The sequence below is a fragment of the Aquarana catesbeiana genome, linkage group LG03, assembly GCF_042186555.1.
Source record: "Aquarana catesbeiana isolate 2022-GZ linkage group LG03, ASM4218655v1, whole genome shotgun sequence".
NCBI lineage: Eukaryota > Metazoa > Chordata > Amphibia > Anura > Ranidae > Aquarana > Aquarana catesbeiana.
In genome coordinates this window covers 688,010,551-688,129,854 of record NC_133326.1, presented here as the reverse complement: position 1 = coordinate 688,129,854, position 119,304 = coordinate 688,010,551, and the positions used below count along the sequence as shown (strand labels likewise).

Here is a 119,304-nt window from a genome sequence, read left to right as displayed (position 1 = left end):
ATGATACCGTTCTTATTACTAAAATCTTGTATATAGTCCCTTATCATCCCCTCCAAGAGTTTACATACTATTGATGTTAGGCTAACTGCTCTGTAATTCCCAGGGATGTATTTTGGGCCCTTTTTAAATATTGGTGCTACATTGGCTTTTCTCCAATCAGCTGGTACCATTCCAGTCAGTAGACTATCTGTAAAAATTAGGAACAACGGTCTGGCAATCACTTGACTGAGTTCCCTAAGTACCCTCGGATGCAAGCCATCTGGTCCCGGTGATTTATTAATGTTAAGTTTCTCAAGTCTAATTTTAATTCTGTCCTCTGTTAACCATGGAGGTGCTTCCTGTGTTGTGTCATGAGGATAAACACTGCAGTTTTGGTTACTGAAGCCCCCCGATTCACTCGTGAAGACTGAGGAGAAGAATAAATTCAATACCTTCGCCATCTCCCCATCCTTTGTAACCAGATGTCCTTCTGCATTCTTTATGGGGCCAATATGGTCTGTCCTCCCTTTTTTACTATTTACATACTTAAACAATTTCTTGGGATTTTTTTCACTATGTGTCTTTCATGTTCTATCTTAGCTGTCCTAATTGCACCCTTACATTTCTTGTTGCATTCTTTATAAAGTCTGAATGCTGAGGATGATCCCTCAACCTTGTATTTTTTGAAGGCCTGCTCCTTTGCTTTTATATGCATTTTTACATTGGAGTTAAGCCATCCAGGACTTTTGTTCGCTCTTTTAAATTTATTACCCAATGGGATACATTGGCTAATGCCCTTATTTAATATGCTCTTAAAGCAAACCCATCTCTCCTCCGTATTCTTTGTTCCTAATATTTTATCCCAGTTTATGCCTTTTAGCAAGGTTTGTAGTTTAGGGAAGTTGGCTCTTTTGAAATTCAGTGTCTTTGTATTCCCTTTATGTTTCCTATTTGTGTGATTTATACTGAAACTAACTGACCTGTGATCGCTGTTACCTAAATTGCCCCGTATTTCCACATCCGTGATCAGGTCTGTATTGTTGGTAATCAGTAGATCCAGTAATGTTTTATTTCTAGTTGGTGCGTCTACCATCTGACCCATAAAATTGTCCTGCAAGACATTAAGGAACTGGCGAGCCTTAAATGAATGCGCAGTTCCCTCCGCCCAGTCTATGTCTGGATAATTAAAATCCCCCATTATGATAACACTTCCCATCCTTGCTGCTAATCCAATTTGTGATAGGAGATCTGTCTCTACTTCCTCCCTCAGGTTAGGGGGCCTATAACATACTCCCAGTATTATTTTCCCCTTAGCTTCATCCCTTTGGAGCTCTACCCATAAGGATTCCACCTCCTCCCTAGCTCCCTCAGCGATGTCATCCCTCACATTTACTTGTACATTATTCTTGATATATAGGCATACCCCTCCCCCTTTTTTACCCTCTCTATCCTTGCGGTATAGGGTATACCCTTGAATGTTTGCCAGCCAATCATGAGAGCTGTTCAACCAGGTCTCTGAAATTCCCACAAAATCCAAATCCTCCTTGTGCAACAGTATCTCTAGTTCACCCATCTTGTCCCCCATGCTCCTGGCATTGGTGAACATGCCACATAGTTCGGTCCCATATTATCCTCGTATTGGGTGTTTTGAGATTGCAATTAGGACTTGCTACTATACTCACCTTGTGTTTTTGTGCTTTGGTTAACCTACCACTAATGCCCCCAATACTACCCTCTGTAATATCTTCCGCGCTGGCTATCTCTGCCTCTGGACCCTCCCCCCCATCGCCTAGTTTAAAAACCCCTCTAACTTTTTGGCCATCTTCATTCCCAGCAGATCTGCACCCTCCTCATTTAGCTGCAGTCCGTCCCTTCTATAGTACCGGTTACCAACTGAGAAGTCGGCCCAGTCCTCCAGGAACCCAAACCCCTCCTTACTACACCAGCTCTTCAGCCACTTGTTTACTTCCCTAATCTCCCACTGCCTTTCTGGTGTGGCTCGATGTACCAGTAGTATTCCTGAGAATACTACCTTGGAGGTCCTTTTCCTCAATTTAGCTCCTAAGTCCCTGAAATCGTTCTTTAGGACACTCCATCTGCCTCTGACTTTGTCATTGGTGCCAACGTGCACCATGACAGCCGGGTCTTCCCCAGCCCCTCCCAGTAATCTGTCCACAAGATCCGTGATGTGCCGAACCCGAGCGCCCGGTAGACAACATACTGTTCGGCGCTTCAGGTCTTGGTTACAGATTGCCCTCTCTGTCCTTCTAAGAATTGAGTCCCCTACCACCAGAATCTGTCTTTCCTTTCCCTTTGCTGCCCCCCCCCACTCTCACTGGAGGAGTTTTTCCCCCGGCAGCTAGGAGAGTCCCTCATCTCCAGCAGTGCTGGTCCCTGACTGGTTTCACCAATGTCACTCAATGGAGCGTACTTATTGGGATGCGCCAGTCCTGGATCGGCCTCTTTGTCTCCACCCGCCTCTGTGCTGGCCCCTGCCGGCACCTGCCGTGTACGTTCCTGGCTCTCCTTTAGTATGGAGGGACTTCTCAGTGCTGACAGTTGCTTCCCCAGATTCAGAACCTGGGCTTCCAGGGAAACAATGTGCTTACATTTTGCACAGCAGTATTCGCCCTCAATTGGATGATCAAGGAACGCATACATACAGCAAGATGTACAAAGAGTCGCCTCTCCACACCCGCCGGGCATCGTACCTATTACATTTATCGAGGATTGGGGATTTTACCCTGTGCAAATTACCTAACAGCTAGCTTCCTGGCACTAATACTCAAGACAATACACAGGTACACAACAAGACAATACACAGGTACTCGCAGACCTACGTGCAATCGCAGAACAATCGCAGACCTACGTGCACTCGCAATACTCAAGTATACAGTACACAATACACAAGTACTAACGATCCAAACACACTACTCAGACAGCACTCAGGTACTCACACTACACAGGTACTATGACCCCTGTTATAACCTCCTGTTTTAAACTCTGGTTTTAACTCACCACTTAGACCAGTTCCACTTGGACTGAGTTTCAACAGCCTCACAAAGAGCAGGCTCAGAATGAGTCCTACACACAGTTATATAGACTGCAAGCACCTGTGAGCAAATAACCTCTCCCCTTAATTGATAGCCTGAAGGAACTAAAGAAGAGAAAAAAAAAAAAAAAAAGCTATTCAAAAAGTGACAGATCGCAGATCACATGGTTCTGGTCATACCTGTTCATGACAGATGGTGAGAGATGTGAGGAAGTCAGACCGAAGACTGGACTGGGACATCAGCACGTCTTTGCGCAATATTCAAGATCGTGATGTGATATAATAAGGCCTAACAGCTATATGGGCCACTGATGTTTACCACATCCTTTTCCAGTCATGGTCTAAAAGTTATATTATCTAATAACTGTTTCATGGGGATATTTTAGAGGCTGGTGAAGAGAGATGTAACCAGTTTCAACTTCATATTTTATATGAGCCATTGTAAAGCAATCAGTGCCTTAAATCATAATGATTTTTTTTTTTTTTTTGGGTCACTTATAGTAGTTAGAACCGACCCAAGTGGGGGTATATGTTGTAATATGTTTATGTGGGACATTATATTATTATATGTATGTACACATACAGTACAATATTGACCTAGCAGAAACTCCCTCCCAGGGTGCTAATATATCAGGGGGGACTTGTTTATGTTAATATGCAAGAATACAGATTAGGAATGTAGGTATTCCAAGGGCTCAAAAGGGTTTTCAGGTGGTATATGTTAATCTAATCTAATTACACATATCTAAGGGGACTTGTTGATGTTGATATGCGGGAGTGCAAATTGGGGCGGTTTATGACTGCAGCTCTTCACGGCTGGGGGGTGTTATCTGTCTGAAAGACTAAAGTATATCAAAGGCCTGAATGGAGACGGCCAATCAAATTGCTCAGCCATTCAATGTCTAGTGAATATAACATGGCGTTCAATCTATAGTATGATATAGTCTTGCCTGTGTATGACTATGAAGGCGCAAATCTAGAGAAAATGGGACTCTGAATTATATTTACTCTGTCAGATTTTTTGTCATCTGTGGACTTTGGACCTTGTTCTGTGTTGGAAGTCAATAGTCAAGTGCATCTCTCTGGAAAAATTGGGTTGCTGCGGAAGAGTACTTACATCATCATTATAATAACCACTAATTAATTATCCACCCAATATATTATATCACTACAGAGGCCTACACAGTCCAGGACTAGAAACCCACACAGAACAGGGCTCACATCCCAGTCTGGAGACAGGCCCCACACAGTCCAGCCCTCAGATCATACACAGTCCAGAGCTCACATTAAACAAAGTCCAGGGTTTGAATAGCTGCATTTTTGTTCTTGGCTTTAGATACACTTGTAAGCCGGTGGATGTAAGTTTTTTTCGTATGTTGTTGAAAATGTCCTACTGTTTCCTAGTTGATGTATGTGGTTAGATTTGCTCTGCTGAGGTGGTACTCCCCGGGAGGTAAGGGTTAATACTGCTGGTCAGGTTTTTTTAGGCTTTTTGGGGAAGTACTGCCCTCTGCTGGGGAAAACGCATAAAAAGGGTGGGAACCATCTCTTGGGGGCGCCACAGTTAGTAAGATGGCTAGAGGTATGGTTCCAGGTTACCCAGAAAGGGACAAGGAGGAAGTTGGAGATGTGATTGCTACTTGCTGCTTAACCAACCCTTTGTGGGAACCCAGTTAGCGTTCCAGGGGTATAGACGCATGCTTTGACTCAAGGACTCTAAAGGACTTTTTCATACCTATCCAAGGTATGACTACCTCATGGGGCAGGGGGCACCAGGAGAATAACCAAGGGGCACTTAGAAGATCATGTACAGGAATGTGTATTGAAGACAACTTTGTGAACTGTTCATATGTTATATTTAAACAACTTCAGTAAAAGAACTTTTGCTGTTATTTAACTTGGCTTGGTCTGAAGCTACATGAGGACAACATTAAAAGGGTGCATGCATGTGCAGTAGGGCAGTAGGGAACCAGCAGTGAAGCCGAAAGGCTTCAATGCCTGGTTCCTTTACCAGGAATGGCAGCGGCAGCACCCGGGAGTCAATCCGAAGAACGGCTGGGGTGCTGACATCGCGGGCTCCCTGGACAGGTAAGTGCCCTACTGTTATTTTTTTTTAACCCAGGCTGGACCTCCTCTTTAAGTGGCAGCCTCTGCCTTCCTCTGGGGGCACTAGCGAGTGTTTTTTCTGTCTGTGTCCCCCTGTAGGCACAGTGAGTACCGCCCACATACTTTAATTACTGCTTTTCACCAAACTATTTTCTGCAATTGCACTGCTATTTTATGTTTTTGTTCATTTTGCTTATTTCTATAGTTTTTGTATTAAAAAAGCAGCTTTATAGAAATTACTTTTATTTCATTTTGCATGATATCCCATAAAAGCTTCAATGCATTAACAAGAAATATATTTCTTATACAATATTATGTATTATTTTTTGCATAACAGTATAGGAAGTACACAAGTGGCAGTAAATTATAGCTCAGGCACAATATACATAAAAAATCGACACAGCATAATGCATAGCAGACATTTTACATTTAAGGCACAGGTTTCAACAAAAGTTGCAGACATAACACGTTTGGTATTACACTGGAAATCCAACTGCAAATACTGGCATTATTAATTTTGTGTATGCATGGTGCCAGGCAGTTGGAGTATCAAGCATACCAAGTGGTGGGCACCTGAGTTTACGAATGCTTTTGTGGGAGGTAAGGGTTAACACTGATGGTCAGGTTATTCCAGGCTCTTCGGGGAAGCACTGCCTTCTGCTGGGGAAAACACATAAAAAGGAAGGGAATCACCTCTCGGGGCACTGCAGTTAGTAAGATGGTCAGAGGTATGGTTTCAGGTTACCCAGTAAGGGGCAAGGAGAATATTGGAGATGCGATTGCTACTTGCTGCTTAACCACCCCTTCTGAGAACCCCGTCGGGCCTGCAAGGGGATGGACTCATGCTTTGACTCAATGACTCTAAAGGACTTTTCACACCTATCCAATGTATGACAACCTCATGGGGTAGGGGGCACCAGGAGAATAACTAAGGGGCACTTAGAAGATAATATACAGAAATGTGTATTGAAGACAACTTTGTGATTGTTCATATGTTATATTTAAACAACTTCAGTAAAAAAACTTTTACTGTTATTTAACTTGGCTTGGTGTGAAGTTACTTGAGGACAACATTGATAACAAGTGGTGGGCACCTGAGTTTACAAATGCTCTAGAGAGGTAAGAGAAACTGTAGTAGGTGAAGTGAGTGGTATAAGTCATAGAGAGAAAGGAAACAAGAGAGAAGAGAAAAGACAAATGACAATACATAACTTCTTTATGGGGGTGCAATCACCTTCCAAGGAGAAGAACCATCATCCCTTGTACTTAAAGCCGAACTCCAGCTTTCTGTCACCTTAAAATAGTTTGTTTGCTCCAAGCCAGTCCAAATTAACTACAGTATTACCTTCATTAACTGATGCACCCTCTGTCAGCGCTGTATAAACTGTATGTAGTATCAGATCCTGCAACAAAATCAAGTTGGGCCTAGCCATTCACAGGAAGCTTTGTATTATCTGAATAGGTACAAAGCTTCCTCTTATTAGCTGAGGTGGAGAGGTGGACAGATGACGTCACAACCAGAAGAAGCCTTGTACTCATTCAGAAAATGCAACATGTTTCTGTCAGTATGAGTAACAATGCATTGAGTTCTAAATATGTATCTGCTTTGGCCAATCACTGAAGGCTTCTATTCCAGTGATGTAAGCTGGGGGGAGAGGAAGTTTGTGGTGACTTTCTAGGAGGGTTCTTCCAATACAAGCTAATGCTTGGAGAGGATGCCAGTGTGGGAGCCCTTGTCCTTTCTCCCAAGCCTTTGCCTGGAGACAATAATACTGTAGAGAAGGTCTTTGTCTGAGGCCCAAGCCCTATGGAATCTCAGCTGGTCTGTGATAGGGCCCATGAGAATCAGGTAGATGGCTGCCTATTTGGAGCATCTTCAGAGGTGTCTGTTATGCTGAACAATGTCCAGCTGAGCTTCAGGGAAGCTGCTGCCTGATGGACATTGCATAGAGACCTCATGAGAGAAGGTCTTTGTCGTGGGCCCAAGCCAAGTCCCATGTAATCGAAGCTGTCCTGTGTAAGGACCTTGAGATTCAGGTAGATGGCTGCCTATATGGAGCATTTTCAGAGGTGTCTGCTATGCTGAACAATGTCCAGGAGGGCTTCAGGGAAGCTGCTGCCTAATGGACTCTGCATGGAGACCTCATGACTCAGATCTTTAAGGTACCTGTGACTACTCTCCTAGAGTCAGAGGACTAACTCCTAATGGAAGGATGCTCTTGATTAAACTTGGACCATCAATAGAGGTACTTAAAGGACTTATTGTCATTGGGGGGCTCCTACTGAGGCATTTAGGGTCACCGCTAGTTGTTATTAAAAGATTTATAAATGTGAGGCTTCACCTGAAACATTAGGGCCACCATCAACTTTGATATCACTCGGAGTCTGTTACTCAAAACATTTAGGCCAGCATCCATTTTTGTGTCTGACAAAACCCACTCTCCACAAGTCCATTAGTCCATTGAACATTGAAAACTAAAATGACTGAAGCCTAATTATCACTACTGGTGTCTCAGTGTATTTTCGGGTCCAGCTACAAGGAGGGTCATGACTTGGTAGGGTAGGAAAGCCCATTATAAACCAGCAGCCCTTGCATGCTGTTGGTTTATACAGGTACTCTTTAAATAAATAAAAAAAACGCAAAACTTGTAAAAAAATACAAAAATAGTATAACATATTAACATACAAACATTAAAGCAATGCAACAATGTTAACACTCTCCAACCTGCTCCATCAGTCATAGTTCACCATACCTAAATGTTAAACTGAACTTTCTTACAATTTCTTGCTGTTGTTTTTAATATACAGTGTTGTTAGGTACAGATACACTCATAAAATGGCAACATTAGTAGAAAAATCAATCACCGCCACAGTCCCCACCACCACAGTCCCCACCATCAAAACCACAGTCCCCACCTCCACCCCAGTCACTGCCTCCACAGTCCCCACCTCCACCCCAGTCACTGCCTCCACAGTCCCAATGATGGTGTCCTCCAGAGTCCACATCATGATGGTGGTGGTCCCAGTGTCCAGAATTGTTGTCATGGTGAAAATCATGGTGATGGTCATGGTGATGGTCGTACATATCAGCAAACTCTAATCCACCAGCATGGGCCCAGCCATCGTCGCTATCACTAGAGCTGTGGCTGTAAGATATTTCCTGTATGCGGAAACTCTGCAAAAAAAGAAAATACACAGCTATGACAAAGACAAATCCCATACTAAAGAAGACCTTTAGGTGACTTTATAAGGCTTTATCAATACACTTTTGACATGTCACAGCAACAGTATATACATACAGTATTTATTTATTATGTACAGGACGCCCAGAGTGTGTCCTGGATGGCAGGTACATTTCCCCAATTTTTTTGTTTGTCAGGGACAGTTGTGGAGATATTGCTGTACCCAGGGGTTCTCACCCATGAAGGATGAGGCGTTCCAGGGGTATTTGGCTAGAGAGAGGACTGATATCCAGTACTCTCTTGCTTGCTTAATATTTGAGAGGGAAGAACCTCCAAACTCTGACTACCAGGACTCTGGTCCAGAAGGAGTTAAGGCTCCATTCACACCATGGCGTTACGTTTTGCAGGCAGAATTTCAGCGACTCTGCCCGTGTTTCAGAAACGCCACAAATCGCGGGATGCCCTTGCGATTCCTGTAACTGAGAATGCCACCAAATCGCGGTGCGATTTTGCCACGATTGTCACCCAAAGAATCATGCCAAAATCGTGCAAACAGAATCGCGGGATGCCTGACGCCCAAAAGAAGTTCTTGTACCTATTCTACACAGTCCTGTGACAGCTGAGGCATCCCCCACCAGCGGCCTTTATTTATTTACTATTTTCATTAAGAAATAAAAGGTCCTTAGATCCCTATATGTCATCTTAATAGTGTTTAGACACACATACATTTCTGGTTACTTGGGGGGGGTAATAGGGGAGGTGTACTGGATTTCACCCTGATTTGAGCTTTTGTACAAAATGTTGTGAATTTTAACCCTTTCGCTGCCAGGTCCATACATCGTAGGGGCCTCACAGCGGGGGTTTCACAGACAATCCAGTAGCTGCAGCCATCGGGATTGTGTGTGAGGCAAACTGCCCGTCGGGTGAAAGCATTCGGGCGGCAGCTCGATTGCTCACACACGCCCCGGTACCGTCGCCCCTCCCCGTGCTGCTGCGCCCCCACCATGTTTTCCGGGCTTCACTTGCCCATATGTGGGCCCGGGACCAACATGGTGGGTGCCGGCAGCTGGGAGGGGCACACGCCCACTCTCCTCTCCTTCTTGCTGTGACCCAAAAAGCGACGTCTATAACCTCACTTCTGGGTCAGCCTCTCAGTGTCCCCAGCTACCATAGTCGGGATGAGATTGCCATGCAATGTGCATCAGTGGAGCCCAGAGGAGACATTGGGGGTCATTGCATGCCTCATTAATGAGAACTTGTCACCTAAAAAAACATCACATAGGAGACTTTTTGTCAACTATGTGATGAAAAAAAAGTTAAGAAAATTTTTTTTTTTTTTCTGCAAAAAAATTAAGTTACAAATAAGCACAAAAATCCCCCCCCCCAAAAAAAAATGTTGAGGCCCCCCTACATATAAGCACGTACGAACGTAAACGCATGCGTCGGGGGCGCCTACGCATGAAGACGTTGATTGCGATACACTTGTTACATATTGCCGCACACGCCGGAGCAATAATTCCAGCACAAGACCTCCTTTGTAATACTAAACTGATGGGCTAAACTCTGGGCTTTTGAAGCGTCGCCTATAGAAAATATAGGGTACTGAAGTTTGTTGCATTTTCAGGGGCACACACAAATTTAAGGTTTGGCATATTGGGTATCTATTTACTCATCTTTTATATTTTACCAAAAATGTGGGTTATTTATTGTGTTTGCTTGCCCCAAAATTCACTTTAGTGTGTTTACTACAGAACTGTTGCATTTCCTAGACCTTTGCGGTAATATGTGACAAAAAAAATGGAAATACCACTATTTCATTCTCTAAGGTGTCTGCTTTCTGAAAATATATAATGTTTGGGGTTTTTACGTCATCTTCATGGCTAAAATGATTAACATGTGTGCAAAAAACACAAAAACAGCTCTGGCAGCAAAAAGGTTAATGAATTGTTGACAATGAATGCTTTTAACAGTATTGCATGTTGAATGAGTTCAGTACCATTAAAATCCTGACAACTAACATACACATACAGTATGTGGTATCGCTGTAATCGTCATGAGCAGGAACATTTATTTTGGGTTTTTCTTTTCTGGTGGTAGGTTATGATTATCATTAGTATTATCATACAGGATTTATATAGCGCCAACAGTTTATACAGTGCTTTACAATATAAAAGGGAGACAATACAGTTATAATACAATAAAATATAAGAGGATTAAGAGGGCCATGCTCAGAAGAGCTTACAATCTAATAGGGTGGGGCAGGTGGTACAAAAGGTTGTAACTGTGGGGAATTAGCTGATGGAAGTAGTAGAAGATTAGTTGGAGATGTGATAGGCTTTACTGAAGAGATGAGTTTTCAGGGATCGCCTGAAGGTAGCAAGAGTAGGGGATGGCCGGACAGGTTGAGGTAGCGAGTTCCAGAGGATGGGAGAGGCTCTGGAGAAATCCTGGAGACTAGCATGGGAGGAGGAGATGAGAGAGAGCTTGAGAGCAGGAGGTCTTGAGAAGAGTGGAGAGGACGATTTGGGTGATGGTAGTTATGGTAGTAACAAGAAATATATATATTTTTTTTACTTTTTTGGGTCAGTTTTCCTTTGATATTAAAAAAAAAAAAATCAGGTGATATCGATTACCATTTACCACCAAATAAAAGCTCAATTTGTCCTGAAAAAAAAAGGTATAATCCTTCTCCTGGACGAACAAAGTAGTTGTGATGATATGTACAGTTTTACTAACACATGTCAAAGTTGCAAAATTGTGCTTAGGCTTTAACATTTGTTTTACCCTTAGGTGCGAAGCAGGGGCGTAAATAAGGGGAGGGTCAGGGGTGTTCAAACCCCCCCCAGGGCCAAAATGAAATGCATGGTGTCCCTGTTCTGCAGCCACACATGGCACCAGTGACAGACAGCACTGCAGTCAGTGGCACACAGAGTGTAATAATGCCACTTCGGCAACTGTAATAGATCATAAGGCATACCCGCACGCATGTTGTGGTACATCGCCAGGCCGGTCTATCGAGCTTGGGCTGAAGGCTGACAGATCTATCACCAGGCAGCACAGTGGGAGCCGGCGGAGCGTGTAGTCCTGCCCACTGCACACCATGTATTCCCGTTGGCTTGGAGTGCTACTCCCACCTTGGGCTTGGGAGAGGAGCTTTGCCTGGGCCATGGAGCGCAGAGCGCTTGTAAAGTGCTGTGTAGCCGCTGGCCCCCCACATGGATGAACTGCTGCTGTCCTGTCCAGGTATGTCCCTCTTTCTCTTCTGGCCTAGTCTTAGAGAGAGTGTCCTCAGGCTTACCACTGCTCAGACTGCTGAGCTGCTGCTGGCATTCTGCTGTTCATACGAGGTAATCGTGAGTCGGCGAGAGACTGTCTGTGATTCTGTGTGGCAACTGGCAAAGTATGTGATTGAGGCTGGCTGCATTGCTTGTGTTACTGACAGTTGGCTGAGGCTAAGCTGAGTTTTCCATTGCTTGTGTTACTGACAGTCCAGCTTGGCACTGGCAAGTTTGTTGTGGTGCTCACCAGCTTACTGATTCAACAGTTGGCACCACAACATGTCTGCCAATGCTAGACCCAGGCTGGACTTTCTGCTGTCTGCAATCACACTGTGTTTTCGATCTGCTACAGGTGTCAATTCAAAGTTAACAACTCCCCAAAAGAGGGTCGCAAACCCAGTGTTTGTCTGAACCAGATCGCATGGTTAGTTTTAATTTCAAAAAAGGTGCCTGCACTTCTTTGGTGCGATGTGGTGCGATTCAGCCCATTCAAAATGGGCTCAAATCACACCACACAGAATCGCATGTGAATTGCACAGGAATGCATTGCAGTTCCTGTGCGATTCACATGCAAACTATAGTGTGAAACCAGGCTTACTGTATTGATTGCAGTGCAATCCAAGCCCATTCATTTTGAATAGGCTCAAATCGCACCAAAGTCATGCATGCACCAATTTTGGAACAGCACTGCAACCGATTCGCATGGTCGTTTTGTGAATGTGATCTGGTGCAGGCAAACGCACTGTGTTTTGCAACCTTTGTTTGGGGTGTCGTTGAAATAGCACTGACACCCACTGCAGATTGCAAGGGGGTGCGATTTGAATGAGGTGGATGAAACGTGCGTGGATTGAGGGTTTCCCGCATTGTAGTTTACCTCCGCCTATCTCCTAAGCGGTAGTGTGTTTTTCCTTTGCCAGTGCAGGAAGGTGTGCAGTTACATACCTTCTCGCACCCGCTTAGATGTGAACCTAGCCTAAAGAAATGTCTGTGTATTCAAGGCTGGTAATTTTTCAGTTGATTGTTTGTTTGTTTTTTTTATTCTGTGATTAATTGAAAATTAAGCTAATGTGAACTCAGTGAGTGTGCTGCCTTCCACAAGATGGTGCCCTTTGTACCTGCCCAGTAAGATTGGCGATTACAGTGCGCCATCCTGTGGTAGGCAGTGCATTCCCCCCTTTTTTTTAATCTATAAAAGTTAAAAAAGTCAGGGAGTACTCTGTCTGACACAACATGGTGCACTTTGCACCATAATAGCCAACTTTACTGAGGAGGTGCAAAGGGCACCATCTCCTTGTAGGTAGGCAGCACACTCACTTTGCACCTATTCAGTTTGGACACTAATAGTGGACAATAGCCAACAGCGTCATAAAAACTGGTAGAAGGAAAAAACTGAAATCAGGTTTGATTTTCTAAAGGACCTGATAAAATACAATTAAGGATGAGATTGCTTACTAGGGGCAACACATGTCGTCTTTCCTTTTTCCTTTATCATTTTGGCGCAATTTATTTTATTTAAAAGGCTTTTACTTAGTACCTGCTGCTGAACCCCCCCAGAACAAAAACTTATCTACGGCCCTGGTGAGAAGGGGTTAAGAGTAAGAATAAAAAAGGGCAAGAAAGGGCAAACAAGGGTGAGTAAGAATAAGTAAAGACAAGAAAGGGCAAATAAGGATGAGTAAGAATAAGTATGGACAAGAAAGGGCAAATAAGGATGAGTAAGAAAAAGTAAAGACAAGAAAGGGCAAATAAGGACGAGTAATGCCGCGTACACACGAGCGGACATTACGGCGGACTTTGCCCGGCGGACTGGATTTCGTCGGACAATTCGATGTGTGTGGGCTCCAGCGGACTTTGTTTTCTCAAAAGTTGGACGGACTTAGATTTGAAACTTGTTTAAAATTTATCCGTTGAAATCGAGTCCGGTCGAAAAGTCCGCCGTCTGTATGCTAGTTCGACGGACAAAAAGCCACGCTAGGGCAGCTATTGGCTACTGGCTATGAACTTCCTTGTTTTAGTCCGGTCGTACGTCATCACGTACGAATTCGACGGACTTTGGTGGATTGTGTGTAGGCAAGTCCGTTCATTCAGAAAGTCCGTTGGAAAGTACATCGAAAAGTCCGCCGGGCAAAGTCCGCCGTAATGTCCGCTCGTGTGTACGCGGCATAAGAAAAAGTAAAGACAAGAAAGGGCAAATAAGGACGAGTAAGAATAAGTAAAGACAAGAAAGGGCAAATAAGGACGAGTAAGAATAAGTAAAGACAAGAAAGGGCAAATAAGGACGAGTAAGAATAAGTAAAGACAAGAAAGGGCAAATAAGGACGAGTAAGAATAAGTAAAGACAAGAAAGGGCAAATAAGGACGAGTAAGAATAAGTAAAGACAAGAAAGGGCAAATAAGGACGAGTAAGAATAAGTAAAGACACGAAAGGGCAAATAAGGATGAGTAAGAATAAGTACGGACAAGAAAGGGCAAATAAGGATGAGTAAGAATAAGTACGGACAAGAAAGGGCAAATAAGGATGAGTAGGAATAAGTAAGGACAAGAAAGGGCAAACAAGGACGAGTAAGAATAAGTAATGACAAGAAAAGGGAAATAAGGATGAGTAAGAATAAGTATGGACAAGAAAGGGCAAATAAGGATGAGTAAGAATAAGTAAAGACAAGAAAGGGCAAATAAGGATGAGTAGAAATAAGTAAGGACAAGAAAGGGCAAAACAAGGACGAGTAAGAATAAGTAAAGACAAGAAAAGGCAAATAAGGATGAGTAAGAATAAGTAAAGACACGAAAGGGCAAATAAGGACAAGTAAGAATAAGTAAGGACACGAAAGGGCAAATAAGGATGAGTAAGAATAAGCAAGCACAACAAAAAAAAAACACAAGAAGTGCAAACAAGGGCACATAAGGGCAAGTAAGAAGAAATAAGAATAGATACGGACAAATTAGATTAAGAATGGGCAAATTAGAACATAAAAGAACAAGTAAACGTAAGAGCAAGAAAGGAAAAATAAGAACATGTAAGGACAAGAAAAGACAAGACAACAAATAAGGAACAGCTTTGGCTGAAGTAGGACTTTATCCTTAGTATACCCGATATCCAACAGAACATAATACATAGGTGTATAAAGTTACCCTGTAGTCCCCTAGTTCCCAACCTGCGGAACTTTGACCTTTGATACTTATTGTTTGGCCCCGGGGCTCAAGCAGCCAGTAAAGATGATGTTATGGCAGTGATCTCTAGGAGTCATTTAGGACCTCCATCCTTCAATTACACCTATAGCATATCCCCAGTCTCTGGATATCTCCAGCTGTATGTTGGCAGTCTCTGTCAACCTCATGTGAGACCCTCTGGGGATGTCTGGCTAATGCCCTCTCCTCACCATTCCCTAGTGCAGGGGTCTCCAAACCGTTGAAACAAAGAGCCAACTTATTGACCTTCAGACTTTAGGGGGCTGGACTGTTGCTAGTGGGAGTAGAATATGTTCTGGCAACAGTGGGTGAAACAATGCCTTGGGCTTGGTGCTCAGCAGGAGTAAACAAATTACATAATGCCTGTGGTCAGTAGGAGGAGGAATAGTGACCCATCATTGGTGTCAGTGGGAGGAATAGTGCCCCATAACTGGGATCAGTGGGAGGAATAGTGACCCACCATTGGTGTCAGTGGGAAAAATAGTGCCCCTTTGTTCTATCAGTGGAAGAAGAGTGACCCATCATTGGTGTCATTTGGAAGAATGATGCCCCATCATTGGTATCAGTGGCAAGAATAGTGCCAAATCTTTGGTGTCAGTGGGAGGAATAATGCCCCATTATTTGTATTAGTGGTAGGAATACTGACCCATCCTTGGGGGTCAGTGGGAGGAATAGTGGCCCATCATTGGTGCCAGTGGGAGGAATAGTGCCCCATCAGTGGTGTCAATTAGAGGAATAGTGCCCCGTCATTAGTATCAGTGGGCGGAATAGTGCCCCGCCATTGGTATAAGTGAGAGGAATAGTGCCCCACCATTGGTTATCAGTTAGAGCAATTATGCCCCGCCATTGGTTATCAGTTAGAGCAATTGTTCCCCACCATTGGTTAACAGCTAGAGCAAATGTGCCCCATCATTTGTGTTTATGGAAGGAATAGTGTCTCATTGTTGGTGTTAGTTTGAGGAACAGTGCCCCACCACTGAATAGTGGAGTAGGAGGACACTGTTGGTGTCAGTAGGAGGAATAGTACCTTGTATCAGTGTGAGAAATGATGCCCCAAAGGCCGAATAAAGGCAAACAAAGGGTCATATCTGTCCCGTTGCCCACAGAATGGAGATCGTTGCCCTAGTACCTCAATGGCCTGTAAGAGCACTGCCACTGGACAGGGCATTTGTAGGAGCTGCTGAAGCCTCATTCTTTGTTCCAAATAATTGTATCTACTAGGATTGGATGGACTCTCTGCTTTTTCCAGTCTGACCTTCTAGCAGCCCTGAGACTGGCCTGGCCCTTTCCACTCACCACATAGAGGAAGGATGCCAGGATCATGGCTTTCAGAGCGGCCTCCATGTTCAGCGGGAAGTGGAAGATGACTTGAGAAGACTTCCCTTCCTTCTCTTTGGTGATGACAGCCACAGGCTGGGAGCTATCCATGCCGAGTATCTGAAGGGTAGAAGCAGACTACATCAATGATGATCCGCAGGAAATTAGAAAAGACACACAAATGCAGCTGTTTCCTAATACAACCTTGATGTGTTATTAAAGGAGTTGTAAAGGCAGAAGGTTTTTTTATCTTAATACATTCTATGCATTGGGATAAAAAACACATTCTGTGTGCAGCAGCCCCCCTCTGCCCTCCTAATACTTACCTGAGTCCATCTCAATCAAGCGATTTTGTAGGAGAGTCTCGTCTCTCCTCATTGGCTGAGACAGCAGCGTGGCACCATTGGCTCCTGCTGCTGTCAATCAAAGTCAGTGAGCCAATGAGGAGCATAGCAAACTGCTCTGCCCACAGCCATTACACAGAGCGGTAAGTATAAAGTTTGTTATTTTTAAATGGAAAAAAAAACTGACACTTTAGTAAGTGGAATCCTTATTGGTAGAGCTCCAAAGAGATGAAGTTAAGGGTAAAATAATACTGGGAGTATGCTATAGGCCCCCTAACCTGAAGGAGGAGGGGGAGGCAGACCTCCTATCACAATTTGGATTAGCAGCAAGGATGGGAAGTGTTGTCATAATGGGGGATTTTAATTATCCAGACATAGACTGAGCAGAGGGAACCGCGTATTTGTCTAAGGCTCGCCAGTTCCTAAATGTCTTGCAGGACAATTTCATGGGTCAGATGGTAGACGCACCAACTAGAAATAAAGTGTTACTAGATCTACTGATTACCAACAATACAGACCTGATTATGGATGTGGAAATACGGGGCAATTTAGGAAACAGCGATCACAGGTCAATTGGCTTCAGTATAAATCACACAAATAGGAAATATAAGGGAAATACAAAGACACTGAATTTCAAAAGAGCCAACTTCCCTAAACTACAGACCTTGCTAAAAGGCATAAATTGGGATAAAACCTTAGGAACAAAGAACACGGAGGAGAGATGGGTTTGCTTTAAGAGCATATTAAATAAGGACATTAGCCAATGCAACCCATTGGGTAATAAATTTAAAAGAGCGAACAAAAGTCCTGGATGGCTTAATACCAATGTAAAAATGCATATAAAAGCCAAAGAGAAGGCCTTCAAAAAATACAAGGCTGAGGGATCATCATCAGCATTCAAACTTTATAAAGAATGCAACAAGAAATGTAATGCCGCGTACACACGGTCGGACTTTTCGTCTACAAAAGTCCAACGGACGCTGACGGACTAAAGCTGGCTGGTAATCCGATCGTGTGTGGGCTTCTCCGGACTTTCAACGGACTTTTTTAGCCTCAAATCCGACGGACTTTAGATTTGAAGCATGCTTCAAATCTTTACGTCGTAACTACGACGGACCCCGAAGTCCGCTCGTCTGTATGCTAGTCCGACGGACAAAAAAACGACGCATGCTCATAAGCAAAAACTAAACGGAAGCACTCGGTCTAGTAAAACTAGTGTTCGTATTGTAGGTAGCACATTCATCACGCTGCAAAATCTGTGATCGTTGAATGCAGCGCATTTTATTTCTTCTTTACGAAGGCTCTAAAGAACGAAGGTGTTTTGCTGTTCATAATCAGAGTTCTCCCAAACTGATTTCTGGATTCTTTTTCTCTTTGATCTCATGAATGATATAGTATGCATTTTAAAAACAATGTTTCCATACTAATAATACTTTTTCCCCTTTTTTTTTTTTAGGTTTGTAAAGTTAACACAAAGAACCCATTATTATTTTTTTTTTTTATAGTGATTATTTTTTAGTTTTTAGATAAAGTTAACCCAAAGCACCGTTTTTGGTTACGTAAATTTTTTGATTTTCAAGACTTACCACTTGAACATTATTAACATTAGTAATGTATTTTTGGTGTGTTTTTTTTCAAACTCAATGAGATTGTTGTCCCTTGTTAATTTAACATTGTGTGTAAAATCAATGATTTAAAAGAAAACACATAAAGTCTTTTGCTAAACTCAAAAAAGATCCATTTATTCATGGTCAAAATAAAATAAAGAGGAAGTCAACGCTGGAAAAAGTCGGTGTACCAGAAAATTGGGATCTTGCGGAGTCCATATAAGAGGGAGCACAATCTGGTCCAAGAATCCCAGAGATCAACAGCACCAGCAGATGATCTAGATGTCCCCAGACTGTGGTCCTACAACAGCCTGCGTCTTCTGTCAGACCAGACTGAACCCAGGTCATCATTTTCTTCTCTTCCCTGCAGCCTTTCCTCCACGCTGCCCTGCAGCCTTCCCTGTAGCCTTCTTTTGAGGCTGTGGCTCTGGTGTTTCAGTTGTGGCAGGAGGAGGAGGAGGAGGAGGAGGAGGAGGAGGAGGAGGGGGGGCTGCCTCATGCAGGTATCCTGCCTGCTGATATAGGGGGTCAGCAAAGCCAACAAACGGTCAAAAACGGGGTCCGTCATCCGGAGAAAGTTCCTGAAATCCTCAGGATTATTCTCACGGATCTCACGGAGCAAAGGCATGTGACAGAACTGGTCACGCTGAAGCAACCAATTCTTGGTCCATGAACTCCTCCTCGCCCTGTTCATGGACTGGACTTGGGCTGAAGAATAAACTACAGCACCAAGCACATACAATGCACGAGCTCTACGACGAGTACGTACAGGTAACATGGCTTCAAAACGGTCGGCTGGTCAGAACGCACTAAACAGAACGCACTGAAGAACAGCAAGGCCTGTGAAGAACGACCTGAAAATCAGGAACGAGCGGGCAATAAAACAAAGATTTCTCAATGCCAACTGACCAAACGCACTGAAAAGCAGATACAAACCTCACAAGCACAGACTGAACAACAGTTAAAACGAACTGAAAAATACGAGTCTCACAAGCGCGAATCGTCTCTCACCAAACTTCTACTAACACGAGATAAACACGAGATTAGCAGAAGGAGCCCAAAGGGTGTCGTACGGGCTATTGAACTTCCATTTTATAGTCTCGTCGGACTTGGTGTACGTCACCGCGTACTAGGCTGTCGTACTTTTGTGTGGTCGTGTGTGTGTAAGTCCGTTCGTAAGAAAGTCTGCCGCAAGTCCGCCGAAGGTACGTCGGAAGTATGTCGGACAGGCTGTCGGACTTTTGTAGACGAAAAGTCCGACCGTGTGTACGCGGCATAAGGGTGCAATTAGGGCGACTAAGATAGAACACGAAAGACATATCGGAGGAGAGCAAAAAAAATCCCAAGAAATTCTTTAAGTATGTAAACAGTAAAAAAGGGAGGACAGACCTTATTGGCCCCATAAAGAATGAGAAAGGACATCTGGTTACAAAGGATGGGGAGATGGCGTAGGTATTGAATTTATTCTTCTCTTCAGTCTTCACGAGGGAATCTGGGGGGCTTCAGTAACCAAAACTGCAGTGTTTATCCTCGTGACACATCACAGGAAGCACCCTCATGGCTAACAGAGGACAGAATTAGAATTAGATTTTGGAAACTTAACACTAATAAATCACAGGGACTGGATGGCTTGCACCCGAGGGTACTTAGGGAACTCAGTCAAGTAATTGCCAGACCATTGTTCCTAATTTTTACTGACTGGAATGGTACCAGCGGATTGGAGAAAAGCCAATGTAGCACCAATATTCAAAAAGGGCCCAAAATACATCCCTGGGAATTACAGACCAGTTAGCCTAACATCAATAGTATGCAAGCTCTTGGAGGGGATGATAAGGGACTATATCTATATCAACCTCACCTACTATGTAACTATATGTATCACTTTAAAGATTCAACTTTTTTTAAAAAGCTTACCTGCTCTGTGTAATGGTTTTGCATAGAGCAGCCCCGATCCTCCTCTTCTTGGGTCCCCCACCGGCGCTCCTCCCCCTTGACCAGTGCCCTCATAGCAAGCCATTTGCTATGGGGGCACTGGTGGGTGCTTGCTGCCGAGCCCTGCACAAAGAGCTGCCGAGCTGCCGAGCCCTGCCCTCTGCTCTCTCCTCATTGGCTCACTAGCCGTGATTGACTTAGCCAATGAGGAGAAGGAGTCCCAGGACAGCAGAGGCTCTTGTTCACATCACTGGATCAGGAGGGAGCTCAGGTGAGTATTAGAGAGGGGCTGTGGGGGGGGGGGGAGTTGCACACAAAATGGTTTTTTACCTTCATGATATACTGCTACGGTAGCTGTTCTGTGCAGAATCATATATAAGTCTGCAGTTACGCCAGAGGGGGCACGCACACGCCGCTTCTGCTGTGATTACTCACACCAGAAGCCGATCAGCAGGTGCTGGCAAATGGACATCCGCTGGCACCCGCCGATCGTCGAGAAGAGAGGCTCAATGGTGCTCTGCTTATGTAAACAAGGCAGAGCTCCGTTCTGACAGTGGGGATGTGATGGATTTTTTCTCCCTGTAAAGCAGGGAATAAAACCATTACATCCTTTAGTGAAAGCAGCACACATTACAAAAAATGTCCTGGACATGAAGGGGGGGGTAAATTCTCCAGAGGGCAAGCAGTTAAAAAGGTCACGAGGCTTGAACAGACAGGAATACAAATCCTTTGGCAGGTGAAACAGCTCGCTTATATGTATTTCATATGTGAGAACACAGAATATATCCTAGGTACAAGTGAAACATTCATTTAGTAAAATATGGTTTATTTCTTAGAAATATTTTGTATGCGGGCAACTGTTTGAAACTTGAAGTATATATATATATATATATATATATATATATATATATATATATATATATATATATATATATATATATATATATATATATATATATATATATATATATATATATATATATATTCCCACAGTAAAAAGTGTGATTTAAAGGGCCAGCACTGCTGTAGTTATCTCCTTTTTTTTTAGACAGGCTGTTTCTCAGTCAAACGGTAGATAGAGTCATAAGGGGTGAAGGGGAGGAGTCGCTGCCATGACTCATTAAATTGTGTGAGCTTAAGCTGCTGAGCTCTGTAAACAGGATTATTTATGCCAGAGAAGATAAGGAGGAGCTGAAAAACATGAAAACAAAATATTTGTATGCAATATTTCATCATTTACAGCCAGCAGATGGCATTGTGCGCTCCTTGTCACAGGTTTACTTGTCTATTCTTAGCTGCTGCGTTGAAAAAGTTTGTTGTTTGCAAACCTCAACAGTTCAATTCAAAGTGGATAAGTCAGAACAGTGCCCTTCTGTTTATCTCGTGTATGGCTCAATCTGAGGTTTTAAATAAGAGAAAATCTGTCCTCGAGGTTAGGGAGGACACAGTGCTCTGACTCATTGGTTTATGTGTATAAATTTTAGCTTGAACTTCTAGTTCCCTTCTGCTGCCCAACCCAGTAGTAGCCTCACCTCAATAGTACTGCCATCATTGGAGACCTCAGATACAGGCAGCTTGGCGCTGAACACCGGCTCTCCGTTCCCCCTCTCGATGGAAACATTCATATTGCTGGAGGAGGTAACGATCCTGACAATCCCGATGTGGTGAGCAGACTGAGCACTAACTTTCAACTGGGGGAGACAATATAACATAACATAACAATATAACATAACAAAAACATAACAATATAACAAAACGTAATTTAACATAATATCTTTGAGAAATAATAAAACATAACAACAATTACATACAACAATATAGCCAAAACATGATAATATAACATACTATTAACATAACCATAAATAAAAAAGAACAATACACCAATAAAATAACTTATATAACATAATATATACATAACATAACAATATAACACAAAGATGCAGGATGATAACTTTCATACGAAAGGGAACCTGAGATGTGCAGAAGAGGAGGAGGAGGTGTGTGTGAAAGGGTTAAAAAGAAACCCGCAATCATGAAAATCCCTGACTCTAATTGGCTGCTGTCCCCTTCATTGATAAAATACTTCCCTCCCTTTCTCCATTGTGAAGAAAGGGGGCTCTCAAATGTAAAACAGTACAGTAGATTGTTTTACATTTGTGATCCCTGTGTTTAGTCATCAAAGCGATCACGAGGTGCAGAACCGCTCAACTTGGCTCTGTACACTGTGTCTGCGATGCAAGCTGTCCGATGATGGCTCAGATCACAAGCTATTAAAGGGCACCCTTGCCACCCGAGGGCAACTTCTGCAGTGCCGGTTATAAAATCATCCACCACTTTACCGTTTTACAACATACAGCAAAGGAGAAGTGGTACTGACTCCCCCCCCCCCCCCCCCCCTCGACTTTACTTGCTTGCCCTGGGCCAGTGACTCAGGCAAATAGCATTTTCGGAAGTAGATGTACAAAGGCAGCCTTCACATTCCTCCCCCTACAAAAATGGTGTACTTTTTTATTACACTGCGATTTATTAGATCAGCATAATGCCCGTATTGTTTGGGAATGAATAGAATGAAAACTAACTAGAAAAAGAGGCACCAGTGCTAAACTCTAGGAAATCTTTTTAGAGAGTTGACACCACAACCTTCACCGAGATTTCTGATCTGTTATATCGGGTATGGTGGAGCCAGTCATTTTAATAGGGGGGTGTAATGTGGAAGTATTGATTTGTAAAGGGGCTGTAATGGCAATTCCCCAGTCCCTGATCATCTCCTGCAGCATGTCCTCAGTCTCTGATCATCTCCTAAAGCATGTCCCCAGTCTCTGACCATCTCCAGCAGCATGTTCTCAGTCTCTGATCATCTCCTGCAGCATGTCCCCAGTCTCTGACCATCTACTGCAGCATGTCCTCAGTCTCTGATCATCTCCTGCAGCATGCCTCCAGTCTCTGACCATCTACTGCAGCAAGTCCTCAGTCTCTGATCATCTCCTGCAGGATGTCTCCAGTCTCTGATCATCTCCTGCAGCATGTCTCCAGTCTCTGACCATCTACTGCAGCATGTCCTCAGTCTCTGATCATCTCCTGCAGCATGCCTCCAGTCTCTGACCATCTACTGCAGCAAGTCCTCAGTCTCTGATCATCTCCTGCAGGATGTCTCCAGTCTCTGATCATCTCCTGCAGCATGTCTCCAGTCTCTGACCATCTACTGCAGCATGTCCCCAGTCTCTGATCTTCTTCTGCAGCATGTCCCCAGTCTCTGATCTTCTTCTGCAGCATGTCCACAGTCTTTGATCATCTTCTTCAGCAAGTCCCCAGTCTGTGATCATCTCCTGCAGCAAGTCCCCCATTTCTGAACATCCCCTGCAACAATTCCCCAGTCCCTGATCATCCCTTGCAGCAAGTTCTCAGTCTCTGATCATCTCCTGCAGCATGTCCCCAGTCTCTGATCATCTCCTGCAGCATGTCCCCAGTTTTTGATCATCTCCTGCAGCATGTCCGCAGTCTTTGATCATCTCCTAAAGCAAGTCCCCATTTCTGATCATCTCCTACAGCATGTCCCAGTCTTTGATCATCTCCTAAAACAAGTCCCCCGTCTCTGATCATCTCCTGCAGCATGGCCTAATGATAAATGTATTCAGCTGATTTTTTACAGGAACAGAATACTTACATAGGTTTGCCCTCCACAGCAGTCACCATCGGTCAGGTTAAGGGAAACCACGTCCCTCTTGTATGGATCACGAAGGCGTAGGTTCAGTGAAGGGCCACAGCACTCCGACTCCCGCCATACAGTGAACAGATCCTGCCCGTTCTTGGTCTGAAAAACTGAATGTTGGGTCAGGTCAAAGACTGCTAAAGAGCTCCTCTAAACGTGGAATACTGGGAGCCTTATGTACTAAAAATGAGCTCCAGCTGCCGGCAAGGATGAGCAGTGTTCACCTGACTCTGCCAGCTACATCCTTCTCGCCAACCCTGCGTCTGCTCTGCACCCCAACACACATCCACACATCAGCATTTACAAAAACTAACTGGTCTCTGAGATGCAGCTTCCTGTGGGTGGTCAATAAAAGTCCAGCTCCAGCGACTTTTCTTTTTTTTAGAAATGTATTTTTATTATATTTCAAGAATTGAGTTGTCTGAATACATCTGTATATTCCTGTTGCACATCAACTAAAACCATTTTAAGTATCATGTCTAAAAAAAATCATTGAAAAAAAAAAAGTATCACTTTTTCCCACAAATAGAGCTTTCTTTTGGTGGTATTTGATCATCTCTGCGGTTTTTATTTTTTGCGCTATAAGCTAAAAATTAGCGACAATTTTGAAAATAAGAACATTTTTTTTTACTTTCTGCTATAAAACACATCCAATACAAAAATGTAAAAAAAAAAAAAAAAAAAATCGAATTTCTTCATCAATTTAGGCCAATATGTATTCTGCTACATATTTTTTTTTATTTTTTATTAGTAATGGCAGCGATCAGCGACTTATAGTGTGACTGCGATATTGTGGCGGAAAGTCGGACATTAATGCCGTGTCCGACAGAAAAAGTCAGACGGAAGCTTTTCATCGTATATATCGATAGTGTGTAGGCCTCATCAGGACTTTTTTTTTTCCGAAAAATCTGACGGACCTGGAAATAGAACATGTTCTAAATATTTCCGAAAAAAACGCTTGTCTGTATGCTGTTCCGACGTACCAAAAAATACGCATGCTCTGAAGCAAGTACGAGACGGAAGCTACTGGCTACTGGCTATTGAACTTCCTTTTTCTATTCCCGTGTTGTCACCGCGTTCTGGATGGTCGGACTTTGTCGGACTTTGGGTTGACCGTGTGTAGGCAAGACCGCTTGAATGGAATTCCGTCTGAGTTATGTCGGAGAAACTGTCAGAGTTTAATACGACGGCTAAACCGGTCGTGTGTACGCGGCATAACTGACACTTTTTGGGGACCCGTAAAGCGAATACAGTGATCAGTGCTAAAAATATGCACTGTAACTGTACTAATGACACTGGCTAGGAAGGTGGTAACATCAGGGGTGATCAAAGGGATAACTGTGTGCCTAGCCAGTGACTTTTTGTACTATGGGGGAGGGTACTTATGGAACGCATGGATATTTGTCCCTGCTTTGCAGGAACAAAGGACCAATGCCTTCCCTAATGACAGAACGGCGATCTGCCTTGTTCACATAGGCAGACCGCCGTTTTCCCTCAGTAGTAAAGGATTGGCGGATGCTGGCGGACATCGAGTCCACGATACCCACCGATCAGCTCCCGCTGTGTATAATTACAGTGGGAGCAGGCCGGTGGGGGCGCACATGCGCACCCCAGTTTCGGATGTGCCGGAGCATGTACTAGGCGCAGCAGTGCCACTTTGCCGCCGTATATAGTATGTAAGTTATACAGTTGGCAAGTGGTTAAAGTGGAATTTTAGTCAGAAAATTAAGTGTTGCTAGATGACTTCAGGTTGACCCCTTGGTTGGCTGCAGGTATAGCTATCTAAAACATAAAAAATAGGTGTCTATAAAGTTTAACCCCTCGGCGCAGAGCGCACGCAAATATGCGGCCAAACAGGACTGGGCTTTTTTTTCCGTGGGGCTGCATATTTGCGTATCTGTCTTTGTGCTGGGAGCGTGTGCTGCATGGTGTGCTCCCAGCACAGAGATTGGGATCTAACCGGGAATCCCATGCCACATACTAACGATCGGGACCCGGAACTCTTACTTCTGGGTCACCTGATTGTCGTGATAGCCTTTGATTGGCTATTATAGTGACCAGTCACTGTGAAACCCGCCCCCCCCATGTTTTCTCTCTCTAAATGGAGGCGAGAGATACATTGTAGCTCTCTCCTTTTAAAAAAAACAAAAAAAACAACTGTGTGTAAAAAAAACAAAAAAAAAACAACTGTGTGTAAAAAACAACAAAAAACAACAACTGTGTGTAAAAAAAAAAACAAAAAAAACAACTGCGTGTAAAAAAAACAAAAAAAACAACTGTGTGTAAAAAAAAAAAAAAAAAAACAACTGTGTGTAAAAAACAACAAAAAACAACAACTGTGTGTAAAAACAAAAAAAAAAAAACCAACTGTGTGTAAAAAAATACAAAAAAAACAACTGTGTGTAAAAAAAAAACAAAAAAAACAACTGTGTGTAAAAAAAAAACAAAAAAACAACTGTGTGTAAAAAAAAAACAAAAAAAACAACTGTGTGTAAAAAAAAAAACAAAAAAAACAACTGTGTGTAAAAAAAAAAAAAAAAAAACTGTGTGTAAAGAAAATGAATAAAATAATAATAAAAAAAAAAATTAAAAAAAATAGGAAAAAAAAAAAAAAAAAACAATATCAAGGTTTGATCTAGGTCAGTGCCAGGGTTAGAGTTTGGGTCAAGGTCAGGGTCAAAGGTCAAGGTCCGTATTTATTTCCGGCAGGATATATATATATATATATATATTTTAATTAGTATCAGTGTCGGTGTGTTTTAGGTAGGAGAAAAAAAAGTAAAATGCGCACTATTGTTTCTGAGCTGTACTCAGGGTTACAAACAACAACTAACATACACATATGCGGTATCGCTGCGATCGTCAGGAGCAGGAGAATTTATTTTGGGTTGTTCTTTGGTGGAAGATTATGGTAACTGCAAGAAATATACAGCTAAATTTAAAAAAAAAAAAAAAAAAAAAAGATTTTTTTTTTACTATTTTGGGTCAGTTTTCCTTTGATAATAATAAAAAAAAAAAAAATCAGAGAATATCCATTACTATTTACCACCAAATGAAAGACCAATTTGTCCTGAAAAAAAAAAAACATGGTATAATCCACCTGGATGCACAAAGTAGTTGTGATGTTTTACTAACACATGTCAAAGTTGCAAAATTGTGCTTAGGCATTAACATTTGTTTTACCCTTAGGTGCGAAGGGGTTAAAATCCAGTAATACACAGTCTCACCCTGCTCTGCACATGCTCAGTTGCTCTCCATTTTTTAGACACTGACGAGTTTGTAGAGGCCTTAAAGCAGAATTTAACCCTCCTATCCTGTACAGCCAAGGAAGCTGCTTCTGTTTGATCTGCAGCTGCCATGGTGCTGGACATGTGATCAGTTATGACACCAGACATTTGATGGTTTGACAGTTTGATTGAGCACACAAGCAAATGTGACAGTTAGCAATCCTGGCATTCCAGGAATGTGACTGTTTTTGAAACCATTAAATTGATGGGTTTAGTTCCACTTTAGGATTTACTTCTGCTCAGGGGCTCTGGGCTTCAGAAAAATGTCAGCCTCCAGTAAGAAGAAACAATGCCGGGGGAAATTTACAGCACACACTAATTTTGGTAGCCTAATTATTAATGTGGAATGTATGTTCTTTGCTAAAGAACATTATTTTTTATCAAGTTGTTATGGGTAAAGTTCCACTTTAAAGACACATTAAAAGGTGCATGGGTGTAAGATGATGTTAATCTCCTCCCTCCTCCCTCTCATTGACATGGTAATGAAATGATTCAATTTAATGTTTTCATTAGATACCTTATTTTAAAACCAGTGATGTCCTCACTGGGTGCCTGTGCTTCTCTATGCAGTGCAGGTGTTCCATCAAAATCGTTGACCCATCAGATTAGGTAACAGAAGTAACGTTCTGTCGGAGCCATCTTGGTACACCCCGCACTCGTCCGCAGTAAGCCTACAGTCAGAAGGCGGCAAGCGGACATCTTTTTACACCCACCGAAGTCTTGCATTTCACGCTTCTTTTTACCAGTTATATAGTGAAATACAGTATTTAGAAAATCTTGATGCTGGATTTTAAAATCATTGGCAAGCCTGCTGATCTGACAGGTTTGCTAATCTGACAGAACACAGCTGATTTTAAAATTCAACATCAAACCAGTTTGATGGATTTCAAAACACACTCTGAGCTGGCCTCTCAGCTGTCGGCTAAATGCCAGCTTCTATCTCTCCACAGTGACTCACCTGTTGATGATGTTCTGCTCGTCAGTCCTGCTTACTTAGTGCCGGTTCACACTGGGACGACTTGTCAGGCGACTTAGCCACCTGACAAGTAGCGTCCCGTTCTGTACAATAGAACCCTTCTAATCGGAGCAACGCAAGTCGCTCCGACTTAGAAAAAGGTTCCTGTACTACTTCGGGGGCGACTTGAGGCGACTTGCATTGACTTCTATACAGAAGTCATTTTGCAAGTCGCCGCTCCTGTCATGTCCTGGGTCGCCTGAGGCAGTTGCGCTGCAAGTCGTGCTGCCTCAGTGTGAACCGACACTTAAGCCATCCAGCCCAGATGATCTCTGCCTTCGCCTTCATCACAGAGCGGTATACATACTGCTCCTTCACCACTCCAAAGATGCTGCTAGCAGGACTTTTTTTACCGTTCTGCCAGCGCACCGCTCCAGTGTGAAAGCCCTCGGGGCTTTCACATTGGAGACAACGCAGCGGCTCTTTCAGGGCGCTTTGCAAGCGCTATTTTTAGCGCTGTAGCACCTGCAAAGTGCCCCAGTGTGAAAGGGGTCTAATATCACTTAGAGGATACATTCTTGTGGGTATTACCATACGAGGTGGCATCAAAATGTTTAGAGACTAGCTCTCTTTACAATAAAGTACTTTATTTATCTACCTTTACACACTATCACCTTCAAAATAGTCCCCTTGCACAGCAATACAGCGCTCCCAGCGATCCTGCCACTTCTGGAATTTGTCCTGGAAGTCTTCTTTTCAAAGCACCTTATGCGTTTCGCCCTGGATCTCCACAATGATGTGTGAAGCGTGAAGTGGGATCACGTATTGCCCACAATAAACTTTTTGATACCACCTCATAGTAGGACTGCCGTGTCCTTTAAAGAAGCTGTGATATTGGAGAACGAGGACAACAATCACAGCACATGTTGGTGAACCAAAGTCTACAGGTTTGTGTCATAGCGCATCATTATCCTTCAATGGTTGATATATTATCCTCCATGGATGGGTTGGACTTGGATATTTGTCCTCTTTGATGGAGACCATTGGAGTATATAGACCAGGGTGTCTCAACCAGGGTCCCATGGAACCCTGGGATTCCTCCAGAGGTTTCTAGGGGTTCCTTGAGTGATGAGCAATTTCTTCCTCTCAGATAAGTTCCCACTGACACCATTTATCTGTTTAGCTGTTTGTAAGGGGATAATTATTCCCACTGACCACAAGTGTAAGGAGTATTCCTCCCACTTACTATCAAACGAATGTATCTTGAGTTGTAGATATACAGTATCTCACACAAGTGAGTACACCCCTCACATTTTTGTAAATATTTTATTCTATCTTTTCATGTGACAGCACTGAAGAAATGACACTTTGCTACAATGTAAAGTAGTGAGTGTACAGCTTGTATAACAGTGTACATTTGCTGTCCCCTCAAAATAACTCAACACACAGCCATTAATGTCTAAACCGCTGGCAACAAAAGTGAGTACACCCCTAAGTGAAAATGTCCAATTTGGGCCCAAAGTGTCAATATTTTGTGTGGCCACCATTATTTCCCAGCACTGTCTTTACCCTCTTGGGCATTCACAGGTTCACAGTTTGCCACTGGAGTCCTCTTTCACTCCTCCATGAGGACATCACGGAGCTGGTGGATGTTAGAGACCTTGCCCTCCTCCACCTTCCGTTTGAGGATGCCCCACAGATGCTCAATAGGGTTTAGGGCTGGAGACATGCTTAGCCAGTCCATCACCTTTACCCTCAGCTTCTTTAGCAAGGCAGTGGTCGTCTTGGAGGTGTGTTTGGGGTCGTTTTCATGTTGGAATACTGCCCTGCGGCCCAGTCTCCAAAGGGAGGGGATCATGCTCTGCTTCAGTATATCACAGTACATGTTGGCATTCATGGTTCCCTCAATGAACTGTAGCTCCCAGTGCCGGCAGCACTCACGCAGCCCCAGACCATGACACTCCCACCACTATACTTGACTGTAGGCAAGACACACTTGTCTTTGTACTCTTCACTGGTTGCCGCCACACACGCTTGACACCATCTGAACCAAATAAGTTTATCTTGGTCTCATCAGACCACAGGACATGGTTCCCGTAATCCATGTCCTTAGTCTGCTTGTCTTCAGAAAACTGTTTGCGGGCTTTCTGTGCATCATCTTTAGAAGAGACTTCCTTCTGGGATGACAGCCATGCAGACAATTTGATGCAGTGTGCGGCGTTATGGTCTGAGCACTGACAGGCTGACCCCAACCCTTCAGCCTCTGCAGCAATGCTGGCAGCAGTCATACGTCTATTTCCCAAAGACAACCTCTGGATATGATGCTGAGCACGTGCACTCAACTTCTTTGGTCGACCATGGTGAGGCCTGTTCTGAGTGGAACCTGTCCTGTTAAACCGCTGTATGGTCTTAGCCACCGTGCCGCAGCTCAGTTTCAGGGTCTTGGCAATTTTCTTATAGCCTAGGCCATCTTTATGTAGAGCAACTATTCTTTTTACAGATCCTCAGAGAGTTCTTTGCCATGAGGTGCCATGTGAACTTCCAGTGACCAGTATGAGAGAGTGAGAGCGATAACACCGAATTTAACAAACCTGCTCCCCATTCACACCTGAGACCTTGTAACACTAATGAGTCACATGACACCGGGGAGGAAAAATGGCTAATTGGCCCGATTTGGACATTTTCACTTAGGGGTGTACTCACTTTTGTTGCCAGTGGTTTAGACATTAATGGTTGTGTGTTGAGTTATTTTGAGGGGACAGCAAATTTACACTGTTATACAAGCTGTACACTCACTACTTTACATTGTAGCAAAGTGTCATTTCTTCAGTGTTGAAAAGATATAATAAATATTTACAAAAATGTGAGGGATGTACTCACTTGTGTGAGATACTGTACAGTATTAACTTTTAGCAGGGGTTCCCTGAGCCTGAAAAGTTTTTGTCAAGGGTTCCTCTATGTTGGGAAGGTTGAAAAAGGCTGATATACACCATTCAGATATGTCAGTAGGTAAGATCATTGATGTAGTGTCCTCTGTGTACATAAACCTCAGTATGGAGTTGTGAACAATGGGCCCACCATCCCAGATTACATATTAGGAGTTATGGACTTTCATTTGTAATAGAGGAACCTTCCATTCCTTACAGCACTGTCATATCCTTTATATATGATGACTATTAATTGTCCTCTGAAGGGGGGGATAGGCGATTTTTCACATGGTACGTTCTTTAGCATAATAAATGTGTGGGCAGTGAGAAGCAGCTTTTAGATGTTTTTTATATACAATTACAACATATTCACTAATCACGGTTCTGCTAGACACATTTTTTTATGTACATTGATTGAATCTTGAGTACCAAGGACTCTGAATTATTATATTATTTTATTACTAAGATTTTAGAAAGGTGCCAAATGGCACCGGAGGGGGGGAAACAAATGAGCGGAAGTTCCACTTTTGGGTGGAACTCCACTTTAACCACTTGCTGACCAGCTCACCCAGATATATTGCGGCAGGTCGGCTCTCCTGCAGGAACCGACATACCTGTACGGGGCATAGCAGGTGCATGCTCCGCCACGGAAGCGCGCCCGCAGGTCTCGCGGATTCGGTGAAGAGAGGCAGAACTGGGAACTGCCTATCTAAACAAGGGGATTCCCCGTTCTGCCAGATGACATGACAGAGGTCTTCTGTCCCCAGTGATCGGAGCAGTGATCTCTGTCATGTTCCAGTAAGCCCATCCTCCCTACAGTTAGAACACACCCAGGGAACACACTTAACCCCTTGATCGCCCCCTAGTGTCAACCCCTTTCCCTGCCAGTGTCATTTTTACATTGATCAGGGCATTGTTATAGCACTGATCAATGTAATAATGTCGCTGGTCCCCGAAAAGTGTCATTTGGGGTCAGATTTGTCCGCCGTAATTTCGCAGTCCCACTAAAAATCACAGATCATTACCAGTAAAAACAATAAAAAATAAAAAAAAGTCCCTAAATCTATCCCGTAGTTTGTAGACGCAATAACTTTTGCACAAACCAATCAATATACGCCTATTGCAATTTTTTTTTTTTTTTTACCAAAAATATGTAGAAGAATATATATTGGCCTAAACCGATTGATAAATTTGTTTTTTTTTATATTTTTTTGGGATATGTATTTTAGCAGAAAGTAAAAAATATATATATATTTTTTTTTTTTAAATTGTCTGTCTATAGCACAAAAATTAAAAACCGCAGAGGTGATCAAATACCACCAAAAGAAAGCTCTATTTGTGGGTAAAAAAGGACGTCAATTTTGTTTGGGTACAGTGTTGCACGACCGCGCAATTGTCAGTTAAAGCCTGGTCGTTAAGGGGGCAAATCCTTCCGGGGCTGAAGTGGTTAAGCTATTTTCTCTCCAGGTCGAGCGATCTTCATAGAATAATTCAGGAACAATACTGCATTGTGGCCGCTAGATGGATCTGACGATCATAGTAGATAAGTATTTATTTGTGTTGCTCATCAGCTCCACCCAGTGGCCATATTACAGTATTTTGCCGATTCACTCTATTCTTTCTTTTTTTGACCTGGAAAGAGAATAGCCTAATAACATTTGATTTTGCCTCCATTCACACATGCAGTTTCACAGGATGAAGAGCAATGCAATTTTTCTCTAACTACAACCCTAAAGTGTTTGCATTAGTTTCAACTATGTATTTAGCTGTTTGCCTGGCCTGCATTCTGGTTTAAAATGGCCCTCCTGGTAATTTGGATATATATATATATATATATATATATATATATATATATAGATAGAGAGAGAGAGAGAGAGAGAGAGAGAGAGAGAGAGAGAGAGAGAGAGAGAGAGAGAGAGAGATAGAGATATATATATATATCTCTATCTCTCTATCTCTTGTGTGGCCCCCAGGGCCACAAACATATACCGTATTTATCTGTGCTGCCTCGGAGGGGAAAGGGAGGGGGTGGGACGAGCGTCCACAGATTACATACAGGAGAATCTCCTGTTTTCTTGGCGGCCTCTTTAATACAAAGTCCCGCCTCCTATAATAGACAGAACAGTCGTCCAATGGCGGCCCAGGAGACGGGACTTCCTATTACAGACACCACCAATTAAACAGGAGATTCTCCTGTATGTAATCTGACGGCGCTCGTCCCGCCCCCCTCCCTGTCCTCTCCGAGGCAGCGCAGATATATATATATCCAAATTACCAGGGGGGCCAGTTTAAACCGGAATGCGGGCCACAATTGGACATGCCTGCACTAGGCAAATGCATGCCAACCCAATGCAAATATTGCTATTTATTAGCACTGCCCACACCAAAGATGTCCATGGAGGTCAGCCAGGGCAGCAACATCCAATCAGGCAGCTTCTCCCCTGATGACACCTACGAAGGCTTTAGAGGAACCTGAGTTCCTCCCTTGTCCTCTACCCTCTCGGAACTGAGGCTTCCAAACAGCGCCACCCTTGCAGGGAGGTCAAACTACACATGTTCCCCCTGCGGCTTGCAGAAGTTTCCTCCAAAGACATACTTCTAGTTTAATTGGCTCCTGTCTAAATCAGCCTTAGTTTGTAAGGTAGGGACCTTAAATTGTAAGCTGCTTGAGAGAAGAGTCCTATGTGTATGTAAAGTGCAACAAAAGTCCTCGGTGCTATTTAAAGTGGTTGTAAACCCTTTACACTCACTTTTCACTACAGGTAAGTCTATAATAAGGTAGCTACCGTGGATATCTCCTAAACCTGCCCAGTTTAGGAGATATCCCCTGTATCAGCATGAGCCGACATTATCTGCCCATGTGCACTGAAGCAACGGCTCGTTGCTGACGTGCCGTTACCGCGCGCCTGAGTGACGTCATCACGGCTCCGGCCAATCACAGCCCCGGAGCCCACGATACCCGGAAATAACTCAGGAAGAGATGTCGCCGGGTAGAGCAGTGTGCCGGGACCGCTAAAACAGCTTCGATCTAAGGTGAGTATTACATAATGAGCTAGTATGTTATGCATACTAGCTCATTATGCCTTTGTTTTGCAGTTTGTTTGTTTTTTTGTGGGTTTACAAGCACTTTACAAACCTGTAAAAAAAAATGTAGAACTCTAAATATTGCTCTCGTTAGAACGTACAGAGATTCTTGTTACTCAAGAAAAAGTGACCGGCATCAGGGACAGGAAACTCTATAATAATCTCTAATCATTCCATTCTCCTACCTTTATCCTTTAATATCACTTCTTCCACCTGAAAAAAAAAAAAAAAGAAATTGATTAAAAAAAAAAAGTAATTTTGGTCATGTTTTATTTTTATTTTTTTTTCCATGTTTCTGTTTTGTGCTTTTATGTACTGTACTGTTATATCCTGTATAATAATAATAATTTCTTTGAAGTCTCCCTCATCTATCTTATCTTATCTATCGTGTTATCTAACAGAAGCTGAGGACCCAGGACCCTGGGTAGACTCCTGTAGTCTGGGGAAACCACAGGCTTCTTGCAGTATACCTTTCTATACTTTCAATAATGAAATGTTTCTCTCTTTGATAGAACAGCTCTTATGGTCCTCCAAAATTGGGATTTCTTTGTATAGAAGATGGTGGAGGGATAAACCCTCCTGCCGGTCTCTTCTGTTCCTCAGGGACTCCATAGGTGAATTACTATATACTGAGTTTTCATGTGCGATTCGTTTCATTACAAATCAAAATTCAGGTGAAATTTTTGTTAGTCGGATGTTTTCGAAACTGCAAATCACAATAGAAACCAGGGATTTTTTTCAGTGGGAACGCGGGGGAACGCAGTTCCGGCACCTCCAGCACAGAATGTATGTAATGGCGAGGGGTACTATAGTATGCTGGAGGGATTACTGATGCTGGCTGCTGGGAGATCTATGGTTGCTGGGGGGGCGGGGGGATCTATTGTTGTGGGGGGTCTAGTGTTGCTGGGGAGGTTTACTGTTGCTGGTGGAGGATCTATTGTTGTGGGAGGGGGTTACTTGTTGCTGGAAGGGATCTACTGTTGAGGGAGGGTTTGTTGCTGGCGGTTGGAAGATCTATTATTGCTAGTGGAGGTCTATTGTTGCTGAGGGTATATTATTGAATGGAGGTTGTCTATTGATGTTGGCTGCAGGGGATCTATGTTATTGCTTTTCTTGTTATCTGTATCAAATTCTATACAAATTACTTTGTTCTGTATTCTCTAGAAGGGGGGGTACTGGGAGGTGGGTAGGGTGTGGAACCCAACGTCAGTGCTCAGAGGTGTGTAGGGGGCGGAGACAAGGGGTGATTCGAAAGGAGGAAGTTCCTGCACCTATTCCCTGAGAAAAAAAGCCCCGATAGAAACTAATTTCAACAAATCCGAAATAAATTATAACGAAACACTGAATCATTCGCATTCATTTGTTTCATTCGGATGACTTGATGCGATAGTTTGGGCCATTTGTTAACCACTTGCCGACCGCCGCACGCCGATATACGTCGGCACAATGGCAGCGGTGGGCAAATGGGCGTACCCGTACGTCCCCTTTAACTGGCAGGGCTAGCGGGCACGCGCCCGCCGCGTACAGCGTGACCGTTCCCACGGGACCCGCTGACTTGATGTCTGAGGGTGTTTTCCGGCGATCATGTCACGGAGCCGCAGAACGGGGAGATGCCTATGTCAACAAGACATTTTCCCGTTCTGCCTAGTGACAATTTTTATAGCATTGATCGCTGTATAAATGACAATGGTCCCAAAATAGTGTCAAAAGAGTCCGATGTGTCCGCCATAATGTCAGAGTCCCGATAAAAATCGCCGTCATTACTAATAAAAAAAAAAAAATTATATTAAAAATGCCATAAATCTATCCTCTATTTTGTAGACGCTATAACTTTTGAGCAAACCAATCAATATACGCTTATTGCGATTTTTTTTTTTTTACCAAAAATATGTAGAAGAATACATATCGGCCTTAACTGAGGAAAACATTCTTTTTTTATATAATTTTTGGAGGATATTTACTATAGCAAAAAGTAAAAAAATATTCCTTTTTTTTTTCAAAATCGTCGCTCTTTTTTTGTTTATAGCGCACAAAAAAAAAAATGCAGAGGCGATCAAATACCACCAAAAGAAAGCTCTATTTGTGGGGGAAAATAAGGACGTCAATTTTGTTTGGGTGCCACGTCGCACGACCGCGCAATTGTCAATTAAAGCGATGCAGTGCCGAATCGCAAAAAGTGCTCTGGTCAGGAAGGGGGTAAAATCTTCCGGGGTTGAAGCGGTTAATGTTTGAAGCATCCCATATAACGTAACGACATAATGAATGAATTGAACTGAAGCGGATCCATTTCGTTTTTATTTTGCGATAACATTTTTTTTATCATTTTAAACAATGCACTACATGTAGAATGGAAACATATTGAAATAATGCACAGATGGCAGTGGAAATGTTTTTTTTTTGTTTTTTTTGTTATGGGATTAAGTTCATTTTCATGGCAAAGCGGGACTTTGCAATTAATCTGATCGCTCTTCATAACAGTCTGGAGTATATGAAAATTGCCATCATAAAAACAGAGGCAGCGGACTTTGTGAAAATGAATATTTGTGTCATTCTCAAATCTTCTGACCACGGCTGTATGTACAGATTGGTTTTGTATATTCGTTGTCATGAATTGATTTGTATTTTGGAACAACATTGGTTATATTCATTTTAACGTATTAATTTATTATTTCTGGAGATTACTTATCCACTCTGTTTGGGTTGGATGGATGTGGATCCATCAGAATCGCAGAATCATAACAAAACGAATGGAACAAAATTAATTTCAGATTCATTCGTTATGTTCTGACTCCGAGATTCTGATGGATCCACCTCCATCTAACCAAAACACAGTAAGTAGGAATCATCATCTGATTTCACTTTATACCAGTGGCGGTGCGTCCATAAGGGCGCACAGGGCACCGCCCCCTCTCTCCAGCCACCCCTCTCTCTGTAGAATGGATAGATTCATGCATTGCATGAATCTATCCATGGCCGCTGTAGACACCACCCATTCTGGCAACCGGCCCCTTAGCGGACGCCGGGCACCTAAATTACAGTGGCGGGGGGGGGTGTTTTTGATGCACCTGATTAGAGCCATAGGCTCTAATAGGCTTAAAAAAAGGTGAACTGCGAGCACAAAGCATTGCGCTTGCAGTTCACCTAGGTGGATTAGCAAAGCAAATGAATATGCTTTGCTAACCCAAAGCAAATGAACACAGGTTACATATTATGGGCACACAGGCTGCATATGATGGGCACAGAGGCTACAGATGATGGGTCACAGAGGCTACATATGATGGGTCACAGAGGCTGCATATGATGGGCACAGTGGCTGCATTTGATGGGGCAGAGTGGCTGCATTTGATGGGGCAGAGTGGCTGCATTTTATGGGGCACAGTGGCTGCATTTTTTGGGGCACATTGGCTGCATTTTATGGGGCACAGTGGCTACATCTGATGGCAAAGTGACTGCATTTTATGGGGCACAGTGGCTTAATTTTATGGGGCACAGTGGCTGCAATTGATGGGTTTTTTTTTCAGAAGTTTTCAGTTTGTTTGCGCCCCCCCCCCCCCCCAAAAAAAAAATTGGAGCACCTGCTGCCACTGCTTTATACCTAACTGTATTTATTTCAATATGTTTGCATTTCATACATAGTGCATTTTATTATAGTAATGAAAAATGTAATGCAACATAAAAACTAAATGGATTTGAATCAGTTTGGATCATTATGTTGTTATGGCTAAGCACTCTGTGTAGTGTGAAACGCGTAAGCTTTGTTCCAATCTGCTGTGACCTGTATTTTGGATGACACTTTATTGAATAAAGGCATTGCTGCTAGGCCAGAGATTGGGTCTATTCCGGGGGCATCTGGCTGCCAGGCTGTGTGAGGGCCTATCCAGAAGTAAGAGGGCAGGGCAGGGTTGGGACTGCGGCTTGTAGTCCAACCAAAAGTGACAGTTCTGCTGGCCAGAGAACCTGTTGTGGTTGAAGGTGGAAGGAAAGCTGTCGCCACGAAGGGGCCAATCGCCTTTACCAGGGACCACAGTGAGTAACAAGCAAGTACCGGAACCATATTCTCACCAAAGGGCACGGTGGATAATTGGGAAACTTCAGGCGGTGATCAAGTCAGGGACCCAATCAGCGAAGGAAACACTTGCAGAGCAGCCTTGTGTGTCAAGCCAGGGACCAAGCCAGTTAGCAGGGGTGAAGCTTGAGGAGTATGTGGATTGCCAAGCTAAGGACCCAGCAGAGAAGCGGGGGTGACGCTTGAGGGGATACCACCGCAAATTTTGGAGGAGCTCAAGGGATTCATAGTCAGTGAATCAGAGGGTCTAGTGAGAGACCAGGAGCTCAGTATTGAAGAACTACAAGGAGCAGTTGTAGCTGAAAGAACTGATACATTTGAGTTAGGAACTGTTAAAGGACTGTTACCATAGGAATTCCTGCACGAGTGGCACCTTGCTAGGGCCTTTCCCTGTACGGCTGTTCTTCTATTGAAGTCTCTGAGTCTGTGAATTGAGTTTGCAACTATCTAAGGGTGTCCTGGCCCTAACCCTCTTTCCCCTAAAATATTTAAAAAAGGACTGTCAAATAAAATAAAACCTCTTTTACATCCAAGAAGTGTCTAGCGCCCAATGACTTTCACCATCTTTGCACCCACTATGCCTCACAACCCACCACATGTTGAAGGATGTCAGCTATCTTTGGCCTTGGAAGTTCTCATGAAACCAGAAGGGGTAAAAGACCTTGCTACATATACATGGATCGAAATTCAGATGGTTCAGGAGGGACCGACTGACCTTCGATCCATGTGTAGCTACTGTGGTTGAACAGGAGTTGATTTACTGAACAACTTCAACTTCTGTTCAATTACCACAATGGTATATTTCCACTCGATCAGTGCCTCAGGCAATAGGCTGCAGCGCTGATCTGTGTATTTTGAGAGTGGGGGGTCTCCCCGCTGTCAGAATACAATGATACAGTGGGGAGAGTTCTTGCATCCACATCAAATGGCAAACCTGCTGATTAAACCCCCCCAAAAAACTGACCCATGTATGGCCACCTTTTAAGGAACTACATCCATAATATCACATGGTGTGGTATAAGAGAGTTAGCAGGTTGCACATGGAAAGAGTTTGTGGAATGGGAATTTGCTTAAAAAAGGTTAGCCACTCTGCTGGGGTTGTTGTAGTATAATGACATAGTGAACAAAGAGAATTAAAGGGGGAGGAAGGGAATTAGGGGGAAGATGGGGTAAAACCACAAGGGGTGTTGTAATCAAGAAAATGGGTAAGGGAAGACAGGGGTGAGAGAAGAGGAGCTATAGGTATGGACATTATCAAGAGACAAAGGGGAGTATCTGCAAACTAGGCAATAACTACCAGGAGAATGGTCACCCAGAACAGAAAACATAACAGGGTAATTATCAGTTGATGGCAAAAAGATTGAGATAAATGAGTTGGACCATTTCTAATTGTCAACTGGTTGGACCTAAATCATATATGGATGATGGTGTGAAAGGGGTTCCATGAAAAAACTTCAGCTTCCTATGGAGACAAGAGAGAAGAAGTTAAACGCTTTGTTTCAGGAGAACCATCACTTCTGTTGGACTCTCGTGAGGTTGGCCTGGGTGGTGACTTGTGAAGATGAAAGCCATCCAGGTGATATAAGTACAATTTTTCATATTGGGGGAGGAGTCAGAATATGAAAGTCCATCATAAAGCTATATAGTGGCATTGCAAAATTTGAAGAGCAGGTTTAATCTCCCGGCATTTAGCGATAGTAGAAGGGGCCAGATCTGCAAATATTTGGTACTCAAAGCCTTGGAAGGTAAGTGTGGGTTTGTCTCATACTGTTTGAAGTATGCTCCCTTTGATGTGGAAATAGAGGAACTTCACAATGACATCCCTCAGTGGATCTGATGTGGGTTTCTTGATAAGTGTCCAATGGATGTGCTCAAACTCCAGCTGTTTTTTTTTTTTTTTGATCAGAAAATTTTTATTAAACAAAAAATTGCGATGCATACAAAAGTTGTCAATAATACAGTTTCAGTTACACTACAAGTAGGTAGAGAAAATATTGTAGTGGCCTGTAACAATAACTGAGACCACATCAATAAAAACGATAAAAGTAGAACAAAGGTCAGAATGACTGTACAAGCAAATACAGACCAAAATTTGCATATTAACACGTGGTGTTTTTACCACATGCACACTTTATCGGGTATATCAAGTCAACGCAATGGAAGTTCTTTGATAACCCTGTACAATATGAAGAAATTGTACCGCTGGATCAACACACTAAATCCTGTTTCCCGCATACCTTTAGACCTGTAGGAGCTGGTTGAGGATCAATTGGGTGGGAACCAGGTCTGGAGTATCCATCCAGTTTTGCCATATAGAGTAAAATTTGTGTAGGGCATTCCTATGCTGATATGTTAGCTTCTCCCTTATTAATATGGAATTTCCTTGTTCTAGCCAGATTTGTTTGGTGGGAATACGAGGAGACATCCAGAAACTAGGAATTTGTTTGTGGGCAAGGAACAAGAGTCTGGTCATATGATATAAGTCGGAGGAGGATACGATTCCTCATCTATCGCACTCAGCAAGCAGATTACAGGATCTACCGGGACAATAGTCACATCTACTGTGGATATAGTATCCGTAACTTATTTCCAGGCAGTGCCAGAACATATAAATCAGATCACATCAATCATGTTCCCACTTTGGACAAATACTCCAGGTTTTTAATGGGGATGGTAGGAGTCAGTGTCTCGATATGTGCTGCAACTGTGGATTGGAGATGCATGATGTTCTCTGGCATGCCACTAAAGCATAGGTTAGACCTGTGTGATCTGTTTTAAAGGTCCTCTAATTTGTATTGGACAGCAGTATTTTCTTCTCATAGGCGCTTTAAGTCTTTGTCATGGTTATTTAACATGACTGAGGGGTCGTTCATTTTTGTCTCCAGGTAAGACGTTCTTTGACTGATCTCATGGATCTCTTTTGAGAAGCACTCTCATCTGTTTAGACATTGTCTGGAAAGCCTTTTGGACCATTTTAATCTCTTTGAGACAACAGGTCCTTGTAGGTGGATATGTCCCTTTGAGGTGAAGGTGAGCTTGCATGTCTGTCCTCTTCATCTTCTCTGTGGAGTAGCGATCCAGATAGCCATGAGGGAGGTCAAATTCAGCAGTCGCCATCTTGGCTGCAGCTTGGACCAGAGCCTTTTTGATAGAGCTGCTCCATAGCTTGCGTCTCATGCCTGGGAGGTGCCATATTCGGGTTGTAAATAGCAGCAGCAGGTGATAACGAGCCCAATAGACAATATTCATTTATCTGGCCTGATTTTAAGATTGGTTCAATGCTTGTTAGGAGCAGAGCTTACTAAAGGCACGTCTGTCAACACTGGCCTCGAGCATGGGCCTTCCCTCATAATTATTTTTTTTTTTTTTAACCTTTTTGTCTGGATATAGATTTGTGTTTGTCTGAAGTTAGTTAAATTAATTTATGGGTTGGTTTATAAAGAATTGGCCATTTGCCCAGTGAAAGTGCATGTCCATGCATTCTGTGTTAATGTGAAAAAACAAATGTAAATAAGCTATAGCCTGTGCTGTTTGAATGTATATCTATGTTACAGGGAGGACTAAGAGAAAACTCATCTGCTGTGTTAATACAAGTCACAGACTGCATCATATATACTGTATACTGTTTGTCAGAGTTCCATTTATCAGTAGATCCTGAGAAAAAAAAAGACATCCCAGCCGTCCCCCTACCGCTTTCATATAGGCTGCTGTATTACCAACCTCTACAAGACACTCCAATCCTGGCGGCACCATAGCGACTGGTTTGGAGAAGGTGGAGCCACTTTTCCATTGTGGCTGAGACTGGATAAGTGCAGGATATCCTGTAACAACAAACAAGAAGAAAAAATTATATTCAAGTATTTGAGGTTTTATGGTGCAAAAAGAGTTACGCACAACCTAGTATGGAAAGGTTAGAACCCCTGAGAGGACATTCGCTCTCAGGCTTGGGTGCTCAAACTATTTTTTCTGCAAACTCCGAGAAGTGGTTTCTTGGGCAGGGGGAGGATGTAGCACCCTGGAGTTTAGTCAGGGAGCTCTTCACCAAGGTTAGAACCCCTGTCAAGTTTTTATGGCCGTGTCCCTGCTGAGGAGATTCAATCTCTATTTGTTCTGGCAACCATTATCAAAAATTGAAGGGAAATTAAAATTTGACACCTGTCACCTGAAGAAGAATAAAGGGAAACCTTTCAATGGGAACACTTGATCCGTACTTCAAAACTGAAATTTACTTTGCTTTTCTTTTGTCTTCTCCATTTCCTTCTTTCTCTCTCATCAAAAATGATGAGTTGAACGTACTTGGGCACGGTTGAGTGCCAAAAGCAAACCCCATTGAAGTCAAATTTAAGAACGGTAACATTTTCAAGGATAATTGGCAAGGCACTGTCAATCAACTTAAACTATACCAAGCCACATGTCCTCAAAATGGGGGTTACGTCCCTATGCTGTTGAGGTCAAAGTACCCCACTGAATGGTCTGCAGTTTTAAGTGGGGCACCCCAGGGCTCTGTCCTGGGACCAATCCCGTTTAACCTGTTCATAAATTATATAGAGGTTGGAATAAATAATTAAATCTCGCAGTGTTTGCTGATGATACAAGGCTTTACAGGGTAATAACTTTACAACAGGATATAGCAACTCTACAGGAAGATCTCAATGAAATAGAGGGATGGGCAAATACAGGGCAAATGAGGTTCAAATGTAAAGTAAAGTCCCCCCGCCCGTGCTCATGACTTTTTCTTCAAAATCAACAATGCAACTATCAGTCCCTCCCCTCACGCCAGGGTACTAGGTGTAATCCTAGATTCTGACTTGTCATTTCAGCCCCAAATCCAATCGTTGACAAAAGTTTGTAGAATTCACCTCCGTAGCATCTCTAAAATTTGCCCCTTTTTAACAAATGAAACCACCAAGCTGCTCATTCACTCCCTTGTTATCTCTCGCCTTGACTATTGCAACTCCCTTCTCATTGGCCTGCCTCTTCATAGGCTATCCCCTCTTCAGTCTATCATGAATGCTGCTGCCAGACTTATGCACCTTACCAACCGCTCAGTGTCTGCCAACCCTCTACTCCAATCCCTACACTGGCTCCCAATCACCCAGCGAATTAAATTCAAAATACTAACTACAACATACAAAGCCATTCACAACTCTGTCCCGAGCTACACCACCAATCTTGTCTCCAAATATCACCCAAATCGTCCTCTCCGCTCTTCTCAAGACCTCCTACTCCCAAGCTCTCTCGTCTTCTCCTCCGATGATCGTCTTCAGGATTTCTCCAGAGCCTCTCCCAACCTCTGGAACTCGCTACCTCCACCAGTCCGGCTATCCCCTACTCTTGCTACCTTCAGGCGATCCCTGAAAACTCATCTCTTCAGGAAAGCCTATCACATCTCTAACTAATCTCCTACCACTTCCATCAGCTCATTCCCCACAGTTACAACCTTTTGTACACCCTATTAGATTGTAAGCTCTTCTGAGCAGGGCCCTCTTAATCCTCCTGTATTTTATTGTATTATAACTGTATTGTCTCCTTTTTATATTGTAAAGTGCTGCGTAAACTGTTGGCGCTATATATATATATATATATATATATATATATATATATATATATATAAATCCTGTAAAACAATAATAATAATAAAAGTAATTCACTTGGGGTCATAAAGTCATAAATATGAATGAATGCTACACACTAGAGGGAGGGCATTTGGGGGAATCATAGATGGAGAAAGATCTGGGGGTCCTTGTAGATTACAGCCTCAGCAATACTGCCAAGCTGCAGCAAGCAAAGCCAGTCGAATATTAGCAAAATTAAAAAGGGTAAAGCTATAATTCTACCACTTTACTGGACTCTGGTTCGATATGCCATCCAGTTCTGGTTTCCAGTCCTAATAGCTAAGCTAATAAGCGAACTGGAAGACCTCAGTTATGAGGAACGACTACAAACATTGAACTTATTCTCCATGGAGAAGAGACGCCCGAGAGGGGATATGATAGTGATACACAAATATCTTCAGTCTTAGGTCACTCAAGAAGACACTTGACCACTCAATGAAGTTGGGTTCAACCTTAAACTGCGTAAGGGTTTTTGTTACTGTTAGAGCGATGAGGATGTGGAACTCCCTTACACAATGGGTGGTTTCAGTGGATGCTAACGCTAATTTAAAAAAATTCTTAGATGGGCCTCCTATTGAACACAATATACAGGGATATGGGAAGTGGTAGAGACATAATACACATACACACACACACACATTGAACTGGATGGACTGGTGTCTTTATTTAGCCTTACCACCTATGTTGGGGGCATGATACCTGGTATAGTTTGGGAAGAAGGGTGGGTGGGGGCGCAAGCTAGTTCATGATTTTTATTTATTTTTTTCACATGGGGTCCCCTTTAAAACTCATACTAAACCTAAAGGGCCATGTATGAATTGTTTTTTTTAACTATCCCTAGCTCCTTTGCTTACATGGTTGGGGATTGCTCTCCAGCCTGGAAATGAGGCTGGATCTATCCGACTTGCTGCATCTTTTCATTCACATTGTGAGAATCTCAAAAGGAAAAAAAAAAATGTTGTTGCAAAAGCTTAGAAAGCATGAGCTGGAATTTGGCCTCAATTTGTTAGTGTATCTATCTAAATCTCCTAGTACATCTAGCACTCCCCTCCCTCCAGACTGTCCAAAGGTGTCTCTGTGCTCCATCCAAAGTGGGGTCACTCTAATACAGGAAGCTCGAGCAAAATCCGCCGGGGGCGTGGCCTGGCGGCAGCCCAGGCTGAGGTTATCTCTCCCATCACTACTATAGGACTCCGTGGATGTGCGGCACCAGGGATCTTCTCCTCCTTACTTTCAGTGGCTACTAAAAGACCATGCAAAAAGACTGTGCGATTTCCCTGCAGCTGGGTTTTTGAAAAGGTGAATGCACTTTTTTTTTTTTTTGCGCAAATGCAGGCACGGCAGCACATTCATTTAAATGGGCTGTCGTGCCTCCGCAAACACGGGCCGCAAAAATGCTAAGGTGTGAACCTAGCGTTAAGGATTGGTTTCATCTGGCCAATTATCAGGTGGTGTTTAACAACTGCAGCTAACAACCGGGTGAATGTGTGGTTATTGATCAGTTGACCATTCAATGCTTTTTTAACCACTTCCGGACCGCCCACCGTCGTTCTACGTCGGTACTTTGAAGAGGATTATCGTTGTTATGGCAGCAGCTAGCTACCATAACACCCAGTATCCTCTTCTTCTGTGGGCGGTTCGTTTCAAGATAAAAGTGGTCTCTGCGGCCGATTTGCCGCAAGATCACTTTTATCGGCGGCAGGAGAGGGCCCCCTCCCTCCCGCCGCGCTCCGGAGCCCTCCGCCGCTTACCCGGGCCGTTAGCAGCGGCGGAGGCGATCGGATGTTGTCCCTTGTGTGACATGGAGACGAGTGAGGGGAAGATGGCCCCCACCCGTCTCCATATCATTGCAGGGCGGAAGCGACATCAAAACGTCACTTCCGCCCATAGCTCTTTAAGGAACATTTTTTTTTGTATTTTTTTTTAAATGACATTTTTTTTTTTTTATTGCATTTTAGTGTAAATATGAGATCTGAGGTCTTTTTGAAGAGGTCCTGTCGTGCTTTTTTCTATTGCAAGGGATGTTTACATTCCTTGTAATAGGAATAAAAGTGACACAATTTTTTTTTAAAAGAACAGTGTAAAAATAAAAAATAAAAAGGTAAAATAAATAAGAAAAAAAATTTTTTTTCAAATGCGCCCAGTCCAGACGAGGTCGTGCGCAGAAGCGAACGCACACGTGAGTAGCGCCCACATATGAAAACGGTGTTCAAACCACACATGTGAGGTATCTCTGCGATCGATAGAGTGAGAGCAATAATTCTAGCCCTAGACCTCCTCTGTAACTCAAAACATGCAACCTGTAGAATTTTTTAAACGTCACCTATGGAGGTTTTTAAGGGTAAAAGTTTGTCGCCATTCCACGAGTGGGCGCAATTTTGAAGCGTGACATGTTGGGTATCAATTTACTCGGCGTAACATTATCTTTCACAATCGAAAAAAAAAAATTTGGGCTAACTTTACTGTTGTCTTATTTTTTAATTAAAATAAGTGTATTTTTTCCAAAAAAAAAAGTGCGCTTGTAAGACCGCTGCGGAAATACGGTGTGACAGAAAGTATTGCAACAACCGCCATTTTATTCTCTAGGGTGTTAGAAAAAAATGTATAATGTTTGGGGGTTCTAAGTAATTTTCTAGCAAAAAAAAAATGTTTTTAACTTGTAAACAACAAATCTCAGAAAGAGGCTCGGTCCTTAAGTGGTTAAATCAGCCCGGAAGTTTTAATGGAGCGATCAATTACATAAGGGGCGTCAAACTCAATTTCATTGTGGGCCTCATTAGCATTATAGTCGCCCTCAAAGGGCCCCGTTCAAATCTGTAGCCCCCCACCATCAAAAGTCAAGAGTCCCCCAACCTCCCTTACATCCCTTACATCACAGTGCAACCCTTTACCTTGTGCTGCTGCTGTGAAGAAGCTAGGGGCAGAGATGGGAAGCAGAAAGTGCAGGGTCTGGGGGAGAACCAGAGGAGGGTTGGAGTCAGCTGCCAAATGCTGAGACCAGTGAAGGAGGAGAGGAAGGGGTGCTGCATATGCACAGAGAGGTGCAGGATCTGTAGTAGGAGTTGTGTCCTCCTCTCTGCTGCCAACTGCTGAGAGGGATGGGGGCGGGGATGTCAGAGAAGAGCCTCTCTGCAGCTGCACGGAGATGCACAGTGTCTGGCAGAGGAGTTCTGTCATCCTCTCTGCTGTCAACTACTGAGACAAGATGAAAGAGGTGCAGCAGCTGCAGGAGAGGTGCGAGGGCAACCTAAAATGGCCTGGAGGGCCCGATTCGGCCCACGGGCCTTGTGTTTGACACATGTGCTTTACATGATACTCTCATACCTCCCAACTTTTTGAGATGGGAATGAGGGACATCTATCTGAAAAAGTATGCAGGCATAGGACACTCCCCTTGCCACACCCCCTTAAAGGGGAACTGTACAAAAAAACAAGATTGGTTAAACCCACAAGTGCTTTTTTTTACCACTACTATTCCTTTATATTGGCTTTTGGAATTTACAAATGCAGCAATTTAGAAATCAGATGAAAAGTTTAGCGCTGGAAAAGACTTTTTAATAGATAAAATATGCATTTTATATACATCTATATAGATCAGACCGAAATGAGAGACAATAACTCCCTGATTTGGAGCAATGTCCCTCTGTCCCTCATTCCTCCTCATTTGTCCCTCATTTTGATCTGATCTATATAGTTGTATATAAAATGCACTTTTTATCTGTCAAATAGTGTTTCCTAGCGCTAAACCTTTCATCCAATTTCTAAATTGTTGCATTTGTAAATTTTAAAAGCCAATATAAAGGAATAGAGGTGGTAAAAAAAAGCCCTTGTGGATTTAATTAACCTTTTTTTTTTTGGTTAATTCTCCTTTAAGGGGGTGTGGCAGGGGGCATGTCCTATGCCTGCATACGTTTGCTGGTAGGTGTCCCCCATTCCCATCTCAAAAAGTTGGGAGGTATGGAGAAGGTTGTGTCTCCATAACCGACCGGTAATTGCACTAATGACTAATATGACTCCTAAAAAGTTCACATGGTAGAGGTTACAACTTAAAGAGGAACTGCGGTCTGCTCACATAATTTGTAAAAAAAAAAAAAAAAAACATGTTTGCCATTCTGAAGCTTCCCTCCAACCACTTTGCATATTATTTTATATATACTGTGATTCTGTACTTGCCAAATATGCTGCAGAGATCTCCCTCCACTGAGTCGGGCTGCAGCCATTTTAACTGTGGGCAGCTGAAGCTGCTGCCTGTTCACTTCCTGGATTTACACAGAGGCACACCTCCAGCGCTGCAGCTCTCACCGGCCCTCTTATGACTCATCCCCCTTCCCTTCCTGGAAAACTCTCACAAGAGTGAGGGAGAGAGCTGTGTATGATGTCATAAGTCTAGGCTAATGACCAGACAAGAAACAGGAAGTGGGCTGTATAAGGGATTTACTGGCAGAAAAAAAAATGTTTTATCCAAAGTTAAAACAACAGCAAGGGCAGAAGATTTAATAGAAAGTTGAAAAAAAAAATGACTGATGGTCCGCTTTAAGACAAATGCAAGTGCAGACCATTAACAGGTAAAAGGGTAATTATATGGTACAATAATACCTCGGATTGCGAGTAATGCGGTTTACGAGTGTTTCGCAATACGAGCTTTTTTTTTTTTTTTTTTTAATTCCTGATTTGATTTGCGAGCATTGTCTTGCAAGACAAGCTGGATTCAAGACTCTGGGGTGTGCAGTACCGCATGTGGCCAGAATTGTAGGGGCGCCAGTGATGCTTGGACATGTTTTTAAGACACTCTTAGACACTCGGTTCCCGAGTTCCTCCCAAATGTCTCAAATGTCTCAGAGCGTCTCAGAGGTGGTCTCCGAGCATTTCCAAGTGTTTCTGAGTGTCTCTGGCGCCCCCCCGCATCTATGGCCACATACAGTACTGCATACACCAGCTGTGGCACTGGAACGCATTATCTGAGTTTCCATTGATTCCTATGGTGAAGCGCGCCTTGATTTATGAGTGCTTTGGATTACAAGCATTCTTCTGGAACGAATTATGCTCGTAATCCAAGGTATTACTGTATTATCTTTTGTATCAGTTGACCCTCCCTCCTAGATTGTAAGCTCTTACGAGCAGGCCCCTCTGATTCCTCCTGTATTGAATTGTATTGTACTTGTACTGTCCTCCCTAATGTTTTACAGTGCTTTGCAAACTGTTGGCGCTATATAAATCCTGTATAATAATAATTATATTGATTAATGAGGTATTGACCCAAAGAATACTCTCTTTATTTATCAGCAGAGTTCACGGGAAATCAACACTATAAGAACATCACCTTCCCAAGTAAGTTCCTCGGGGGGGGGGGGGAGCTACAGAAGATTAAAGGGAGCTCCATGGGCACCAGCGTATACTTCTTTGTATCCGGGTCTATGGGAGGAGGAAGTGGTCTATCCCAAACTGATGTATCGCAGCCATGGGTAACTTCCAACAGTGGTTCTCAACCTCGGTCCTCAAGTAACCCCCCAATGGGCCATGTTTTGGGAACTTCCCTTGGATAAAATAGCTCTTATCAATACCTTGACACTGATATTGATTTAAAGCAGCTGTGAAAACATGGCCTGTTGGCGGTACTTGAGGACCGAGGTTGAGGACCGAGGTTGAGGATCGAGGTTGAGGACAGAGGTTGAGAACCGAGGTTGAGGACCGAGGTTGAGGACAGAGGTTGAGGACCGAGGTTGAGAACCGAGGTTGAGGACCGAGGTTGAGGACTGAGGTTGAGAACCGAGGTGGAGGGCCGAGGTTGAGGACCGAGGTTGAGGACCGAGGTTGAGGAGCGAGGTTGAGGACTGAGGTTGAGAACCGAGGTGGAGGGCCGAGGTTGAGGACCAAGGTTGAGGAGCGAGGTTAACTTACAACACACCCCTGGGATCCTGTGGCACCATTACTCTAAACCAGAGATGACATCCTGAGTGGCTGGGAGTAGTGTGTCAATCATTAACACATCGAAGAGTAATTACTGTACATGATATTCAATAATAAGGTGGCAATTATTGGAGCAACTAGAGATGGGAAGGCCTGGGAAAATAAAGAAAACGGAAAAGTTGGCAAAAAACGTTTTTGTTTTGTTTTTTCGTTTTTTTTCAGAGGCGTTTTTTTTGTTTTGTTTGTTTTTTCCTGGAAAAATTGGAAAAAATAAATAAAGCGTGGAGTAAGTTCTTTTACAATGATAAGTAATATATCTAGGACATGGTGTTCAAACTATATAACAGTGGTCTACAAACTGCGGCCCAAGGGCTGGGTGTGGCCCTTTGCATGCTTTTATCCGGCCCTTGGGATACTATTCCTCACACCAATAAAAGGTACTATTCCTGTCACTGACTCCAACAATGGGGCACTAGTCCTACTATTTACTCCAACAATGGGGCAATATTCCTACCACTGACTCCAACAATGGGGCACTATTCCTAAAACTGACTCCAACAATGGGGCACTATTCCTATCATTGACTCCAACAATGGGACACTATTCCTAAAACTGACTCCAACAATGGGGCACTATTCCTACTACTGACTCCAACAATGGGGCACTGTTCCTACCATTGACTCCAACAATGGGGCACTGTTCCTACCATTGACTCCAACAATGGGGCACTATTCCTACCATTGACTCCAACAATGGGACACTATTCCTACCACTGACTCCAACAATGGGGCACTATTCCTACCATTGACACCAACAATGGGACACTATTCCTACCACTGACTCCAACAATGGGGCACTATTCCTACCACTGACTCCAACAATGGGGCACTATTCCTACCATTAACTCCAACAATGGGGCACTATTCCTACCATTGACTCCAATGATGGGGCATTTTTTACTCCCATTGACACCAGGGCATTTCTACTCTCCCTGGCCCTCTCAATGTCTGAAGGACTGTAAAATGGCCCTGTGTTTAGAAAGTTTGGAGACCCCTGCTACATAACATGAAGACCTTAAAGTGACTGTAAAGGAAAAATTTGTATAAAACCAAATAACAAACATGTCATAGTTACCTGCATCATGGCCCCACATCCTGCACTCAGTGTATCGCTTCAGGGAGAGACGTTGATGTCCAGGATGCAACATGAGGAGGAAAGGAAGAGGATCTAAGGCAGCCTTTCTCAATACAGAGGAACCCTTGAAATAACTTTCCGGTCTCAGGAAACCCCTTCTAAAAATGACTATATCTACAACTCATGATACATTAGTGTGATGGTCAGTGAGAAGAATGCTCCTTACACTTGTGGACGATGGGAAGAATTACCCCGTTACAGATAACTAAAAAGATCAATGGTGTCGGGGGGAACTTATCCGAGAGACAGAAAGTCCTGATTGCTCAAAGAACCCCCGAGCAACCTCTGGAGGATTCTAGTGTTCCACGGAACCCTGGTTGAGAAACCCTGGGGTATGGTGTGAGTGGTCCAGATGCTAAATGATGTTCTCTGGTGACAATATTGTCCTTTTTTACATTTGGTGGAGGGTCAAGGTTTTTTTTTTTTTTTTTAATTTTCAATAAATAATCTTTCTAGACTTGTTTGTTATCAATAAATGTATACATTTTTTTCTATAGTGCATTTGTCCTCATTTGTACCCCCTGCCATGTGACCTATCTAGGGGTCCTATTAGTCAACTGCTCCAATGGGGAGGGAGACCCACTGCAAGGGTAAAGATTTTTTTTTATTGAAAAAGAAGAAAAGTGATTATAGTGTGTTAGGCGGGGTTCACATTATACTGCTACAGTAGTTTAATGCATGTGTTGAAGCGAACCACACCACTCGATATCACAATACCGTCCATTGAAAAGCATTGTACTGCACTAAAAGTGCACTTCTTACCCGCAGACATGTTCTTCTGAAGACGGGAATTAGAATCTAAGGAAATAAGATAAAGATGATTAGTTTCACAATAATTATGAATATTCTTTATTCTTAAGCAACTTGTGGCTGACGCTGTACTGCTGGGTATAATTCTCTGTATCTGTTCTTATTCTGTATGTATGGACTCTGCACAGTACTACATCTCTTGTACTCTATGCCGGGTGTAACTAACCGCTTCAGCCCCGGAAGGATTTACCCCCTTCCTGACCAGAGCACTTTTTGCGATTCGGCACTGCGTCGCTTTAACTGACAATTGCGCGGTCGTGCAACGTTGCACCCAAAAAAAAAATTGGCGTCCTTTTTTTCCCACAAATAGAGCTTTCTTTTGGTGGTATTTAATTACCTCCTGCGGTTTTTATTTTTTGCGCTATATACAAAAAAAAGAGCGAGAATTTTGAAAAAAAAAAGCAATATTTTTTTTTTTTTTTGCTATAATAAATATCCCCCAAAAATATATAAAAAAAACAAATTTCTTCCTCAGTTTAGGCCGATATGTATTCTTCTACATATTTTTGGTAAAAAAAAAAAAAAAAATCGCAATAAGCGTATATTGATTGGTTTGCGCAAAAGTTATAGCTTCTACAAAATAGGGGATAGATATATGGCATTTTTAATATTAATTTTTTTTTTTATTAGTAATGGCGGCGATTTTTATCGTGACTGCGACATTATGGTGGACACATCTGACACTTTTGACACTATTTTGGGACCATTGTCATTTATACAGCGATCAGTGCTATAAAAATGCACTGATTACTGTGTAAATGACACCGGCAGGGAAGGGGTTAAACACTAAGGGGGCGATCAAGGGGTTAAGTGCGTCCTAGGGAGTGATTTTAACTGTGGGGGTATGGGCTACTACTCACATGACAGAAATCACTGCTCCCAATGACAGGGAGCAGTAGATCTCTGTCATGTCACTAGGCAGAACGGGAAATGCCTTGTTTATAAGGCATCTCCCAGTTCTTCCGCTCCGTGACACGATCGCGGGCGCCCGGTGGACATCGGGTCCGCGCGACCCGCGGTCACGGAGCACGAGCCAGAGCCGTTTTGCGTTTTTGTTTTTTTTTTGCACACATTTTTAGTCCTGCTAGGTTAGTTAAAACCCCCAAACATTATATATTTTCTGAAAGCAGAGACCCTGGAGAATAAAAAAATTAGTAGTTCTAAGTTCACAAAATATTTGTACAGCGATTTATCAAGTGCAAAATTTCACAAAAATGTTTTATTAAAGTTAATTGTAGGAAACAAAAACACAATATATTACCTAATTTTGTAATATTTTGTAATTCTAATACATCACTCAATTTGTCATTTTAATATTTTGTCATTTTAATATTTTTACCCAATTTTGTAATATTTTGAAGATTAGTTAAAACCCCCAATCGTTATATATTTTCTGAAAGCGGAGAATAAAATATTAGTAGTTCCAAGTGACACAATATTTGCACAGCGGTTTATCAAGTGCAAAATTTTAGTAAAAATTACATTAACCACTTCCTAAAGTACTTACCCCCCTTCCTGACCAGAGCAATTTTTGCGATTCGGCACTGTGTTGCTTTAACTGACAATTACGCGGTCGTGCGACGTTGCACCCAAACAAAATTGACGTCCTTTTTTTCCCACAAACAGAGCTTTCTTTTGGTGGTATTTGATCACCTCTGCGGTTTTTATTTTTTGCGCTATAAACAAAAAAAGAGCAACAATTTTGAAAAAGAAGCAATTTTTTTTTTTGCTATAATAAATATCCCCTAAAAATAAAAAAATAAACAAATTTTTTCCTCAGTTTAGGCCGATATGTATTCTTCTACATATTTTTGGTAAAAAAAAAAAATCGCAATAAAAGCGTGTATTGATTGGTTTGCGCAAAAGTTATAGCGTCTACAAAATAGGGGATAGTTTTAGGGCATTTTTTTTTTTTAATTAGTTATGGCGGTGATCTGCGATTTTTATCGTGACTGCGACATTATGGCGGACACATCGGACACTTTTGACGCTATTTTGAGACCATTGTCATTTATACAGCGATCACTGCTATAAAAATGCACTGATTACTGTGTAAATGACACTGGCAGGGAAGGGGGTTAAACACTAGGGGGCGATCAAGAGGTTAAGTGTGTCCTAGGGAGTGATTCTAACTGTAGGGGGGGATTGTCTCACAACAACATGATAGAGATCACTGCTCCCAATGACAGGGAGCAGTAGATCTCTGTCATGTTTCTAGGCAGAACAGGAAAATACCTTGTTTACTCCGAGTCCACGGGCATGCTCACGGAGTCCACGGCGGGCGCGCGCCCTCACTATGCTGTGATTTAAAGGGGACGTACCTGTACGCCGATTTGCCCAGCCGTGCAATTGTGCCGACGTATATCGTCGTACGCTGGTCGGCAAGGAGTTAAATTTAATTTTAGGGCATAAAAAAAACATATATTACCCAATTTTGTAAAATAAAAGATGGTTGCGCTGAGTAAACAGATACCCAACATGTCAAACTTTAAATTTGTGCATGCCTGCAGATTGACAATGAACTTATATAACTACATAATAGTGACAATATTTAAAAAGCCCCGTATTGGTCATCCATTTAGAGTAGCTGTAAGATGGGCATAGAATTATTGCTCTCACTCTGGTGTATAAGGCACCTGTAAAAACACTCTGTCACGGGAGCCAGATAAAACATTTCCTGGTTTCGAACTACGTGATGATGTCACGTCATCACGTAGTTGGAAACTAGGAAGTGTCTTATCCAACTCATAGTTGGAAACCAGGAAGTGTTTTTTTATCCGGCTCGTAGTTTGAAACCAGGAAGTGTTTTTATCTGGCCTGTAGTTCAAACCAGGAAGTGTTTTATCCGGCCCGTAGTTTTAAACCAGGAAGTGTTTTATTTGGCTCGTAGTTCAAAACCAGGAAGTGTTTTATGCGACTCGTAGTAGGAGCTCAAAAGTTTAGCTATTTGAGTAGGCATATATCTGCAGCTGAAGATTTCGGTATATTAATAGACCCACTTTCAAAAATGGAAAGGGAATTCGTTTCTCATATAGAGATGTCTTAAAGAGAAAGTAAACCTTCTTAAAAAAAAAAACAAGATAAAAAAACCCTGCAAGAAAAAGGCATAATGAGCTAGTATGCATAGCATACTAGCTCATTATGAATTACTTACCTCAGATCGAAGCCCACACATCGGTCCTCGTCTCCCCCTCCGGCCGCCGACATGTCATCCCGTAGTTACCTCCGGGTATCACGGCTCCGGCGCCGTGACTGTCCGGAGCCGCGATGCCGTCGCTCCCGTGCGTGCTCGTGGGAGCCGCCGGTAACGGCATGGAGACTGCAGCAACGGCACATAGGTGCCATTGCTTCGGTTTTCCCCAGTGCGCATGTGCCGATGACGTCGGCACATGCAGGGGACAAGGGATATCTCCTAAACCATGCAGGTTTAGGAGATATCCAGGGTAGCTATAGGTAAGCCTTAATAAAAGGGGCGTTGCTAGGTCTGAAAAAGATCTGGGGCTAGAGCCCATAGCAGCGGTCACCAACCGGGGGGGGGGGGGGGGGCACGCCGTTGGTAAGCAATTTTTTGCGGGCAAAGGAAGGCTGGTGTTGGCGTTTCAATCATCATGGTAATATGGTTGATATGGTGTCAGGGTGATCAAAGCGCATTGTTTCTATTGTTATATTGTAATATATAATTTAGTGGTTGAACTCACCATAATGCAGAATCAGTGGGAGCCCTGGGCTTGTCACTTGCCACATCACCTGCCACCATTTGCAGATTGTCACTTGCCACCCATTGCTGATTGTCACTTGCCACCATTTGCAGATTGTCACTTGCCATGTCACCTGCCACCATTTGCAGATTGTCACTTGCTATGCCAGCCAGTGCCACCAAATGTGCATTCTCGCTGCATTGGTGGCAGGCTGGCAGCACTGGCCCATTTAGTGAGGGCAGGAGAGCGGAGATGCGGGGCGGGCAGTGAGAGATGATGTAATCTCTCTGCTCCCCACCACACCTCCGACATTGAAGAGGCTTAGTGAGGGCAGAAGAGCGCTGATGTGTGGCAGGCAGTGAGAGATGACATCATCTCTCTGCTCCCCGCCGCACATTGCTCCCACATTGAAGTCCCAGCTGTGAAAGCGGAAGATTGGTGATGGGCTTGTCCGCCTGCTCGTCTCCAGGGCTGGACTGGGACAAAAATTTGGATTGGGACAAAAATTTGGCCCTGGACTTCATCCAGACCGGCCAACTTTGACAGGTCTCACCCATGCCGGATCTTCTGGTCCCCCTTGCTCCTGTGGTCCCCCCTGTGCTCCTCTGGTCCCCCTGCGCTCCTCTGGTCCCCCGCATGCTGCTCTGGTCCCCCGCGTACTGCTCTGGTCCCCCGCGTGCTGCTCTGGTCCCCTGTGCTCCTCTGGTCCCCTGTGCTCCTCTGGTCCCCCGCATGCTGCTCTGGTCCCCCGCGTGCTGTGCTGGTCCCCCACGTGCTCCTCTGGTCCCCCACGTGCTCCTCTGGTCCCCCTGTGCTCCTCTGGTCCCCCGCATGCTGCTCTGGTCCCCCGCGTACTGCTCTGGTCCCCCGCGTGCTGCTCTGGTCCCCTGTGCTCCTCTGGTCCCCTGTGCTCCTCTTGTCCCCCGCATGCTGCTCTGGTCCCCCGCGTGCTGTGCTGGTCCCCCACGTGCTCCTCTGGTCCCCCACGTGCTCCTCTGGTCCCCCTGTGCTCCTCTGGTCCCCCGCGTGCTGCTCTGGTCCCCCGCGTGCTGCTCTGGTCCCCCACGTGCTCCTCTGGTCCCCCACGTGCTCCTCTGGTCCCCCACATGCTGTGCTGGTCCCCCACATGCTCCTCTGGTCCCCAACGTGCTCCTCTGGTCCCCCGCATGCTGTGCTGGTCCCCCACATGCTCCTCTGGTCCCCCACATGCTCCTCTGGTCCCCCTGTGCTCCTTTGGTCCCCTGCTTGCTGCGCTGGTCCCCCTGTGCTCCTCTGGTCCCCCTGCGTGCTGTGTGCTGCGCTGGTCCCCTGCATGCTCCGCTGATCCCCCGCATGCTGTTTTGGTCCCACATGTGCTCCACTATTCCCCCCCCATGCTGCTCTATCCCCCCCTCCAAGCGCTCACCTCCTCTCCCTGCTTAGATAGGCATACAGACACGACAGTACACAGACAGGCATACAGACATGATCCTAGGAGTGGACACTGATAAGCTCATCGTACGATCCAGAAGTCATGCATGCAGCTGCACACAGCTGTGACATGAACTTCCTCGGCACTCGTTCTCTTGTTCTTTCCTTACCCCGCTCTCATCTAGATTCTCCGCGGCAGCAGACAGGATGGAGAGCGGGGGAAGGAAAGAACAAGAGAAAGAGTGCCGAGAAAGTTCATGTCACAGCTGTGTGCAGCTGCATGCATGACTTCTGGATTGTACGATGAGCTTATCAGTGTCCACTCCTAGGATCATGTCAGAATGCAGCCGCAGCAGGGAGAAGAGGTGAGCACTGGGGTGTGGGGGGGGTGAGGGAGGTGGCGGTCCGATGGCTTAGTGCCTGTACATACCTGATCGTCCCTCCTCCACCTCCAATGCCGCCCGCTGCAGCCGCGACCCGCCCGCTTGTCTCTCCTCCACACCCGCTGAGACTCGGGGCTATGGGCTCCACATTCGGGGCTCCAGCCTCGATAGCCACCCCCTGGTGACGCCTCTGCCTGTAGCATAAGGTTGTAAAATAGGGTTTACAACCACTTTTAAGATTTTTCTCCAGATATGAATTGGCATCAACCACGTTCGTATAGTCTCACATTTAAGCCGGAACAACAGCAGTATAATAGGACATACAGGGATGAAGGTGGACGCAGGGGCGGACTGACCATTCTGGAACTTGGGCACTGCCCGAGGGCCCCATGCCACTAAGGGGCCCCATCAGGGTTGCCAGCCTCAATAAAACCAGGGACAGTATGTAAAAATCAGTGTTTTTTTTTTTAAATCCCAAGAATCTAGCTGCCCCGCCTCTCCAGTACCTTTTCAGTGTGTGTATGTGTATTCTGTGTATACTGTGTGTGTATATTGTGTGTCTGTGTGTGTATACTGTATGTGTGTATATTGTGTGTGTGTATACTGTGTGGCCCCATAATCTCCTATTGCCCGGGGGCCCCATAATCTTCTCCTATTGCCCGGGGGCCCCCATATCTCCTATTGCCCGGGGGGCCCCATGAGTTGTCAGTCCGCCCTTGGATGTGCGGGAGTGAATCCCCTTTGCTTACCCTGACCGGTATGATGTACACGGCGGAGAGAGAAGTTTTTGTTAACTCCTTGCACAACTTGTATGTGGGATCAGGAGAAGCGAGAAGTTATATCCTGGGAAGCATCCTGCTGTCTGTTTGTGTGAGGGAGAGAGAGAGGGAGAGGGAGAGAGGAATGTCCGTTGCTGTGTGATAGACTTCAGCCTGTGAGTCTATCAGCTGATTCAATAGATGTTTTAGGAAGTCCCATAGCGGTATGTAGTCAATCCAAGTAACACAGGGATCAGGAAAGGCTTTTCTCACTTATGCCGGCCATACCCGGTTCAAATTTTCGAAAGAATTTTTTTTTTCGAAAATCGTATCTAAGAATTTTCGTACGAATTTCGCACCATTAGTGGGCTGCAGCAACTGATGATTTTCACGCGGCCATCAAATTTGAGAAGTCGGACACGGAAATTTTTTGAAAAACGAACGATTTTCTAATCAATGATGGGAGAATCGTGCGAGAAATGTAATAAGGAAAAAAAAAATGCGCATGTGCAAGAAAAGAAAATTTACGGAGAGAAAAGAAGATTCCCGGCCACGGAAATTATTTTCTGTAGCAAGATGAGGTGAAATTGAAGGCTTGGTCGGCCGGATTTCGAAAATCAATGGTGGCATCATCGGATCACAAAAAAAAGGAACTTTCTGATTTTGAAAAGAAAATTTGTTCGAAATGCGACCGTGTATGGCCTGCTTTAGTTAAAGCGGAGTTCCACACAATTTCACAAATTAAGCTTATTCCCAAGCTGGCATAATAGACAGTGACAAATGGCAAGAATTTTTTTTTCCTAATGCCGTGTACGGACTTTTCGACAGCAAAGGTCCGACGGAACGAATCCACCGGGCCATTCGATCGTGTGTGTGCTTCATCGGACCTTTGTTGTCGAAAAATCAGACGGACTTTAGAAATAAAACATGTTTTAAATCTTTCCGACGGACTCGAGTCCGGTCAAAAAATCAGTTCGTCTGTGTGCTAGTCCAACGGACAAAAAGGGACGCAAGGGCAGCTATTAGCTACTGGCTATGAACTTCCTTATTCTAGTCCTGTCATAAGTCATCACGTTCGAATCCGTCGAACTTTGGTGTGATCGTGTGTAGGCAAGTCCGTTGCGTCGGAACTCCGTCAAAAGTCCGTCGAAAAGTCCTTCGGAGTTCAGTCCATCGAAAGTCCGATCGTGTGTACACGGCATAAGGGTTACATTTTTATTGATGTGGCATTTCCTGTCCTAGCCACCCGCGGGTATTGGCATCAGCTCTGGCGGCGCAATATTTCCTGGGGCGGCGCACTGACTCCTGGGAGCTATGAATCGATCTTCCCAGGAGTCAGTGTGGCTAGCCGCCGCTAATTATCGCGATCTTCCGAAAGCGGAAGTGACGCGATGACGCCAGGACGTTGCCACCACAACGGGGCGGGCACTTCCGACGACGACGCCCATTGTGATGGCAACGTCGGAAGCTTACGGCGCTGCGACGTGTACCTAATGCGCATGCGCAGGAACGGGCGGTGCATGCTGGTAGCTCAGCATGCACCGTACCCCTCGAAATGTCTGCCCGTGGGCTTCACATGCCCACAGGCAAGATGACAACTTCCAGGAATGGATTATATAAGTTATTTTTATATACGAAACTGGACATCACGGGGTAATTTGGAAAAAAACAAGTGAGTTGCACACTTACATTATGTTAACTTAGGAATTTAGAAAAAAAAATTAGACGTTAGAACTGCGCTTTAAAGACACATATCTCTATCCTGTGGTGTCCAGTTGTAAAAAGTGAAAACAGGGGGGAAAGAGAATGGTGGGGGGGGGGCAGGGGCGGACTGACCATTGAGCCACTCGGCACTGCCCGAGGGCCCTGGGCCACTAGGGGGCCCCATCAGGGTTGCCAGCCTCAGTAAAACCAGGGACAGCATGTAAAAATCTGTGTTTTTTTTACATCTGTCTCTGAAATGTCCCTTACCGACATCCTTTTGGTCTAAAAATCCCGAGATTATAGCTGCCCCACCTCTCCAGTACCTTCTCAGCCAATAGAAACATGTCTGTGTATACTGTGTGTACATGTATGTGTATACTATGTGATTGTATACTGTGTGTGTGTATACTGTGTGGCCCCATAATCTCTGATTGCCTGGGGGCCCCATAATCTCGTATTACCCGGGGGCCCCATGAGTTGTCAGTCCGCCCCTGTGGGGGGGTATTGTTCCCCTTGTTGCTTTTATTCTATTTACCAGTATACCAATTCATCTAATTAGCATCACCTGAACTCATTCACAAACACTCACAACATTTCATAGCCAATAGCACCAGTTGTCACTGTGAGAATAGAGTTATTAAAAAGAATTGTGCTCCCCGAGGAGAAAAAGATTGTAAACACAACTAAATAGCTAAATAATTGGTAACAGAAAAGATATATATATATATATATATATATATATATATATATATATATATATATATATATATATATATATATACATATTTTTTACAGATAAAGAAACTTAGAATACTTTGGAGAATGGAAATGTAAGATTGTCTTCACTGTATAGTGCAGCCTTTCTCAACCTTTTCAACACAGAGGAACCCTTAATATAACTTTCTGGTCTCGGGGAACCCTTGCTAAAAATTACTATATTATCTACAACTCATGATACATTAGTTTAATGGTCAGTGGGAAGAATGCTCCTTACACTTGTAGATACTGGGAAGAATTACCCCCTTACAAATAGCTAAAAAGATTAATGGTGGCAGTGGGAACTTATCTAAGATGCAGAAATTGCTAATTTCTCAAGGAACCCCTGGCCACCACTGGAGGAACCCTAGGGTTCCATGAAACCCTGGTTGAGAAACCCCGGTATAGTGGTTTGGCTTAGTCATTCCATACGAAGAAGCCATACCTTCTAATACTGATATAATGGGCAGGAAAAAGAAGAATACGATCAAACAGAAGGAGCAGGAAAGTACGCAAACAATTTGGACAAAGTTAGGGTTCCAAAAAGACTGATAAGTTGCATTCGTTGTTCAAGCCATAGGGCTGTAGTGCTTTTAAAAGAAAGATCCACATCTTTTCCTTCTGAAGGAGGATCTTATCAAAGTCACCCCTCCTAAGTGGCAGATTTAATCTGTAGATGTCCCTTTATTTTGAGCCCTTTCGGATCTCCTCCATGAAAGTTTAGAAAATGTAATGCCAGAATGCGCTCATCGTCCTTTTTTGGCTATGCTCTGGACGTGCTCACTAATTCTGATTTTTAGTTGTCTCTTTGTTTTACCCACATATATTTTCTCACAGGGGCAGGTGATCATATGAATCACACGTGAGACAATTAATGAAATCTCTGATTTTGAATTGCTTCTTGCCATCAGAACTAGAAAAGACGTCCGTTTTGTTAACATATTTGCATATGGAGCATTTCCCGCAGGCAAACATGCCTTTCAGAGGAGGTAGATCAGTCAGCCAGTTTTTACTGGAAGTCCTAGTGTACTCTGAATGGGTAAGTACATCTCCTAGGTTCTGCGATCTTCTTGCCGTTAGAAGGGGACGATCCCCTATAAATTCTCCCAAAATTGGTGCATCGGAAAGTATGTGCCAATGTTGGTTGAGGATGCTTTTTACCTGGTCCCATTGAGATCCATAGTTGGTAATGATTCTTATGGGACTTTGTTGTGTATTTTCCTGTTTGTTTCGAGGAGTAGTATCCAGCAGTTTCTTCCTGTCCCTTTTCTTAGCCTTTCTGATTTTGTGTGAATATCCCCTTTCCCTGAATCTTTCATACAGGTTAGAGGCTTCCGTGTTGAAGTCATTATCCAGTGTGCAGTTCCTTCTAATTCTAAGAAACTGCCCCACCGGAATACCCTGGATAAGAGAATGGGGATGATGGCTGGTGGCATACAGCAATGTATTGGCTGACATTTTCTTATGAAATGTCCTAGTCACAAAATGTCCCTCCTGCAAAGAGATTATGAGGTCCAGAAAGGCCAGGGACTCAAAATCAATTTCAAATTTCTGTTATTGATGTTAAGTTCATCCATGAACAATTGTAATTCTTGGGCCGTGCCCCCCCACACCATGAACACGTCATCAAAGTACCTCAACCACAGTTTACAGTGGCTGAGGTACAGAGGCGACCCGTATACAATCTCCTCCGCCCACAGTCCAAGGTGGAGACAGGCGTGAGAAGACGCCCATGGGGCACCCATGGAGGTACCCCTCATCTGTTGGTAGAAGGTACCAAAAAATTGAAAAAAGTTGTCTGTCAACATGAATTCTAGTATTTCCAAAATGAATTCATTTTGGGCCCCCAAAAGAGGAAAGTTTCTTTCCAGGTAAAATTTAACTCCAAGAAGTCCCCACTCATGTGGGATTGATGTGTATAGTGATTCCACGTCAATCCCAAAGAGGATAGCCCCATGTGGAAAGGGGGTTCCCTCTAGTTTGCTAAGAACATCTCTTGTATCTCTGACAAATGAAGGTAGATCACTTACAAGTCCAGCAATTAGGGCACAGGTGGCAAACACAAGGCCCACGGGCCAAATCCGGCCCGCCAGGCCTTGTCATGTGGCCCGCGCAGCGGCCACTGTATATTAGTTCCGCTGCCAGGCCAGGTCTCCTAGGCAACAAGAGTAAACATTTCCGGCTCTATTGTCTTCAGTCCCGCATGCTTTGTGTGAGCTGAGCGCATGTGTGGCTACTCAGTCTCCTAGGCAACAAGAGTTAACATTTCCCCCTCGCCTCAGTCCCTCCAGCGGCGTCAGCTTCGTGAGCGTGCGCAGTCGGTCCGGCATAGCTGTCAGTGGAGGAGGTTCAGGACAGCTCTGGCGCCTTTGTTTCTTTTCCATGCATTGCCGGGGCCGGGGGGACATGCTTTATCCAATAGTGGCAATGAGGGAGTGTTGTAAAAACCTTGTACAGCCTACACATGAATGCAGTTGCTTTAGAGCTGGGAGGGGGGGCGTGGAGGTGGAGGGATGGGTGGAGAGTGGTTGGAGAGATGTTGCCCACTGTGCATAGCATAATCCTGCACATAGCGTGCACGGTCACCCCTGAACTCTGCACATAGCGTGCACGGTCACCCCTGAACTCTGCACATAGCGGGCACCCCTGAACTCTGCACATAGCGGGCACCCCTGAACTCTACACATAGCGGTCACCCCTGAACTCTGCACATAGCGGGCACCCCTGAACTCTGCACATAGTGGGCACCCCTGAACTCTGCAAATAGCGGTCACCCCTGAACTCTGCACATAGCGTGCACGGTCACCCCTGAACTCTGCACATAGCGTACACGGTCACCCCTGAACTTTGCACATAGCGTGCACGGTCACCCCTGAACTCTGCACATAGCGTGCACGGTCACCCCTGAACTTTGCACATAGCGTGCACGGTCACCCCTGAACTTTGCACATAGCGTGCACGGTCACCCCTGAACTCTGCACATAGCGTGCACGGTCACCCCTGAACTTTGCACATAGCGTGCACGGTCACCCCTGAACTCTGCACATAGCGGGCACCCCTGAACTCTGCACACAGCGGGCACCCCTGAACTCTGCACACAGCGGGCATCCCTGAACTCTGCACACAGCGGGCACCCCTGAACTCTGCACATAGTGGGCACCCCTGATCTCTGCACATAGCGGGCACCCCTGAACTCTGCACATAGCGTGCAAGGTCACCCCTGAACTCTGCACATAGCGTGCACGGTCACCCCTGAACTTTGCACATAGCGCGCACGGTCACCCCTGAACTCTGCACATAGCGGGTACCCCTGAACTCTGCACACAGCGGGCACCCCTGAACTCTGCACACAGCGTGCACCCCTGAACTCTGCACACAACGTGCACCACTGAACTCTGCACACAGCGTGCACCCCTGAACTCTGCACACAGCGTGTTCCCCTGAACTCTGCACACAGCGTGCACCCCTGAACTCTGCACACAACGTGCACCCCTGAACTCTGCACACAACGTGCACCACTGAACTCTACACACAGCGTGCACCCCTGAACTCTGCACACAACGTGCACCACTGAACTCTGCACACAGCGTGCACCCCTGAACTCTGCACACAGCGTGCACCCCGGAACTCTGCACACAACGTGCACCCCTGAACTCTGCACACAACGTGCACCACTGAACTCTGCACACAGGGTGCACCCCTGAACTCTGCACACAATGTGCACCCCTGAACTCTGCACACAGCGTGCACCCCTGAACTCTGCACACAACGTGCACCCCTGAACTCTGCACACAGCATGCACCCCTGAACTCTGCACACAGTGTGCAACCCTGAACTCTGCACACAGCGTGCACCCCTGAACTCTGCACACAGCGTGCACCCCTGAACTCTGCACACAACGTGCACCCCTGAACTCTGCACACAACGTGCACCACTGAACTACAAACTAGCTGCTGACTTTAAAAAAGTAGACTTACCTGCCCTGGGTGCCCGCGATGTCGGCCACCCGAGGCCGACACGTCCCTCGGCTCTCGGGTCCCGGCACCGCCATCCTAGGTAAGGGAAACAGGCAGTGGAGCCTTGCGGCTTCACTGCCAGTTTCCTACTGCGCGCGCGAGAGCGGCGCGGCGATCTGTGAATGGCCCCGTGGTGTTTTGGGAACACACACAGTTCCCAGAAAACAACGGGGCCGCTCACTGAGGAGCAGAACATGCCGCGGAATAGGAAGAGGCAGATTAGGAAGACTGCCTAGCAACAAGGGTTTAGATAAGGATAAATGTTTTTTTTTTCAAATGTTTTTTTTTTAATTTTTTGTAGGATTTTTGGTGGAATTTTTTTTTTCAGGGTGGCCGTCCACTTTAAATTCTCTAACACTCAGATAATTCTGTTCCTTTTTAGTTATAAGGTCTACTTCGAAAGCAAAAAATGAGTTTCTGATTAAGAATTTCCACAGTTCTTGGAAAGGGGTTAGATGACAGCTTACCGTAGGTGGACACATCCGAAAGCTGTTGCACAACTTCCTGTTCATACTGGCTTACTGTTAGAAGGATGATGTTTCCACTCTTGTCGCTTTCTTTAATTATTAGGTTAGGCGCTTCCTGCAGTTGTTTTAACCACTTGCTTACTGGGCACTTAAACCCCCCTCCTGCCCAGACCAATTTTGAGCTTTCAGCGCTGTCACACTTTGAATGACAATTGCACGGTCATACAACACTGTACCCAAATGAAATTTTTATCATTTTTTTCCCACAAATAGAGCTTTCTTTTGGTGGTATTTAATCACAGCTGGGGTTTTTATTTTTTGCTAAACAAACAAAAAAAGATGGAAATTTTTGAAAAAAAAAAAAATCATGTTTAATAGTTTGTTATAAAATTTTGCAAACAGGTAATTTTTCTCCTTCATTGATATGCGCTGATGAGGCGGCACTGGTGGGCACTGATAGGCTGCACTGATGGGCATGGATAGGCACAGATAAGGCGGCACTGATAGGCACAGTTAAGGCGGCACTGATGGGGACAGATAAGGCGGTACTGATGGGGACAGATAAGGCGGTACTGATGGGGACAGATAAGGCGGTACTGATGGGCACAGATAAGGCGGCACTGATGGCCACGGATGTGCGGCACGGATGGGTGGCACGGATGGGTGGCACGGATGGGTGGCACGGATAGGTGGCACAGATGGGCACTGATAGGTACCACTGATGGGGGGCACTGATGGGTGGCACTGATGGGGGCACTGATGGGTGGCACTGATGGGGGCACTGATGGGTGGCACTGATTGGCACTTATGGGCACTGGTAGGTGACACTGATGGGCCTGTGATAGGTTGCACTGATGTGGGTGCTGATGGGTGGCACTGATGTGGGTGCTGATGGGTGGCACTGATGGGTGGCTCTGTGGGCACTGATGGGTGGCACTGTGGGCACTGATGGGTGGCACTGTGGGCACTGATGGGTGGCGCTGATTGATGGCACTGTGGGCACTTGTAGGCAGCACTGCTGCCTATTGCTTTGTGTTGTAATAGCGCCGTGATCGGGACTAATGTCCCGATCACGGCCGCCGGTGATCGGGTTTTTTTTTCCTCCTCACGCTGTCAGCGCGAGGAGGAAAAATAGCCGATTACCGGCTCTGTTTACATCACATGATCAGTTGTCATTGGCTGACAGCTAATCATGTGGTAAGGGGTCGGGACCAACCCTTTACTCTGATCTGTGATCAGGCGAGTCTCATAGACTCGCTGATCACCGAGCGCGCCGCGCGCGCCCTGCAGGGGGCGCGCAGGCCGCTCGTGCACGGGACGACGTCAATAGACGTCGTCCCGGCAATTTAGATCCGCGCTGTTGCCGTCATTTGGCAATGGCCCGGATCTGAAGCTGTTAAAGCAGATCTCTCCTTTTTAGAAAGATTATCGAGACCTTTCCAGGTCCAGTTCACTTTACATAGATCTTGTTGTACCTGATTCAGAAAAAGACTAACCCATTTGTGTTTGGACAGAGGGGGCATGGTTACAGATTTGATGAGCAAATTAGAATGTCTTGCATGTGTGTATGTAGACGATGTTGATTCTATATCAGAGTCGGGGTCTAGATTTTCCTCAAGTAGAGACACCAAAGTGCGAAATGCTTCCTCCTTATTGTGATGAGTGACAGTTTGAGTGTTCTGGCGATTAGAGTGCCAGTATCTAAAGATGACTTTACGTAAGAAGAGGCTGGCATCCTTATACACCTCAAACTCGTTCATAGCAGGGTTGGGAGAGAAGGATAGTCCCCTCCTAAAGTGGATTTCCACCCACTTTTACAACTCTTCAGCATCCCTCACTAAACTGCCCACTGTAAACAAATTGGATATTTTTTAATTTTTTTTCTCAGCACCTACTGTATATCTGCTGCATTCATTTTTCACTTCCTCCTCCCTGGCCGTGGCCCATCGCATCATTTCCTGTTTGCAATGCCTTCTGGGAAGGGGCGGCAACTTCTTCTGACACTGCCGTTGCTATGGAAACCTGACTTGAAACCTATTACACTGCTTGTGCTGCACTGAGCATGTGCGAGATCTGCAAGGATGTGATCCAGGAAAAAATACAGTCTGGCTTCAGATGCCCACACTTAAGATGGCCACGGCCTGCTGTAAGTTTATAAAATAACAAACTACTGCTATAAACTAACAAAACAGACCTTAGTTTACAGACTAACTTTACTAGAATACATTAAGCTTGTGTATTATAGGGGTATTTTTATTTAAAAAGTATAATTTCGGCCGGAACACCACTTTAAGTAGGGAAATGTGATGACGATTAAGGGGAAATTCAGTGAGGTTAACCACCTTCAGATCTAGACCCTGTGTGTCGTCAGGGTCCAGGACCGAATGAGAAACCATTTTTTCTCCTAGCGCCTTCGTGTACTGGCTTTGAGTTCCCTTGTTGTTTTTCCCCCTTGATCTTTTCCCCTCTCCCTGTCTGCCACACGTGTCTGATTTTTTTGTTGTTTGCCTCTCTGGGTGGCCTGAGGGTGGCCTTTGGAGGGACCTGGGTTGTCTCCTCCGTTTTCACAGTGGGATCTCCTTCACCGTCGGAGGAGGAACAATTTGAATTGTTGTTGGTATTGGGAAGGGGCTTCCGACTTCTTCTTCTACGGGATAGACTCCTCCCTCTCTGTATGATTAAATTGAATATGTCGTCCCTTTCCCAATCCAATAAATTCTGTTGAAATTTTTCATGTTTGTTGGTTCTAAGATATTTTTGGGTTTGCTCTACTTCTTTTTTTAAGGGATTTATTGAGTCTCTCAAAGTCAGGATCCTGTCTGTGGGGTTCCAAAAGTCACACACTGTTATCTATTTCTGTTTGGATCTCTGCTAGCTGTAGTAATTCCTCACCTACAATTAATCGCATAACCTCAATTCCACGATCCTAGCAACTTTTTTTCCAGATATTGAGAAATCTTGGTGTGTGTAGATGTCCCGCTGGGATCACTTTTTTCCCCGAGTCCTCTTGGGATTTCCTGTTAGGGTACTTAATTGTTAATTTTTTATGATTTTTAAATAGTTTTTTGAGGGAATCATCTACAGATTGCTGTGACCTTTGTTCACTAGAAAATGCAGTTTGGATCTCAAGGTCTTTCATCCAGTAGATAAGACATAGAAAAGAAGAAGTTTTAAATATAAACACAAAAGAGAAAGTGCTGTTCAATATAAACAAAAAATAATAGTAGTAATAAGGAGAGTTACCAAAAAAAGACTTATGCCGCGTACACACGAGCGGACTTTACGGCAGACTTTGCCCGGCGGACGGGATTTCGTCGGACAATTCTATGTGTGTGGGCTCCAGCGGACTTTGTTTGCTCAAAAGTTGTACGGACTTAAATTTGAAACATGTTTTAAACCAATCCGTCGAACTCGAGTCCGGTCGAAAAGTCCGCTCGTCTGTATGCTAGTTCGATGGACAAAAAGCCACGCTAGGGCAGCTATTGGCTACTGGCTATGAACTTCCTTGTTTTAGTCCGGTCGTACGTCATCATGTACGAATTCGACAGACTTTGGTGGATTGTGTGTAGGCAAGTCCGTTCATTCGGAAAGTCCGTCATAAAGTACGTCGAAAAGTCCGCTGGGTAAAGTGTGCTGTAAAGTCCAACCGTGTGTACGTGGCATTAGTGCAAATAAACCCACGGTGATTAACAATTAGCTCTAGTCTTATGCCCTGTACACACGGTCGGATTTTCCGACGGAAAATGTGTGATAGGACCTTGTTGTCGGAAATTCCGACCGTGTGTGGGCTCCATCACACATTTTCCATCGGAATTTCCGACACACAAAGTTTGAGAGCAGGCTATAAAATTTTCCGACAACAAAATCCGTTGTCGGAAATTCCAATCGTGTGTATACAAATCCGACGCACAAAGTGCCACGCATGCTCAGAATAAATTAAGAGACGAAAGCTATTGGCTATTGTCCCGTTTATAGTCCCGACGTACGTGTTTTACGTCACCACGTTCAGAACGATCGGATTTTCCGACAACTTTGTGTGACTGTGTGTATGCAAGACAAGTTTGAGCCAGCATCCGTCGGAAAAAATCCTAGGATTTTGTTGTCGGAATGTCCGATCAATGTCCGACCGTGTGTACGGGAAATTTGAGTTGAAAGACATACAGTATCTCACAAAAGTGAGTACACTCCTCACATTTTTGTAAATATTTTATTCTATCTTTTCATGTGACAACACTGAAGAAATGACACTTTGCTACAATGTAAAGTAGTGAGTGTACAGCTTGTATAACAGTGTACATTTGCTGTCCCCTCAAAATAACTCAACACACAGCCATTAATGTCTAAACCGCTGGCAACAAAAGTGAGTACACCCCTAAGTGAAAATGTCCAAATTGGGCCCAGTTAGCCATTTTCCCTCCCCGGTGTCATGTGACTCATTAGTATTACAAGATCTCAGGTGTGAATGGGGAGCAGGTGTGTTAAATTTGGTGTTATCGCTCTCACTCTTTCATACTGGTCACTGGAAGTTCAACATGGCACCTCATGGCAAAGAACTCTCTGAGGATCTGAAAAAAAGAATTGTTGCTCTACATAAAGATGGCCTAGGCTATAAGAAGGTTGCCAAGACCCTGAAACTGAGCTGCAGCACAGTGGCCAAGACCATACAGCAGTTTAACATTACAGGTTCCACTCAGAACAGGCCTCGCCATGGTTGACCAAAGAAGTTGAGTGCACATGCTCAGCGTCATATCCAGAGGTTGTCTTTGGGAAATAGATGTATGAGTGCTGCCAGCATTGCTGCAGAGGTTGAAGGGGTGGGGGGTCAGCCTGTCAGGGCTCAGACCATACACCTCACACTGCATCAAATTGGTCTGCATGGCTGTCATCCCAGAAGGAAGCCTCTTCTAAAGATGATGGACAAGAAAGCCCACAGTTTGCTGAAGATAAGCAGAGTAAGGATTACTGGAACCATGTCCTGTGGTCTGAAGAGACCAAGATAAAGTTATCTGGTTCAGATGGTGTCAAGCGTGTGTCGGCAGCAACCAGGTGAGGAGTACAAAGACAAGTGTATCTTGCCCACAGTCAAGCATGGTGGTGTCATGGTCTGGGGCTGCATGGGTGCTGCCAGCACTGGGGAGCTACAGTTCATTGAGGGAACCATGAATGCAGAGTTGCCAACCTTCCGGAGCAAAATTTACTGGCAGGACACCAAAATTTACAAACGGCACCACTTTTTTTACGGGCAAATAATCATGCAATTTACTGGCAGCTGCATTTTTTTACTGCCACTGCAAAAAAGTGCCTAAAATTGCAGTTTTCAGTGCTAAACAGTGCAAATATCAATATTTAAACTATAAACACATATCTAGTGCTATTAGCAATGTTTTTAAGTTAGGGTACTAGAACCCAGTCAGCACAGAGTTCCCCCTTACATCAGAATCTGCGGGATTCCCCCCTTACAGTGAAACAAAACTCTTATGTAAAGGGAAATGCTGCAAATCATGATCTAAGGCGGAACTCTGATGTAGAGGGGGGGGCTCTGGTGACCAGAGACCACCTTATATCAGAGTCCACTGTGTTCCCTTTACATCAGAGTTCCCAATTACATCAGGGTCCGCAGATTGAGTTCCCCCTTGCACTGTAAGGGGGAATCCTGCAGACTGATGTAAAGGGGAATGCCAGGAACTCTGATGTGGGGGGCACTCTGGTGACCAGAGACCACCTTCCGTAGAGTGAATACACTAAGGTAAGGGGAGTTACTAATATAGGTGGAAACCTTTATATCAGTGCCCCCTTACATTATTGTATTCACTCCTCCCTCACATCAGTGCCCCCCCCCCCCTCAGACTGGCCTGGCGGAGCTGTCACTGACCTCCTCTCAGTTGCACCGTGCAGGAATCAGTCAAAAGGGTCCAGCTTGGTGGCTCTGGATTTTATCCTACAGGAGATGGTCAGATGCTGCAGATTTACTACAGGAGACGGTCAGAGGCTGCGGATATACTACAGGATACGGTCAGAGGCTGCGGATATACTGCAGGAGACGGTCAGAGGCTGCGGATATACTACAGGAGACGGTCAGAGGCTGCGGATATACTACAGGAGACGGTCAGAGGCTGCGGATATACTACAGGAGACGGTCAGAGGCTGCGGATATACTACAGGAGACGGTCAGAGGCTGCGGATATACTACAGGAGACGGTCAGAGGCTGCGGATATACTACAGGAGACGGTCAGAGCCTGCGGATATACTACAGGAGACGGTCAGAGGCTGCGGGTATACTACGGGAGACGGTCAGAGGCTGTGGATATACTACAGGAGACGGTCAGAGGCTGCGGATATACTACAGGAGGCGGTCAGAGGCTGCGGATATACTACAGGAGACGGTCAGAGGCTGCGGATATACTACAGGAGACGGTCAGAGCCTGCGGATATACTACAGGAGACGGTCAGAGGCTGCGGATATACTACAGGAGACGGTCAGAGGCTGCGGATATACTACAAGAGATGGTCAGAGCCTGCGGATATACTACAGGAGACGGTCAGAGGCTGCGGATATACTACAGGAGACGGTCAGAGGCTGCGGATATACTACAGGAGACAGTCAGAGGCTGCGGATATACTACAGGAGACGATCAGAAGCTGCGGATATACTACAGGAGACGGTCAGAGGCTGCGGATATACTACAGGAGACGGTCAGAGGCTGCAGGTATACTACAGGAGACGGTCAGAGGCTGCGGATATACTACAGGAGACGGTCAGAGGCTGCGTATATACTGCAGGAGACGGTCAGAGGCTGCGGATATACTACAGGAGACGGTCAGAGGCTGCAGATATACTACAGGAGACGGTCAGAGGCTGCGGATATACTACAGGAGATGGTCAGAGGCTGCGGATATACTGCAGGAGACGGTCAGAGGCTGCGGATATACTACAGGAGACGGTCAGAGGCTGCAGATATACTACAGGAGGCGGTCAGAGGCTGCGGATATACTACAGGAGACGGTCAGAGGCTGCGTATATACTACAGGAGACGGTCAGAGGCTGCGGATATACTACAGGAGACGGTCAGAGGCTGCGGATATACTACAGGAGACGGTCAGAGGCTGCAGATATACTACAGGAGACGGTCAGAGGCTGCGGATATACTACAGGAGACGGTCAGAGGCTGCGGATATACTACAGGAGACGGTCAGAGGCTGCGGATATACTACAGGAGACGGTCAGAGGCTGCGTATATACTGCAGGAGACGGTCAGAGGCTGCGGATATACTACAGGAGACGGTCAGAGGCTGCAGATATACTACAGGAGGCGGTCAGAGGCTGCGGATATACTACAGGAGACGGTCAGAGGCTGCGTATATACTACAGGAGACGGTCAGAGGCTGCGGATATACTACAGGAGACGGTCAGAGGCTGCGGATATACTACAGGAGACGGTCAGAGGCTGCAGATATACTACAGGAGACGGTCAGAGGCTGCGAATATACTACAGGAGACGGTCAGAGGCTGCGGATATACTGCAGGAGACGGTCAGAGGCTGCGGATATACTACAGGAGACGGTCAGAGGCTGCGGATATACTACAGGAGACGGTCATAGGCTGCGGATATACTACAGGAGACGGTCAGAGGCTGCGGATATACTGCAGGAGACGGTCAGAGGCTGCGGATATACTACAGGAGACGGTCAGAGGCTGCGGATATACTACAGGAGACAGTCAGAGGCTGCGGATATACTACAGGAGACGGTCAGAGGCTGCGTATATACTACAGGAGGCGGTCAGAGGCTGCGGATATACTACAGGAGACGGTCAGAGGCTGCGGATATACTACAGGAGACGGTCAGAGGCTGCGGGTATACTACAGGAGACGGTCAGAGGCTGCGGATATACTACAGGAGACGGTCAGAGGCTGCGGATATACTACAGGAGACGGTCAGAGGCTGCGGATATACTACAGGAGACGGTCAGAGGCTGCGGATATACTACAGGAGACGGTCAGAGGCTGCGGATATACTACAGGAGACGGTCAGAGGCTGCGGATATACTACAGGAGACGGTCAGAGGCTGCGGATATACTACAGGAGACGGTCAGAGGCTGCGGATATACTACAGGAGACGGTCAGAGGCTACGGATATACTACAGGAGACGGTCAGAGGCTGCGGATATACTACAGGAGACGGTCAGAGGCTGCGGATATACTACAGGAGACGGTCAGAGGCTGCGTATATACTGCAGGAGACGGTCAGAGGCTGCGGATATACTACAGGAGACGGTCAGAGGCTGCAGATATACTACAGGAGGCGGTCAGAGGCTGCGGATATACTACAGGAGATGGTCAGAGGCTGCGGATATACTACAGGAGACGGTCAGAGGCTGCGGATATACTACAGGAGACGGTCAGAGGCTGCGGATATACTGCAGGAGACGGTCAGAGGCTGCGGATATACTACAGGAGACGGTCAGAGGCTGCGTATATACTACAGGAGGCGGTCAGAGGCTGCGGATATACTACAGGAGACGGTCAGAGGCTGCGGATATACTACAGGAGACGGTCAGAGGCTGCGGGTATACTACAGGAGACGGTCAGAGGCTGCGGATATACTACAGGAGACGGTCAGAGGCTGCGGATATACTACAGGAGACGGTCAGAGGCTGCGGATATACTACAGGAGACGGTCAGAGGCTGCGGATATACTACAGGAGACGGTCAGAGGCTGCGGATATACTACAGGAGACGGTCAGAGGCTGCGGATATACTACAGGAGACGGTCAGAGGCTGCGGATATACTACAGGAGACGGTCAGAGGCTGCGGATATACTACAGGAGACGGTCAGAGGCTGCGGATATACTACAGGAGACGGTCAGAGGCTACGGATATACTACAGTCGACGGTCAGAGGCTGCGGATATACTACAGGAGACGGTCAGAGGCTGCGGATATACTACAGGAGACGGTCAGAGGCTGCGTATATACTGCAGGAGACGGTCAGAGGCTGCGGATATACTACAGGAGACGGTCAGAGGCTGCAGATATACTACAGGAGGCGGTCAGAGGCTGCGGATATACTACAGGAGACGGTCAGAGGCTGCGGATATACTACAGGAGACGGTCAGAGGCTGCGGATATACTACAGGAGACGGTCAGAGGCTGCGGATATACTACAGGAGACGGTCAGAGGCTACGGATATACTACAGGAGACGGTCAGAGGCTGCGGATATACTACAGGAGACGGTCAGAGGCTGCGGAAATACTACAGGAGACGGTCAGAGGCTGCGGATATACTACAGGAGACGGTCAGAGGCTGCGGATATACTACAGGAGACGGTCAGAGGCTGCGCATATACTACAGGAGACGGTCAGAGGCTGCAGATATACTACAGGAGACGGTCAGAGGCTGCGGATATACTACAGGAGACGGTCAGAGCCTGCGGATATACTACAGCAGATGGTCAGAGGCTGCGGATATACTACAGGAGACGGTCAGAGCCTGCGGATATACTACAGCAGATGGTCAGAGGCTGCGGATATACTACAGGAGACGGTCAGAGGCTGCTTATATACTACAGGAGACGGTCAGAGGCTGCGGATATACTACAGGAGACGGTCAGAGGCTGCGGATATACTACAGGAGACGGTCAGAGCCTGCGGATATACTACAGCAGATGGTCAGAGGCTGCGGATATACTACAGGAGACGGTCAGAGGCTGCTTATATACTACAGGAGACGGTCAGAGGCTGCGGATATACTACAGGAGACGGTCAGAGGCTGCGGATATACTACAGGAGACGGTCAGAGGCTGCAGATATACTACAGGAGACGGTCAGAGCCTGCGGATATACTACAGCAGATGGTCAGAGGCTGCGGATATACTACAGGAGACGGTCAGAGGCTGCTTATATACTACAGGAGACGGTCAGAGGCTGCGGATATACTACAGGAGACGGTCAGAGGCTGCGGATATACTACAGGAGACGGTCAGAGGCTGCGGATATACTACAGGAGACGGTCAGAGGCTGCGGATATACTACAGGAGACGGTCAGAGGCTGCGGATATACTACAGGAGACGGTCAGAGGCTGCGGATATACTACAGGAGACGGTCAGAGGCTGCGGATTTACTACAGGAGACGGTCAGAAGCTGCGGATATACTACAGGAGACGGTCACATGCTGCGGATATACTACGGGAGACGGTCAGAGGCTGCGGATATACTACAGGAGACGGTCACATGCTGCGGATATACTACGGGAGACGGTCAGAGGCTGCGGATATACTACAGGAGAGGGTCAGAGGCTGCGGATATACTACAGGAGACCAAATGTGCTCACTACTACTTTTTCAGATAAAAAATATAGGAATAAACACCTCAAGACCATCAAGCACAATACATAATCAATTATATTATGAGCAAACAGTACACACACTATACAGACAGAATATACAGCAGCACTTTTCATCAGAAAATCAGCTAAATCATATTGCTGCTGCTGTTGCCTCCCCTCCTGGCATGCTGGGATTTGTAGTGCCCGAGACACATGAGGTGGTAGCTCTGCAGATGACGGAAGAGGCTGTGCCTGGGCTGGACTGGTGAGCAGTGCAGGTAATAGTTAGAGATTGGGGGAGAGCTCAGAAAACATTCTCCCTAATCAGTTTTAGAAACAAAGCAGATCTGACACAAAAAACGATCTACTGTACACAGCAAGCCTGCTACACAGCCCATTCTCTGCCCCCCTCCTCCTGCCCACTAAGACCACAAGGCAATGAGAGACATTTGGCTAATCATCTATCCCACACCCACATAACTGTCCCTGAGCCACCCCCCATCAAATCATTCTTTGCAGCTATTACCTTCTGTACCACCACCCCCTCCCTTTAGAATGTAAGCTCTACGAGCAGAGCCCTCCTGTAATTGTGTTGTCCCCCTTATACATTGTAAAGCGCTGCGTAAACTGTTGGTGCTATATAAATCTCGTATAATAATAATAATAATCAGTAGCTTACCCTCCTCTGCTAAGCTGAAGACACTACAGTCCGTCCTGCTCCACTGCAGGCTGACTCCACTTCTCCCCCTCCCAGCATCTCCTGTGCAGAATCGAATGGGGCGCGCTGTGGAAGGAAGGGGGAGGGTACAGGACACACAAGTAAGCAGGAGCAGCAGTGAGCAGCGTCAGAGAGATCATCGGGAATGAACGGAGACTCTCGGCATGCTTCGGAACTGCAAGCGCGCAGTTCCGAGCCGGGACCGTCAGATTTTTTTTTTTTAACGGATTTTCACGGGCATGAAAAAGACTTGGACCTTGAAGAAGGGGACATACCCCGAAAGCTTGTCCTGAAAAATTGTATGTTAGTGCAAATAAAAAAAGTATCACGGACAGTACTCAATTTTCTCTGTCACAATTGCACTAATACGGCTACAATCAAATCACGGGCATGAAAAAATAGCCCCGTTTTTAGGGGCTGCCCGTAAAATCACGGACGGTTGGCAACACAGCATGAATGCCAACATGTACTGTGACATACTGAAGCACAGCATGATCCCCTCCCTTCAGAGACTGGGCCGCAGGGCAGTATTCCAACATGAACACGACCCCGAACACACCTCCAAGATGACCACTGCCTTGCTAAAGAAGCTGAGGGTAAAGTTGATGGACTGGCCAAGCATGTCTCCAGACCTAAACCCTATTGAGCATCTGTGGGACATCCTCAAATGGAAGGTGGAGGAGCGCAAGGTCTCTAACATCCACCAGCTCTGTGATGTCGTCATGGAGGAGTGGAGGAGGACTCCAGTGAAAACCTGTGAAGCTCTGGTGAACTCCGTGTCCAAGAGGGTTAAGGCAGTGCTGGAAAATAATGGCGGCCACACAAAATATTGACACTTTGGGCCCAATTTGGACATTTTCACTTAGGGGTGTACTCTCTTTTGGTGCCAGCGGTTTAGACATTAATGGCTGTGTGTTGACTTATTTTGAGGGGACAGCAAATTTACACTGTTATACAAGCTGTACACTCACTACTTTACATTGTAGCAAAGTGTCATTTCTTCAGTGTTGTCACATGAAAAGGTATAATAAAATATTTACACAAATGTGAGGGGTGTACTCACTTTTGTGAGATACTGTAGGTGGGGGTATCAAAATTACTAGTAATCGGTGGTAGGATGATCTTCTGACAAGAAGGGATTGTATCAAAATCCCACATAGATATGTGCAGAAAAACAGAAAGGTCGTCGAGAAGTATCAGCCTAATGTATAGACAGGGGCAGAGAAGAAGAATGAATTAGTAAGAAATATATAACATAGATTCTTCAACTGCCCAAGTGCAGACCATTCACCTAGAATGTATTATAAATAACGCTTTTCAAATTTTAGCCTGCCATTTTTTTTATTTATTTGTACACAATTTATATTGATCGTTATGACAGCTGCTTGTATGCTTTTCAGTGCAATTTCACTTTTTTTTATATATGGGAAAGACGTTAACCCTTACAGCCTGGTTACCCCTACTTTCCAGATCAACCTGAGGACACAGGAAGCAGAAAAACATTGCAATGTCTGGCACCTCTCTGGCTCAGCTAGCAGGAGGAAATGAGCACAGCTTCGGGAAACAAAGTGCTTGCACTGAAAAAACATGTTAACCCCTTGTAGGCACACGTCTGTTAGCTATTTCCAGACGCCGTTTTTTTTTGTTTAGGCTGTATTCACATTTCTGCATTGCGGTAAATCTTGTGTTACTGCAGGCAATAATCGCAAAAGTGCGCTAACGCAACATAACATGTGTTGTGGTGGCATTTCTCTTGAACACTGTCTCAATACACTAAGGCGATGCACCAGCGTTGTAACGCACCCCACGCCAGTTACAATAAAAAATTTTTTAAAAATGCGCGAATTTAAGCATTGGCAGCCCATTCATACTGAAGGCACGGCACAGTACACCACACAGGCCGGATTCACACTTCCGTGTAATGGTAATGTATGTAAGACGTGTTGCTGCATTGCGGTGCTTCATTTTGAACGCCATCACAACCCAGAAAGGCAGTGCCTGAGGCCTCATTCACATGTGTGGCAGTGCTCCACGGTGGGCTGCTTTTCAGAGGGTTCTGATGGGGAGTGAGTGATGCAATATGTTGTCTCCACACCGTCTGAATTATCCTCATAAATTTTTTATTTATTTAAGGTACTTATATAGCGCCGTCAATTTACGCAGCGCTTTACATATACATTGTACAATCACATCAGTCCCTACCCTCAAGGAGCTTACAATCTAAGCTCCCTAACTCACATTTATACATATACTAGGAACAATTTAGACAGGATCTAATTAACCTACCAGCATGTCTTTGGAGTGTGGGAGGAAAGCGGAGCACCCGGAGGAAACCCACGCAGGCACAGGGAGAACATGCAAACTCCAGGCAGGTAGTGTCGTGGTTGGGATTCGAACCAGCAACCCTTTTTACTGCTAGGCAAGAGTGCTACCCACTACACCACTGTGCCGGCCATATGCTACGACACAAGAGTGTGCATATGCCCTATAGACTTCCATGTGTCAGGTTTAGCGAATGCTAAATGCGACATTCTGTTTGAAGTAAAGTTCCCAGCCTAAACCTATCTAGTCTTAAAAATGCCCCCCCCCCCCCACCACCACCACCACCACCACCACCACCACGTTGATGACTAACCTGAGTAAAAAAAGAATTCTTTACACAATGTTACTGGGTCAAGAGATATGGGACATAATGAGAAATGGCACCAACATCCCCTAAATCACACATACCAACTGGAACAAATCTGGGACTTTTATGGTGACACAGAAATATATGGTTATTCCCGCGCTAACAGGTGTACAGTACACTGGACTAAACTAGAAAAAGCTGCCTGCACCGAATCAGGTACAAACCAAACCTTATAATTAAAGAATAACACTAGGTGGTGCTGCGCTAATCCTGGACACACTTGCTAGAATTGCTTAGGGGGGGTGTGACATACAAAAAGGTGTATAATTAAACATACATTAACAATGTAGAAGTGGTGGCAACAGCCGTGTAATAATCTCCACTCATATGGCAATAATTCTACGTGATAAAAAAAATCTTATGTGGTGAAAAATAATCAATAAATATATCTCATCATACATAAATATCACTACTAGCAAAGGTATCACTAAAAAGTAAATAAAAATCAATCCATATCTCACATCATGTCCATAGACAAATTATCAATAGTGTAAAAACGTCAAATAATAGTAAAGTGCATAATACAATCTAAAGTGACTCAAGGTATATAACAAGCAAATACCACGTAAAGTGACATTGTGCAATAGTGAAGAAAAGACAAAGAAATTGTGAAATATCCAAGGATTGTCAAATATTATGACATGCAAACTTTTTGGTATAATGTGACTAAAACATAATGACATGCACCAAGTGTGACAATGCAGGGGTGTTCCAAGAAAAAGTCCTTCTTTTTTTTTTTTTAAAAGTTAGCAATAGCGTCCTAGCATGCAACAGTCGCACTGCAGTGCTAAAGATGGATCACACAGTGCAAATCTTCGTGTTTACACACTCATGTAAGAAGTGGCCCCTTACCTTAGAGTGATTGGGCAAACGCATATGACCAAAGATCTTTTAAAGGGATCCTCCTATAGGTGTAGAATACTATCCTCACGGTCCTAGTTTCAGGGGGTGATTCCCTTGGTGGTATAGGGGGATATAAAAGACACGGGGAGTCCCAATAGCGCAATAACGTTTTAACCAGCAACTTTATTGAGTAAAACAAGGGTACTCACATAGACAGCAAAAACAATGTTTCTATCTCCGACGAGCGGCGAGCTCGTATACCTCTCACAGCATGTAGAGCCTGTCCTGTCCCTACGCGTGACGTCACACCACACGTGACTTCATCAGGGATGCGTACAGGCTAGAAACATGTCTTTAAGTACTCTTATAATGGGTGCCAATGGGCGGCCATTTCCCCGGAGTCCTATCGTTATCATTGTGGCGGCCATTTTCCTGAGCATCATACGGCACGGCCATGTTTGGGATGTAATGTGTGCACGCCGGTCCTCTGTGACAGCGGATCCCGGCGGGCAATTAGACAATATTAAGGCCACGGGGCGAAAAAGTGTCCAAGGTGAAAATCCATTTGGATTCTAGTTTACTAAGAGTCCTCACCTTGTGCCCCCCCCCCCCCCGCCAATGTTTGATATACGGTGTTATACCCCAAAACTTCAGATGGGTGGGATCCTTATTATGGCAAATCAAGAAGTGTTTGGATACGCTGTGTTTTTCGTAGCCATTAAGAATGTTTTTGACATGTTCTTTGATGCGCACTTTCAAAGGTCTTTTAGTGCGACCGACATACTGGAGGCCGCAACTGCATTCAAGAGCATATACCGCCCCTTCGGTATTGCAGCAAATAAAATCCTTCACCTTATAAGTATCTCTCGTGCTCGTAGATGTAAAGTCGAATACCTTTTCATTTGAGCGTTTAGTCCTTAAACACGCAAAACATCTTTTACACGGAAAAAATCCGTTGCCAGTAAAAAATGAAAAAGGCTTCTTCGGTGGATCCACAACATTTTTAACTACTATATCACGAATTGTAGGTGCCCTTTTGTATACGAACTTCGGATTCCTCAAGAGAATCTCATATAGCTGTCTGTCTGCCAACAGGATATGCCAGTGGCGTTTGATCATCCTTTCAATTCTTTTATGTTGCACATTAAAGTCTAGAACCAACGGTATACCTTCTACTGGGTTTCTTTGTACCGTATATACTCGAGTATAAGTCGAGTTTTTCAGCACATTTTTTTGTGCTGAAACTGCCCCCCTCGACTTATACTTGAGTCAAGCACTTTTCTGCAGCAAAAAATTTCATTTTCCGAACCGACTTTGGGGCCCCGTATCTCAGGGCCACTTTGTGCTAGGAACCGCAAATTTGCTGTTCAAACCCAGTGGAACTGGTACCACAACATATCCAAAGCTAGGGTTCCTAGCACTAAGTGGCCCCGAGATACAGGGCCCCAAAATCGGTTCAGAAAATGTCTTTCTCTGCTGCAGAAAAGTGCTTGACATTTTCTGAACCAACTTTGGGGCCACGTATCTCAGGGCCAATAGGTGCTAGGAACCCCAAATTTGGTGTGCAAACTCAGTGGAACATGTACCATAAAATAACCAAAGCTGGGGTTCCTAGGACCATGTGGACCCGAGATATGGGGCCACAAACCCGGTTCGGAAAATGTCATTCTGTGCTGCAGAAAAGTGCTTGACATTTTCTGAACCGATTTTTGGGGCCCTGTATCTCGGGGACGCTTGGTGCTAGAAACCCCAGCTTTGGATATTTTATGGTGCTAGTTCCACTGAGTTTGCACACCAGATTTGGGGTTCCGAGCACTAAGTGGCCCCGAGATACGGGTCCCCAAACTCAGTCAACTGTGTCCATCTGCAGCAATGTCATTTCGGGACCATTTGGGTTTAGAGACCCCAAATTTTGGCTGCAGCTAGGGGGCATCTAGGAACCCTTAACTACCGAGTTTGAAGTTCGGGGGACCTATGGCTGCAAATGGGCACAGTGAGGCATTCAAATGGGCACAGTGAGGCTGCAAATGGGCATTGTTGACCCTCTTTTCCACTTACAGTAGCTGTGCATTTCTCACCCTCGTCTTATACTCGGGTCACTAAGTTTTTCCCATTTTTTTGTGGTAAATTAGGGCCTCGACTTATACTCAGAACGACTTATACTCAAGTATATACGGTATATCCTTTTCTTTAATCAGTTCTTTCCGATCAATCCTTGCAATTTCGGTAATCTTGGAGTTAATAAATTGGCGATCATAGCCTTTTGAGATAAACCTCTCTCCCATCTTCTCGGCTTGTTCGAAAAACGTCTCAATTTTGGTGCAATTTCTTTTTATCCGCATCAGTTGGCCTTTTGGGATATTAAAAATCCAGTTTTTGTGATGACAGCTTTCTGTTTGGAGGTAACTATTCCTATCAACGCTCTTAAAGTGCGTCTTCGTGCTAAGTGTGGAATTCTCAAGTGTAATCTCAAGGTCCAGGAAATTAATTTTATTCTTGCTAATGTCCCAGGTTAGTTCAATATTTCTGTCATTGATATTCAATTTTTTCAGAAACTCTGTTAGTTCGCTTTCTTCACCGTCCCATAGTATAAAAATATCATCGATATACCTTTTGTATATCACTAATTCTCTCGGACGATCATTGAAGACATTTTCCTCCTCCCACTTTGCCATGAAGAGGCCAGCTATACTCGGGGCAAATCTTGCTCCCATGGCAACTCCCGTTTGTTGGTGGTAGTAAGTCTTGTTGTACCAAAAGTAGTTGTTCTTGAGACTAAATTCAAGGCATTTTATCAGAAACTTTCTCTGAATGCATGGGAGCTCGGTATATTTCCTTAAGCCCCATTTTGCGGCCTCACAGGCTCGATGGTGGGGGATCACCGTATATAGGGATGATACATCCGCAGTGGCCACAACCCATGGTTTATTTCCTCCTGGAAAATTTTCTATAATTTGCAACATCTGTTTAGTGTCTCTCAGGTATGCTTCTGTCTTTTGAACTGCTGGCTGTAGAAAACCATCAATGTATTGCCCCATCCTAGAGGTCAATGAGTCTATGCCGTTTACTATCGGCCTCGGTGATGGATCCGTTCCATTTTTATGAATTTTTGGTAGTAGATATATGATTGGTGTGCGGCAGGAGTCTGGTATAAGAAATCTTGCTTCTTTTTTGTTCAATACCGATTTTTTTACACCCAAGTGTACAATCTGTTCAAGTGCTTTCTGGCAGCTGAATATGGGGTTCTTCAATAGCTTAGTATACGTCTTAGTGTCATCTAGCATCTGAGTCATTGATTTATGATATTGTTCTTTCGAAAGGATCACGATCCCACCCCCCTTATCTGCTGGCCGGATAACAATATCTCTCCTTTTCGTCAGCTTCCGGATACCATTTTTGATAAACTTGGGTTCCTCTCTCTTTTTTATCTTCAGGTATTTAATTTCTTCTAAAACGATTTTTTTAAAAACATCAATATGTTTGCTATCTTTGATTGGGGGGATTAAAAATAGATTTGTTCCTTAGTGAACTATGTAAAATGTCGTCTTTTGTAGACACTGCCAGTTTAGGTAACGGGGGAAAGAGGTCCAACAGAGGAAAAGTAAGAAGCACATCAGAGACACCAATGATTTCCAGAATGACCAAGTCTTTAAATGACCATGTCTTTAAATGGCAAAGCCAGCTAGGCAAAACAGAAAATTCATCCACATATTCTACACCAGAAAAAATAGTTAGAATGTACTCTCAACCACACAATGAACAACCTAGGCCAATCATGGAAAACACAAGATACCTAGACCCCAGAGAAGGAAATGGAGGGATGACCCCAAGACACAGAGATAATGATGGGAGAAATACCGCATATCATGCGAACACCCCATACCGGAATGAGAGGAGACCTCAACAAAATTATCGGACACGGCAAAATGGAGGAGGAAAGCAACATTACTGGAAAAACAATAGAAGACCCCAAAATAGGAATAATTGGCATAGACCACCGTATGGAGAACGAGATTATAGGGGACCACCATATGAATAGAGAGACCAGAGAAGACCCGTACAAGAATATAGAGAGAACAGAGAATCGGGATATGAATACTATAGATCAAGGGACAGGAGCCCCATCCAGGAATATGGTTATGAAGATAGAAGGGGACCTACACAGAGAAATTATAGGCAAGACGAACGAAGTCCTGTCCCCACGTACAATTACTATGCCCCTTTGATGAGTAGAGAAGGAGAAGAAAGATCAGCTAGACCATACCCCCCTTACTATGGGGACCAAGAGTTTAATAAATCTTTTTTAGACTGGAACAGAGAAAATCACCCAGTGAGAAACTCAGACGAGATACGAGAGTCAAGAAAAAGTCTAGAAAGAAGAGAGGACGAAGGGCCGGAAAGAGACAACAAAAGAAAGAGAGAATAAAAGGAGAGGGCATTTTCAACCTCAGTGGCCAGGATCTGACACACGAAGAGGTTGGCGTATTAGATGAAGGGTTGAAATATGCACCCACAAAAAATCTCAACAAATTTGAAACCTATATTGGTATTTGTGTGTGCGTAAATTGAATATTCAGAAATACCTAGCAGGAAATCCCCCGTTACCTAAACTGGCAGTGTCTACAAAAGACGACATTTTACATAGTTCACTAAGGAACAAATCTATTTTTAATCCCCCAATCAAAGATAGCAAACATATTGATGTTTTTAAAAAAATCATTTTAGAAGAAATTAAAGACCTGAAGATAAAAAAGAGAGAGGAACCCAAGTTTATCAAAAATGGTATCCGGAAGCTGACGAAAAGAAGAGATATTGTTATCCGGCCAGCAGATAAGGGGGGTGGGATCGTGATCCTTTCGAAAGAACAATATCATAAATCAATGACTCAGATGCTAGATGACACTAAGACGTATACTAAGCTATTGAAGAACCCCATATTCAGCTGCCGGAAAGCACTTGAACAGATTGTAAACTTGGGTGTAAAAAAATCGGTATTGAACAAAAAAGAAGCAAGATTTCTTATACCAGACTCCTGCCGCACACCAATCATATATCTACTACCAAAAATTCATAAAAATAGAACGGATCCATCACCGAGGCCGATAGTAAACGGCATAGACTCATTGACCTCTAGGATGGGGCAATACATTGATGGTTTTCTACAGCCAGCAGTTCAAAAGACAGAAGCATACCTGAGAGACACTAAACAGATGTTGCAAATTATAGAAAATTTTCCAGGAGGAGATAAACCATGGGTTGTGGCCACTGCGGCTTAAGGAAATATACTGAGCTCCCATGCATTCAGAGAGAGTTTCTGATAAAATGCCTTGAATTTAGTCTCAAGAACAACTACTTTTGGTACAACAAGACTTACTACCACCAACAAACGGGAGTTGCCATGGGAGCAAGATTTGCCCCGAGTATAGCTGGCCTCTTCATGGCAAAGTGGGAGGAGGAAAATCCAATACCAAAATTGAGACGTTTTTTGAACAAGCCGAGAAGATGGGAGAGAGGTTTATCTCAAAAGGCTATGATCGCCAATTTATTAAGTCCAAGATTACCGAAATTGCAAGGATTGATCGGAAAGAACTGATTAAAGAAAAGGATATACAAAGAAACCCAGTAGAAGGTATACCGTTGGTTCTAGACTTTAATGTGCAACATAAAAGAATTGAAAGGATAATCAAACGCCACTGGCATATCCTGTTGGCAGACAGACAGCTATATGAGATTCTCTCGAGGAATCCGAAGTTCGTATACAAAAGGGCACCTACAATTCGTGATATAGTAGTTAAAAATGTTGTGGATCCACCGAAGAAACCTTTTTCATTTTTTACTGGCAACTGATTTTTTCCGTGTAAAAGATGTTTTGCGTGTTTAAGGACTAAACACCCAAATGAAAAGGTATTCGACTTTACATCTACGAGCACGGGAGATACTTATAAGGTGAAGGATTTTATTTGCTGCAATACCGAAGGGGCGGTATATGCTCTTGAATGCAGTTGCGGCCTCCAGTATGTCGGTCGCACTAAAAGACCTTTGAAAGTGCGCATCAAAGAACATGTCAAAAACATTCTTAATGGCTACGAAAAACACAGCGTATCCAAACACTTCTTGATTTGCCATAATAAGGATCCCACCCATCTGAAGTTTTGGGGTATAACACCGTATATCAAACATTGGTGGGGGGGGGGGGGGCACAAGGTGAGGACTCTTAGTAAACTAGAATCCAAATGGATTTTCACCTTGGACACTTTTTCGCCCCGTGGCCTTAATATTGAGTTCGACCTAAATTTTAATCTGCCAGTCTGATGATACTTGGATTTGACGATAGTGCTGTTCCAAATAAATTAACCCCTCTCCCATAATATATCCTGAGTAGCTTGATCTTTTATGTGATTTTAGAGTCTAACTATTAGTATGATTTAGTCCTACTGACTTACTGGTGACTTGGTTAAATTGATGATAGGCAACTCCTATCCTCATATTGATTAGTGGTTCCAAATTAATAATAACTACTGCAGTAGGGAACAGACACAAAAGATACGCTCAGCATCTTTCCAAATAACTGTTCTGCTTTATTATGACGCAATTGAAGGTTTTTATGCACATGATTACGTAGGTATCACATTAATATTACAATTGTACGTTTATGGTAACAAGGGGCGTTACATAGGCAGGCTAATTCTAATCAGGACTCGAAAGAATGTAAACATGTACTGAAAACATTATTAGTGCTGTGTGCACAGTGAGGGCAGTGTGCAATACATACAAAATACAATACAATTATATACAGAACTTACAAATTTCCATTACTAGAGATACTGAGCTAGAGATACTGTTGTACGAGGAGGATTTGGATTTTGTGGGAATTTCAGAGACTTGGTTCAACAGCTCTCATGATTGGCTAGCAAACATTCGAGGGTATACCCTATACCACAAGGATAGAGAGGGTAAAAAAGGGGGAGGGGTATGCCTATATATCAAGAATAATGTACAAGTGAATGTGAGAGATGACATCACTGAGGGAGCTAGAGAGGAGGTGGAATCCTTATGGGTAGAGCTCCAAAGGGATAAAGCTAAGGGGAAAATAATACTGGGAGTATGCTATAGGCCCCCAAACCTGAGGGAGGAAGTGGAGACGGATCTCCTATCACAAATTGGAGTAGCAGCAAGGATGGGAAGTGTTATCATAATGGGGGATTTTAATTATCCAGACATAGATTGGGCGGAGGGAACCGCGCATTCATTTAAGGCTCGCCAGTTCCTTAATGTCTTGCAGGACAATTTTATGGGTCAGATGGTAGACGCACCAACTAGAAATAAAACATTACTGGATCTACTGATTACCAACAATACAGACCTGATCACGGATGTGGAAATGCGGGGCAATTTAGGTAACAGCGATCACAGGTCAATTAGTTTCAGTATAAATCACACAAATAGGAAACATAAAGGGAATACAAAGACACTGAATTTCAAAAGAGCCAACTTCCCTAAACTACAAACCTTGCTAAAAGGCATAAACTGGGATAAAATATTAGAAACAAATAATACGGAGGATGTGGAATTCCCTTCCACAGGCGGTGGTCTCAGCGGGGAGCATTGATAGCTTCAAGAAACTATTAGATAAGCACCTGAATGACCACAACATACAGGGATATACAATGCAATACTGACACATAATCACACACATAGGTTGGACTTGATGGACTTGTGTCTTTTTTCAACCTCACCTACTATGTAACTATGTAACTATGTAATTACAGTCTCCCCTCTTTTGATCAATATTTTGATCACTAACCATACCTGCTATCACCTTTAACCTGAAACCCCCAAACGCTTAGGTGGAGGTAGTCCTGGCCAAAGAAGCAAAAAAACTCCATTGTGGAGAAAATAATAGCTGAGCAACTTTTTCATTACCAAATGACTTTTCATTGTGAAAAACAAATGATTGATAAGACATATTTACAGAGTACTGGCTGTACACTCCTGTGGCCAGAATGGCCTTCTAGCTGAATTGTGGACATGCTGACTTATCAGCATATGTAAACACAGACAATTCTACGTAAATTGGAAGACATACAAAAGACAAATATGACTTCAACATGACTGAACTACTTTTCAAATATATATACATATATATATATATATATATATATATATATATATATATATATATATCCCTTACAATTAAAGTAATTGAATCAAAAAGTACCCTAGACTGTGATGACAAGAGGGAAACAAATCAAACACAGAGATTTCTTTAATTTAGTCATTTTTGCAGTGTCTGGTGTGGATCCAGGTGACTTTTCCTTCAAGTTTTGCAAAAACTGTACATGAAATAGATGCTGTATTGAGTCTCCAAACATTTCCTTATATATAAATGTCTCTTAACAATCCACAAGTCACCTGGCTTTAGTTTTAGATCCTTCCAAACTTTTAGGATCTGGAATTGGGGAGAAAACACATAAATGAGTTTGTCAAAAAACCTTAAAAGATCAGCAACTTTCTCTGTGAGATCTGAATGGAGGACTTCAGCTGCTGAGACAAAATATAAGCAAGTGAGTAACACACTCCCAAACCAAATCCCATAGGGAGAGAGTCCAACATCCCCCTTAGGGGCTTGATAAAATATAAGAAAACGTTCATGCAAAAGTTTTCTAGTTTCTTACTCTACTTTGTCCGCTACATTGTAGACAGTAGGGGGTGTAAAAATAAAACCTCAAAACTTCTATTAAGCACTCTCCTATAAAAAATGATTTCCTCTGTTACTCTCTGTACTTTCTGGCACTCTGTACTTACAAACTACTTCTGATAACACTTTTTACTGTGGCCTTTGCAGTAGCATTTGCCACTGGACATCCAAAAAACATGTCCATACAGACAAAATGCATACTTGTAAGATCCTGACTTGGGCATCTGGATATATCTTTTTTGTGATCTCTGGAAGGGATGTTCAGCTTTTGGTAACACCTTTGTTAACAGGTAAAACAAGAAGTGGTGTGTTATAAAAACAACTGTGGTGAACCATGGCTCTATCCCACGCTCATTTACTAAGGCAGCCATAACTTCTTGTGACTGATGACACGGTCCATGTGTCAAGCTGGAGGGAAAAGAGTGGCTGGCAGACATAAATGATCACCTTTTCCAAAGTCCTGTTTCATAAGAAGTTGCCCCCTGTGGACCACTTGTTCTTCTCGTTCTGGGGTCCTTAAAGTTGAATTATTAATCCCAGCTATACTGGGCCAGAACTAGGGTGGAATCTGTGAGTTGCACAGACCCATCAAGTGTCCGGGGCTGTAAATGCAGCATCCTTAGTCACCTGGTCTGCTTCCATGTGTGAAAGTTAATATGGCTACCTCAGCAAGAACCTGGAAGGCTGAAAACAGCCGATCAAAATAACTTGGCGTGCTTGGTTGGTTTACCTGCCGAAGTAAAAACAAACTTCTGGCCCTTTAAATGGAACCAAAAGCTCTCTATATCTTGACTATCTATATAAATATACACTCTTTTTATAGCTCACAGGCTTTGCTAAAACATGGAGCTCTGCTTCTTGAGCTGGGCAAAAAGGATCCAATGACTTTGAATACAGAGTATCCTTCTGGGTGATAAACTGCATCCTCAAATCTACAAAAAATGTAATATCTGGGTCTTCAGGGAGTGTGTCCCGCACTGGGCTCACAGCAGCTGATTCCCACATCAATTTAACACATGTGTCTTCCTTTGTCTCCAGCCTCCTCCAATAGAGGCAATAAGGTGTCTGGATTCAAATGTACGCATTTTTCATAATTAGATTTGTACATAAACAAACTCATATTTTAAACCTTTCATTAGACAAACATTTAGTTAGCTGTATATTTGCTGCACAGAATGTCGGACCATTAAAAATTAAAGGTTTGACCAAAACAATATCTAACTTTGTCTAATAGCACCTTTGCATAAAAGCTACAGCTCTGATATATCAGGATGAACCCTTCATTACTGGGTTCAGCTTCCATAAATATATCACAATGGCTTGTTTTCTATCATGCTGTTTGTGTAAGAACTCCAGTTTCATGTTTCAAAAGACAACTTCTTCCTGGCAATATTATAATAAATGATAACAATACCCTGCGGTCATGGAGAGATGCCCATAAATCCAAAACTATTCTTCTGCTTATACCACTGTACTTACAAGAAAAAGGGGCACATCATTTCACAATCCACACATTCTGCTTTGGATTTCAAAAATAAAAATAAATAAAACAAAAGGATCAACAATCTGTATGATGGACCAGAAAGCATCAAAAACTATAAAACAACTGGCTGCAGGTGGCATCTATCCTAACAGGGTGTGTGGACTTGATGTGATGGGTCCGTTATATTTAAATTTTATTTATTATAACTCTCACATCATGGACCGCACATCAAGTTATTATCAAGAACCTTAAAATTTCATTTTTGTAGAAAAACTTCTTATGTATCCCATCCATCTTGGCTTTGTTAAATATTATGGCAGCTTTATTCCAAATAACAACCTCATCTTAATCTTTTTTTCTCTCAATAAGGGCTTATTGTATAAATGTAAAATTACAAAATTGTTATCTTAATCTAAACTAATCCCATTTTTACAAATTTCCCCAATAACCTGGATTTCATTTCCAACCAAAGGTTATCTTAACCAGTTTCAATATATCTATATTAATAATAAAATTGTTAAACTCATATTAGAAATGAATACTCATTATTACTTAATTTTACTTAATTTCCCTTTTTTAAATGCACTGTTTCCACTATCAAAGGATATTCAATTTGTGCAATACACAGTTAAATGTAACCTTCATTTTACCATGTCTGGAAAACAGATTCAAAATAATTGTGATCACATTGTTTACCATTAGATTCGTTAACCCGGCACATTTTGTTATAAATGTTTTGTCTAAAAAACAGAAATTGGCATGGTGTCCTTCCAGCTTATCACTGACCACATTCTTTCAGGAGAGCACAAAGGAGGGGGTCACATCTGCGTACATGACACACACAAGCAATAGAACTAAAGGTCTCAGCATTCGCACACACATACACCAATATCTCTCTAAAATCGCTTACTTTTTCCCATTTGTACACAACATGTGCATATCATTCTCTCACTTTCTTTTAACTCTTTAATATTTCCCTGCATAAATTCTGCTTTCCTTATTTTGTTCAGATATCTTTTATATGTAGCTTCTATGATCAGACGGGGAGCCAGAGTACTCATCCCATCTTCTCTCTCTGACAACATATAAAGTATTCTGTTTTACCTCTCATTTCTCTGTTTTACTGTAACTCTCATAGTTGTAGTGCCTGACCCCAAATTCATCCCACAACTTAACATGAAAATGTCCCTTTCTGTCTAGTGTTAATGTCACCCTTGATCCATCCTGCTCACATAGATAGCTGTTCCTCTAGCTGTTTACTCTGCATGATTCTTAGTCCCTGTGGCCTTTGGTAACCCAGTTACCCATTGTGGATCCCTGTCCACTCTAACCATTAATGTAGGGGCTCAGTATAGGCGGAACCGCACCTTTGGTTCATATATAGCGCTCCTCTTGCGCTGGGCATTTTTGAGGGTCTCTTACCCTTCATTCCCTTACTTAATTCAATGCCCATAATGACTGGCCAGTCTTCTCTCTTCTCTACGTGTGCCTATACCCTCTTGCCTCTAAACTACTTTATCTAGCAGATGTACTACATATACCTGTGAACAGCACTATTCTTCCCTTTCTTATCTATAACACTCCGATGGACAATAGACAGGGACAACATAACATATAACCACCAATCAATACAGTTCGATTAAGGGGAGTAAAATAGGTACCCTTTGTCCCGAAAATGCCTTACCGATCAAGGAAGTCTGATAACTCAAATGTAAGCAAAAGACTTACCTCAGCCGGCTGATTATCAGAAATTCTCGGATCGTCTCAAGCTCCTCGTTTCGGATACTCAGGGTCACCTGGAATCCCCTCCTGGCTGACTCGCCATGCTGACTTGGTTAAATTGATGATAGGCAACTCCTATCCTCATATTGATTAGTGGTTCCAAATTAATAATAACTACTGCAGTAGGGAACAGACACAAAAGATACCCTCAGCATCTTTCCAAATTACTGTTCTGCTTTATTATGACGCAATTGAAGGTTTTTATGCACATGATTACGTAGGTATCACATTAATATTACAATTGTACGTTTATGGTAACAAGGGGCGTTACATAGGCAGGCTAATTCTAATCAGGACTCGAAAGAATGTAAACATTTACTGAAAACATTATTAGTGCTGTGTGCACAGTGAGGGCAGTGTGCAATACATACAAAATACAATACAATTATATACAGAACTTACAAATTTCCATTACACTGGTTTTATGTATTTTATTATTTACCAATTATGATGTTTATGATAGTGTATTTATGCTGATTTATTTAGTATCTTTTATGATTTTAAGATTTTTGATTTACGCTCGATTTATATAGATGTATTATGTATGGCTTACATGTATAGTTTACCTATAGCAGCTTGACCGCCTTTCCCTTCTGTATTTTTTTATCCTAATTTCGGTTTTATATATGATATATTGGGTTTTATGCCCATATTTTTTAAGCCCCCTTTTAATTCTATCTGGATCGATCTAAGATTTTTAATGTTTTTAATTCTGGGTAGCTTGCATATTTTTAGAGCACAGTCCAAGCATATTCCCTGTCCCTGAAATTACTAAATACGTTGCTCTTCCTATATTTTCACCCCCTCGTTATCTCACTCGCTATTCAGACTGTCCCGTACGGGGATGGATTAAGCATGAGACATCTTGCCCTTCCCTGCTGACAGTGCGGGAGATGAGGGAGTGTTCGCTCTGTCTAATTGGCCGCTGGGATCAGCTGTCACAGAGGACCGGCGTGCGCACATTACATCCCAAACATGGCCGCGCCATACGATCCTCAGGAAAATGGCCACCACAATGATAACGATAGGACTCCGGGAAAATGGCCGCCCATTGGCGCCCATTATAAGAGTACTTAAAGACATGTATGCATCCCCTGATGAAGTCACGTGTGGTGTGACGTCACGCGTAGGGACGGGACACGCTCTACATGCTGTGAGAGGTATACGAGCTCGCCGCTCATCGGAGATAGGAGCATTGTTTTTGCTGTCTATGTGAGTACCCTTGTTTTACTCAATAAAGTTGCTGGTTAAAATGTTATTACGCTATTGGGACTCCCCGTGTCTTTTATATCCCCCTATACCACCGAGGGAATCACCCCCTGAAACTAGGACCGTGAGGATAGTATTCTACACCTATAGGAGGATCCCTTTAAAAGATCTTTGGTCATATGCGTTTGCCCTATTACCCTAAGGTAAGGAGCCACTTCTTACATGAGTGTGTAAACACGAAGATTTGCACTGTGTGATCCATCTTTAGCACTGCAGTGCGACTGTTGCATGCTAGGACGCTATTGCTAACTTTAAAAAAAAAGAAAAAAAAGAAGGACTTTTTCTTGGAACACCCCTGCATTGTCACACTTGGTGCATGTCATTATGTTTTAGTCACATTATACCAAAAAGTTTGCATGTCATAATATTTGACAATCCTTGGATATTTCACAATTTCTTTGTCTTTTCTTCACTATTGCACAATGTCACTTTACGTGGTATTTGCTTGTTATATACCTTGAGTCACTTTAGATTGTATTATGAACTTTACTATTATTTGACGTTTTTACACTATTGATAATTTGTCTATGGACATGATGTAAGATATGGATTGATTTTTATTTACTTTTTAGTGATACCTTTGCTAGTAGTGATATTTATTGATGATGAGATATATTTATTGATTATTGTTCACCACATAAGATTTTTTTTTATCACGTAGAATTATTGCCATATGAGTGGAGATTATTACACGGCTGTTGCCACCACTTCTACATTGTTAATGTATGTTTAATTATACACCTTTATGTATGTCACACCCCCCTAAGCAATTCTAGCAAGTGTGTCCAGGATTAGCGCAGCACCACCTAGTGTTATTATTTAATTATATGGTGACACAAATACAGATTTCTTTAAAAATAATTTTCTTCATTGAATATTTATTACAATTTCTTGCATACAGTTTTACTTAACATATACACCAGAAAAATATTGGTGTCTTGCTTTTCCATGAAGGCAACATGTTTCGCCGACAATGGCTTCATCAGGAGGAGTGGTAATGGATGTTGGAGTTAGATGGTCTTTAAAATAACCTTTTATGTGGGTAAGCATGACTTGACTGTATGAAAATATGGATGTCCTTACATGTATATGTTAGCTGTATGCAGCTTACTAATATTTGGCAACACTTAAGCCCCACACACACCATCAGTTTTTCTGTTGAGTTAGTCCTTCAGATTTACCAAAACCATGTAGTGCAAGGGCCTGCCTGATTGCATACACATTGAAACTCCTAAGGCTTGACCTCATATTATATGGTTTTGGTAATTCTGAAGGACTAACTCAGCAGAAAAAACTGATTGTGTGTGTGGGGCTTTATCCTGACAAAGACATTGTTGGCAAAACATGTTGAGGAAAACTGTGTGTATTTTTTAAGAGATTTTAATGAACATTTAATAAAGAAAATAGCTTTTAAAGAAATCTGTATTTGTGTCGTGACTATAAAAGCCCAGATTTGTTCCAGTTGGTTTATATATGAGTTAAAAAGTTGTACATACTTACCTATTTACAGCCCGCTCTGGTCTTGTCACGGGATCCCCTGCGTCAGCCAGCGGCAGCTGCAGGGGAGAGGAGGGAGAGCTCGACAACAGCAAGGAAATCCGGGAGAGATGATGTCACCCTTAGGCTCCCATGTCCCAGCTGTTGTCAGCGCTCCCCTCTCTCCCCTGCAGCTGCCGCTGGCTGACACAGGGGAGCCAGATCACGTGACCAGACTGAAGCAGGCTGAGAATAGATAAGTATACACATTTAATAGATATTGTAAAGGTGCATTGACTTTGTGTGACTAGTAGGGAAAAACCACAGTGAACACTACAGAAAAATAATAAAAAGAGGTGTAAATATATACACAATGTGTAGTGAAAATACAATATATGAAGCTAAAACACTAGGAAACAGGTGTGTGTTCAGGATTGGAATGACCTATAACACATGAAGACATACAAAGTATCTGATACCTGTGTATGCACAAAAAAAAAGTGAAAACAATCCAAATAAACACAATGGGCGCTTTTAACCCTTTCTTCAGCCGCTAGCTGGTGTTAAAAGCGCCCACTAGCGGCCGAATAGCGCCGTTAAAACGGCGGTAAAGTGCTGCTGAAACTAGCAACGCTTTACCGCTAATGCTTGGGCGGCCCCAGTGAGAAAGCAGCCTAAGGTAAGTCTGCATAGGTGTTAAGAGGGGGGAGGGGACATTTTTAAGATTAGTTAAGATTTAGGCTGGAATTTTACTTAAAGTGTTACTGCGGCCATGAAGCACAGCTAGCCAGCTGTAGGGGTGGAACTGGCATAATTTTTCCTAAAAAGAAAACCCATAAAATGAATAAAACAGTTACTAGGGGAAGACGTGAGACTCTGCAGATAATCATCTTACAGATCGGACCTCTGGAGAACATCTTAGGAATTTTTCTCTCTGTCCACACGGCCATTCCGGCCATAACTGAAAGACTGGGTTTAGGTGGATTTGAAAAGTGAATTAAAGAAGAAGTGCAATTTTTGCTGACCTGCCCCCCCCCCCCCTCAGATGCATACCTACCAAGAGCCGACATCTGAAGGTCCACTCTTTGTTTACATCCAGCGCCCCAGATCTTCACTGTTCTGGCTGCACCGGCTCATTAGTGCCATAGACTTTTATGGGATCGTCTCCATCCTCAGGACACAGTCCCGTAGAAGGTTATGAGGCACTAATGTGCAAGCGAAGCCAGGGCAGCCAAGACATGCGACGCTGGATGTAAACAAAGAGTGGAACCTTAGTTGTCAGATCAAAGTATGTACAGTATCTCACAAAAGTGAATACACCCCTCACATTTTTGTAAATATTTTATTCTATCTTTTCATGTGACAACACTGAAGAAATGACACTTTGCTACAATGTAAAGTAGTGAGTGTACAGCTTGTATAACAATGTACATTTGCTGTCCCCTCAAAATAACTCAACACACAGCCATTAATGTCTAAAGCGGTGGCAACAAAAGTGAGTACACCCCTAAGTGAAAATGTCCAAATTGGGCCCAAAGTGTCAATATTTTGTGTGGCCATCATTATTTTCCAGCACTGCCTTAACCCTCTTGGGCATGGAGTTCACCAGAGCTTTACAGGTTACCACTGGAGTCCTCTTCCACTCCTCCATGACGACATCACGGAGCTGGTGGATGTTAGAGACCTTGCGCTCCTCCACCTTCTGTTTGAGGATGTCCCACAGATGATCAATAGGGTTTAGGTCTGGAGACATGCTTGGCCAGTCCATCACCTTTACCCTCAGCTTCTTTAGCAAGGCAGTGGTCATCTTGGAGATGTGTTTGGGGTTGTTATGTTGAAATACTGCCGTGTGGCCCAGTCTCTGAAGGGAGGGGATCTTGCTCTGCTTCAGTATGTCACAGTACATGTTGGCATTCATGGTTCCCTCAATGAACTGTAGCTCCCCAGTGCCGGCAGCACTCATGCAACCCCAGACCATGACACTCCCACCACCATGCTTGACTGTAGGCAAGACACACTTCTCTTTGTACTTCTCACCTGGTTGCCGCCACACACGCTTGTCACCATCTGAACCAAATACGTTTATCTTGGTCTCATCAGACCACAGGACATGGTTCCAGTAATCCATGTCCTTAGTCTGCTTGTCTTCAGCAAACTGTTTGCGGGCTTTCTTGTGCATCATCTTTAGAAGAGGCTTCCTTCTGGGACGACAGCCATGCAGACCAATTTGATGCAGTGTGCGGCGTATGGTCTGAGCACTGACAGGCTGACCCCTCACCCCTTCAACCTTTGCAGCAATGCTGGCAGCACTCATACGTCTATTTCCCAAAGACAACCTCTGGATATGACGCTGAGCACGTGCACTCAACTTCTTTGGTGGACCATGGCGAGGCCTGTTCTGAGTGGAACCTGTCCTGTTATACCGCTGTATGGTCTTTGCCACCGTGCTGCAGCTCAGTTTCAGGGTCTTTGCAATCTTCTTATAGCCTAGGCCATCTTTATGTAGAGCTACAATTCTTTTTTTCAGATTCTCAGAGTTCTTTGCCATGAGGTTCCATGTTGAACTTCCAGTGACCAGTATGAGAGAGTGAGAGCGATAACACCAAATTTAACACACCTGCTCCCCATTCACACCTGAGACCTTGTAACACTAATGAGTCACATGACACTGGGGAAGGAAAATGGCTAATTGGGCTCAATTTGGATATTTTCACTTAGGGGTGTACTCACTTTTGTTGCCAGCAGTTTAGACATTAATTGCTGTGTGTTGAGTTATTTTGAGGGGACAGCAAATTTACACTGTTATACAAGCTGTACACTCACTACTTTACATTGTAAAGATAAAAAAAATAGAATAAAATATTTACAAAAATGTGAGGGGTGTACTCACTTTTGTGAGATATTATATATCTGTGGAGGGGGGAGGGGGGTTAGGTTAGGTCAAGGGAAAGGGGTAAAAAGGATAAATATACTTTGTTTTACAGTAGACCTGTCTTTTAAAGGGTAAGTTCATATGTACAGAAAACTCTGTACACAGGTCCCCCTCCGGTCACCCCCGGTCCCGCTGACCTGGACCGCAGTATTCTCCAGATCTAAGCCCCGGTATATGCGGGCTAGGTGTCCGGGGCTTAGAAATCCTCTCAGCTGAATGTTAAAAAACTTCCGTTTTCGAGCTGTATAAGTTCATATTACAGATTTTTCTGTAAAGGTGAACTTACACTTTAACTGCTTGCCGACCAGCCGCTGTCATTATACTGTGGCAGGTTGGCACGGATGCGCGAATAGCCAAAGGTGTACGTCGGCCGCTTTAAGAGCAATAGGAGGCGTGCGTGCCATTAGAGCCGATGTGCATGGCCGGCGGCCGCCATGTCCGCCAGCCACCCGAGATCACTACATAGAGAGCCGGAACGAGGATCTGTGTATGTAAACAAACTATGTAGGTATAGGACACTCCCCCCCGCCACGCCCCCTTAAAGGAGAATTATACAAAAAAATGTATTAGTTAACCATTTGCTTACTGGAAACTTAAACCCACCTCCTGCCCAGACCAATTTTCAGCTTTCAGTGCTGTCACACTTTGAATGACAATTGCGCGGTCATACAACACTGTACCCAAATGAAATTTTTAACATTTTTTTCATACAGATAGAGCTTTATTTTGGTGGTATTTAATTGCTGCTGGGTTTTTTATTTTTTGCTAAATAAAATAAAAAGGGACCGAAATTTTGAAAAAAAAAAAACAAAACTGTTTGATAGTTTGTTATAAAATTTTTTAAAAAAGGTAATTTTTCTCCTTCACCGATACACTGTTGAGGCTGCACTGATGGGCACTAATAGGCTGCACTGATGGGCAGTGATGCGCACTGATAAGGTGGCACTAATGGGTGCTGATAGGTGGCACTGATAAGCACTGATGAGGCAGCACTGATAGGTGGCACTGAGAGGTGGCACTGATGGTTGGCACTGAAGGGCACTGATAGGTGGCACTGAAGGGCACTGATAGGTGGCACTAATAAGCGGCACTGATGGATGGCACTGATGGGCACTGTTGGGTGGCACTGATGGGCACTGGTAGGTGACACTAATAGGCAGCATTGATCTGTGGCACTGGTTATTAGACAATGATGGGCATTGATTGGCAGCACTGGTGGGCATTGATGGGTGGCACTGTGGCCACTGGTAGGTGGCACTGTGGGCACTGGTGGGTGGCACTGTGGGTACTGGTAGGTGGCACTGTGGGCACTGGTGGGTGGCAATGTGGGTACTGGTAGGTTGCACTGGTAGGTGGCACTGTGGGCACTGGTGGGTGGCACTGTGGGCACTGGTAGGTGACATTGGTGGGCACAGCCGCGGCTTTCTGAGTGAGGGACTAATGTCCCTCTGACAGAAGCCGGTGATCGGCTCTTTAAAAAAAAATAAAAAATAAATACCGATTACCGAGCTTCTGTTTACATCACGTGATCAACCGTCATTGGCTGACAGTTGATCACGTGGTAAGGGGCCGGGATCGACCCCTTACTCCGATCTGTGATCAGCTGAGTCCCGTAGACTCAGTGATCACAGAGCACGCCGTGTGTGACCCGCAGGGTCGCGCAGACTGCACTTGCTCAGGAGGACATCCAGGGACGCCCTCCCGGCAATTAAGGCCCGCGCTGCAGCCGTCTTTTGGCTATAGCGCGGGCGCCAAGTAGTTAAACCCAAAAGTGCTTATTTTTACCACTACTATTCCTTTATATTGGCTTTTTCAAATTTACAAATGCAGCAATTTAGAAATTTTATGAAAGGTTTAGCACCCTAATGCCACGTACACACAGTCGGACTTTTCGGCTACAAAAGTCTGACAGCCCATCCGACAGACTTTCGAAAGACTTTTGGCGGACTTGCGGCGGACTTTCTAACGAACGGACTTGCCTACATACGATCACACAAAAGTCCAATGGATTCGTACGTGATGACGTACACCGGACTAAAATAAGGAAGTTGATAGCCAGTAGCCAATAGCTGCCCTAGCGACGGTTTTTGTCCGTCGGACTAGCATACAGACGAGCGGATTTCTGGGTCCGGCGGAGTTACGACGTAAAGATTTGAAGCATGTTTCAAATCTAAAGTCTGTCAGATTTGCGACTGGAAAAGTCCGCCGAAGGTCCGGTGAAGCCCACGCACGATTGGATTGTCCGCCAGATTTGGTCCGCTGGCGTCTGTCAGACCAGTCCGGTCGAAAAGTCCGACCGTGTGTACGCGGCATAACACATCATTTGAAAAAGAGCCAGTGCATTTTATATACAACTTTCTAGATCAGACCAAAATGAGGGACAAATGAGGAGGAAAGAGGGATTTTGTTCCGAATCAGGGACAGTCCCTCGAAATCAGAGACAGTTGAGAGCTGTGACAACAACGTGCTCCCCGGGGAAATGCATCTTCTCACTTCTTCTATGTGTACCATGTGTCATGTGATGCTCTGTAAATATTACTCTGAGGTCACTTTGACTTAAACTGAAACTCCAGCTACGGGCAGACGCTGGTGGGTGAAGGGTTCAAAATCTGCTCCCTCTTCAATGCTGAGCTCATTCTGCATAACCTGGTGACCGGCCTGTCCTGCAGGACTCTGATTTGGCCTACAGTAGCTGAGCTTGTTGTAAAAATGATAGTGACCTGGATGCCCTACAGGTCCATGACTTGGGGTGCCTGGCTCAGTAATGGGGTTGCCACCTCATCCCTTTAAAAACCGAACACATATTAATTACACAGGTTCTGTGAATGATTAAGGTGGTAATTAACCGCTTGCCGACCAGTAGACATGTGCGAATAGTTTCGTACGAATCGAAAATTCCTACGAATTTCTGTAAATTCGTACATTCGGGAGGATCCGAAATACGAATTGCTATGCTTCCCGCATTCTGTACGAAATACGAAATTTCGTTCACGAATTTCGCATCCAAATTCCTAACGAACATTCGTAATTGTTACGAAAAGTTAACTAACCTAAAAGTTAAAAACCCAGGAAGTCAGCACAGCACAGGGATGGTGGGAGCCCCTCATAATGAGCACAGCACAGGGATGGTGGGAGCCCCTCATAATGAGCACAGCACAGGGATGGTGGGAGCCCCTCATAATGAGCACAGCACAGGGATGGTGAGAGCCCCTCATAATGAGCACAGGGATGGGGGGAGCCCCTCATAATGAGCACAGCACAGGGATGGGGGGAGCCCCTCATAATGAGCACAGCACAGGGATGGTGGAGCCCCTCATAATGAGCACAGCACAGGGATGGTGGGAGCCCCTCATAATGAGCACAGCACAGGGATGGTGAGAGCCCCTCATAATGAGCACAGGGATGGGGGGAGCCCCTCATAATGAGCACAGCACAGGGATGGTGGGAGCCCCTCATAATGAGCACAGCACAGGGATGGGGGGAGCCCCTCATAATGAGCACAGCACAGGGATGGGGGGAGCCCCTCATAATGAGCACAGCACAGGGATGGGGGGAGCCCCTCATAATGAGCACAGCACAGGGATGGTGGGAGCCCCTCATAATGAGCACAGGGATGGTGGGAGCCCCTCATAATGAGAACAGGGATGGTGGGAGCCCCTCATAATGAGCACAGGGATGGTGGGAGCTCCTCATAATGAGCACAGGGATGGTGGGAGCCCCTCATAATGAGCACAGGGATGGTGGGAGCCCCTCATAATGAGCACAGGGATGGGGGGAGCCCCTCATAATGAGCACAGGGATGGGGGGAGCCCCTCATAATGAGCACAGCACAGGGATGGTGGGAGCCCCTCATAATGAGCACAGCACAGGGATGGTGGGAGCCCCTCATAATGAGCACAGGGATGGTGGGAGCCCCTCATAATGAGCACAGCACAGGGATGGTGGGAACCCCTCATAATGAGCACAGGGATGGTGGGAGCCCCTCATAATGAGCACAGCACAGGGATGGGGGGAGCCCCTCATAATGAGCACAGCACAGGGATGGTGGGAGCCCCTCATAATGATAAATTCATCATAACGACCATTCGTAATTGTTACGAAAAGTTAACGAACCTAACGAAAATTCGTATTTCGTACGAAATTTCGGACACGAATTACGAAATATGAATTAATTCTGAAACGAAACAGAGCGAAACGAAACTAATTTATTGACAGCACACATGTCTACCAACCAGCTGCCGTCATTTTACTGCGGCAGGTCAGCACGATCCCACGAGCCATCGTAGCTATACGTTGGCTCGCGGGATCGGGATAGCAGGTGCGCGCGTGCTGCTGCACAGCGCGGGGTGCCGATGCTCATGGCCGACGGTCGTGGTGACTGCCGGCCAAGAGCGATCGTGGGCACGAGAGGCAGAACAGGGACGAGTGTGTGTAAACACACAAATCCCTGTTCTGAGAGAAGTGACAGATCCTGAGTTCCTATTAGCTAGGAATCACGATCCGTCACTTCCTTTAGGTCAGTCCCCTCCCCCTACAGTTAGAAACACAAACAGGGAACACAGTTAACCCCTTGATCGCCCCCCTAGTGTTAACCCCCTTCCCTGATCTCCTGCTCCCTGTCATCAGGAGCAGTGATCGCTGTCATGTCAGTGGTAGCCCATCCCCCCACAGTTAGAATCACTCCCTAGGACACACTTAACCCCTTAATCGCCCCCCTAGTGTTAACCCCTACCTTGCCAGTGTCATTCACACAGTAATCAGTGCATTTTTATAGCACTGATCGCTGTATAAATGACATTGGTCCCAAAAATGTGTCAAAAGTGTCCAATGTGTCCGCCATAATGTCGCAGTCCCGATAAAAATCGCAGATCGCCACCATTACTAGTAAAAAAAAATAATAATAATAATAAAAATGCTATAAATCTATCCCCTAATTTGTAGACGCTATAACTTTTGCACAAACCAATCAAAAACCACTTATTGCGATTTTTTTTTTTTTAACCAAAAATATGTAGAAGAACACGTTTCGGCCTAAACTGAGGAAAAAATTGCTTTTTAAAAAAAAAAATGGGGATATTTATTATAGCAAAAAGTACAAATTATTGTGTTTTTTTCAAAATTGTCGCTCTTTTTTTTTTGTTTATAGCGCAAAAAAATAAAAACCGCAGAGGCGATCAAATACCACCAAAAGAAAGCTCTATTTGTGGGGAAAAAAGGACATCAAGTTTGTTTGGGTGCCACATCGCACGACCGCGCAATTGTCAGTTAAAGCGACGCAGTGCCAAATCGCAAAAAAAAAAAATGGCCTGGTCATTCAGCAGTCAAATCTTCCGGGGCTGAATCGGTTAAACGCGCTTGCTGCCTTACCTGCATTAAATTAGCCTCAGAACCCGTGTACTTCATATGTGCTCGGGTTTAAAGGGATGAGATGACAACCTTACTCAGTGAGTATCCAAAGTTCAGCCAGGTGAGTAGTATTTACAGGAAGAGCTCCGCACTGGCTGTCTGTCTATTACTCTAACAGCAGGTTTGATGTAAGATGATGGATAGTCAGCGGCTGATCTACAGAGAATAAAGATAGATAAATGAATCAGAGAATGCGGCAGCCAATCAGAGACGGCGGTGAGTACCTGGGTGTGGATTGTCAGCTCCTGGGTCTCAGCTCCCCCCCCGGGGCTGTGTGCGGAGGGACAGATCTGGAAGTCAGCCCGTGTTTTTCCTCTCCTCTAATTACTCCCCATACCAATAATTCTCATATTTCCAAATCTGATTGTGTAATGTCGCTGCGCAACAGGAAGAAGTGTCTGTGGGCTGTCATGATTAACCGTCTGATTGCCAGCAGGTGACTTTTCATGATCACAACGCCCAACATGTCCCAGGAACCACAGGGGTTTAAGCTTGAAGGCCTCATTCACACAGACATTGAAAAATAGGCGGCTAGGTCGCGTTGCCTATCAACAATTCTTACAACAGGGAGCGGATGGAGGTGTACACACGGCCGCGCTCGTGTGCTTTTACGTGGCAGCAAAAATAGCTCTATCTGCAAAGTTTGCCAGGCATCTGCACTTTGCAGTTGCCACCCATCCGCTTCTATTAACCGCTTGCCGACCGCCGCACGCCGATATACGCCGCCACAACGGCAGCGGTGGGCAAAACGGGCGTACTTGTACGTCCCCTTTAATTTGCCGGGGGGCTAGCGGGCACCCGCCCGCTGCATGCAGCGTGACCGTGTCCGCGGGTCCCGCTGACTCGATGTCCGCCGGTGTCCCGCGATCGTGTCACGGAGCGGAAGAACGGGGAGATGCCTTTTATAGAACAGCAAGACACCAATATTTTCTGCTGTATATGTTAAGTAAAATGTTGTGGTCCTATCTCCATAAATCTGTTTCCTACACCTACTGATAATCTCTGAAACTTACATATGTTAGATTGATGTTTCAATAAGCAAAGTTCATAGACTGGAGAACTTCTTCCACAGACTATTCCCTTCTTAGTTTTAACACATAGACTTAGATCATGAGTCATGTTTTGTGTATCTACATAGTGTCCATAAATCTCAGGATACCAAAATTCAGGTAGATCCCTTCCTATCAGGAGTGGGATCACTATTAACTTACACATTACCTGCACCTCCTCCACTTTGTATACATCAAACCTTCCAGCACACCATCTTTCCTCACATTCAACTTCTTTTCCTGGTACTTCAAACCATGTACTTTCTAAATTTAAACCCTTGAAATAGTTCATCCAAGTGTGATAATTCCCCGATCATAGCTCATCTCGAGCTCTAATAATTTGAATGTGATAAGATAGTGTAGAAAAAGCACATTGAGTAATGTTTATGAACTCCTGATTTTCTTTCCACAACTCCAGACTGGCTAGTGCTGTGTGATTAACCATAATATTGAGATATTTAGTTAATTGTACCTGGCTAATTTGTGTTTCGAATGTTGTAGGTAACCATTTGCTTGTAATTATTAAACTATCAGCTATGTGACTTCCTGTACGGTTCCACTTATTTTGTATCATTTCCATCTGTATCCCATTCATTATTCCCATTCCAGTTCCTGCAGCTCCCAGAACTGTATCATACCATTCTCGGCGATACCTACATTCTGGTAGCTGGGGAAAAGTTACATTAAATTTGATTTTTGTTTTCTGTTGTGATACCGAAACATTTATGCAAGATCTAGGAATAGGAATTAATACAGAGGATTCGAAGATGGTGGGTAGAGCGTCTTCTATCTTTATATTGAAACCATAATGTTGCCATTGTATATATATCCTCCTGTTGTGTTTTCCCATTTCCTTACTGGTACAAAATACCATTCGTAGTAAGGATATTGTGTTATACTCTTATCCTGATTTACCCATCTAAGATCAGTACTATTTTCATGAACTGTTACATTGATACCCGGAGTCCATGTATAAACAAACATTTGAAAACATTCAAGCACTATTATCATATTTAGAAGGATCTTCATTCTGTTTCTCTCGGTTCAAGACTCTTTTTGCAGTGTGATGCGTGGATCCAGGCTGCTTTTCCTTCCAATTTCACTGAGGTGGCTGTGGTCAAAAGCACTTGATAAGGACCTTCAAATCTAGGTTCCAATGTCTTTCTGGTGTGTTTCTTAACATATACATAATCTCCTGGTAGCAGTGTATGTGTACCTGCTATTGAGTTAGGGTCTGGAAGAGAAGAATACACACTTTTGTGGATCTTAGTTAGACGTTGTTATAATTGTATTACATATGCAGTCAAACTATCACATTGCAATTGCATACTCTGTGGAAAGTATAGACCTAATCTAGGTGCATTCCCAAAAAGTATTTCATATGGGTTTGTTTAACTCTTGCATGGCTTTTTGTATTTTCAACTTTATTGTCCCATTTACTCTTTCCACTGATCCTGAACTCTGTGGATGATAAGGGGTGTGGAAACTTTGTTAAACCCCTAACATGGTCATCACATTCTGCATGATTTCTCCTGTAAAGTGTGTCCCCCTATCTGATTCTATTGTTTCAGGAAGACCAAACTTAGGTATTAACTCAGTGATCAGATACTTGGCTGTGACTTTTTCTATAGCTGATTTTACTGGATAGCTTTCGGGCCAACCTGAAAATAAATCGATACACACGAGGACAAATTCAAAGGGGCCGCTCTTAGGCATTTGTATGTAGTCAATTTGCAGTCTCTGAAAGGGGAATTGGGCCAGAACCTGGTATTTTCGTGGGGTTTTTACTCTCTGTCCTGGGTTATTCAGGAGACAGATTTGGCAGGCTGCACAGTAGTTTCTTGCAGTGCTACTGAATCCAGGGGCGAGCCATCCTTGGTTCACAATCCTATACATGGAATTGGAACTCACATGTGTGGGTAGGTGAACTGCCGCTGCCATTGCTGGGTACAGAGAGGCAGGTAGGCATACTTTACCCAGTGGCATAGCGTGGGTTGTCAGCGCCCGGGGCAAGGCAAGTAATTTGCGCCCCCCTAACCTGCGGACTTTTAGCTATCCCTGAGTCCTGTCCCTTCCCTTCTTACAATAGTACTAACCAACCTGATTCCTATACTGACCACTATACTCTACTGTCCACTACACTGACCACTATACTACACTGACTACTATACTGTCCACTACACTGACCACTATACTACACTGACTACTATACTGTCCACTACACTCTACTGTCCACTACACTGACCGCTATACTGTCCACTATACTGACCTCTATACTGTCCACTACACTATACTGTCCACTACACTATACTGTCCACTACACTGACCACTATACTGCCCACTACACTATACTGTCCACTACACTATACTGACCTCTATACTGTCCACTACACTATACTGTCCACTACACTACACTGACCACTATACTGCCCACTACACTATACTGTTCACTATACTGCCCACTACACTATACTGACCACTATACTGTCCACTACACTATACTGCCCACGACACTGACCGCTATACTGTCCACTACACTATACTGTCCACTACACTGACCACTATACTGCCCACTACACTATACTGTCCACTATACTGCCCACTACACTATACTGTCCACTACACTATACTGTCCATTACACTATACTGACCACTACACTATATTGTCCACTATACTGCCCACTACACTATACTGTCCACTATACTGTCCATTACACTATACTGACCACTACACTATATTGTCCACTACACTATACTGTCCACTATACTGCACTGACTACTTTACTGTCCACTACACTATCCTACCTACAGTATTCCTATACTGACCACTACACTGCATGACTCTAGCTGCTCTTCTTCACTCTCTCTCTCTGGTTGGCCACTCCCTCTTCCCAGACTGTGTCCCCTCCCCCCGGGCCAGCACCACGACTCTCATCACGAGAGAGTCTCACCTTTTCTTCTTTGTTTCCCATCGGTCTGGAGGGGAGCAGGAGAAGGAGATAGCGGCGGCTCACAATCTTGAATTTTTGTGTCCCCCACGCTCCGCCATGTTCAGTCTCCGGCGCCTTGTGATTGGGTGTATGGGGTCATGTGCGGCGGCGGGGCTGGCCTGTTAACGCTCGCGCTTGCTCCTGGAGTCCCGCCTCCGCACATGACCCTATTTACCCAATCACAGGGTGCCGGAGACTGAACATTTGCAGAGGCGGGACTCCAGGATGTACCGCGATCATGGACAGGCCAGCCGCGCCGCCGCACATGACCCCATACGGCCAATCACAGGGCGCCCCGAAGACTGAACATGGCGGCCAGAGCGTGGGGACACAGGGCAGTGAATTTAGGAGGAGGCAGCCAGTAGTCACACACTGGCGCGGAATTGCGCCCCCCTAAATGTTGCGCCCGGGGCCACGGCCCCCTCCGCACCCCCCACGCTACGCCACTGACTTTACCTCCTTCCCTCCATACATTGTCAAAAGTCTGGTGCTGCTCCCATCCTGACCCACTTATCTTTCTCGCTCTCCCCTGCTTGCTCCTGTAATTTACTCAACTGCTGCCATGTTGGTTCTAGGATACTCACCTCTACCGCTGCTAAGGTCTCAGGGCTTCCTTCCCCTAGAGCTGCCTGTTTTGCAGTCAAATCTGCAAATGCATTTCCTTTTGCCTCAATTGTTTTTGCGCTCGTGTGTGCCGCTATCTTCATAATGGACACTCGTTCAACCTTTTGAAGATTGTTCAGGACTCTCTTAATCCCTTCTCCATGTTTTACAGGTGTACCTGCTGCTGTCAGATAACCTCTAGCCCTCCATATGTGGCCATAATCGTGCGCTACACCATAAACGTAAGCGGAGTCAGTGTAAATATTTCCTTCTCATCCTTTTAAGTATTCTAGGGCTTGTTCTAAAGCTTTTAATTCTGCTTCTTGTGCTGACATATGGGCTGGTATGGGCTGTGTTTCAAATACCTGTGTATCAGTCACTACAGCATACCCTGTGTGATATTTACCCTTGTCATCAGCAAACCTACTACCATCTATGTACAAAGTGTACTCAGCATTTAAAATTGGTGTATCTGTAACATGTACCTTTAAGAAAAATGTACTCTGTCTTAATTAACACCAGATGTTCCCTCTAACTAGAATGACTCTATTGTAGGGATGTTTAACCCTTTCAACTCTAAAAATACACTATATATGAATGTAAAAAATGATGTGTAAAAAATATCTCATCTTGATATAATAAACATGTCCTATCACATAAAAATGATATATAAAAACTGCAACATATCTGATGGATAAATTATTTCATCAGCAGTCAAAAAAACTAAAAAGTCCATTGTTTTTAGAATGTCCTCTCTTATCAGAGGTTCTCGAGAATTTTTTTTCTTCCTCTTCTTCTTCCTTATTAGCACTATTATTCCCCCTTGCCAAATCTGGTGACTGAAGAGGCAAAAAGGTGGCCAAATTTAAAGTTGTACAGTGCTGAAAAGTGACATTTGGAGGTAAAAGTAAAGTACACTGTAACCTTAATTGCCTAGCCATTGAAATGTGTTTGGGCTAAACTTGAGACAAGATTGCATGTATGTCATGTGTGGTGTGCACTACAACTGGATTGTCTAGAACAATTTCTGATGACTTATCTAGGATTATCGACACCGCTGCTACCGCCCGTACACAGGACGGTGAACCTCTAGATACTGGATCTAATGCTGCTGAAAAGTAAGCATATACGGTACAATTTTCAAACAATCGTATAATGGCTGCATCAAAGCGCTAGCATGTGGTATCCATTGTCTACAATATGACACAATACCTAAAAACATACGCAATTGTTTGAAATTCCGTGGGGGTAACATTCCCTTTATCACTTGAACCCTCTCCTCAGTGAGATGTCTTGCACCCTGTGATATACAATGTCCCAAAAAGATAACTTTTTCCTATTAACCTTGCAACCTTTTTCTGCCAAAAATCGCAACAAATTAAGGGTGGTGTGCAGGCTTTCAGTCTTTCACTTATCTGTGGAATTAATCCTTCCATAAACTGTCTATTGAAGGCTCAGATCGTGACTGGATTGCATGTATGTCATGTGTGGTGTGCACTACAACTGGATTGTCTAGAACAATTTCTGATGACTTATCTAGGATTATCGACACCGCTGCTACCGCCCGTACACAGGACGGTGAACCTCTAGATACTGGATCTAATGCTGCTGAAAAGTAAGCATATACGGTACAATTTTCAAACAATCGTATAATGGCTGCATCAAAGCGCTAGCATGTGGTATCCATTGTCTACAATATGACACAATACCTAAAAACATACGCAATTGTTTGAAATTCCGTGGGGGTAACATTCCCTTTATCACTTGAACCCTCTCCTCAGTGAGATGTCTTGCACCCTGTGATATACAATGTCCCAAAAAGATAACTTTTTCCTATTAACCTTGCAACCTTTTTCTGCCAAAAATCGCAACAAATTAAGGGTGGTGTGCAGGCTTTCAGTCTTTCACTTATCTGTGGAATTAATCCTTCCATAAACTGTCTATTGAAGGCTCAGATCGTGACTGGCAGAGCCAAATCCAATCCCTCATCTGCCATCAAACTTTCCATAGATAAGTAAAATTCCAATACAGCCTGTCCTGGCATTTGTTTCATGAGTGATATTGACCCCCTCTCCTGTTGTTTTGCCTGACAGAAAGCTTCTAATCTAGCAATAAAAGGAGCCCTTGAGTCTATGTGTCTCACGTCCTGTCTCTAAATTGCCATCCCCCTCAGCTCAGTCTGCAGGTCGGTCATAAACTGGTTAAACGGGGTCAGAGTCATTTTATGTCTGCATAAATCCTCCCCATCCTGCCAGGTTGCTTCATGTGTATTCATTAACTGTGTCACAAATCTACAGAAAGCAGCTGGCTTTGCTACCGGGTCTGGGGCGCTCTGTATTAATGCCATAAGGGTGTCTGCTGACCAAGGCTTCCAAGTCCTTATTTGCATCCTACGAGTAATAGTAGGTGGGGCGTGTGGATGGGCTACTTGTCCAAATTCTGGATTATTTACCTGTACAATGCGTGTATCAGTGCGTACGGGGGCTACAGTTTCTGAATGAGATTTTTGTGCTCTACAAAACTTGACAAACCCATACTCTACCCTCAATTACAGGATATATCTTGTGTGGTTTACATTCTATGTAAGTATATGGGGGTGGGATGGTTGAACTAAGATTATTTAAAATTTCAACATTTTTTTTTTTTTTTTTTTCTTCTGTCTTTCATATCCCAACCATCACAATCTGAATTATATTTCCACCCCTCTTCTTTTGCTCTATTTGAGACCTTAATTAAGCATTGAACCTGACGCATCCATTGCTTCTCTAACACCTCTCCTTGTCTGTCCCTTTTTATTTCACTCCATACATCCGGGTCTAAACCCGCTGCTCCTTTCACCTTAAATTTACGAAGGACATCCTTTAAGTCCTATGCTTCATCTTTCCCATAGATGTTTTTAATTATCTGTGGCACCGTATAATGCACCACAATTCCCTGACGGGGTTTCGTGTTCTGCTGGCCCATTCTGACAGTCCGTGCCTAGGTAGTGTGGGACACTTAGTGTACAGTACTAAATACTAAAAAAAAAGCTACACTAGTTCCTCGTTGCCTTCCTCCTAAGGTGCCAGAATACTAAAAACCTCTCCGGATGAGATTTCTGAAATCGAATTACTTTATATGCTAGCCAACTCACAAATATTATGACCAGAATGACAGCTACAACATATACAAGCATTCCTTTAAGTGACCAGGTATCCGACTAGATCTCCGGGCTTATGGAGACCTCATTCCCACCCCCGTATCTGGGATCCCTCTCATACACTCTTATCCCTGCTTTATGGAGCAGACAGGGCTTATACTTTCAACCCGTCTATGGTTTATGAATTAAATTGAATATCAAACTTAAGCGTCAGACCCCCAAACTCATCATGTGAGGTAAAGGCGCATTCCATTGCTCATTGTGATGATATTCTTTCAATTCATACCAACCTTGGCAAGGCTCATTCACTTTCTCAACAAGACAGACAAACAACAAATAATTCCAGCAATATAAACCAAAATATGCAGTAATTCTAGACTCACCACTACAGAGGCTGGTGTTTTAAAACCAGGAGAACCGTAACTGACAGAACGGATAGGCACAAATCAGGGGAGCACAGAATATAAGAAAAATAAAGCTTTTTCTTACCTGCGCAGGTTTTCAATCTGTGGTTCCCGGAATGCCTGTCCTTTTGTTCCGTCAGTCCAATTCATCCACCTCTTGAAGTATCATCGGTGTGTCCCTGTTCGGGCGCCAGAATGTTAGATGCAGTTTTCAACTTAACTGCTTCTAGTTTATATTGCTTTGCCAAATTAGCTCTCAAAGAAGTAAGACACAGAATATAGGTTTCTGTATATCAGATCCGAGCCTTAAAGGTCCCGTACTGTCAACTGAACCTGTCGGCTCTTTATTGGGGCTTTTTATAGACTGGTTACAGAAGCATCAGTTTGATCAAATATCCATATAAGGTAACAAGCAGTATAATTTCAACATACATGACGCTAGACTTACACATCTGGAAAAACTTAAGCTACTATTGCAACATATACTGACACGCACACATTATGTAGAGAAATGAAAATCTATTTTAAGTAGAACTCTAACCTATTATTTCCAACCTTATCAGTTACCACAACACCATTATCCCTGATACAACAATGTTGGTGTCCCTTGTTAATTTTTCATTGTGTTGTTTATAATGTAACTGCCTACTCCCAAACTGTCATTTGAAGATCAGGAACGATCTGAAAATCACAAATCGACGCTCGCCAAACTTCTACTAACACGAAATTAGCAGAAGGGGCCCAAAGGGTGGCGCTCGAGAAATGAACTTCCTCTTTATACTCTGGTAGTATGTCACTAGGACCATTTGCGGATAGTTAGTATGCTAGACTAAATCCTGCACACGCGCTTTTGCCAAAAATCAGACGCTCGGTCGTACGACAATTGAACCGTGTGTACAAGGCAACATTGATTAGAGTAATAGCGTTGATCTCTACCCAGCCTCATGTAACATGTTCCCAGTTTCGTATTGTCTCCTGCAGCATATCCCCAACCAACAATGTCCTCACTCTCTGACCCTCATCTCCTCTATTAGGTCTGCAGTCTCTGACACGCCTCTCCAGCACTACATATATTAAACATTATGTGCGACCCTTGTGTGATGTCAGGGGTTGCATTTGAGGCCCCCTATTGGATCATAAGTTGACAACCACTGAGTTAGAATGGGATGGGATTCGTTTTTGCTATGAACTCAGTTTTGCAGTCGCCTTGAAGTTGCCTCGAAGTTGCCTGGAAGCTGCCTCACAGTTGTGGGGCAGTGGTGGGGCAGATGAGAAAAGGAGTACATTGATGGGGCAGATGAGCAAGGGGGGGTTACAGTGGTGGAACAGAAGAGCAAGGGGAGGGGGTACAGTGGTGGGGCAGATGTGCAGGAGGTACAGTGGTGGGAGGGATGAGAAGAGGGTTCAGTGATGGGACAGAAAAGCAGGGGGGTATAGTGATAGGGCAGATGAGCGGGAGGGTTCAGTGTTGGGTAAGATGAGAAGGGGGTTCAGTGTTGGGGCATAAGAGAAGGGTGGGTCCAGTGGTGGGATAGATGTGAAAGGTGCATGGTGGGACAGATGAGCAGGGGGTTACAGTGGTTGGGTAGAAGAGAAGGGGGTACAGAGGTTGGGCAGAGGAGAAAGGAGGTACATCAGTGGAACACATGAGCAGGGGGTTACAGTGTTGGGGCAGAAGAGCAGGGGGAACAGATGTGGGACAGATGTGCGGGAGGTACAGTGGTGGGGCAGATGAGAAAGGGGGTTACAGTGGTGGGGCAGATGAGCAGATAGGTTTAGTGTTACGACAGATGAGAAGATGGTTGAGCGGTGACACTGAAGAGCATGGGGGTATGACATGGAGCAGATGTGCAGTGAGCTACAGTGGTGGGAAAGATGAGAAAAGGGGAACATTGGTGGGACAGAAGAGCAGGGTGGTACAGTGGTGGGACAGATGAGCAGGGGGATACAAAGGTGGGACAGATGAACAGGGTCGTACAGTGGTGGGGCAGATGTGCAGGGGGATACAAAGGTGGGGAAGATATGCAGGGTCATAAATAAATGGTAGGCTCCGTGCTCAGGACAGTGCAGGTTGCAGCCCCCCCCCTATAGGTTCCCAAGGGAACTTAAGTTAAATAGAAATGTAGAAATGGGGTGGTTGGCGCTACCCTCAAAAAATATGGATACCAGGAGGGTATGTGATCAAAAAAGAAAAAAAGGGGAAAAAAGGAAACTGTATATAGTGTGCAAAATCGTGTACCACAAAATAACTAAAATGAACACCTCCACATTAGTGTGCTATCCCCAAATGGGTAAGTGTGAGTGTACCATCCAGGGATGGGTGTGCCGTACCTGGCGCAAATGTGATATAGCAGATAACAATAGATATACACCACATATGAAGGGAGTACTGTGCGTGAACACTCAGACTTTACCTACACTTCCCATCCGAGTGAAATAACTGTATACCATATGTAAAATAAGTGAAAACATTAATATATATCACACCAGAGGCTAAAAGAATCCAGCTTTAAATTAAAGTCCATAAGGGGGGCGTGGCTTAGCACATGAGGAAGTAGGACGCTTGTTCCTGGAGCTCCCGCACACGCCGCACACACAGAGGCTCTCAGCGCTTCGCAGCACATCCATCCAGGCCTGATATGGGGAGGAGAGGTGGGGGAGACATCCAGCGTTCCTCCGATCCACATCTTGCAGGTGATATCGATAGTTTTTTCACCCATTTGGGCCATAACCGCTCCGACCCCCCCCCGTCCAAGATGGCGCCGGCCCGGACCCCAGGCACACATGCGGCCTCACAGGGAGCAATGTCGCAGCGCTCCACACCCCATATGAAGACCAGGCAGCGTGCTAGGTCCCCCCCTGACTCAGAGACAGGCTCGGTCCGCTCTACAGGGCATTCCCCTGAATCCCACAGATCCTATGGATGGGACATGGAGGCATACATTAAAGCACTCCCCACCAGACACGATTTTGAGGCCTGTGTGCAACGAATGGAACGTTCATATAAGCAAGAAATGTCTGAACTGCGCAGAGATTTCACCAATAGAATTGAGGAAGCGGAACACAATATAGAAGAAAATACAGCCACCCTGCATGCGCATGACACTATCCTGCATGAACATACCCTCCAAATCCAACAACTGATGTACCATCAAGATGACCAGGAAAATAGGGCCAGACGTAACAACATACGCATACGCGGCCTACCCGAATCGGTTGAAACTAAGGACTTAGCCCCTGCAGTAATTGCCATGTTCAATGAGCTACTCCAGAAAAACAAGGACGCCCCTCTGGAACTTGATCGAATCCACAGAGCCCTTGGCCCCAAGAATCCGAATTTAGAGCACCCAAGAGATGTGATCTGCAGAGTTCACTTTTATGCAGTTAAAGACGCCATCATGCAGGCTGCACGCTCTCAAAATGCAGTACACTTCAATGGCACCGCTGTGTCCCTGCTCCCTGATATATCTAAACTGACTCTGGACATGCGACGCGCCCTAAAACCCCTGACTGGAGCCCTACAAGCAAAACAAATCAAGTACCGCTGGGGTTTCCCCTTTAATCTGTTTGCATCTCATGAAGGGAAATCTGCGATTTTTCGCACGCTGGGGGATCTCCCCAGGTTCCTCGGAACTTTTGAACTACCACAGATCTCCATCCCAGACTGGCCACTTCACGCAGCCACCCCTGGCTTCCAAACTGCAGCAGGATGGCAGAAACGCACGAGGAAGAACAAGAGATCCAAACCGGACTTCCCCACTGCGACAGACGGCTGAACTCAGTTTAATGATGTCTGACTTATTTCCATAGATTTCTCACAGGTCCCAGACCGGTGCAGACGTCCCTGTTTGCAGTTACTGTTGGAACACTTTATTACTAACCCATTTTCTCTTTCCTTAAAACATAGGTTTTATGTTAATGTTCCATCCCCCTTGCTCCCTGTGAGGGGAGATTGCCTGTGATAACAGGCCACAAACCTCCCCAGTCCTTAATCACCTTCAACCTTACCATCCCCCCCCATCCCTCCCGCTCCCCTCCCCCCATCCCCCCCCCCCATCCCTCTCCTCTCCCCCCCTCTCATCCCTCTCCTTCCCCTCCCCCCATGCATCCCTTATTAAAACTGTTAATATTTTGTAGCTGGATATGGAAGCCCTCTGGGCTGCTTATAAGCTGAGATGTTCTATGAAATAGGTCCTCCTTAGCTGTGATGTGTACCTATTCAGTATTCACGTAGCAGCACAGAGTCTTGAGAAGTTATGTTTATAGTTCTTATATTCTGAATCTTTGATAAATGTTGCCCGGCGTGTGCGGGCTCCTCTGTGCATAACCCGCTGTACCCCCCACTTAGGCCCTTCAGCGCCCACAGCGGTATTAGCTGAAATGTTGTTAACAACACTACTAGTGAGGCTTTTTCGGCCTCGTTCTCCTCCCTTTTCTTTTGCACTTCTTTTCTTACTTCTCCACTTAATTCTCTTCTCTAGTTTCGCCACTAGAGGTCTCCCCTCTCCCTCTTTCGCCCCCACCTCCCATACTTTTGAGACAGCGAGCTTCCATGGTCCTTATTATTACACACACAGTAAATTTATTCTTACATGGCAGTACAACCCTCCCTAAAGATCTCCTCGCTTAATTGCAGAGGTCTCAACGTCCCGGAGAAAAGACGACAAATATTATATCATTTTCATAAAATAAATTAGCATTTCACGCCTCCTTCACTCCAGATGTCCTCGACAAATATGTTGACCCCTTGGGAAGATATATTTTTCTTAAATTGTCTTATCTGAATACCATTTACACTGTCATTAACATATATTCTCCCAACCAGAATCAACAACAATTCCTCTCATCAGTGATCTTCCGTCTGAAAAGATTCTGCACGGTCAACATGATCCTGGGAGGGGACCTCAATGCCGCCCTGATACCTCGTCTTGATTCATCCACCGGTAAGTCCTCGATCTCCCCGACCTCCCTGACCAACATCAGAGCATTACTATCTGACCTTTCCTTAGTAGACACCTGGAGGATGCTACATCCTAACACCAAAGACTACACATTTTTTTCTCCTGCACATAATTCCTACAGTAGACTGGACTACCTTTTCGTTTCCCAATCTTTATTAGATTACTCACCCTCAGCCTCTATTGGTCTCACCCTTTGGTCAGACCACGCCCCCATACACTTGAGCCTAGGACATATTCCAACACGCAAACGGAGCTCCTCCTGGAGACTTAACGATAATTTATTATTCGATTCCGTATGCTCGCAGGACATTATACAGACCATCAGACACTTTATCGCGGATCATGCCCAAGACACCACTAACTCGCTCACTAAATGGGAGGCGCTTAAATGCGTACTTAGGGGCAAATTAATCCAACATGGAGCCCGACTGAAACATGCCCGCACTGCGGATATAACACGACTTCTCTCCACCATTGCCAAACTAGAAGAATCGCACAAAACAGACCTAACTAGCTCATCTCTCCTAGAACTCACCAACGCGAGAAGAGACCTCCTGCTTATTTTCGCAGGAAAGTCTCTTATCGCCCAAGACAAGGGAAGGTTCAACCATTACTCACAAGCCAATAAATGTGGCAGACACCTAGCGCACACCCTCCAACCACGCCAAACCAGGCGACCTATACCGCTAATAAACTCCCCCGTTAAAGGTAAACTCATGCAGAACTCAGCAATTGCCGAGGAATTTCGCACATACTATTCCGCTCTTTATAATCTCACCCCCCAGAATCCACGTACTACGTCTACCCCACAGGACTTGTCCTCCTACATCCAAGAGACAGCACTCCCATCTCTTCCTCTTTCGGATACGGAGGACCTTGAGACCTCCCTGTCCGAAGAGGAATTTCTATTCGCTATTAAAAATCTTAAGAACGGCAAGAGTCCGGGCCCAGACGGATTCTCTCCCCGCTTCTATAAAACGTTTGCGCCGCAACTATCCCCACTACTAGCAAAGGCGTTTAATGCCATTGATGAAAACATTGCCATGTCCCCATCCATACTCCAAGCCCAGATAGTTGTCATCCCTAAACCCGGAAAAGACCCCTCCATTTGCCCCAATTATAGACCAATATCCCTTCTAAATGTTGATCTAAAATTGTATGCTAAGATCCTTGCAAACCGCCTCTCCCCTCTGCTACCACAAACTATACATAAAGACCAGGTGGGCTTCGTTCCTGGCCGTGAAGCCAGGGACAATACCACCAAGACCATCCATCTGATCACATATGCTCACCGTCACCATATACCTGCTTGCCTTCTCTCCTGCGACGCAGAGAAGGCCTTTGATAGGGTCAGCTGGTCTTTCCTCCGAGCTACCCTTTCCCAACTGGGTCTTGGCCCAAAAATGTTGACGCGTATCATGTCCCTCTATTCCGCACCCTCCGCCACAGTACTAGTAAATGGTATCCGGTCAGAAAAATTTATGATATCTAATGGCACCAGACAAGGCTGTCCTCTCTCCCCCCTCCTGTTCGCCCTAGTAATTGAGCACCTAGCACAGGCCATAAGATCTAACCCTAATATACAGGGGATACAAACCCCTTCGTCCCACTGTAAACTCTCCTTATATGCCGACGATCTCCTTCTCTACGTCACACAACCCCACATCAGCATACCCTCCATATTGGCCGAGATAGACAGATTTGGTAGTCTTAGTAATTATAAGCTAAACATCTCTAAAACGGAAGCCCTAAACCTTTCACTATCACACGCTACCCTCGCCTCCCTCAAATCTAACTTCTCGTTTCAATGGCGACCTAATTCCATCTCTTATTTAGGCACAGCTATACCCAAACAAACCTCCGACATATATTCCCTGAACTTTAGCCCCTTACTCCAAAAACTGAGGAAGTTGACCGAAGAACGGACAGACCTACCTTTATCCTGGATAGGACGTATCAACACATTAAAAATGGACATACTCCCCAAGTTATTATATCTATTCCAAGCCCTACCCATCGCTCTTCCCTCTATGTACCTCCGCACCCTCCGTTCTATGGCTACCAAATTCATCTGGAAAGGCAATCACCCAAGACTGAAACACAAACTCTTATGCTCTCCTATCACCAAAGGGGGTTTGGGCCTACCTGACTTTGAAATGTATCATACGTCCGCAGTCCTATCCCGTATCCTTGAGTGGTTCCCTCGCCCTATGACCAAAGCAGCCACGACGGTAGAACAGGACCTTTCTACATACGACCTACGAGCGCTTCTTTGGGGCTATGGAAGGATATATAAATCCTTATCGACATTATCCCCCCTTACTAGGGATGCACTGACAATCTGGTACCGCAAAAGAGACACACTCTCACTATCCTCGGAACCTAGCCCCCTTACCTCCTTGTTTGACAACCCAAACCTTCCTGAAGGACACTCAACCCACTCTTTAGACGTATACAATAGAGATTTATGGCCCACTGCCCGCCAATTTGTCGACTGCACCCTAGGCACCTTTCTATCCACCTCCACAGACGTCTACTCCAAGATAACATGGCTCACTCGCGGACACCTAAACTCCTATTGTAAGACCCTACATGATTCCAGACAAACACATAGATCCTTGACTGGGTTTGAACAACTATGTACCCTCCCCGAAACTCCACGACACACCTTATCATTGATATATAAATCAATTATAGACCATACCCACGAAGCTCTACCTAACTATACTACTAAATGGTCAGTGGAGGTCGGGAAAGATATAACTGAGGCGGAATGGGGGAAAGCCTTCCTCTTCACGAACAAAACCTCCATATCAAGTTATACACAAGAGAAAAACTACAAATTGATGTCGAGGTGGTATCGGGTCCCAACTACTCTCAGGATCATGTTCCCATCTAACTCAGACAGATGCTGGAGATGCAACACAATGGAAGGTACTTATATACACATCTGGTGGGAATGTGATGGTATTCTCCAATTCTGGACTCAAATTTTTCAAATTTACTCTGAAGTCTATAACAAGCCACTATTACCATCACCCTCTATAGCCCTCCTATCCATCCTCCCAGGGACAATCAAATCGCAAAAAAACGGCCTTCTGAAATTTTTTGTTAGTGCTGGTAGACAACTCATACCCAGACACTGGAAAACTACTACGCCCCCCTCCTTAATAGAATGGGTCAGAGAGGTAAACAATTACATGCTAATGGAGGAAATGCAGGCCCAAGCCCTAGACAAGTATGCCAAATTCTCTTTTGTCTGGAGTATCTGGAGGAGTTACTCTACCTCAGACAAACTCAAACAAAGACTCTCGGCTAAGAACCCCTCATAAGGATTGAACAACCCTTACCCATTATACTCTTTATTTATAGTAAAGACCCTATATATACATAGACCGAAGCTCGCTGTCTCCTTACCCCCCCACCCCCCTCCCCTTTCTATTTTCTTTCTATTCTATACCCATTCCGCCTTTTTCTACTCTGTCTTTCCTACCTTTCCCCTTTTCTAGATCTCCGAAATAATCTTTTTAGATGCAATATAAATATAGGATCTCCCATGGAAATGGAGATCCAAATCTTTTATACTGACCATACTGATGTAACCTATGCACACGTTGATTATTCTAGACTACCTATGTTTAGGGGTGCAGCAGGCTCCCAAAGGGGCATCCCAACATAGAGTAGTTAATGCTTATATGTTAACATACACCTGTTGTACGGGTTTAAAGTATTACTTCACATATAATAACCCTGATACCTGTAAGCGTTTGCACTATTTCAATATTTAAAAGATATAACTGTTTATTA

The 119,304-nt window shown here is 44.3% G+C and overlaps 1 protein-coding gene across 3 annotated transcripts; it reads right to left on the bottom strand.

Annotated features, from left to right (window-relative positions):
- Nucleotides 1-5,363: 5,363 nt before the first annotated feature.
- On the bottom strand, nucleotides 5,364-102,709 carry LOC141133571 (uncharacterized). Of its 3 annotated transcripts, none has more exons than XM_073623036.1 (9): nucleotides 102,576-102,709; nucleotides 53,044-53,212; nucleotides 51,489-51,524; nucleotides 41,732-41,832; nucleotides 34,131-34,158; nucleotides 23,648-23,802; nucleotides 21,516-21,674; nucleotides 16,080-16,220; nucleotides 5,364-8,312 (listed from the first exon to the last, which is right to left on the bottom strand). In XM_073623036.1, exons 3-9 carry the CDS (start codon nucleotides 51,496-51,498, stop codon nucleotides 7,995-7,997), a joined length of 912 nt encoding a protein of 303 aa, XP_073479137.1. In that variant the 5' UTR covers nucleotides 51,499-51,524; nucleotides 53,044-53,212; nucleotides 102,576-102,709; the 3' UTR covers nucleotides 5,364-7,994. The 3 variants fall into 3 exon arrangements, with proteins under 3 accessions (XP_073479137.1, XP_073479136.1, XP_073479138.1); XM_073623035.1 differs by lacking the exon at nucleotides 102,576-102,709 and adding an exon at nucleotides 75,735-75,923; XM_073623037.1 differs by lacking the exons at nucleotides 53,044-53,212; nucleotides 102,576-102,709 and adding an exon at nucleotides 75,735-75,924.
- Between the last annotated feature and the right edge of the window lie 16,595 nt (nucleotides 102,710-119,304).

Excerpts from the sequence above, each read along its gene's own strand:
- LOC141133571 (XM_073623036.1), bottom strand. Across the intron at positions 23,803-34,130 it reads AGTGATATTAAAGGATAAAG|TTTTTCAGACCAAGAACGGG; the intron begins GTAGGAGAATGG and ends CCCAACATTCAG. Across the intron at positions 21,675-23,647 it reads GCTGTGGAGGGCAAACCTAT|TTGAAAGTTAGTGCTCAGTC; the intron begins GTAAGTATTCTG and ends TGTCTCCCCCAG.